The sequence below is a fragment of the Perca flavescens genome, chromosome 12, assembly GCF_004354835.1.
Source record: "Perca flavescens isolate YP-PL-M2 chromosome 12, PFLA_1.0, whole genome shotgun sequence".
NCBI lineage: Eukaryota > Metazoa > Chordata > Actinopteri > Perciformes > Percidae > Perca > Perca flavescens.
This window is the reverse complement of record NC_041342.1, coordinates 18,981,318-19,120,164: the sequence shown is the minus strand read 5'-3', so window position 1 is coordinate 19,120,164 and position 138,847 is coordinate 18,981,318. Positions and strand designations below refer to the sequence as shown.

Here is a 138,847-nt window from a genome sequence, read left to right as displayed (position 1 = left end):
CCATTTTCCAGCTCTTGGATGTCATTTATCTCTATTTCTTATCATCTAAATGACATTTGTGTATATCTTTTGCCTCTGTGACGGTGTTTTTTTTTTTTTTTTTTCCCTCACCACTTTCTTCTTCTTGTTCCCACGCCTTTCTGACAAGGTTTAATTTTTCATAGTATTCCAGCGTTTCCTTTCAGGATTTTTTTTTTTTTATCAGTGGGGGCAGGTCCGACCCCAAACAAATATATGTATTCACCTCTATTCACGCACACAATGAGGCATATTTTCAGTTGTGATTGAACTGTATTTTTTGAGTTACTATATAGGCCAACTTTGATCTTGACATATATGCTAAACATTCTGTAGCACATAACAATAAACCCACTATTAATTACATTATCTTAATGCAGTGTAACTACTTCAGCATGTAAATAATGCACGATTTACAGTTCTTAAGGATGAACACACAATCTCAACTGGCTTATCATCCAGACAGTGACGCGCGAGCCCGCTCGCAGTGTGAAGCGCGTGTCTGCGCTATTCCCCGACAGGCACTCTAACAATGCAGCCCTATTTCTGATACCGTGGGGGGTAGAAATGTTGCCGTGGGGGGCCGCCACGGTCAAATCAACATAGAGGAAACGCTGTATTCTGACAAATATAATCTTTGCTGCACTCTCTCACATCTTGTGTGTTTCTTTTAACCGCCAACTCTATCTGTGTGTGTGTTTCAGAAGGCAGTGGAGGAAGAGGAGAGCCAGGTGAGGAAACCCTCAGCAGATCTCTGCTCCCCCAGCAGCAAGTTGACCGATGCCGACCCTGCAAGAAAGGTCAGTTGCCGGCTCCCTCCCTATCCACCCATCCCTCCATCACCTCCTACCGCTCCAACATCTTCCCCCTCCCCCTCCTCTTCAGACAGGTCAGCTCTGAGGGTCACCACCCCCACCCTGACTGACAGACAGACACACACACACACACACCCCCTGCTCACCCATTCATAGCAGCACGCGTCTCCTCCCTGACCTGTCAGGAAATACACTCATTCAGCGGCTGAAAGGCTTTGCTTCTTCACCTCCCCCTTGTGCAGCACACACATCAACTTTACATGCGCACACACAGGGAAGAAGCTCTTTACCATGATCATCTTTTTTTCTCATGCGCTCTCTCTCTCTCTCTCTCTCTCTCTCTCTCTCTCTCTCTCTCTCTCTCTCTCTCTCTCTCTCTCTCTCTCTCTCTCTCTCTCTCTCTCAGCTGATGGATGATCCCCCATCCACATGTATGCATGCATATATTTACTTTATTATATTATAGCTCCAAGAGCAACATGTACAGTGCAGCACATTCCCTTCTCCTGCTGCTTCTCCCCATGTATTCATGTGGATGCATGTGTCTGTATGTGTGTGGGCATGTAACAGATTGCCATTGTGATAATATATCTGTTCTGCTGCAAAATTGTATGCAAAGATCAATAAATGTGGATTGAATATGCCGTTCTGTGCCTTTTATATCCATAACATAATGGCTAAAAAAAAACAGTGTTGTTGTGTGTTATTTATGTGTGTATTTGTTTTGTTTTTCTCAGGGGAAAGCATCTCAACCCACTCTGGTGTTTAACCGTCTTTTCTCTGACATCAAGGAGGAGCCAGGACACCCCACCCTGGTCCATCCCAGGTACTACACCTTATTAACTTTGATTAAACAACACCAATAGACCATTTTAGGTTTGTAACTAATGTATAGATATATCATTATTGATTCATCTACGTTATTTTTTCCATTCATTATTAAAAAAACTGAGAATGGCCATTACATGTTCTCACAGTCTAAGCAGCCCACAACCCAAATATATTCAATTTACAAAGATATAGAATGGAGAAAAGCAGCAAATTTGCACATTTAAGAAGCTGAACTCCGAGAATATTTGACGTTTTTGCTTGACTGAAACGATTAACTTTATTATCAAAAATCTCTGTTGATTGGTGTCCTAGAGAACAAATCACTAGTTGTTTAAAAAGGGGGTGTAGTCTTTGATTAAAAAAGCATCTATCAATACTAGAAGCTATTCCTGTTGGCCAGGTGTTATCTTTACAAGCCTGCTACCTCTCAGATACTGTAGGTGTTTTTTGCCCTTCTGCTATAGTGAATTATTACCAAGTAAAGTTAAGTTTCAGTTTGACTTTAGTTTCTTTCTCAGTAAATACAATTCCCATTCCTTAGTTCCCTAATTGGTGCTGCACTCGCTCTTTTGCTCCCTCTTCTGCTCTGTTCCCTTCTTGTCTTCTCTCGTTCATCACATGTTACAACTCTCCCTCCCACCTTTCCTTTTCTACCCAAAGCCCTCGTTTCCTCTCTACTGGTTCTCTGTTACTCCCTCCATCCCTCCCCAGAGCACACCAGCTTGTGTCGGGATATGGCGCTCTGATAGCTCACACAGTAATCCAACCCGGATTAAAAACCGGAATTAGATGGTTTATGGCACCATAGCTACATGTGACTGCCGTGACATACTGACTGTGTGGGCTCCCAGACGTCAGGCCAGACAAATTGTCAGGGTTAAAGTTCTGGTCACCTACCAGCATCACATAACTGCTACACTCTCAAACCAGTCAGGACTTGCGCAGACCAGTTTGGAGCATGTCTTTTGCATTGCAGCGTTACTAATAATTGCACTGCTACAGCCAAGCGTCGTTCTACACATCCACGGCACTTAACGTCGTATTTGGGTTACTACCAGCATCCATTAGCTGTACACTTGTCAAATACAAGCCAGGCGTTACATTATTCAATCACATCTTTCATGTGAAGGAGTTTCAGATTCCCATTCAGGCGAGCAGGCAGTGCTTTGTCCCCATCCAGAGGAGAGGAAACGAGGCTTGGTTGGTAGTGCTGTAGTTTTTCAGGCAGAGCCCCACTGAGCTGTCATGCTTAACCTAGATCACAGCTCCCGCTCTGACTGGAGGGGGCTACTGGTGGGGGAGGGGTTTAGAACTTCTCTTCCCTCCTCTCCTCCATCTGCTTCTCTATCTCTCTGTCTCTTTCTATTCCTCTCTCTTCCTTCCCACCATGCAGCCAGGAATAGACAGATAGTGTTGGCTCAGTGGAGCATCTCTCCAGGCACTATATCTTTCTCAGTTGTACCCACTACCTGGACATTTGTGATAAGCGAAAAGTCTGTTTAGGCTGAGATCCTGTAAACACATGATAAGAGGTATCCATATTCCACATTGTGTTTTCAGCCACTTAGAGCATAGTTACTGTAGGCTAAAACAGCCACTACGTGACTTTTGTTCTGTTACTGTGATTCAGCTGTGTTTTATTGCTGTAGAGGTAAGAGGCCCACATGAGTTATTGCAGGTGTATCTAGCTTCATGTATAACAGTATATTAGCGTTGCAGTCCAGAACTTGTACCATTTTAAGTTTATTGCAAAGACAGAAAGGTATGTGAAGGGTGACGCTGCTACCATTATGAACTAGAATAAACTACAACAATAAAAACAGAGACAAAACAGATGCTTGATTCAATGTGTACAAAATTGTTGGGTCTTTGTAAATTATAGAATGTGGTCTATAATTAGCAGCATACCTCACCTTTGTGTCATCAATGAAAACTTTGAATTGAAATTACTTTTCAATTTGTGTTAGGGTTAACATTAGTAAACATGTATGTACATATGAAGTCAGTTCAGTGATTTAAATGTATTCTTTATTTTTTTTTTTATCTCTGTCTCTCCCCCAGTTACTACCTGTACACATATGATAAGATGGTGGCTCCCAACGTGTCTCTGGGGAGGGAAGCGGAGATGAGCCCCGAGATGTTCGGAGCGCTGCTCAAACACCATTACAACCGCAGAGTGCTGGGCCACGACGAGCCACCCATGGGTCAGTAATGATGCATACAGAGTTGATGCCACGACTTGACAAATGGAAAGACATTTATTTATATACACTTGACCACTTTGCTAAACCAAAGCAAGCAAGACTTTATTTATATTGCACATTTCAGGAAGGAGGAATGTTTTCTGTCTGCTTTTGAACAGTGTTAATGTTGGAGCACATCTAATGCAAATCTGGCATCAAGTATTCCAGGAACTAGGACCATAAAAACTAAAAGCCACTTCACTAACTTTAGATTTAATGCTTTGAACAACCGAAAGGCCTGATTGGATAAGCAAGTCAGAGAGGTACTGCACTGTGGAGCAATAAGTAAAATGTGATCATATTTAATGTCAAGTTCCCAAGGTATACTATACTGAGAATTGTCATTCCTTTTAGATAGATACTAATAATGAGCAAGTAAGTCCCACCCACTTCTCAAGCTTTTCAACTTTTATGTTATGATCCATTCTGTCAAACGCTAAACTCAAATCTAATAATAATAAAATAGAATAATACCTTTTCTTACAAACTCTATAATAATTGTTTATTTAAGTAAAAAAAACTGAGCAGAGCTGAAAAAGGTGAAATGGCAGGAAATTGCTTCTAATTCTTCTCGCTAATATTAGTTACACGCCTTACATGGTCTACCTACATTACCCAACAGGTGAAGTGAAGTTTCATGTTCAGAAATCAACTTTGTGTGATTAGCAATAAAAATGGTAAGAATATTAACAGAAATGAATACCAATGTAGAATACATTAACTCTTTGCTCCTGGAAAAAGAAAATTATCAATAGTCTATTCTATAATGTATGTGCTCCCAAACTGTGCTTGAAACTTTGGTAATACTTTACTTAAATGTCACTTATTCAGCATTTATAAGTAGTTTATTTACTTTTAATGAATAGTTTTTAAACACCTTAATATAACCAATTTCAGATTAAGGGATTTCCATGAAGAAATTTGATCATTTAAGTAATTATTATTACTTAATAAATACTCCCATCACTGTACACTGCATGTACATTAGACGCACAAACATGGCTGACACATGCATAATTTAAATACATGACACACACATAAAGCAAGATATTTACATACATACAACATAATGAGAAGAGAAACGCAGATCATGCAGACGTGCTTACTGTGTAAACACACAACCTACGGTAAACTGCCATCCAACAAACACATGCAGCAATTCCCATAATTGTGCATTGACCTTCACATAAAGACTCTGGGGGCACCTCAGTTTTGATGAACAAGAGGGACGGTAATGGTCTGTGACCTCTTCTCTGCACTGTGTGTTTTTATGTGCATGGTAAAGTGTGTATATTAAGCCTGCATAAGAGAGAGAGAGAGAGAGAGAGAGAGAGAGAGAGAGAGAGAGAGAGAGAGAGAGAGAGAGAGAGAGAGAGAGAGAGAGAGAGAGAGAGAGAGAGAGAGAGAGAGAGAGAGAGAGATTTCCGTCTGCAATTATTATGAAACGTCTGACTGGCAGTCCTTCTCTCATATCTCTGAGGCGTTCTGCTCCCCTTTTACTTCTCCAACCAATCCGTCTCTCTTCCCTCCTCCTCTTCGCCTGGCAGCTTTTTCCACATCCTTTCGGAGTCCGTCCTCTGTCTGCTCCCGCACTTCCTCTCCCATCCATGCATTCCATCCTCGTCTCTTTCTTCTCTAGCTCCCTTCATCTCCGCCTCCCTCACTGCTGTAACTTTGCCTTTCCCCCCTCCTATCTTTTTATTTTCTCTTCAATGATTGATTTCCTCCCCCAGTCGGTCTGTGTGCCTCTCTCCTGCTTATTTCTTTTTTAATCCACCACCAAATGACCTACTCGTGTGTGTGTGTGTGTGTGTGTGTGTGTGTGTGTGTGTGTGTGTGTGTGTGTGTGTGTGTGTGTGTGTGTGTCTGAGTGTCTGAGCACATGCGCAAGCCAACTGGAGTCAGTGAATGATTTGTCCTCTCCAGTGCCAGACATGTTGTGTACAGAGCACGTACTGTCAAACACATACTGTACGATTACATTATTCTGGTAAACAACACAACGTCTCTTCACTCTTTCTTCTTTTCTTTCTGTCTGTGAGCTTATACAAACACACCATCATTAGTAGCCTACACATGTCCCACTGCAGCATCTGTGCACATGTGTCCTTTATGTGTGAGACTGTGACACAGACTGTTTCATCTTTTTCCCATGATGGACACCTTTTTTAAAGGCCTCAGTGAGCCAGAACCAGCCAGAGTTTTAACAGAGGAGGGGCCCACGCAGAGCAGCGTAGCTCCCACACAAGGCCCTTTATTCCTCTCTTCTTTCTCAGTGTCTGAGGCTGTGCGAAGAGTGTGAAAACAAAACACACACACACAATTTGTTTGATTCCTTGGCTGTTGCCTTGTGCTTGTGGATGCACTCACACTTAGAAAGAGGTGTGAGCTTTTATGAGGTTGTGCGAGGGTGTTACTAAGCGTAGGCGGTAGTGTGCACCAGCTCGGCTTGCACTTCCTTTCTTACAACCACCGCCTCCTCTTTCTTTTCTTTTTTTAAAACTTCTTCCTTCATCCTTCTCTTCCTCCCTCCTCAGATCTTCATGCGTCGCCTCCCGTTGCTGCTGGCGCCGAGGAGGCCAAATCCCGACGTGCCGCTGCTGCCTCGGCCACTGAGAGGGAATGCCAAGCCCAGGCAGTTTCCATGGAGACAAGCAGCCCGAGCTGCAAGAAAGCCACCCGCACTCTCACCCACACCCCTCCTCCTCCTCCTCCTCTTGCGTTGTCGTTGTCGTTGTCGCCGGCAACGGAAGTGGCGGCTAAGGACACGGGCTCTGCCACGAGCAGCGCTGCAGTAGTGGTGGGGGGGCTGGAGGACGACAAGGACAGGATTGTTGTGGAGATCATGCAGATGTACAGCAGGCAGCAGGAGAAGCTCAACTCCACCCTGCACAAGCAGCTGCAGCTGGAAATGGTGAGTTGGTGATCGGAAAGAACAAAGACCAAGACAAATGAGCCCCTGACTCAGACCATAACTGTCCTCGCCTAATTAAAAGTGTCCTTGATGTGGAGGTGATGCTTACCTTCCACCGACCCCTTCCATCTCTCCATCCTATAGCTGAAAAAATCCTAAAGCCTAATCTGTCCAAATGTTAGTTTAAGATGGTTCAACTATTTGTCAAACAAGTCAGCACCCCAGTTCATGTAAATCACAATGGTTCACTGATATGGTGGTTTAACTATATTGTATATTATTAAAACACTCAAGTTTTAATTTCAGTTTGGACATATTGAAATAGAGTTGACCTACATTATAGTGACGTTCACATCTACTCCTTAATTATGTCCCTCTATTAAAACCCACCGATTAGATTCTTGAAAGAATTGCATTTGAATAGTAAAATTATATATTCATCCTATGAAAATATTGGTTACAAAATAAAACATAATCAAATTGTGCTTGAAATAAAAAAAATCCCCCCAAAATCTATGTAAGTTAGATATATACACCAAATTGTTCCACTTTGGTCTTTTTTGCCCCTTGACTACATCTATAATCCCACTCAATGTCTTAAAGGTCACATGCACAGTTTTATAATCAGTAGAAGCCTGCATTCTGCTGGCAATGAAGTATCAAAAATCTGACCTCCTTGTGGAGGGGCTGGAATGTAAAGCATCTTTCTCTCCAGGGGTCAGTGAAAATTCACGTTATTGTTGTTATTTCCCTGACTTAGTCTCTGTATCTCCAGGAGCTGGAGGCGGTGCGCGGGGGCGAGGCGGCGAGGCTACGGGAGCTGAGCGCCGAACAGCGGGAGCTGCGCAGCGAGCTTGAGGCGGTGCACAGCGAGCAGGCGCGGCAGCTCAGCCAGGCCCGCCAGGAACAGCTGGAGCTGGAGACGCGTCTGGAGCAGCTCCGACAGCAGGCCTGCGCCTGCGAGCCAGGGGCACAACTCCAGCAAGAGGCCCACTACACTGCACAGGTATGGACTTGGAGGGGAACACATGCATGCACAGCACTGGTTTTGGCATCGGAAACAGTCTGACTGAATCACAGTGACATGTACAATATGCACATTGGCTTGCATCGCTTAACATATGCCATTTTTATCTCAGACGTTAACAGTGCCAGGCGCCAATCAAACTTGAGGAAGCATCAGTGCAGCACTCTACATGTTGATACTTTCTTGCATTTTCTAAGCATTTACTTAATTAATTTACTTTGCTTTCAATTTATTACCATGATTATGCAACAATTTCCGTAATGACACTGTTAAAAAGTTATTGACAACTTGCATTGTAATGCTGCACATTAAGACAACAGGGTGAAATATACAATAAGCTCCCTCATATTTTGAGCTTTCTCTTTTAAATCTGCCTTTCAGATACAAATATAATAATTTTAAGATCACATAATCATGACCCACATATTTAGGGTAGCGTAGAGTCTTTTCTACCAAACTTTGAGAGCGGAGATGTGGTCATAGTCTTTCTGTGATTGAGAGTTTTCCTTCTAAATAATTTTGTGTCCTATATGAGTCATTATGCTGTTGAAGAGTGTGAAAACACACACACACACACACACACACACACACACACACAGACAGAGCCTTTGTTTGGGTTTCCACTAGACTAAGATAAGTTCTGTTATGTTGGCCTGAGCTCTGGTCTGCAGTATCCCCCACCTGTCTGTCACTGAAGTTGCCCCGCTCCCCTTGGCATCAAACTCAGGATGTCTGCCAGTTAGTTAGGAAAGGAGGTGTGCATGTGTTTGTGTGGCTATGAGATTAATGCTGAAAATAGACATTGTGTGAAGACATTTCCCAGTTTTACACACATTTCCAAAGTCTGGGTAAAAAGTGTCTAAGTGTTCTAAATCTTTTCTTGTTTTATGTTCACATATGATTATTAGGACACTTATTTCTGTGCTCTCTTTGGCTGGAAGCAGCACATTGGTCATAACAGTAGACTGTAGCAAACACGGTTGAGGTTAAAAACATTTGACCATTGATGGCCAAAAGAGCAACAAACAATGAGTGTTAGGGTCTCTCCAATCAGGATTTGTCTGCATCTTGGCTGTCACAAAATACAGTGTGACTCCAGTAGATAGCCCATCTGCTATACTTTGCACAGTCTGTTATGATAGTACCTACTAGCTAATTACATTTCAGCTGCTATCAGTTTGTCTAAATGTTGTGTCTAGGGTCTGTTTTGTGTACATGTCTTACTGTATTTATTTGAGTTTCTGATAGGAAGAGAAGGGCTAAGATTAAAAAGAATCCCTGAAAATCTTAATTCTCTGACGCCACATCATTTCTAGTCTTCACAAAGTCTTTTAATACGTCTAGCATGGCTCATGACAGATTATTGTTAAATGTGTTAGACTAAATGTCTTCTAATGTGCTGTAGGCATATGTTGACCTCATGTCTGTCTTTCTCTCTCTGTCTGTCTTCTCCCAGTTGTCGGAGCTACGTCAGAGGCTGGAGCAGGCGGAGGCGGACCGGCAGGAGCTACAGGAGGAGCTGCGCAGGGAGCGTGAGGCGCGGGAAAAGCTGGAGCGCACAATCACCCAGCTCAAGCAGCAGATGGTCCAGTCTGCCACGGTGGGAGGCAGCCCCTCTCCTCCTCTTACCCCTTCAACTGGACCCCCTAATGCCCACTCCCCGCACTCCTCCTTCTCAGAGGCCCCAGCGGCTGGCCAAAAGTAACTGCCACCCCCCTCAGGCGCCTCCCTCTTTCCTCTCCCCATCACCCGCCAACTCTACAGACACAAACAAATTTCTTTTGCTCCACTCTCCTCTCTTTAAACAGTATTTAAAGATTTTTGGGCATGTATGTTTGATTTAATTTATAGTTTTTACTGAACAAACGGCTGCTTTACAGATGGGAGTTTGGTCAAGTGGAGACCCCCCACGTTATCACCCTCCTCTCCCATCTCTTCTTGCTCTCTGGATTCTGGAGCTAATGACTTTGAGATTTCAGTTCAGACACACCGACTCGTCACGAACGTCACTTAATGCTACTACCTGGCACAGCAGCCGGTGTCCTCGGACACATAATGGTGCCTGGTTGCATGCACCTTCACTCTGTACGTACAGCCCAAATGCTCCAGCCCAAAACGCCCAGTGACTGCAGGAAACTGCATGGACATTTCAATATTTTTGCTCTCCTTATAAAACACAGAAAGAAAAGTGTTAACATGTTAAAAACAACAAATCTATATGGAGGAGAAAGACCTTTGCTGTACAAAAAAAAAAAAAAAAAAAAGACATTTTTGCAGATGTTGAAAAACCTCATGAAAATATGCCAATAGTGACTATTAACTTGAAATTAGTGTTTTTAGTGTGACCCCTACAAGGTAGCTAGCTAGCAAATCGTCTGGCCTGGACCCCAGCTGCTCCTCATACCGACTAGTTTCACCCTTCACTCTGCTAGGCAGCACCTGGACTCTCCCGCTGTAAACTGTCGGTTGATCCACCAGCTGCCCCCCACACACACACACACACACACACACACACACACACACACACACACACACACACACACACACACACACACACACACACACACACCGTCCACTGCTGTACGCTAGCGCCATCATTACTCTCTGTTGGGAAACTCTTTAACACTGTGGTTATCACCCACTTTAGGCTAGACAGGAAACACTGTGCTCTTTTCTTGGCTTGGCATAAAGACGCTCACAAGCAGTGTTATGCACTTAACACGCTCTCCTCCCCCAGAATCCCCTGGGAAAGGAATGTGTCTGGACACGGGGGCTGGCTGAGCCAGTGTAGCTTTTCTAAGAAAGAAGAAAGGCAGAGTCTCTCACATGTGCAGTAGCTGTACTGTGTTACCATAATACATGCAACATCCTCGCATGGCCGCACACACTCGAGAGTGTCAGTGCAGTCCAGGCATTCAGGCAGAACAATGGCCCCAGCGTTCCCAGCAGATGATCAAAGCTTAAGTCTGTCCCTGTTTTCTGGGCTTCTCTTTTTGTATCATTTGACTTCATTGTTAGCAGACGGTTTTTATCCACCACCCTGTTTGTCAGAGCGTCATCTAAGAATGTGGGTCGCAGGTGAAAGCAGTTAGTCCAGGGTTGTTTGGGCCTCTGGTCCGGCCCCTGCTTGACGTTGTTCTGCCTGGCTGAACAAACAGCACCAGGCAGGAAGAGGAAGAGAGGGGAGGCGAGGATTGAGGGGAGCGCTCGGGGGGCCTGGTACACTCTCCCCCTGTGGCAGGCTGGGTGGCCTCGACGCCAGAGGTACAGAGGGAGCCCTTTTTTGTTCTGTACCGTCAGAATGGGGGCAGCTGTTGTTGTCTGTGGGCCTCTGCCCACCCTCGGGTAAGACTGTACAGGATCCCCCCCATCTCTCAATAAACTCCCTCCCTTGTTCGCAATAACCTCCCTCCCTCGTTATCTCCCACAAAACAACCGTCACTCACTCACTCACTCACACATACCCGTCCATCCAGTGCCAGATCAGCTCGGGATGTGCTGTGTTTTGTAGATGCCCAGGAGAGCAAGCAGACGTCCAGCCAGAGGAAGAAAGGACTTCCATTGTGTCAGTTGCCAGGCGAAAGTGCTTTTTATTGCCACTAAGGAGGTGTGTGTGTGTGTGTGTGTGTGTGTGTGTGTGTGTGTGTGTGTGTGTGTGTGTGTGTGTGTGTGTGTGTGTGTGTGTGTGTGTGTGTGTGTGTGTGTGTGTGTGTGTGTGTGTGTAGAGGATCGGCCTCAGCTAAACTCTGAGCTTATTTTATGCATCTGCTATAAATGCAATTTGATAGACATTCCACTGTGGTCCATCCTGTTCAATGCTGATTTTCTTACACAGCTTCCCTTATCAATAACAGACCTTAAAGACCGGCCAGAGTACAGCTGTGGTTTGTTGATTGCCATAAAAGCAGGTGCAAGAAATAAAAAATCAAACACACACCCCCCACCCCCCTGTACACTCTACCGTTTCATTAAAACCTTTATTGAAATTATGAAAGAAAATATTTAACGTATTAACTAAAGATTTATATTCACTTTGTAAATACAGTAGTTATTAATATATTAACTGTTCTTGTATGAAAAATATTCTAAAGGTTATATAAATTGGACCAGAACCAAGGCTTCAGATGTTTTTGCTTTCTTTTTTAAAAAAAGTTATTAGAACTTGACTTTTGTCGAGTGGGGAGTGAAACGCATGGTTTACTGAGACTTGATGCAGGACAAAGGCGAAATAGGAAAATAATACTTTGTTACACACTTCCCCTCTTTTCTGAAATAATGCTTTTTTGTGGATTTCATCTTGACGGACTGTTTAACGTGTAATGTAATGAGTTTTTTCTCTTTCTTAAGGGCCCCCCCCCCTGGGATAAATTGAAAACGAAACATTTGTTTAAGAAAATGCATTTTGGAAATTGCAAATTATTTATTTTCTGTGCATGTTTTGCTGCCCCTTATGTTTTGTGTCACCGGGCCAATCTATCAATCTGCTCATTATAAAAAAAAAAGAAAAAAGCTATTTCCCCTCACGTAACACACAAACTATTGAGATGCTCATATGCATGAACATTGAACATGTGCAAGTTCTAGATCATTATTGGTTTAGAGGTTGGCTAAAGTCAGATTATGAAGAACATAAAATGTAGCCTACGTGGTTTGGAAATGATGTGTGAGGTAAGAGAGGAAAAGAAAGTGTGTGTATGTGTGTGTGGGGTTATGTTTTCTGATTCTGATCATTTATGTTTGTCTGGATGTGTAAAAATATGACTTAATTATCCCCCTCCCCCCCTCTTCACTTTGTGTAATTTGCATTTTATACACAAGGGGGCATTGTTTAGCTTCTTTAATCGTACACCATATTGAAATAAAAAGGACTAAATGTAAATGTAAGGGGAGAAATATCCCTTGTAACACGGTTTGCTGGGCCTTTTGCATTTTGCAGTGTTATGAGAACTTGGATATGCTTTGTACAGAATTTTTACAGGTGTGAACAGACAAAAAAAACAAGGTGAAATGAGCAGAGCTTCACCATGTGGACAAATTTGAATACATGATTTACATACGCATTGCCTCCAGACTATGTGGAGAATGGTAGTAAGCAAATCCAAGGTGACCTTTGAACTGTTGCAGGTGGTATGCTTTGTCGTTTGGTGTGTCATTTTCAGCCAGTAAATTTTCTATGCCAGTGTGCGAGAAGTAGGAAGTATGGCTGCATTGGTGATTGATCACACAGATCACTGAACACCAAGTTTTAATTTATGCACATCTTGCTATAGATGAAAAAAAGATTCATGGCTTTGCTAAAAAGAACCCTTTTCCCCTCAATGCTGTTCTGAAACATGAAACACAGTGTCTGTGTTTGACCATTGCATACTACGTTGCCAATACTACAGTGTGATCAGACTTTTGTTCTTGCATGAATCGAGGCACTGTTCTTCTACCTCATGTTGTGATATGAAAAGATGTTTTTTAAGCAGAAGACACTGCATCTCTAACTGTGTATCATCATTGATATATACTAGTAAATTACATACCTGTAAATGCTTTTAGCTAATACCTCAGTTGTATCAAGTGTTTGTTTTCAGTTTTTTTGCCCTTCCCTGATTTCAGATCTTGTAAATATACCCTGTATAGACAATGAACTTGGATCAAATTCAAGTAAAGTTATGTAGTGTCAAACGAGAGTTGTCTTTTGCCTTCTTATCTGCTGGTGATGCTGATATTTGTCCTCATAACATCCTAATTGACTTCAGATTCAAACATTTGCATAAGACACTCATTGAAAGCCATCAGGGAGCTGCTGATGTAATTTTAAATTAGATTAGTGATAGTCAACCACAATATGAACACACTGAAGCCACTGTGATGCACACACTTAACTAATTACTTGTTTCACTACTTGTTCCAGCCTCTCAAATGTGAAGATTTCCTGTTTTTATTTGTCTTATAGGATAGTGAATATCTTACATTGTTGTTCATGCAAAACAAAGCATTTCATAAACGATTAATCAATTAATCAAGAAAGCATTTGGCATATTAATCAATTGTTAAAAGAATCATAAGGAATATGTGACAAGCAGTATTTCTTTGGTTTTTTTGGTGATTTTTTTTTTGACTAAATACATCCATGTTGACATTGCGGCAATATTGTAGGGTTGACTATTGGTGCTTATACAAAATATTTGCACAATGAGATTTTTGATAAATAACGTGGATATAATGATGAAGTGGGTAAAGGTAAATAATAGAATGACATCACTTTGCTGTAATGGTTCCTTTAAAACCAGGAAAAGACAACACTTATGTCATATGATATTCAAAATTTAAGACAATGTTTAGTCTCATATATCGACATATGAATATTGCCCATAGGATGAAGTACTGAAATCTTTTACGTAAGTAAAAGTAGCAATACCATGGAGTAGAAATACTCTGTTACAAGTAAAAGTCCTGTATTCAAAATGTTATATATCTATCTATCTATCTATCTATCTATCTATAATTGCAGGAACGTCTGCCTGTCTGTACGTCTGGGTGTTAAGCACATATCTCTCGAACCGGTAGTCCGATGGATTTCAAACTTCAAAGGTGTCTTTCTATGGGCACGAGTAAGTGCAGTGCCAAGTTTGACGTTGTTTGGATAAGAAATGCAAAAGATATCGTTAAATATATAGGTAAAAGAAGCACACATTGTCTTTTGCCGCTCTAGCCGCTGGCCACTCCCCCTCTGCTCACTGAGTGAACCTGTTGAGTGAGGAGTGAGCAGGAGCAGAGAGAGAGAGCAGCGCAGCTTTGGCAGCTAAAATGAGTGTAAAGTAGCATTACTTAGGTAAATAAAAAAAACAGGTAAATATAGAAGCACAATGTCACAATGTCACAATGCCGATTTACGTTTTCCTCCGTTGGTGATCACGGGCGCATGCCCTTTAAAAAAAAAAAAAGTAGTCAAACTCAGGACAGCGCTACTTCTCACAAATACAGATAGGACTGGAGATGAGAAGTTTAACTGACCACCAACTACCGCTGACCTGACGGAACACCACGACCGGCAGCTCACGGTACACTGTATCCAGCGCACAGTCACCTATTCTGGGGTATCAACCGCGATCAGCTTCGTGGGAAATTAAGAACTCTCTGCATTGGTGGTGGATGTATTCCTCTGATGTAGAAGTAGCCTACGCTAAGTCAATAGATAGTAGGCTATACAGTGGAGTTGCATATTAAGTGGTTCAGGGTCCTTGTGTAAGTCATTTTGGGGTACACTTTGGTTTTGATAAATTCTACAAGCAGCAACACCACAGGCCAAGTAATCAGCCCGTTCCAAACAGGCACATTTTCAACGGGCACTGCACTAGTTTAAGTAAAGGTACAATACAGTACAGTAAGTATTATTTCCTGGCTAAATTTGTAACGTGTAGAGCTGAAACTATTTCATCATTTAATTTTTTCCCAAACTGATTTTTCATTGTATTTTTTTATTTTAGAGTAATCATTTAATAAGTGTATTTAACATTTAGCTAGCTGCACCCAACTGTGCAACTTGTCAGCATCAACACAGACAGGCCACAGCACACCTGACACCAAATGGGCTCCTGCTGAAACCAACATCAGTTTCAAGTGAGAGGAACAATTCTTTCACCAAACTTATTACAATTCATCCTTGAATCAATATGTTTAATAGTTGTTCATACATTTCACTCAAAACCACAAATGTCAATGCAATAGGGTTTATTCACCTAGGACACTGAATGTCAGCACCAAGCTTCATGGCAATCCATCCAATAGTTGGTGAGATATTTTGGTCTGGGCCAAAGTGGTGGACTGACTGACCTGAACATGCCATGCGTAAAGCCGTGCTGCTACCTTGGCTACCCAACTTTAGAAATACAAATTACTTTCTTTCGAAAAGACATTGAAGTCTCAGCAGCCAATTCCACTTCGTCTAACACAAAGCCTGTTTTCACTTGCTTAGTTGCGTTGAGCAGTCATGTTCTGTCCTCTGCAGCCAGGCTAAATTTAAATCTCCACTCACAGAAGCTGTCGGGAGGAACTGCTGCCAGGCCCTGTGCTAGCTGCGAGCTTGGACAGACTGCACATAAAACGACTGTTATCAGAAGGCTGTTGAGGAAGCAGAGCCAGGCAATGTTCAGACCCAGGTATGCAGGTATTCCCACAGGTAGCAGGAGGAGCGCAGCCAGAAAACCAAGGAATAAAGCCCATGTGTTCAGAAATATATGCAGGGCTTGGTGAACAACACTTCTTCTGGAGTGAGCGCTCTCTGTAATTTGGTCTCTCAGAGGAGGATTTTTTAATGATCGTGTGCTGCACCCAGCATGCAACGCTGCACAGCCCAGAGTCAGGAGGAGAAACATGGCAACCTGCAGGATCTGAGTGGTGTGGAAGACCCAGCACTGGTGTATCTGGTAGTGAGACACGTCCTCCATGACAGGAATGAAGTCAGACAGCAGGAAGACGTAGAGAGCAGTGAGGTACCACAGGAAGCCAGTCACTAATAAGCAGACAATCCACCTGGCTCTGGCGGTGGTGGGTTGCAACCTTCGAGTGACCGTGAAGAAATGGTCCAAACCGGCCACGACTACAACAGGCCACTGCACAGCACTGTAGACTTGTCCAAGGATTTGAACCAGCAAACATACATGGTACCTGGTCAGCTTCAAGCCCAGGAGTAGGGCGTATTCATCAGCGTGGACTCAAAGGGTGGTGACAAAGAGGGTCAGGATTGAGTCGACGACAGCGAGGGAAACGCTGAAAACCCCCAGGAAGTTTTTGCAGATGTGGTTCCTCTGGAGAAACACCAGGGCCCAGTTGAGCAGACATTTTCCTCCCAGACCGAGCAGGATGGAGGGGATGGAGATATTCATGGTGTGCACTCTGAAAGACTTTTTAACCAGAAGTGCACCAGGAACTGTGGGTCACTACGGAGACTGTTGCAGGGGGGAAACAGCATTTTAGCATTTATTTGTTTGTGTCCGGCAGAAAATACAAGTTAATGTTAGACAGTCCAACATTAACTTATATATTAACTTATCACTCATACTGTAGTAAGAATATGTTTTCAGGGCTATTAAATAAAATAGATGACTTATATGACATACCTTATGATTTCTTTTCAGCTTTGACTGTATGGAAATTACAAAAAACAAACTCACAGTGGAATTTTCTTTAAAATAAAGAAAACGTTTTTTTTTCTACTGCTCATACCTTATTTAAACATGTCATGTGTCTGCATGGAGACAGTGTCCCATAGTAACCACCAGGCTCTTCTTTTCCTTTTTTAAAACCTTCTTCCTTGCAGCAGAAAACTCAAGTGTCTCATCGGCACAGGTGTTTGAAGTCAAGGCAGTTTAAATAATAACCAAAAGATTAACTAAGTATTTAATAGAGCCTTCAAGCTTCCCCAACCATGTTTACATTTTTCCCTTCTGCAACTGATTTAACTGTCAAACCCAGTAAAACATGCTTATTCACAGTTTGCAGTATCAATAATCCCAACCAGGAAATGGAGCCAATACACAGTATAGACAGTGAGATACTAACTATCACAGTGAAAGTGATATCCTAATAATGAACTCACTGTATGCACTCAGGGTTTAGTGTGGACTGGTGGGCGCGCTGATGTTTGAGATGATGGCAGGCCGGTCACCCTTTGACATCATCGGGAGCTCTGACAACCCAGACCAGAACACAAAAGACTCTTCCAAGGTAAAACACACACACACACACACACACACCTAAAGTTTATAACCAGAAGGGGAAAAAAAACAGCACAATGGAAACATGCAACACCTTTGTATTGACACCTTTCCAAAGGCCACTTCCCCCCGAGCCAGGCACAGGCCATCTGTTGCAGGGAAATGTGTGAATGCATCTTATTTCATTGTAAATACTGTTTCAAAATGTGTCAGCGTTTTCTTATAACTGCTTAAAGAGTGTTGGATTTATGGGAATTAAAAATGTTACTGAAGTAATTTTTCAAGACCGTTGTATCAAAAGCCATTGACACTTTATTGAAAGGCTTCTGTATATTCAACATGAGTTTACCCGACAGGATTGAGCTCATAACTGCAGCATTGTCAGTGCCATCGTCTGTCATTTTAGCCTCAAGGGAGCGTCCGTCTCACCCCCTCCCCCTTTTTCCTCTCACCTACTGCAGTAATATTGGAAAAACAGATCCGAATCCCCCGCTCTTTGTCAGTCAAAGCTGCCAGCGTTCTCAAGGGATTCCTCAACAAGGTAAGAAGGGGTCAGACAGGCCTGGATCGATCTAGAAACCGTGTTGGCTCCTGAGAATGACATTATTATGGCCTTAGTGGGAGTCAACTGCCATATCTCACTGCCTTGCATTCTTCTTTTTTCCACCCCATCCTTCTGTCTCTCAATGTGGCTCTCGCACCTTTTCACCTATCCATAGTTTTTTCTACTTTTCCCCTCTCCAAAATCCACTCCTCTTTTCCACCTTTCTTGCAAATTCAATTTTTTTTCCACCTCTCTGCCTTTCCTGCTTGTCATCTGACTTTTTGTCCGTCTCGTCCAACATCATCTCATACTGTCTCTCACCCTTTAATTCACCCTCACTCCCACAGGATCCCAAGGAGCGTCTAGGCTGCCACCCTCAGACAGGTTTTGCCGACATCATGGGCCATCCATTCTTTTGAATCGTGGAGTGGGACCTTGTGAGTCACTCACTCTTTTCACATATTCTCTCCATGTTTCTCTCTCTACTACTTATCTTACCAAGTAATAATTTTGCTGTTTCCAAGGTGAAGAATGACCTCTCAATCTGTGCTTATTTTCTCTAGTACATTTTATATTTATTTCATGGAAAAATTGCTCACACACTGAGAAAAAAACAAGAGTTCTTCAGATACCAAATCATTTTTTTAATACGTGCAGACGGTGACAAAGTGACGCTTGTCCTTTGACTGAAACATCACATTTTTTCACATTGTGTCACATTTTACATGTAGAATAAATTGATTCTTTCTGCACCAATCAACTTAAATAGTGAGTGAGCGTTTGGACTTAATACATCCATTCTTTTTTTTTTTTTTTTTTTTTCCCTCTCTGTTGAAAACAATAACTGAGAGCCTTGTTTGAGGATTCTTCTCAACCTGTAAACCCAGAAGTGAATGTCACAGATTAAAACAACACATTAGAGTTTGGATGTTAATGTTTGTCTTATGGCGTTTTTCCATTACATGGTACCTGCTCGACTCGCCTCGACTCTACTCGACTCTACTCGCCTCGACTCGCTGTGCGTCCGTTTTCCATTGCAGATTTTAGTATCGCCTCAGCGTGGCTGGTCGTCATAGCGACTGCCGTGGCTTTGTAGCTTGCTTTCCCATTGACATATCCCCGACGCATTTCCTGGTTCTCCGTCTCCGTAAACAACATGATATCAAAGAGATAGTTAACGTTTACTGCTCCAGATTTCCCACCGTGGTCACATATATAAGACTCTAGAGTCGCTACTAAGCTCTTGGAGATAATCGCCGTCACTCTCTCACTTCTCCCTCGCTCACTAGCTCCCCACACACACACATACGGCGACTCGACACACACACATCACACATGCACACACCAGCGCACCAGTATAACCATCAGGCCACTTGTATGCTACGGAGAAAGCTCTGCGTGGAGCCTCAGGCAGCAAAAAAACACCGCTGGCTAAACTATTTAAAAATGCCGTCTCTCGCTAGCAATTCGGTGATCAGTGGCGCTTCTTTCCAACCAATCAGCAGCCTGCAGGGTTTCACGTCACCTTCTCGGCTCTCCTCAGCTCGCTTGGAACCTCGACTGAGCAGGTACTAAAAAAAGTACCTGTTAGCAGGTACCAGGTACTTTTTTTTGTAACGGAAAACCAAAAAAGGCGAGTAGAGTCGAGGCGAGGCGAGTAGGTACCATGTAATGGAAAAGCGCCATTAGTTCTTTATCTGTAGCTTCCTCTTTATTGATGTTACAGCTGTATTGCACTACACCTCTGTCTCTCCTGCTTTTTTGTAATCAACGTACAGGTAACAGCAAGCCGGTAGAGGTGCCTGGGCTTAATAGGAAGTTGACATTGACTAAATATTGAGATAGCCTTTATCAGTGTGAGAACTAAGCAAAAAATACAAATGTATTAAGTACTTTTCACCATTTCCATTGCACTTTTTTGAATTAAGAATATGTTTCAGTTCTGCAAAGAAGCACCAGAAGATTCATTCATCAAAGTCTGCTTTACACTCTTTACATATTTCTCTCAGTTTGACAGGAGACATTTGCAGCACCACACTCTCACCTATTTAAAACAAACATGCAAAGACACATTACCTTTGGATTTATTACCTGTGTGAATGAATTCATCTGATGTTGAAAGCAGCACTGTATGTCTGTCTCTGTCACCCAAATATCCAGCTTCAGTGCACCTGTACTATCAAAGGCGTGGTTGAAAGAAAGGGAAGGCAGTTAGTCAACAGGTGTATCAGAACTGGACAAGGAAGTTTACAAATCATAAACCTTACATTGAATGTTTATTTATTTTTTTCCATTACTACAGGGAGTGGAGTTTAAGCAACTAGTCATGAACAAAGTACAAAGTTTTTCATTTTACTGAGACTTTTTATACAGTGCAGTTGGAAAGCTAAAGAGGTTTTTGAACATAAAACAACTAAGGTCACTTTTAGACCAGGAAATAGCACCAAAAAGCATGTAGACTGTAATGTGGGCCCAGTGCTTAATTTGTAAAGTGGGAGGTCCCGGAGCGCAGAGGGGTTGTTTGGGGTTGTGTGTACATCATGGTGCGAAATGTAAAAAAAAAAAAAATACACTGCAACAATCGTTTTCATAAGCAGCAATTATCCATCGGAGATCGGACCATTAAATTAACCAAAAAACCCACCGTGGTCTGCACATTCTTGATCTTTCTGACATTTTTCCCTTGACTGAAACGAGGCTATAACAGCAATCTCATTCTCAAGCAGCACAAGTGCTTGCGTCACTAGATATATACAATAGATGTCGCCTTGAGGTTCTAAACATACGTCAAAACCGCCGCCATCTTGGAACAGGGGTCCGAAGTTTTCCCGCATTCAGATCAACGCTAAAGATGCCGGACTTTTGTACTGCTTAATGATGTTCGATAGAGGAAATGAAAAGAACAAATAGCAATGGATAACATTTAACAGGTGACAATGTGTTTTATGATATATGCCGCCTTCGACCAGTAATCTGAGCTCCGGCGGCAGCGGGAGGCGGAGAGCTCCGTGGCCGGCCGCAGCGTCTCTTCCCCCGGGCAAAAACACGGCTTCGCCTCGCTGCTGCGCCGGTCCCCGCTGATCCAGATCGGACCAGCCAAAGACAGAGTGGTGATCGGGAGGATCTTATACATAGTCCGGGAGGATCTTACACGTAGTCCAGGACGACCTGTATGTCGATATTGGCGGGAAGTTCCACTAAGTTTGCCGGCGGCAGGCGGACGGAGAGAAGCTATAGCGGGGCAACAGAGACCGTCTGCGGCTGCAGGATCTGGAGCTCACTGCCCGTTAAAATGATATTCAACGCATAAATACATACAGAAATAAATAGTGGAGGAGTGAGCCTGGACATTTCAGACTGTTTAAACTTCACTTTGAAGCAGAAACTCTTAGTTCAGAAGGGTGAAGTTTCCATTTGGACTCAGATCTGTGAACCGATCATAATAAATATTCTTTGTATTAACACATGAATTAGTTTATTTGTTTTGTAGCCGATAGTTCATCTTTTAGTTTACTTAAGTGGAAGCAGTATCAAGTGGAAGAAGGAGACTATAAACCTAGGCTTACAGGCACTAGGCATTACATTTTGAACAAAGTAGATTATATTAATATCAAAAGCTTAATTTTTCTCTGGACTCGATCATAAATACATGTCTGACCTTTGGAACGAATCACAAAAACTAGAAAATCGAATTTATGACGATTTATGGTGATTTTATTTCCGTTAGCCCTTTACCTACATTGACGCTGATGCATTAAAGAGGAGTGACTCCCCTGTTCCAAGATGGCGGCTTTGTTGACGCATTCGTTCCAATGAACTGACGTAGTCAAGGCGACATCTAGTGTATACATCTATGGTGTCACTAGAAGTACAGCGCCATGATGTTGAAGTGTCTCCCCTCCCTCCGTCTTACCCTGAAAATTCACCCCAAAACGCATCGCAAATGCAAACACAAGATTTTTGTGAAACTTCAATGGGGAATAAAGACTAACAAGACCGATAACAACATTGAACACTACACAAACAGTAGTTTATTTTTTTCATTTAGGCGATTCATTTTTCCTGGTGACAAAGGAGGTGCCGATCCAATAAAAAGGTTCCGGATCCAACGTCGGAAGTGCCGGAACATGTTCCAGCGTGTTCCGGCTCAAATTAAGCCCTGTGTGGGCCAAAGTGCAAACAAGGTGTGGTTCATGGTATTCAAATCATTTACAAACGCGTCCTGAGGCTCATCCGAGTACAGTGATAGTAGTTCAAATATTAACAATTAACAATTGGCAACCTGATTGCCTAATCATCACCCCTGGTTGATGTGATTTAAGTGGTGAGTGGCTTTCCATCTCTGTCTGCACTATTTTCCCCCAAAAAAGGACAGTGAATAGGTTGGTCAACAAAACTTCAAACCATACTGGACATTTAGTTTGGTGTGGTCTAACTAATAGAACTCCTACCTGATGTCATCACTGGTCTCATTTCTACGTGATGCCATCGCCGACCTCATGGCTGTCTCATTCACTCCTTGCCTGTGTTCTTCTCCACTAAGACGTATTGCCAAACAAACATTATGTAATAGATTTTTCATTAGTTTTTCCATATTAATCATATTAAGAAATGAATCTGTTGGTATCAAGTGGCTCCCCCTACACTTCCACCTAATGTTAGACCTACCTGTTGCCTTCCCCTGTCTTTCCTGATCCACCATCCTCACACCTGAATGAAATGAACTCACTGTTAAATATAGCAGCCTAAATTCAATTCTTAAATCAGCCTAGTGATGGCATCATATAAGACAACTATTATGCAGTAAGGTTGTGCTGCTGTTGAAATTACATTCACATTTTGGATTTTAAAAAGTACAAATATGGAGAGCCACTTAGCACAGTGACCCTGTAATTACAGCTTCCATGTCACCCAACAGATGTAACTAGGCTATAGCCTGTATATGTCTGACAGCACGGCTAACACAGCTAATGGTAAAACAGAATCAATTAATGATTCCATGGTAAACCAGAGTTATTGCATAAGTTATGTTTTCCAGCTTCTTGTCATTTATTGTGCATGCTACCTTATATTTACCAGTTGTTATTTTACTTAATAAAGCTGAGATATGTCATGCATGGGATTGGTACCATAGGGTTTAACAAAAATCTAAATGTAGCTATCAGCAACATTGGTTTGCATTAAGTTAGCAAACACTAGCCAGTCTGTTAACATGAATATTTGCAAGCCTCCAAGTTTGGTAGCAAATCTATGCATGATTCCATGGTAAACCAGAGTTATTGCATTAGTTATGTTTTCCAGATTATTGTTATTGTACATGCTACCTTATATTTTCCAGTTTTCAGCTCAGCAACCTCGGTTTTGCATATTCTAAGCTAGCCGTAAACCCCCATTTGGCTGCTACATTCCCAGTGTTAGCAAACGTTAGCTAGTCTGTTAACATGAATATTTGCAAGCCTCCAAGCACAGACGTCACACTTTAAATCCTACCTGTTACCTGGCTTTCACCATCTAGTTATTGCCCCCGACAGTTGTTTTGCTTTATTCATCTTTTTCCATAGACTCACTACATTCTATAATGGAATCGTATGAGACAGGGCGCCTACTCTAGCCTGTTAGTCCTCTAAAATGTTATAACATTGAGGAAATGCAGAAATGATTTAGAAACGCACAACAGCAGCTACATATAGAAAATACCAACAACAACTAAAAGTTATTTTTTACCATCGCTTTGGCGCCCCCCATGGGGCTGCGCCGCTTAGCGCATAGGCCTATATATTTTATATGATTGTATATGTCTGTTTTTGTGTAGCACTTTGGTGCAAAACTTGTTTGCTATATAAATGAAATAAACAACAGCAACATATTTCTCCAATTATTTTGGTGCCACTGCCACTGTGTAAACATGGATGTATTGGTATTAAGAGAATGTGTGTAACTCATGGATGTATAATGAACATTGATATGATAATGAAGTGTGGATGTGACACCAAACATGGCGCTGTTCCTTTAAGTAAACACCGGTCCTGCGCAGAGATCAGACCGCAGTGATTGTGTGAACCCCGGTCCATTGGAAACATCACTTCCCCCTCGGTTATGTATTGTCAGCTTTTAGAGTTTGAAGGCGCTGTCTGTCTTTAAATAACGTTACACGTTTTTGTAGCATCTCGGTCCTTAATGAAGTTGTAGCGATACGAGCATGTTTGCTTCTTTCTGACACAGTAAGGCTTTGTTTCTTCTAGAGGTTAGCTAGTTTAGTTAGCTAGCTTATTGCTAGGTAACGTCTTTATATAGCTAGCCTACTGTCTATGGGTAACGTCTGCTGTCAACAAGTCAACGATTATCTGAGAGCCACTTCTAGCGGTTAGTTGGTTGATTTTGTTTAGACCGAGGAGAATGTTTGACATTCGTCGGGTTTCGTGGATGTTAACGTTACGTTCAATAGATACAATGTCCGAATCAAACTAACTTCACCCCAATGTTAGTTAGCTAGCTGCTTATACATGTGGTGTGTTAAAATACGCATATCTTAGTAAAGCTTGGTTCAAGGTCAAATTGGTAATCAATAAATTGAATTTTGTTTCACCTTAATTTGGTCGTGAATATAACGTCAATGCTCAAAAGAAAGTTCTACCTGTTAGACCTTGGCTTGATATAGCTAGCTAGTTAGTTAGTTTACGTCCGTGGTTTGATTCAACCCCCTATATTTCATTAGTTAGTTCACTAGCTAGATAGCTAGCTAGTTCAATTCATTTTGACAGTGTTGTAGCAGACAGTAACGTTAGAAGCAAATCAATATAATCAGTTTGCTGTAGGACTGATACTAGCTAACGACTTTAGTGATTAAACCATCGATTATTTCTCCAGGTTTGATATTAACCCTATTGAACCCCATAAGACACACGTATCCAGCTGTAGAGCCTGAACTGTTAGTCGACTAATCAACAGAAAAATGAATCGCCAACTATTTTGTTAAGCAATTAACGTTAGTCGTTAAAGTAATTTTTCAGCAGTTTAAAATCCAAAAAATATTCAAAGATATCAAATATAGAAAAGTTGCAAATTCTCATGTAGAAGCTACAGATAGTTTGCTATTTTAGTGACTGAAAACTATTATTTGAAAGTAATAGTCACATGATAGTTGGTCACTAGTTGGAAACAGACTACTCAAGTAATCGGCCGATTGATTCAGTTCTACTTAAGTTCGGGCTTATTTTTAGTTTAGTTGACGATTAATTGTCATAAAAATAATTGCAATTAATGATTTAATTGTCTTTTTCTGTTAATTTTATACTACAGAGTGGTGCGGTTGTGTTTGGCTTTGCAACTAGGCCTAAATCCATTCTTTTAATGTCAATGGATACTTATAGATATTATGCAAATGTTGGCAAAGGAGTGTCAGTTCATCTTCAAATAGTTGGCTCAAACAATGTTTAACTTTTTGCTCTGCTGCACAGATTTATTTTAAATAGCTTGTTCTACAACTGTTGTATGGGCCAACCTTGTCTATATCCTTCGTGTTCCACTTCCTGGATTGCTCAGGTGCAGGAAATTCTGCCGCATGCATTTATTTTCCGTTTCCTTCCGCTTTCTTTACGTTGGAATTTTAAATTCAAGGAGCTATGAAGACTATTGTTGACTGCTCCTCAGATCTCTGCAAGGTAAAAATGAGACCGCTAGCTAGACTATCTGTCCAGTCTGAGTTTTCTCTCGCACAACACAATTCTGATTGGTTTAAAGGGTTGATAGAATGCAAAACCGATTTTACCTTGTCATAGTTGAATAACGACAGTTCGGTGGGTAAATAGGATATACATAGAAGCTCAAAATCCCATTGACACCCCTTTACTATGAAAATCTCATATTTTGAAACTGCCGCTGAAAACGGGCGATTCTCAACAAAGCTAGAAGTTGATGTAAGCATCCCAGAGCCTGTACCTTTGTCACGCCCATGGGTGTATTAAGAGAACAGTCACGCCCCAACATTTACACAGGCTACACAACTGACCTGAGATCAGGTCTAGATCTAGGTCGCGCAGATCTCTGCTATTCCATTACAAAATTCACTTCTGAAACTTTTTTTATGCCAGAAATCAACTATGTAGAGGTCAAATATGGGCCATTTTACGAAAATGGATGGGTCATTGCAAATTTTGTCCGACTGTGTGTCGGAGTTCAGCGGCTGATGCTGCCTGTGTAGCTGCCTCGCCGCCTGGCCTGCCTTCCTTCACAGACCCCGGCCTGCTGTGAGCTCGATTGAGCTCCGTCAGGGCTGGCAGCCCACAGGCACTCCATACCCGCGCAAAGTCAGCGTTTTGTGTGTTAATGGACTACCAAACGCTGCTGCCTTAACAGAGCTCCGGGGCCTGCAGCTCCCCTCTTCCTGCTAGCCAAATGTCCCGTGTGTGTGAGTGAGAGCGCGGTCAGCGAGTTTGTTACGCCAGCAATCTGTTACCACAGGTTCCAGTTAATCTTATAGTGTGTAATTATAATGTGTTGAGTTATTTAAACAAACGATCAGTGAAATAAACGACTCTTGTCCGCGAGTCTCATTGATAGAGTTACAGGCTCTATCAATGAGAGCTAGCTAGCCTCCTCTTAGAATTCCTCTGAAATTCACAAAAAATTATAAAATTGAAATCAGACACCATTGTTAGCCTCATAAGACCTTGGGGTAGAGGGTATATAAGTGGCGTGACGAAATTCAAACTGTAAATATACTATAATTACGCCGAAAATGAAGCTAACTATCCGTGATTTGTAGCTACACATAGCTAGAATTGAAGGGACAGTCGCAGCTAATGAAACCCCTAGCTAGTGTTCACAAAAATTCATTAAATTGAAATCTGACACCATTGTTATCTTTGTAAGACCTTGCTGCCGTTTTCTTGTCAGACTGTGTGGAGCTCCTAAAGTCCGACACGTCTTACCAAATTTGCAATAAGCCATACATTTTCGTAAAACGGCCCATATTTGAGCTTTATAGAGATTCTGTCGCTTCTCTAATGTGTGTGTATGGGGGATTCACTCAACTAATCAACGCGCAGCTCATCTAAATATTCATGACCATACCATATTTGGAAGAAAAGCTCTTGTTACAAAAAGGGCCAAAACACAGGGATGTATAAGGGCCAATAAAATATCAACCAGGCCATTTTCAGCCCAACCAATGTTACATACCCCATTAGGAGACCATAAGGAACAGTGTGAAATACTCTATATTATCATTCTATCACCCCTTTAAAGAAATACCATTAAACCAGAACACGTTTTCCTACCATCACCTAATGCTATGTGGAGTAGCCAGACCCTCCTTCAGCGTGCTTTGGAGGAGGGTCTGGCAAAGCGAGACTAAGGCTGACCCAATGTAATGGAAACATGGTTCAAGACAGTTAATTAATAAAGAAGGGGGCATGATTTAATTTTCAAAAGTTAATATGCAACAGCAAACACAAAGCCAGTATTAATGCAGGATTTACTCCGAGAGAAACTGAAACCTCTCCAGATCCCCAGAGCTGTCAAACACATTGCTGTATAGGCGAGAGTCCCCGCTACATCATCTTGCTTTGTAAGCAACAAATACGGTCTCATATGTACAGCAGTACGATCTAGACAGCCAAGCTCTCTTTTTCAATGTTTTTTTTCTGACATTGAACCTTGTGCTCACTTGGACACCTTATTTACCCAGTGAATGCCCTTATTAGGGCCCGAGCGGCAAAGGCCCTATTGAAACTGAAGGAATTATTCTATTATTTTCCCGTCAAATTAATTGGCTTTTTGAGGGGCTTAATATATTCAAAAACTCCCCAAATTTGGCAGTCGCATCAAGTCTGGTGAAAATTTACCTATGTAAATGTTGGGGCGTAACCGTTCTCTTAATACATCCATGGGCGTGACAAAGGTACAGGTTCTGGGATGCTTACATCAACTTCTAGCTTTGTTGAGATTCGCCCATTTTCAGCGGCAGTTTCAAAATATGAGATTTTCATAGTAAAGGGGTGTCAATGGGATTTTGAGCTTCTATGTATATCCTATTTACCCACCGAACTGTCGTTATTCAACTATGACAAGGTAAAATCGGTTTTGCATTCTATCAACCCTTTAACCCAATCAGAATTGTGTTGTGCGAGAGAAAACAGTAATTCTGCACCAAGGCTGAATTTCGGATAAGAGACTTCAGATACAGTATTAGGGGACCACTAAGGTCTATATAAAAGCATCCAAAGAGCATGTCATGGGACCTTTTTAAGAATTTTCAATTATTCATAGAATCATCTCAGATTGTTTCTACGCTTTAAATTGTCAAAATATCTTTAACAGATGTTTCTGTGTTGCATCCATAGACTGTTAATATTAATGGACAAAGCATCCGGTTCAGCAAAGTGCTGCAAATGCGGAAATGCCTTATATCTGCGTTCTATCTGCATTCTATCTGAATCCCAGCAGGGGGCGACATGTGCGGCTGCAAAAGGAGGTCGGTTTCTGTAGAAGTCTATGAGAAAGTGACCCACTTCTCACTTGATTTATTACCTCAGTAAACATTTTCATAATGAGTTTATGGTCTCAATCGCTAGTTTTAAGTCTTCTTCTTGCAACACAGAATAATGTTCATTTTGTAAATTATGGTCTCGTTAATTTTGAAATCGGCAATAAAGCAGGGGGTGTTTTAGGGCGTGGCTATGATGTGATTGCCAGTGAAAGTGTGTAACGTAATGTGGCTCCTCCCTCACTCTTCCCCCTCGTCTAAAATTGTCACATCCGCAACCAGGATGGCTGCGCCCGTAACGGCAAACTCAACGACTCATAGCAGATCGCCACACACCAATGGGTGACGTCACACATGCTCTGTCCAATAATATTAACAGTTTATGGTTGCATCCTTGCAGAATGGAGAACTCAAAGACCAGTCTGTCATTGGAGCCCCTTGGAGTGCCAGATATGGCGCGACCCTCAGCGCCCCCCGGTGAGCTGTCCGAGTCAGCCAGGCCCTCCAAACCCCGAGAGCACCCGCCCAAGTCACCAAGGAGACGGCGTAAAGGGACGAGGTCGCAGCGACGGGGGGGTGATCATGAACAGCTGCACTGGGAGGTCGAGCGGCGGAGGTTGCCAGGCCAACACGAGCATTTGGAGCCCTCTGGCTCAACGAGCGACACAGCGGAAAGCTCTCCTAAGAGGTTTGCACTGCAGGTTGCCAGCTGGTCTGCCGTGCCACTGCCACAACTCTGTTGCCCGGGACATGCAGTGATAATGTCTTGACCTGTCCTCTTTTTACCTCCTCACAGGAGAGCCCACTTTCTACATGGACCATATCCAGCCACTCACTTCGGACCCAAAGCCTGTATTCTTCCCAACCCAACTTCAGTCATGTAAGCATGAGGGTCGAATTTTGTGTATACAAACTGGCGAATGCTATTTACACAGAAGAACAGAACAGCAAAGCTTGTGTAACTGTGTGAGATAAGATAAAATGGGAATGCTGTGATTGGATGTTACATGAAATGGGATTGCTAACCGAACAGACCACCAGATGCTTGTTATAACCTGGTCTCATGAGTGTTTCCTTGGACTTAATCTGGAAACAGACAGACGAAATTGTCTGCACAATGCCTGCGATCCGCCACGTAAAGGAGGGGAGAGACAAACGGTAAAGAGGAGAAAAAAAGATTTTTTTAAATATTATGATGTTTGGAATTTGGACCTTACTCATACAGACGTAACATCAAAGTTTCATACAAGTTAATGAATGACTGTAGCTGTAGATCTACCTTTTACTTCACTCAGAAGATGAGGTTGACATTATTTGAAACTTGTCCAGCAAGCTGAGTTAAAGTGGCAAGACAAAGTGATTATGTAACCGTCAACTCTTTGGTCTGTTTCGCTACCTGTCAGGTACTGATGGTGTGTTTGTTTACTCACTTGTGTGTGTGTTTCTGTGCCCCAGGCATATCCAGGACCCAGCCAGCCAGCGGCTCACCTGGAATAAACCACCTGTCAACGTGCTTGTCATCAGGAAAATCCGAGATGAGAGCCTCGTCGAGCCTTTCAAAGAGATCTGCAGGTTTCTAGTGGAGGTACAGGAGAATAGGATTTGATAAACTATATGTTTTAGGAGATGAATGTTTTGTAATGTTAATGTATGATTGAGGAGGCATACTTTGATATCTGAAAAATCACAGAATACAAATTCTTGAGACACTAAACTCATTCTTCGAAGAAAATTGTTTTGAAATGTTCTCATTCCCATAATAAGCAAACAGATGGTGGTGAGTTGTGGTTTCAGGGTATCTGTATGTCTTGAAAAGTCTGAAAAATCATTCAATCCAGTTTTCTGCAAAAAGGAATTATAAATTCTTACATTTATTTGAGAAAAGTCTTAAATATTTATAGAAAGATCTCAGTCGGTCTCCTGAGCCCCTCCCCCCACAAGGGAGAATGAATGCGTGTGCATGAGCAATGATTGACACGCAGTTAGAAAAATTTAAATTGCATTCTTTGTGTTATTAAAAGATTTAAAAATGTCTTAAATCTAACCGATTTAGCTTGGTGAACTACAGAAAACTCTGGATTTGTGTTCAGATAAACTTTAATTTGATAAACTTGAATATTATTACCGCCATATTGTTTTACTGCATTAGGCTGTGTTCACATAGACTGCAGCCGTCAATAAGCGGTCCAGCAAAAACGCAATTCTTTCCGTTCATTTTGAATTCAAGAAAAGTTGAGACGGATTCAACTTGTGAAGAAACGCAACTCGTCGTCACCCTGCGGTGGTCCAGTCAAGTAACCGGCGATCAGACTTGGCAATCTGTTATCAGGAGTTGTAAGAGTCCTGTAAACGGTAAACAGGAAACATCACTGTCTCTAACGCTGCCACAAGAAAATAAAAAAAAACTAGGAGGATAAAAAACGAATCGGACTGTCCAGGAGTTTGTGTAACAGCTAAGTGTTTGTTGCAACAAACATTGGCACAAAGCACAGTCCCTCCGGCACTTTTCTCTCTCTCTCTTTCTGAAATGAAAAAGCTGTTTTCAAGTGCGGTTGGAAATGTCGAGATCTGTAAATAATCTGATGGAAAACAATACACGTGAAATATAAAGTCTACTTGTGCTACATTGGGGGGTTAAAGAACACAACATGACATCACACAAATTGGCCGTTTAAGTGACCCACTGGATCGCCTTTTTATGGTCTGAATGGGCCCTACTACTCGGTACTCTAGTGACATATCAGCTGTTTCAAAACCATCACCACCTCCACCTGCATTACTTAGAGCTGCTCCACCTGCTGCTCAGTTTTTGTCTGAGATATGAGATTTATTTCTGGGACCGACAAATTGTTTGTTGATAATAATTAAAAATGTTTAGTTTTTCATTCTTAGTCTACAATATGTATTAAAATACCTGTCAATCAGTTTGAGAGAAATACCAGGTAGCAATTTTGTGTTTAGTTTTATCAGCGGGAATGTATATGTTTTGTCCTCTGCTGCTAGTAAACTAACCCCATATTGCTGAAGAACGAATGTACGCTGAAACATTTGTGACACTGAAGAGCATCGTCTAACTATTAGAATCCAGGAAATGAACCAGACATGGTGATGAAAGTTACAGTCTGGTCTCATGCAGTTACGACACCTTTTGGCCACGTGTTTCCAAAACAAGCCGTCCTTTGTGTAACAAGACTGTCAAAGAATCCCAGCGAACCCATGTATTTACATTCCATACAAACAGGGACCTATGAAACCCCACATGTTTGGCGTACGCTCAACTTAATTTCAGAAAGAGTACTTTTTGAGAGATGTCTGTGTTTGCTTTGGCTGCTGTCACTTAAGCATGTCTTTGTGTATCAGGAGAAGCAGATGATGGTGTACGTGGAACGCCGGGTTGCAGATGATGCTACGCTGTCAAAGGACGAGGCGTTTGGCTCCATCCGCAATCAGCTCTGCACTTTCCGAGAGGGTGAGACTCGGCAATAAAACCACAAACATTAATGCTGAACTAATGGCATACATTTGTCAAGTAATAATATTCTGTTCAGAAATAAAAGTATTAATACTGTGATGTAAAATATGCCCTTAAAAATAGAAATTTCAGCTGTAAAATACTAAAACTAAAGGTACTCATTGCAACGACTTTATGTGGTATATAGATTTTGTGGCGTTTCCAAGTATAGAATCTTATTTTCCTAAATAACCAGTAACAAAAGCTGTCCAGATGAATCTAGTGTTCACTATGTCTCCCTGAGAATGGTATCAGTATTTTCTTTCTTGTACTAGAGTACAGTATTTAACGTAAATGTTCATTTCTACCTCTGCAGCCAAAGTTTAGTTTAGATCCCATTAATACTATACTATAATACTATAAATAAAATATTTTTCTACAGTATTTTATTCTCTTATGTTGTTGTTATTGGTCTGTTAGGTTAGTCTGGTTTAAATGTATTATGCATTACTGGTCATATATGTTGGCTGACATAAAAAAAATGCCATTCTTACATCTTACATTCTTGAATAAAAATACATTAAATATTATATTTGTATAATGGTGTTAAAATGAAAACAATATATTGAGTTTATTTGTGTTTTTGTCTGCCTGCAGGTTATGATGATATCTCTGACTGCATAGACCTGATCATCTGTCTGGGTGGAGATGGGACTCTGCTCTACGCCTCCTCTCTCTTCCAGGTTATCACACTTTTATTGGTTGATCACTTCAGACAAGCTGATCTCACCCTATAACTTAAACAAAAAATATATTTAAATGTGAACTACACTTTTTTTTTTTTTTTTTAGCTCTTTTGGTAGTGCGTGCGCCCCATCTAAGCTGAATCCTTGGCAACGGCACGGATTCAAATCTGACCCGCATCCCTTTGCTGTGTGACTTTCTCTCTCTCTCTCGCCTTCATGGTTTATCTGTACTACCTTTTTAAAAATGCATAAAAAGCCCCCCAAAAAAAAAAAAAATATATATATATATAAAAAAGGTAAACTATACTACATACTGTATGTCTTAGTATTTATTCCCTTTAAATCAAATGAAAGAAAAAAAAATATTTCTTATATCTTGTCTTTTGGGACTTGCACTGTCAAATCTACAATCGCAATAAAAAAAGATTTTTCAAGTCAGGCATAGGCAAACTAATTAAAATATTTGGGTTTTTAAAGTTGCAAAAAATGAAGCCAGTGCAGAAGTGCTAAAAACTGCAGTTCATCGAGCTACAAACTGTACGCTTCTTTCGGCCCATCTCGACTCCATCCACGCTCCACCTTTTTGCCCATTTTTGGATTAGCCGACGTCAGGCCACTGCCAGGACAGCTAGAGCCACTGGGAGCCGCCCACTTATTTGGGCTCTTAGAAACCTATTGGTGACGTCAAAGAGATATGTCCATATTTTAAATAGTGTTGGTATATTGGGTCACACTTTACTTGAAGATATCTACATAAGAGTGACATGACACTGTCATGAACGTGTCAGAAACATTAACTAGTCATAAATATTTATGACATAACGCTTCTTTTAGTAAGTGTCATTCGGTTTTTGTCATGACAAGTTAGGGTTAGGGTTCATGTGTCATGACTGTGCCATGTGTTCATGACGGTGTCATGTCACTGTTATGTAGATACCTTCAAGTAAAGTGTTACCGTATATTGTTGCCACTTTATGTCACATAATCCGATTGCTGAACAGCATTTGAAGATAAAAAAAAAAAAACTGGCATAACACGCTAAAATTCAAAACCGCATTTTAGTCTGTGATTCTAAAGTTAGAGGCTCATATTTAAGTATCCTGAATATTAAGTTTACTGTACAATTGCTCATAATAAGCAGTTTCGTGAATACATGTCTTTAAGATATACCAATTTTTAACAGATTACAAAAAAAGTATACTAATAAAATCTTTTAATTCCAAATGTATACAGATTGTCTCAGTGTTGTGTTCTACATTCTGCTGTTCTGAGAGGGGTGAGAGTTAGACAGATTTTTACGTGCAGACTGTTTTTCTTTTCTGTAGGGCAGCGTCCCTCCGGTTATGGCGTTTCACCTCGGCTCTCTGGGTTTCTTGACGCCCTTCAAATTTGAGTCATACAAGACCGAAGTGGCCAAAGTGTTTGAAGGTAGAGAGGAGCTTTTCATGAAATATATATATATATATATATATATATATATATATATATATATATATATATATATATATATATATATATATATATATATATATATATATATATAAATTCTCTCCTGAAGGGTCAAACTTCTTGACACACTCAGTACAATAATTAGAATATTTGAATGCCTCAGGGGTGCTTATGTTTGCACGTATGATTTTTTTTCAGGCAATGCAGCCATCACTCTGCGCAGTCGTCTTAAGGTGAAGGTGGTGAAGGACATGCTTCAGAGAACAGGCCAGGAGTCGTACAGCAGAGAGCCACAGCAGCTGCAGCAGGAACACAACGGACTCCTTCCTCACGGACACACCAACAGCGAGGCCGGCAAGGTCACCCTGCAGCTACAGGTGAGAACAAAGAGGCACAAGTATATTTGTTGAGAGGAGAGAGACCAGGTGCCTGGGGAAAAAAATACACAAAGCAGGGTATTGATGCAGATTGCAGCCCCCTTTTCACTGCAGGACGTTTTCCAGGGGCCCAGGAACCATTTCAGGATCCTACCTGTAATTTAACCAGAGGACTAAATATAGTATCTGCCATAAGTTCAGGTGCTAAAAGAGTCCCTGCTCTGAGGCCCAGAAACTATTGCGGCGGAGTTTGGAGTCTTATTGGTCAAACACCAAGCCCTCGGTTGCTACAACTTGTGTGCGCCTTTATTCACACCATAAGGAAGTACTGGGTGAGACTAGAGTCAATATTAGAATGACCGTCTGGCATTTCTGCTGAAGTTTACTGACCTTACCTACCAATCGGAAGGTTGGTGGTTTGATCCCTGGCCATGCAGTCCCATGTCGAAGTGGGCAAGACACAGAACCCAACAGTAGGATGTGTATGAAGTTCTTGGTCAAAAAGGGTTTGTGTGATTGTATTGGGTCCTCCTTATGAATTCCCGATCACACCACAAAAATCATGCTGTAAGCCCATAGAGGTGTGTGTGTGTGTGTGTGTGTGTGTGTGTGTGTGTGTGTGTGTGTGTGTGTGTGTGTGTGTGTGTGTGTGTGTGTGTGTGTGTGTGTGTGTGTGTGTGTGTGTGTGTGTGTGTGTGTGTGTGTGTGTGTGTGTGTGTGTGTGTGTGTGTGTGTGTGTGTGTGTGTGTGTGTGTGTGTGTGTGTGTTCCTTGTTCATCCTGGGTGTGTTTGTCCGTTCGTACATGTGTACAAGCTCAGTGAGCGAGCCAGGTTGCCATGGCGACAGTCATAATAAATCTGCTGGGTGCAGATATGGGAGAAAAACAGTAGGATGTGTATGAAGTACTGTTGAGCCAGTTGCCATGGAGACCAGAGCATCAATAACGCATTCAACCCCGAATGGATATTTAATGAGCTCTGACGCTCTCGGTCTGACACTCTCTGTAAATAAACAACATGCCTCGCTGCTACACACACACACACACACAGCCACACACACACACACACACACACACACACACACACACACACACAGCCACACACAGCTGCAGTTTGTCATTTTAAGTGCAGCTCTCCTTCTTTCCCGTCTGGTTGATAAAGACATTGACGGATCGTTCTGGTCTCTGAACTTGAGTTTGACCACATTACATCACTTCTGCTGCATCCAGCAGGATGTTTGCTCTGCGCTAAGCTCTGATGTCAGTACATCAGCCAGACATCACTGCTCAGCGCTGCAGTACTCTGAAGTGTGGGACATGATTTGTATGCCGATTGTCTGCACACTGGCAGATTCTGTCTGCTTGCAATTTCCTCCTGTAATATCGGAATGTAATGCGCTGTAACTCTGTCTGTTGCTGGCTGCTTTATTGTTTTTATTGAGTGCCGAGATTACATTTATTTTCATATTTACTGTCTCTAAAAAGACAATATTACATTGAAGACCGCCCCATTGTATAGAGCTTTTTCACATTATATAGCAAAGGCGGTGCGGTTATTTTGCCTTATCATCTTTGCCAGAGAGGGTGTATTGAAAGTTGTTTGCTTGCTTGTTAGCTGGATGTCTCTGGATGTCAGAATTTTGTTGTGGATAGAGACACCATGTTGCCATTAATGAAACACTTTACATTTGACACATTTTATTTTTGTCAGCACTCCTTTTTCTATACTTTGCATCCAATCTTCGACATATCCGGTTAGAAACATTTCATATTTTTTTTTATATGCCATCCCATTTTCCTGTTATTGCTTGCCAAATTCACATATATACTGGTCACAAATGCATCAAAACATGTATGGCATTGGGCCTATAGATGGCACTACAATAACAGGATTAATTTAAATGGTCACGAGTCTGATTTTGCTTGTACAAAGTCTTAATATTCCCAAAGAGTATTTAGTTTTTCTGCAAAATCAACATGGTCATATGTTTATCTATGTGTCACCATTTTGATACTGATTCAGAGTCAAATTGAAAGATTGTGCAGCGTCTGAGTGCCTTCTAATATTAACTTTGGTCTGTGTGTGTTTTCAGGTGTTGAATGAGGTGGTGGTGGACCGAGGCCCATCCTCCTACCTGTCCAATGTGGACTTGTACCTCGATGGACGGCTCATCACCTCAGTGCAGGGAGACGGTAAGAGCAGTCATACTCTTCGTCCTGTCATGTAATGTCACTCTATTGTCTTAACTCGTAGATATGGTGAATTCATACTGTAAATGTGCTATATCCTCTCCCCCCCCCCCCCTCCCCTTTCTCTCTGTCCTCCAGGTGTGATTGTGTCCACACCTACAGGCAGCACAGCATATGCAGCCGCAGCAGGAGCCTCCATGATCCACCCCAATGTACCCGCCATCATGGTCACACCCATCTGCCCACACTCGCTCTCCTTCAGGCCCATCGTGGTCCCTGCTGGGGTGGAGCTCATGGTAAGAACAAAGGGGAAGGAGGCTGGACTGAGCTTGGTGCAAATTAGAGCCCGACTGATATATCGGCCGGTCGGTATTATCGGCTGATGTTAGGCATTTTCCAAAATATCGTTGTCGACATTTATAATGGCCGATAAATGATAAATGAATATTTAAAAAATAAAATATAAACGGACAAAACACCCTTCAACCATGTTATGAGTGTTGGCGTTGCATAGTTTGTCCACCAGAGGGCACTCTACAATGTCCCTGTTGGCAACACTTTTTTATTTTTTCGTTATTGTGTTTTTGTTCAAAGGAAATAAAATGTATAAAAATACAAACTCAAAATATGAAACTTAAATCATATCTTAAGTTTGTATTTTTATACATTTTATATATCAGAACATTTTGATGTTCCTCTGTTGTGTTGGAAATCTGTTCGGAATATCAGATTTTTAATTCACCAAATATTTGTGTCGATATGTACTGTTTACAGATAGGTGACCAATAAAGGGAAAAACCAACAAAGTTTCTTAGTAAGGTGTTTGGGCCATCACAAGAGAAATTCTCTAAACTACTCAAAGGATAATTTTTCCAAATCATAGTCCCTCATTTGTTGTTTTAACGATGGTGCTGTCTGACAGTTTACCAGTAAACTAATTGAAATCCTTAAAAAGCCCTCCTGATTATCATTATTTGCCTCCTTGTCTTTTATGTCATGCTTGTGGTATGACGTTTCCATCAATCCCTGTCAATGTTTAACTGCCGCACAGTACCTTTGCTCTCACAGTGATGGTGTCATTCTGTACCTGTGCTAAGGACTTTTTTTCAGTTTACCAACAAATTTCCGTACTAAGGCATTTTATACCTTATATATTACCTAGACACTTTTTAGCCATGGCTCCATGGATGGCACTGGTTGGTGTGTCAATTGGTCAGTGTGTATAACTCATAACTGTAGATTGGAAACTGACTGTCTGTCCTCTTTTCCCCTAAATCAGATCACCTTGTCCCCTGATGCCAGGAACACGGCCTGGGTGTCCTTTGATGGCAGGAAAAGACAGGAGATCCAGCATGGAGACTGGTAAAGTTCTTTTAACTGTCATTATCAGTTGCTGTTTCAACATACAGATTATTTTTCCATTTTAGGATTAATTTGCATTTGCCTTTTCTCTACCAACAGCATCAAGATTACTACATCTTGTTACCCAGTGCCCTCTATCTGTTGCCATGACCTGGTGTATGACTGGTTTGAAAGCCTGGCTCAGTGTTTGCACTGGAACGTACGCAAGAGGCAAGAGCGACTGGCGGACATCTCGGACTCGTCAGACACCGAAAACTGAATCAGCAGTTGCTTTTTCTGACCTAGATTCAAGTCGACGCTTTCCACAGCAGCTGTGTGTGTGACAGTGAGGGGGATCAGAGTTGGCCAAATTACTGTTATGATAGTCCTTTGAATAGCATGTTTAATGAGCATATTGTGTATACAGTATTGTATGCATTTAAAAAAGCATCTCATTACATTCCAGTACAAACACAATCTGTTATTTAGGATTATAGGTAAGAAAGACTAATCGATAAGAAAAAGGACTGTAAATGTAAATTTGTACATACAGGATTGAAGCATATATGTATATAGTGTTATATGTATGTGATATTTATATAAATTGGAGCTTAAAAAGACATACAACTGAGTTTCTATTACTGTCAGCCAAAGACTACTGTGTGTAATTGTTCTGTACAAAACGCATATTGTGCAATCCAAAGCCTACTTTCTGTACATTCTAGCAGTAACTGTTATGTCCAAGTTAAATTCTACAAGTCAGATTGCATGTTGTCAAACAAAACAAAATAGAATGAGTTGGAGAAACATACACCAGTCATGTTGCTGTCATATACTGTCAATGTGAAAAAAGTAGAAAAATAAAGATACAGACGCACACTATCTTCTTTTCATCGGTCTGATCTTTGTGTGAAGCCAAACTTTCTGAGTCATCAGCTACAGCAAAACAAAGTCTTATTGGACAATATGAAAATGAACTGAGGTACTGACTTTTCAAAATATAATCTGCAGGAATGGATGAGTGGGCTAATTCCTTAAAAAGGTTGTTTCAGTAACCTGGAATTACTTTAAAACATAAATTGTGATGTTACTTTTATTTTATTACTCTTTTTAGTTGTTTTTTTTAATATAAACATTTTAAGATTGTTTCCGGACCTGTGGACATCCTGGTGTCTAACTACAGACGAGTCTATAACCTTGTTGACCTTGTGACGGGCCATTTTTTTAATGATTTGTTTATGACATAAATAGGATAACTTTTTGAATGACTCATAAATGACTTTTTATGACATGCTATACTATAAAATTATGAACATCTGTTAGTTTCAAGCTCTTTAACATGAGGTTACTATGACTTTTTATAATGGAACTTTTATAACATGCTATACAATGACTTTTTATGACATACTATGACATTTTTTAAAAACTTTTTATGACACTAATTTTAACAGAAAAATACTTTCCACATCTATAGCATGAGACAGGTGCATCGGAGCGGGACGATTAGGTCAAAAGTAGCAAAGAAACTCCCGCACACAGTCTAACTTGCAAAAATAAATTGAATGGCTGGCAACGTTTGGGTACTAGACCATCATCAGGCAAATGGTGTTACAGACTGAGAAGCCATCTATTTTATAGGAGGTGACTGTTTTGACTGCACCAATCACCAACTTCCACATGAAAGAAGGCAAAATTACATAACATTCATTTCCATTTCCATTACTATAGATAGATCTTAAAGCTTCTTAAGCTTAAATACAACACTCTCTATAGTAACTAATATATCATCCCAGAAAAATCTTTAATAGATGGATGTAGAGTGCTGTATAATAATGAATGCATTGCAAACTGTCACCTCCAAGAAAAGATGGATTTTTATTTTTACTTTTTCCGACATACTATACATAGACTTTTTTTGACATACTATACTATGACTTTTTAAAAAAAACTTTTTTCAATATACTTTACTATGACTTTTTTTACTTTTATCGACATACTATACTTTGACTTTTTTCAACATACTATACTATGACTTTTTTTTACTTTTTTCAACATACTATACTATGACTTTTTAAAACTTTTTTCGACGTACTATACTATGACTTTTTTTGTGACTTTTTCAACATACTATACTTTGACTTTTGTTTTTAACTTTTTTCGATATACTATGACTTTTTTTTTATATACTTACCCGCACTCATTTTAAAACTAGAGGGGATCGGTCATTCCAAGCAGTGGCTCCTATGCCTCTCTCGCTACGTTGTGTGGATTCTGTCGAATCTTTTAAAAAGCAGCTGAAGACTCTGCTGTTCAAACAGGCTTTTACTTAGTCGAGTGGGTTTCATGGTTGTTTGTTATGTTTTCTATTTGTATTTCAATTTGCTTGTATTGTGACTTCTTGTGTTGTATTGCATTTTATTGTGAAGCACTTTGTGATTTTTATCTGTGAAAGGTGCTATACAAATAATCTTTACTTACTTAATTACTATACTATGACTTTTTAAAAAAACCTTTTAATGACTTTTTTACTTTTTTCGACTTACAATACTATGACTTTTTTATTTACTTTTTTCTACATAATATACTATGACTTTTTTTGACATACTATCCTTTGACTTTTTTTGACATACTATACTATGACTTTTTTTTTTTTTTTTTTTTTTTTTTCTATGTACTATACTAAGACTTTTTTAGGGCTTTTTTTGACATGCTATACTATGACTTTTTAAAAAAAACTTTTTTCAATATACTTTACTATGACTTTTTTTACTTTTATCGACATACTATACTTTGACTTTTTTCGACATACTATACTATGACTTTTTTTTACTTTTTTCAACATACTATACTATGACTTTTTTAAACTTTTTTCGACGTACTATACTATGACTTTTTTTGTGACTTTTTCAACATACTATACTTTGACTTTTGTTTTTAACTTTTTTCGATATACTATGACTTTTTTTTATATACTTCCCAGCACTCATTTTAAAACTAGAGGGGATCGGTCATTCCAAGCAGTGGCTCCTATGCCTCTCTCGCTACGTTGTGTGGATTCTGTCGAATCTTTTAAAAAGCAGCTGAAGACTCTGCTGTTCAAACAGGCTTTTACTTAGTCGAGTGGGTTTCATGGTTGTTTGTTATGTTTTCTATTTGTATTTCAATTTGCTTGTATTGTGACTTCTTGTGTTGTATTGCATTTTATTGTGAAGCACTTTGTGATTTTTATCTGTGAAAGGTGCTATAGAAATAAACTTTACTTACTTACTTACTATACTATGACTTTTAAAAAAAACCTTTTTATGACTTTTTTACTTTTTTCGACTTACAATACTATGACTTCTTTATTTACTTTTTTCGACATATTATACTATGACATTTAAAAAAATGTTTTCTACGTACTATACTAAGATTTGTTTTACTTTTTTCGACATGCTATACAATGACTTTCTTTTACTTTTTCGATATACTGTGACTTTTTTTTTTACTTTTTTCGACATATTATACTAGGACTTTTTTGAAAATATTATTCTACAACTTTTTAATGATTTCTTTCGACACACTATACAATGACTTTTTAAAAAACTTTTTTTGACTTACAATACTACGACTGGTTTTTTTTTGTTTGTTTTTTTTAGATTATTTTTTTGGGCATTTTAGGCCTTTAATGATAGGAAAGCTGAAGAAGTGAAAGTGAAGAAAGAGGGGGAATGACATGCAGCAAAGGTCCGCAGGTTGGAATCGAACGCGGGTCCGCTGCGTTGAGGTTAAACCTCTACACATGGCCACCCGCTCTACCAACCGAGCTATCTGGGCGCCACTATGACTGTTTTTAAACTTTTTTCAATATACTATACTATGACTTTTTTTTGTAAATTTTTTTCGACATACAATACTGACATATTTTTTAATGTTTTTCCATATACTATACTATGACTTTTTTTTTTACTTTTTTTTCGACTTACAATACTGCGACTTTTTTATTTACTTTTTTCGACATACTATACTATGACTTTTTTCCGACATACTATACTATGACTTTTTTATGACTTTTTTCCGACATACTATACTATGACTTTTTAATGATTTATTTGACATACCATATTATGACTTTTTTAATAACTTTTTTCGACTTACAATGCTACAACTTTTTTATTTACTTTTTTTGACATACTATACTATGACTTTTTTTCGACATACTATACTATGACTTTTTAATGACTTATTTGACATACAATACTACGACTTTTTTATTTACTTTTTTCAACATACTATACTACTGCTTTTTAATGACTTATTTGACACACCATACTATGACTTTTTTTGACTTTTTTCGACATGCTGTACTATGACGTTTTCATGACTTTTTTTCAACACACTTTACTATGACTTTATTATGAATTTTTTCGTCTATTTTTAAGATTTTTTTGAGCATTTTAGGCCTTTATTTGTGACTGAGCCTCTGTATATGGGCATGTGCTCTACTAGTTGAGCTACCCAGGCGCCCATTATGACTTTTTTTCCGACATACTGTACTATGACTTTTTAATGACTTTTTTGACATACAATACATTTTTATGATATCTTTTTCCGACATACTATACTGTCTTTTTTATGACTTTTTTCGACATACTATACTATGACATTTTTAATATTTTTGACATACTATACTATGACTTTTCATGACTTTTTAGACATTCTATACTATGACTTTATATGACACACTATGAAGTCTTTTATAACATTTTTATGAGATACTATACTATACTTTACGTTATTATGACATACTATACTGTGACTTTTTTATGAGATTTTTATGACACACTAAACTTTCTTTTACCCTTTTATGACATATCACTTTCTTTTAATTACATATATGCTATGATACTAGGACTTTTTTATGACATACCTTACCATAAGTGAAAATTTGCTAGTTTCAGGTTCTTTATTAGGATTTGCCACTTTTCTGTTTAAGTATTTGCTGTCATTTAATAAACTATGTGATTAATTGAAAAATTTATCCATAATTATTAATAAAAACAGTTAGTTTCAGCTGTATATACAGTACTTTTTAAGTTATTTATTAATACTTCTTATAGAAATCTTTAAAGAAACTATAATTTTAATTATATATTAACTGTTTTAAACATACATTTCTATAGTTGAGGTTGGTACTGTTCACAATGTTTAGGGTCTTTGTGAACCTCTGTATCTCAGATTATCTCAGCATTTTTAAACCGATATTCATTTCAATAAAAACAGGATGTTTTGTTGCATACTGCATTTTGTCCCACCAAGGATCACAACACTGCCAAAAGAAAAGATACATTACAGGAAAATATGACAAAACCTGTGTGCTTTCTATATTTTTATTGCAATGATAAGATACAGATATATTTCCAGACATCCAGTTTTATTAAATTATACTCCAATATTGCGTGAAACTGTCTTCAGACTGATATTGATCCAAATGTGGACAACTAGGTGATCAAAAGACACCTGTTTTACAATGTCACTTTTTAATTCCCCAATAAATGTTGAGATGAGAAGCAGCAGCATAGAGAGTAATAATACTACACTATACAACAAACCGATACTGTGCAACAGTCAAGAACAATTGGGAGAATCTTTTTATTCTCTTTTGTGAAATGGTTATGCAAATATTGAGTACAGCGACTGGCAACTCAGGACATAGAGATGCACTTTGCCCGTTTGGGGAAGAAAAAAACCCAAATATATAAGAAAAGAAACAACATGGAGGTGAAAGTCGAAGAGTTACAAACCTCAGTGGGATAACAGGAGACAGAACAGAAGACTAAATACAGTCTAAGTGAGTAAATTTTTAGGCAAAACAAATAACTGTACAGAAAGCTGTGTGAAATATGTATATTAAGATACTGTTTCACTGTGAGGAGTTTTTGCCACGTCAGATTAAGTGGGAACCAGCAGTGTTACACAATGCACTGGCTTTATAAACTTGGGTTAATGACTGACCATGTGTTAGTGAGAGAAATCTTGTTGGAAAAAAAACCAACCAGATGTTACAGTGACAAATGTAAAAAAGGAAATACAGAAAAATGTTTATTTAATAAATTACCACTGTTTTCTAATCCCAGATTTTAACTTTAAATAATAAATTTGCTCTTTATGATCGTATAAAAACAAAAAATCTGCAGAATACAAATTATACCCCCTAAAACAATAAAAAAGGAAAAAGTTGTTTTATAGTTTTTAGACTGCAATTATTTTATATAGTTGATATATCAATAGAATCCATATATAAATGATACATTTCTATTTTTTATACTATATAATCCTTGCTATGACTAAAAAAAGCATCTAAGACATTTCTAGCCAGAAGATAATGTGAAGGAACAGTTTGGACCACGGCCGCCAGCTACTGGGCTTTGATTGGAAATGAAATGTGGTCTGGTTAGTGGACCAGTACCACTATTTTCACACAACAGCTTATGTAGACTAGACAGAACTGGTTTGGATGGGAGTCTAGTGCTTACACCTTTAAACGGTTTCACTGAGACCAAAATCTTTGTTTAGCTACAAACTTATAACTTTGTGCTGTGCTTAATTTATTTTTTCAAAGATGAGAACGTTTTGAGGAGCTTGACACTGCGGTTACAAAATGAACGAAATTAAAAAACGTACCCATTGCTCTTTCACTCAACTCTCCATATTACATCAGCATGCATATCATTATTAGTTGTGTTTGGCACTAGAGTTTACTTTATATCTGGTTCTGTTTGCAAATAGACAGTTAACCAGTGAATGTAGCATCTTCTAGCTTTGATGAAGTATGCTAGCTGTATCCCAGTTGCTCACATTTACTCTTAAAGATGAGTCCCACATTATTAAACATGAACTACTTCAGACTGTGTAGAGGATTGCACTATGATCACCAGCCATTTAAAAAAAAAAATGAAGACATTTTTTTCTTACTGAAAATGGCAAGTACCTCAAGGAGCCGTGCTACTCTGCTTTCATAATACTCCATCCAGCCACATCATGGTTGACTTTTAGGGTCCTTTGAGTAAACTACAGGATTTGGTCCATCTGGCTTGGTTCGGGTTTCAAAGCAGGTTACTTTGCTTTAAGGCCCTGACACACCAACCCGATGGCCGACCGTCTGCAGAAAAGGCAGTTGGACTGATCAGTCGGCTCCCCGAAGTCCAAAAAGTGCCTTGGAACACCGAACAGACTCGAGTCACTGACCTGGCCAGACTGTCCGACGGCCGATTATCGGGTTGGTGTGTCAGGGCCTTTAAGGGCTGCCTGAGAAAGCTATCAGACGGTCTCACCAAAACACCAACAAAAGGTGAAAGAACGGGGGCTTTCTTGGTACAATCACGTTAGATTGTACCAACAAGAAACCAGCACGTCTTCGCTTACTGGTCAGTTTAGCATTATAGCTCTTCTTCGCTTTGACCTCACATCCAAATGTAACCAAAGAGAGGGGACAAAAATAAAACATTTTGAGTTGAAATGACAAAAAGAAACTTGAGATGAAAACCAGAAACCAAAAATGAAAAAGACAAAAAAAACAAAAACTCTCTATCAGCGCGGTTTGTTGGTTTGATTTTTTTGTTGACAACTTCCTCAGGCAAACATGTCAGTGGCAGTTTTCACTTTTACATAAATAACATTTAGGTGGGAGGAATAAGATCCACAATAAGGCTTCTTTTAGATTTCCCCCCCATTGTCGTAGCCGTTTACTTTTCATCGTTGTGTCTATCCCAGTACTGTTCTATTGGAACGGTTTAGTGGAAGATCTCAACAAGAAGAGATGAAGCCTCTCCTCTGCCTCAGCAGGCTCAGAGAGGCCGGAATAGCAGGTCCTGGGATCACAGGAGAAGGGAGGAAAGGCCAGAGAGAGAGAAAGTAGAGAGTGATGGGATTGTAAGAAGTTTATGTTTCAGCAGTCTGGGGTTTAGTCTCACTTTCACCCCCTTCTTTCCTCTCTTGCGTCTCCTCGTCTTCCTCCTCTTGGTCTTCCTCCTCTGTGTGCTGCTCCAGCTCCTCCCTGGTGATCATCTCAAAGTCGTTCCCGTTGCTGTGCTGCGAGCCTTCTTCCTCCCGGCGGTCGCTGTCTGTGTCTGAGTGGCGGTCTGCCCCCGTTCCCTCCCCCTCTGCTTCTTTACTCTCCTCGGCCTCTTTGCCTTCCTCCTCCTCCTCTTCCTCTTCCTCATCGCCGTCCTTCTTCTCGCTGTCTGATTTGTCATCACTGTCTGACTTCTGAGCCTTGTTGCCATCGTTGTCCTTCTCGTCCGTCTTGTCTGAGCCCTTCTTATTGCTGGCTCGCGGTCCTTTGTACTCATGGGTGTAGAGCGGCCGGAACGAGTCGATGAAACCGACATCTGCAGTCAAGTTGGGGAGGAACCAGAAATGGTGGCGCCCGCCAGTCACCAGCCAGATGATCAGGAAGAGGATGCAGCGGGCTGAAGACAGAGGTGACAACCAGTGGGATCAATTTGAATCGACAGGAATTCATACATCTAACTCTAGTGGTATTCATATCTAGATAAAACCCTCTGCTGCTCACCTGTGACTGAATATTTGTCTACAACACTTTTATTCCACTTACTGAATATGGGGCAATTTACAACTAATTACATCGTTGTAACTGTATCCCTCATGTGTTATTATTTTATTCTATTTTAGTTAATTTTACAAATGCATTTCTTTGATTATAAAAATTGCCTCTCTGTTTGAAAGGAGCCATACAAATAAAGCCGTGCTGTCTTTGTCTTAACTAAAGAACTGAACAATTTATTGAAAAAATTAAATTAAGTATATACAGCTAGGAAAAATATCATTCTTGCTGACAGCATTCCTATGGGGATGCAGGTTTTATTTATTTTATAGAAATATACTACTAGGCTGAAATGAATACTGCTGTGAACTATTTTGTTTGAAACATATTAAACCCTTAATCTTTTCTTTTGAACTACTGGGTCATTTTCCTTCTTAGGAACAGATTTTTTTCTTCTTCTAATAAAACAAGAAAAAGATAAATGTTTGAACTAGCCACACCCATTAGACATACGCAACTGGCGATGACATGGAAATTAAAGGTGCCACAAGAGAAAAAAGCTGGGAACTACTGCTAAAAACTCAAATTCCTATGCAAATTAAAAATGGCTAGGGAGACATTTATATTTAAAATGTTATGATAGATAGATATGAAGTAAATGTACTTACCAACAGCAAGAAGCAATATACTGGCTACAAAGCAGCCTGCCGCAACACTTAGATAGTAAACTCCTACACGCATTTCTGCTGGCCACAGGGGGAACAGTGTGGCTGCTATCACGGCAATGACTGAAAGACAGAACACACACACACACACACACACACACACACACACACACACACACACACACACACACACACACACACACACACACACACACACACACACACACACACACACACACACACACACACACACACACACACACACACACACACGTGGATGGTGAGTACAAACAATCTCTGCCATCAGCAAAAGATAACCCTACATTCAGTTCTTTTTCAAAAGAACTCCATTTATGATTTTCAACCTCTGACTCACCGAGTATCAGTCCCATGGCAAATGTCTTAAAATGAACAGGATCGTAAATCCACACATACACCTAGAAAAAGAAAGAAAAGAGACACATTTTGGGTTTTGATGTCTTTCAGGATCACAAACACTTCTCCCACATATATACATATTTATGCTCTTAGCACACTCACCTCATTTCCATCTAGAAACAGCTGATCCTCATGAGGCTCCAGTTTAAACTTCTTCTTCACCTCTTTCTTCTTCTTGGGGGTTCCAGGACTGTCATCCTATGAGAATGTATAATTAAATAAACACATATTATATATGAAATCTGTATGTTTACTTAGAAATCACACATACTGCAGTCACAGTGTGTGTGTGTGGGGGGGGGGATTGGTAATACCTCTTTTACACCAATGACCAGGGTCGTTCTTTTGTCAATTCAAACCAAGCCAGTCAACACGGGTTGATTCCTGGTCATGGAAGGTTTATTCAAAAACCTTTTTTTTTTTTTTTTTTGAACGAGGGGAGAACATTTCTCTTTGTTTAGTCTATATCCATGACGTTCCACTTCCAGGCTTGCTCTTGTTCTGACGAAAATTCCGCCAGATGTCACTCTTTTCGTCCGGATGTCCGTTACCTTTTGCTTTCTTTGTGTTGTAATTTTAAACTCCGGTCGATTTATGAGGTCTATTGTTAACTGCTCCTCAGATCTCTGCAGAGTAAATCCAGACAGCTAGCTAGTCTATCTGTCCAATCTGAGTTTTCTGTTGCACGACTAAAACAACTTTTGAACGAAGAGAAGAAGACGGAGTTCCTTCCAGAGGCTATTTTTCAGTGGCACTGTGGCTCTGTCCGGCGGTTAGCGCCGCCCATGACGATTAACATTAAAGTAAAGTTAGGCTTTGCTGTTGGCTTCCCTGGCTCATTATAAAAAAAAGACCAGTGACAATTCACGACTGGGCACCTCCTTTTCCAAACAATGACATAATTTGTCCTTCCCCGGTTGTTTGCAACCCTGGTCTCGTGCAATTCACATTGAAATGGACCTGCGTTTGACCCACATATCAACCTGGGTTGCGAAGCCGAGTTGATCAAAGCGGGTTAACACTTTCAAACACAATATCAACCCTGGTTGAGCCCTTGGTGTGAAAGGGGAATTAGAGAGACAGATCATAGCCTGAAACTTAACCTTATGCTAACTGTGGGATTTACGTTAAAAACATGCTTATAAAAAGGAAATGTGCTTATTCAGTTTCTTGCCGAGAACTAGATGATACCACTCTCATGTCTGTACGATAAAAATGAAGCTACAGACAGCAGCCGGCTAATTTATCTTAGTGGGAAACAGCTAGCTGACTGTGCCAGAAAGGTAACAAAATCCACCTACCGGCACCTCTATAGCTTACTACCTAACATGTTGTATGTTGTCTATTTACGCTATACAAAACTAAAGTGTAAAAATTATAATTTACAGTTTTTTCATCATTCTAGGCAAGAAAGTGAATGAGAGTAGTACCTAAACTTGTACTTTAAGTGTTAATGTTATTGAAAGATCTACACTGAATGCAGCATTTCAGTTGGTTATAGTTGGCTGGTCACATTATTAACTCAAACTGGTATTTGGCCCAAAAAAACCTAACCTGTTAATTTTCCACCATGAGCACACTGAGATTTTTCTTTCCTGATTTCTAAAGCTCTGTGTACAGCAGTCAATATCCACCCGTTTACTGTCAAGTTCAGCAGTGTCAAGGCAACTCTGACCACTCATTAAAAAAAACATACAATACTGAAATCAGTGTGAGGGGGAGTCTGTAAACTGCGCAACACCTCATTTCAGATGGATCCCTCTGTCATAGCAGTGTAAATATACTGATGTTACTGACAGTAAAGCATAAGCATTTTCATCCACAAAATTTGTAAACAGTATTCATGGCATTTCGTATTTTACCAAATACCTAATTTTTAATGGGAGATGCTTAGGCCAAACATAAAAGCCGCAACAGTGACAACACTATCTTGTGAAGACAGATATAATCTGAGGGGTTTTGTCAACATAGAGGTCAACAGTGTTAGATCACGTACGTTCTTCTCTTTCTTGGTTTCAACAGCCTCAGACTCTTTCTTCTTCTCTTTCTCCTTCTTCCCTTTTCTCTCCTCCTCTTTGCTGCTGTCACCCTTGGTCTTCTCTTTATCCTTATCTTTCTCCTTCTCTTTCTCCTTCTCTTTCTCCTTCTCTTTCTTGGTTTCTTTCTCAGGCTTTTTCTTCATCACTTTGAGAGCCCGGTGGAAGAATTGCTTCTTTAGGAGTCTACAGAGGACGGAGGAGAATGACTGGTTATAAGGGCTGGTTATTTACCACTGATTTGTAGGACGGTTTTCAATATTTCTGTACATTATATAGACCAAACAATTAATTGACAAATCAAGAAAATAACCAGTGAATTAATTGATAGTGAAAACAACGGTTAGTTTGCAGCCCTATATACCAGTGACCATATTGCAAGCATATGTATCAAATGCTTAGATACCGTATTTTGGAATAAAATCACTGCACATGACAAATAATTATTCATCTACAACATCAGACAGGTAGCAAGGTGTGTTAGAAAGCTAACCTGTTGCAGTAATCCAACACAGACTCCCTGGTGGTGAACAGCGCCTCCTCTCCCTTCTTGGCCTTGGCCCACTTGGAGTCCATCAGACAGTCCACTGCCTTGGAGGCTAAATATAGGGACACAAAGATATTAAAAAACACAGAGTGGTACAGGGTCTGAAAATGTCATTCAGTGATTATTCTGGTAAACTGTGTTTTTATCAGCTGTGTAGAAGCTGAATAATTGCCATAAGTGCGAAAAAATTCATAGCCTATGTTGAATGAAAATTCACTACATTAATGCACGTGGAATATATATATATTTATTATTCCATTTATCTAAAAACTGAATACAAAACAGAACAGAGGGCAGTAGTTTAGATGGAGTAAAATGTCCTGCTTTTTGGCCAATTGGGGGCAGCAGAAACAAGTTGTGAACACAACACTGACGCTATCATCACTTTATAAATTGATACTGCTAAAAAAAAAAAAAAAAGTTGATACTGCTAGCTTGTAAGCGAAGACTTGCTTATTTACACATCTAGTAGTTACAGACCAACATTATCATTCATGTGGAGTCATGTTTGCGTCCACCTGAGGAATGTAAGTCCAATATTCAATCTCTTTTATCTCTGCTTTGGTCTCTACAAACTCCTGAGGGAAACATTTGGCTGTTTAGCTGCTAACTCCACGGTGTTCACCAGCTGGTCGCTGTGTCTGTCTGCTGTTTGGTATAGAGCAGTGTTATGACCACAGGGTCATAAGAAGCAGGTAGTAGTATACTGTGGGTTTTTAGAAAATAGCTGCCTGCTGTGGCTGAAAACAATGCTATGAGAGCAGTGAGAGTGAACCAAAACAGTAAAGCTGCGTTCACATCAGCCTCCAGGGATCAGGCGATTTGCCGCAGGGTGGTGTGGGAGTGTCACTAAAAAGCCCCATGTATGTGATGTCCTGTTTTCTTTAAACCCCCCGATGTGTGTACTGTACGGGCCTCTCACACCGCCTCAAAACCGACAGACAAGTCTGATTGCCGGGCACATGGTTAGCCACTGCAGCGTGACGTGAGGTTGTGTTTCTCCAAAAGTTGAATCGTCTCAACATTTGTTTCTGCGTTCTTTTTCATCTCCCCGTGTGGCACCCCTCGCCACAGCCTAAACGCACTACCCCCATTCAAAATGAATGGGCAGACCTGTGCTTTCAGGCAATGTGAATGCACGCTAAGGCTGTGGCTAGACAGCTAAACAATGAAGTAAAGCTAGGCAATATATCGATATTATATCGATATCGTGATATGAGACTAAATATCGTCTTAGATTTTGGACATTGTAATATCGTAATATGGCATAAGTGTTGTCTTTTCCTGGTTTTAAAGGCTGCATTACAGTAAAGTTACGTCATTTTCTGAACTTACCAGACTGTTGTTATTATTTGCCTTTACCCACTTAGTCATTATATCCACATTACTGATGATTATTTATCAAAAATCTCATTGTGTAACTATTTTGTGAAAGCACCAATAGTCAACACTACATATCGTTGCGGTATCAATAGGAGGTGTTTGGTCAAAAATATCGCGATATTTGATTTTCTCCATATCACCCAGCCCTACAATGAAGTGAGACTCACTATAAAAGCTTTATGAAGCTGAGGGGAGCTGCAGCTTCAGTAAGTCTCTACGACCACCTCTTTCACAATTTAATTTGATTAATTCTTGTTAAAAATATTGATCATAGCCACTGTAAGTATGTCTACTTATCCCTTTATCTGACAAATTAACCTTGAAAAATGGCTACATGCTGTAAACAGCTGTCCAAAGCAACGATAAGAAACTGTAAGGTCATGTGATGGTGATGAGAGGAATAAGCGGCCTCAGCAGTCATAACCTCTTCTATACACAACTACTGACTAAGCAAACAGCATTTCACAACACTAACAAACATACTGCACTATGCAAAACAAGACTAGTATAAATACTGTGTTGCTGGGTCAGGTCTGTAAATGGGACTGCAGCGGAAACATTTGTTTAAGAATTTGACAACTCTTCGATAATGTGACACAGAGTTTGCCCTAAACATACTTGTGTGAAAAACACCACAGGTTTTTAATCACTGTGACAAAATCAAATGCAACTGAATCTCTGCCTGTGTTCGAAAACAAACAGAAGGCAGTGTTTGATCCCCTGATTCACACTCCACCCAGTATGTGTAGGTTGGTGTTGTGCCTGTTGCCTCACATCCCACAGCTGAGCACTAACCAATAAAATAGTCGACTCGGTGGCCCATCATGTTGGTGGACTTGGTTGGGCAGTTGAATCGGAGGTACTTGGCCACCGCCTTCTCCTCCTTGGTAGGCTCGCTCACCTCCTGCAGGACCAGACAAACACACAGATGAATATACACGCATGAAAACAATATCACACTCAGTCAATGATACTTTACTATATAACTCTGCCGTCAGGGTCCTCACCCACACCAAGACGTGGCAGCACATCACCCCAACCCTCATCCACCTTCACTGGCTCCCAATTAAGTCCTGCATCAAATATAAAATCCTCCTTCTCACCTACAAATCCCACCATGCCCTGGCCCCACTGTACCTCTCCAACCTCCTCTATCATACACCCCACCCCAAAACATGCGGTCCTCAGACGCTGGCCTGCAGGTGATTATTTAACACGATTACTCGTTATTAACCTTAAACTGTGAAATTTCTAGGGCTGGGAGGTTTCGTCAACGTAATCGATTACGTAAATGCATCAACACAAATAATTTGCGTTGACGCGTCACGCGTAGAAATCTATAAATAACCGGCTGCCTCCAGCAACAGCTCAAGTATGGATTCCTCGCAACAGGTTGAGAAAAAGGCTTGCACACGGTCTTCTAATGTGTGGGAGTATTTTACTCTTAATGCCAACAACAACGTGGTAGTCTGTAGACTTTGTAAGGGCGCTGACACACCAGGCCGATAATTGGCCGTTGGACAGTCTGGCGAGGTCAGTGACTCGAGTGTTCGGTGTGTTCCACGCCGTCGTCCGTCTGAGGGACTGTCGGCCTTCATTTTGGCCGACCTGACATGTTCAGTCGGAGACAGGGCAGTCGAGACTCACCCGGAAATGACGAGCGGAATGAGCGTGACTAGTCTCTCAAAATCTGACGAAAATCTTTTAAACTGACTCATTCAACTGATTCAGCAACTGCACGGCCTATTTCTCGCTTAAAATGTTTTCAGAAACATGTTTCAGTGAACTATTTTAGTACAATATGAGACTGTATTCTGAACGGCCGCCATGACAGTCTGGCTTTGAATTTCCAGAGAAAACAAACCCACGTGACTCGTTTGTCCTATCAGCTGCCGGTTTTCATTTCTTGGGCAACAATACAGAGTAGCGCCGCCTGCTGCTATGGAGACGTATTACGTTTCGCGCAGAGCGTACGCTCAGGTCGGTGTTGCCGCAGTGTGTTCTGAGGCAGTTTTTTGGACCTCGGGGACCCGACTGATCAGTCCGACTGGCTTTTCTGCCAATGGTCGGCCGTCTGGTTGGTGTGTAACTGCTTTAAAATGCCTCCCTGAGTCAGGATAACAGCAGCAAAACACCACACACACACACACACACACACACACACACACACACACACACACACACACACACACACACACACACACACACACACACACACACACACACACACACACACACACACACACACGTCTTTTAAATCCCATACAGCAGTTTCCGACCGACCCTGTCAATTAATGTGCGACCCAAATTTATTTTATGAGCTTGGACAAGAAATGATACTAATTAAATAAATACACAAATAAAAAGTTTAAGGCGAACTATAATTACATTTTTGTACAGCACTCTTGCGATGCAAGATGCCCGTTTGCTCCAGCAATGCTGGAAGAGGACCCGATGTCGCCGCAGCGGCACTTAACGTTGCCGTGTCCAGTTTTACGGCAGCAGCAGCGTGAGGACGGCGCCTTCAAGCAGCCCTCACCGGCCACTGCGGCCAGCTACTGCGCTGCCGGGGAGCTTCAACACGTCAGACAGGGCAGATGAAACCACTCATGAACTATATGTTGTGTTTAATGTCGTTCAAGAGGATGGCAACGTAGCAAGCAAACACGATCAAATGAAAGGTAAACCCCCTTTAGAGTGCTCTAACGTTACAGCATGTCCCTGGGGCTCAATGGAGGTGGCTAACAGCAGTGAAGCTAATGACAACTTTACAACACAATTCCTTTGGATACAAGCGTTGCATTATGGAAGATAGACGGGATTCTGAACAGCGGTGCACGCACGCGCACACACGCGCACAAACACACACGCGCGCGCACACACACGCACACACACGCGCGCGCGCGCACACACGCGCGCGCACACACACACACGCACGCGCGCGCGCACACACACACACACACACACACACACACACACACACACACGCGCGCACACACACACACACACACACACACACACACACACACACACACACACACACACACACACACACACACACACACACACACACACACACACACACACACACACACACACACACACACACACACACACACACACACACACACACAGCAGAGCCGAGGTGTCTGGGTTACTTCACGCAGCACATGTAACTGGCTGGAAACGATAGCTACAGCTTACACATTATTTACTTCCGCTTGCGCAGATGAACTAACAGTACACTCGTTAACTGTAAGAAGCCTACAATAAACCCTCCATGATTAAAGAGTCAATATTTATCAATACCCACCTACCTGTTCTACAGGCAAATTGAAACATGTAGAAACCGATTTTTCAGTCTGCTCTTCACTGTCCACTCTTGTTCACCGCGCTGTGCAAACAAAGCTCTACTCTGCAAATAGCGACTTTACAAACAAGCTAAAATGAAAGATGTCAGTTTGTAGTCTGTTTCTTAGTTTGCAACGAATCTTGATTTTTTTGGACAAACTCTTGTAAACGTAGCTGCTGTCTAAACGAACCATCCTCTCCGCTGGAGCGGTAAACCTGTGGCTGTATTATAAGACCAAAACAAATACACGTGGCTACTTAATATGCACGTGAATTACAGTACATGTTTTCAATTTATTAAGCGACAACTGTACATGTAGTAACAGGTAGGCTATGTTATGAAAATATTGAGTATCCATCGCTACTGTAAAGGCAAAAAAAAAAATCCTACTTATCCCTTGCTGCCACTGGGAAAAAAATAAAATAAATTTCCTATCGACCCATGAACTCAACAGACAACAAACCGGAACCAAACAATTTTTTTTTTTTTTATGCCTTATGAAAAATTTTGCGTGAGGGATTATTTCACTTCACAGAAGAAAAACATTTTGGAATGAGATGGCTAACTGTAGTAGCGTTTATTCCAATATCTATAATTGCTTAAATTAGAGATCACATTTATTTTTTTTTTTAACCGACTAACAATAATTTTGACCGGTTAACGTTGAAACGGTCAACCACCGGTCAAACGCGCCACTATCCTCGGCCCGGGACCTTCATCAAGTATTTGTGTTTTTTTAATCATTACTTTATTAGCCTAATTGGTTGGGGAGAAAGCTATGCCTCTCCAGCTTCTCCCGTAGCTCTGGGTAGATGTCCTGCACTGACTTGAGTGTGAGGTGAACTGTGCTAAATTGTGTCTTCCCCCATCTGTCTTCGATAATTGTTTCAGATATCTCCTTTATAACGTCAGTTATAACGACCCACATATAAAAAAAATTGTCAGGTTAAAAATTGGGCTCGGGCACAACGTGCACTGTAGACGTGTGCAATTATCAACATAGTGACACGCAATCTGTTCCCAGTAGTAGTCCGTTGATTCGTTTTAATGCCCCGCTATGACTTAACAATAAGCATCATCAAACGCTGTCAGTCTGCAGTGTTATTTTTTTGGTTTACCATCATCATGAGTGACCCAATCAATTACAGACTGTTATATTAGACACTCTGCAACTTGCTGTATGTTGGATTTATTTGATACATCGGATTTCATATGTTGCTTTCATATGATACTTTTTTTTTACTGTAAGATTAAAGGGAAAAGAGCTTGGATGTTAAACAGAGCTTATTTATTATTTTACCTACTACTGTTAAAAAAAGCAAATACAGGCTACTCTTTTTGCACTTGCTCTGTTTACTTTAAGTTTTTATTTTTATATTCCTCTTGAAAGTGACTTTATTTTGTTGTTGGATTGATAGCCTACATCTACAAATTCCTTTTACTTGAACAGTGCAGTGTTAAACAATTTTAATAAATAGAGACTTGAACCTTATTGAAATTTGTTGTGTGTAAATTGTTAATAATTGAGCAATGGGAAAATAATCGCTAATTGAAAAATGTATCGTTAGATTCATCGAAAAATGAATAGTTAGATAGTCGACTAATTGAAAAAATTATCGCTAGATTAATCGTTTAAAAAAGAATCGTCTGGGACAGCCCTAGAAATTTCCCTAAATACTTTTCCTGTTTAAACTTTTTTTTCTCATTCTGAACACAAGACAAAATAAGAGTTTGCTTGCAAAAGGTAATGTGCAAAATAATAATTTTTCTCGATTACTGTTTTTGTGATTGTTGTGAGCGGAACTCATAAGCACGATTAAAAATGTGGTTAATTGCACAGCCTTCTGTTGTAGTGCACATATATTATGCTGTAAAGTATACCTACTATTTTGTCCATACAACAGCCCGAACTATGACCATATTAAAAAATTATTATAAAGTGACATCAATAAAACCTCTGTCACTCAAGAAAAGTGAACATTATAAGATTAACAAAAATAGTAATTGCATCCGGGCTTCTGCACTGCATTGCACTAAAATGTGCTCAGCCTTTTTAATGTAAAACAGGTGTGGTGAGTGACTTAAATCTATTACATCTGGATAATTTTAGTTATCTAAACTAAAAACTAGAAAACAGAGATTAAAAATGACCTGATTTTAGTGTATGTTTTGTCTAATCCAGTGAATTAAATATCTACTTGACCAAGTTCATACTACATTTAAAGGGTCAACATTGAACATTTAACTGTCCTTCATCCCCAAATGAACATACTAGCTCTGCGGTATCTGAGTGATCGGAGTGGCTGAAAAAAAAAAAAAAAAAAAGCTTGCACAGTGTAGACAGTATCTAGCAAAATGTATCCTCCCTTCTCACAACATCTGCACTGTCTGCCCGCCTGCAGCACTGAACCACATGCCAACACAGAGGGAATAAGAGCATTGGCACAATGAGAGTCAGCGCTGCTCTATCCAGTCCAGCTGGTTCCGGCGAGCAAAATGAGGAAGATGAGGCTATCAAACCAGCCTTTGTTTAAAGAAGCAGGTATTACTCACACAGCTCAGTTACATGAGACCCCTACACAGAAAGCCCCCTGTCACCGTCTATATGATCTACCTGGCTTGATCACATGAGGATTAGCTGCTCTGCTCTAACAGCCATAGTATGTGATTGCTATTGCTCCACACCAGGAACAAAGCACTAGTCTTTAAAACGCATATGCAAATAATAGTTTTGGCTAGATACGACACCCATTTCCCAATTTGAATACGGTAATACACAATGAAAAATGGGAGCTGAATAATCAAGAGGAATCATGTCAAAAAGGAGATAACTGTTGCATAATGTAGCGTGGTGCTCTTTGGAACCCTCTTTAAAGACATAAAGGTCATAACATTATGAGTTGTTATGCATCTGAACTCGAACATGCAGAGAACTTCCTACATGAGGGTTATGAAGTTGCAAATGGTTTTCAGAGAGGTGTTGATTTAACATTACAGTCAGTTTGTGGTGCTGTTGGACTGTATTGCAGTGTTTCCCACACATACTCCTTTGTGGCGGTGCGCCCCACAATCAACACCGGCCGCCACTTATTGCATTTCGTTATTAAATTTTACACGCAGCATATTCGTTCAACTGCATTTCCTTTCCCTGCTCTCTCCGTCACTCATGTCTCTCTCTCACATAGACTACACACACACACAGCTTCTCTCTCCATGAAAACGAGAGAAGACGCCTGGCGAAATTCACAAGTTCATGAAAGGTTGGTATCTATCTCGTGAACACCTTTACACAATCACACATTAAAAAGTGCTATAAAAATATTTTATATTCTGAATACAATGTTGTCAGTAGAGCTAGATATTATATCGATATCGTTATTGGAGACTAGATATCGTCTTAGATTTTGGATATCGTAATATGGCATAAGTGTTGTCTTTTCCTGGTTTTAAAGGCTGCATTACAGTAAAGTGATGTACTTTTCTGAACTTACCAGACTGTTGTAACTGTTCTATTATTTGCCTTTACCGACTTAGTCATTATATCCACATTACTGATGATTATTTATCAAAAATCTCATTGTGTAAATATTTTGTGAAAGCACCAATAGTCAACACTACAATATCGTTGCGGTATCGATATCAAGGTATTTGGTCAACAATATCATATTTGATTTTCTCCGTATCGCCCAGCCCTAGTTGTCAGTGTGTTCATTTTGGAGTCCCGACCCGACTCTTAGCAAACAAGCGATTGTGACTGCTTTAGAAAGTTAACTAGTCGCAAGTTTGAGGTAAAATGCAGTTGGGTTGTTGAGGTCAAAACACTATATGTAGCAGCTGTGAATCAAATAAACTACCGTAATAATTAAATAATGTTATGTCATTTTTTTATTCTTACGCTGAATGTTTGCTGCTTCAATCCAGATGATTATTGAAAAGTATTTTCCGCGACTGAAAAAGGCCCGTGTTGAGGATGAGGACGAGCCTGAACCAGAGCTATCAGTCTGAAACAGAGCTGAACAGTCCGACCAGTGTAATTAGTTGTTATTAATTTGTTCAATATTTTCAGGCTTCAACTAGTGCTGCTCAAGCAGAAAGTCAGGGTCGCTGGGAGAGAAAGAGATAGATTCGTTAGGAATTGAAGAAAGAGTAGGAGAGGAGGACAGCATCCAACAGCGTGTCCTCCTCAGTTTTTGATACTTGATTGTTACGAAAATAAGTACTTTGCTTAAACTAAAACTAGTGCAGTCTAGAACAACAATCTGCAGTAAATCCTATGAAGGATGAATGTTCATTTTGGAGGCTGTAGTTTGTGGTGCTGTTGAATTGTTACACTAATGCATTAATATTTAGTCTACAATGATATACAATGTCTAAAACTCTTAAAGTGATGGTTCGGAGTAATTTACTCTAGGGTCCTTTGCACCATGACCTCGAGCCAAACCCCCCCCCAGAAGCTTTTTCAAATTACTACACCGAAAAGAGATACAACAAAAATATTTATTAATTTAATGATTAAATAATGTAATGTCTCCAAACTTACCTCAATTATTACTTGTCTCCTGCTAGTTATATTACAGCACTTACTTTAAAAAAAAAGTTAAATTAAAAAATATTTTTGTTGCATCTCTTTTTGGTGTTGTAATTTGTAGACGTCCCTAAGCACTCGTCTCACAGCAGCAGCAACAACAGCAGAGAGCAGAAGCCAGCAGGCAAGTGTTATTTACATAAACTTCTGGTGTACTTACAAACTTTCCAATCCATCGTTTTATGAGTGCATAACCTATATGTACTAGTGTAGACCTTTGGTATCATTTCGGGCATTTTTAGTGGGGTCATTTACGAGATACAAACGTGGGTCCATTTAGCCTCGTGAGACCGTCCTGATCTCGCGAGCTCCAGTTTTCCACTCGCAGATCAGTCTGGCATCTTGAGGCAGAGAAAATTTGGAGCCGTTAGCCAAACGACCGGGCCAATCAGCGTTGGTTTTGAGGTGGGTTAGGTGGTGATAGACCGATGGTTTATCCAATCAGCTAACCAGTATTATCAGCCAGCGGTAGCCCTAATTCTGTTAGCCGCTCGCTAATGCTTTTATTCTCTTGGATCCTTCTTTTGGAATATGGTCCGGGAACCTGAAATGGTGCCTTTTATTCCTAAATTCTCGTTACACAAATGGCAAATATCCTTTACTGACATGTTGCATGCATGCTGAGCTTACGAGCTATGCTTTGCCTGCAGAAGCAGGGGCGGGCTTGTGGTTGTATTTTCATACGCTTCGTAAATCTGATTGGTTGATTTGGCCCGTCTATCACCAACATAGGTGATAGACAGATGGTTCATCCAATCAAATAACCAGTATTCCGCCCCTTCCCAAAAGTTCTCCAACGGAAAGTTCCCAGATGGATATGCCGAGCAAATGCGAAGCAATCCATCTGGCGGAGTCAGGTTAGGGTCCATTAGCCCCTGCGCTAAGCTATTCAGCTGCTAACGCTACTCTACGCTAACTTGCCCAATGTTAGACCCAGGTGAAAAAGGCTTCTGGGGGGGTGTTTGGCTCGAGGTCATGGTGCAAAGGACCCTAGGATAAATTACTCCAAACCATCACTTTAAGAAACAAACTTAATAAAAGGTAGATTTATTTATGGCAATTTTAGCATAGATATAAAACACTTGAATGAGTTTTAGCTCCTGAATGCTGTCAGGTAAAACACAATCAAATCACATTTTAGTTATCAAGAGAAACAGAGGTTAAAAAAAAGAGAGACATTTTGAGTGTAATACAGAGTGATGATGTTGGTAATAAACAGGCCTCTCTTAACTGTGGTCCACACAATAGTAGGCTATGTGTTGTTAATTATGCAGCTAAGTCTGACACTATTGCTGTGTACCAAATCCATACTAACTGTATACAGTATGTACTAGAATAAATCTGATAGTATGTATAGTATGTTTTGAAACTAGTATGCAATCAACATACAGACAATTATACACTATTTGCCCCACTGGACAGCAATCAAACTGCAACTTAAAATGGAACTACCAATTAGACATAAAAACAGTAAAATGTTTTAACAACTGTGAACTTCGACATAGTGAATGCTTTATTTTGCTCCGTTTCCAGTTTTATCACACAACTAGGGCTGCTCCCTCTTAGTCGACTAATCAAGTCAACTTAGATTTCTTTAGTCGATTAGTCAGGTTTTATGATTTTTTCATGCTGAATGACTTATTTCCAAGAAAACGTACGAGCACATCTCTGGTAAACACAAGAATTCAAGTGGTGTGCTTTTGCATGACACTTTGCGGCGAAACTCAAGATTTACAGATCTGTTGATTAAATCAACTAATCGATTAGTCGATACATTTGAATGAGTAATCATTTCTTCAATGGAGCACAGCCCTACACACAAAAAAACTCAAACCACATATTTAAAATACAAAGTTTTGCTAATCTGTTTTTTAATGCATATGTATCAATAGACATCTGAAATGGGCCTGATGTTCATGTCGTCTTCATCAGTTCTTACCACGTGACAGGTGAAGTAATCAAATTATTGTGTCTGGTTTTGGGGGAAAGGCTTGGGATCCAAAAATCAAACTACTACACGTTTTGTTTTGTTTTAAACGTGCATTGGAGTGATGTTTACGTTGACTGACCCTGCGGCCACTCTATAAACTTTTTTGACTGAAATCAAGCGCTACTGGAGGCAAAGTAACGTCACAACGCTGCTACCTGCACAATAAGTTAGATAGTGATGCACTGTGTTGACTCATTAATTAAAGTTCCCGCAGATTGCCGAACGTTATGTAAACGTCTGGTTAGAGCTGACGCAGCTTAGCCAGAAAACGTTTTCAATCTGAAAAAAGATGGTGGACTGTTGAGACAACTAAGTAGAACCTATAACAACAACTTTCTTGTGTGAGTGCTACTGGTAATACAGATAATAATTAGCTCGAAACAGTGTAATCAAAATACAAACACTAACATTTGTTTTCGCTAGCCAGCTAATGCTAGCTACCGTTAGCCATCATCTGGCTTCATCTGCCGCCGGTTACTGGCTCCCCATGAGGATGCTGCCGTTGACAAACATCCCTCAATAGGTCGTAAACTATCACATGGTTGTTATTTGTTGTCCTTCAACTTGCACGGGCAGAAATTTGTATACATTAAGTGATGTTACCTGGATCCGTTTCTTGTGCCTCCTGCGCTCCGCCATGATCCCCCAACTCAGCTTCTCTGACGGGCGCGAGGCTGCGCACGCGCATGGAGCGTGTAGTGTCGCGAGACTAACCGATTAGTAGTTGGAAAAAAAAAACACGGTAATTTTTATTTAGGTTAAAGTAAAGCAATTATGCATATTTGTGCATATCTTTTACCTTATACCTTATACCTTCTTTTATCTTATACCTCAGTAATGTATTTATTAGCAGTGGTGGAAAGTAACTTAGAACATTTACCCAAGTACTGTAATGATACTAATTTTAATACTACTACTACTACTACTAATAATAATAATACTATCTGCTTCATGATGAATCATGCACAAGATGAAGGAGCTGATGGGATTACATTTCACTAGAATTGTACCCAGTGCAATTTCATGTGACAAATAAAAAATCATTGATTGATTGAGTAAAATTTTTAAGTAGCCTACTTAGGCCTACTTTACATGAGTATTTCCCTTTTCTGCTTGGCCTACTTTTAAAGCTAACCATAGGCTAACGTACTTCTACTCCACTACATATCTGAGGGAAATATTGTACTTTTTACTCCACTACATTTATTTGATACCTTTAATTACTTTGCAGATCAAAATATGTGATTCCTTTATTCACTTATTATTCCTTACCTTAACAGATAGATAGTACTGCAGGTTATATGTAGGAAAACACTTTAATTGCAATCTAACACACGAAAAAGGTATCAAACATCCAAACATCTTACTTAGATATGTCATTGTTCGATTATAAAACCGTTCCCATATTATTTCTATGGTCCTCATGACAGCCTACTGGAGAAATGACACTTAGCATATTAAAAAGTAAGTAAAGTTTAACGCTACACCCAGACATGTAGATGTATGTAATTATATAAAAAAAGAGAAGGAAAAAATATTGGACCTTCTTATGGTCTCATAACTCATACATCAGTTTCACTCCACTGATTAAAAAATATGTACATATTATGTAAAATACAAATATTCAGCAGACTCCTGGGCCTAGTGAAACTATGCATTAAACATGCACCCAGGAAGCAAATTGTTTGAAAAAAAGCCTCTTCAATCCAATTAATCTTAATGTAAACAAATCCACCACTGTAGCGGTTCAGGTAGAGCCATGCTTTGCTGTGAGTGCAGACTGGGCCTGGTAAGATTTGCATCTTTCCACTTTATCAGTTCTGATCAGGCTGTCTCACTGCTGGCAGATGGAGGGGAATTGTTTTCTGTCTCGTGCAGGTGCTCTGTAGATTTGAGGACATCAGGGTCTCTTGGACTCGCCATCATCTCCTCGCTGTTGCAGTTAACAGGGGAGCCGATCTCTGATGAGCGGTCAGCGGGCTTCTCTGGAGTAGCCTGCAGGGTGGAGGTGGAGAGCGGCAGATTCCTCATGTACAACATGTTGCCCAGACGCCTGGACACCTGTGGAGGAAAAAAGAGAGTTGACACATATTAGACATATTAGTGTCTGCAAATGTGTCAATCTTTAAAGGAATGATATACCTGTAGAGGACAGGAAGTGCTGCAGAGGGTGGTCACAATTATCACACCTGTGCAACAATCCAATTAGTATAATGGTTATGTAATTATAGTAAAAATATGTAATGGTTATGTCGGGAAAGGGAAGTTTGGGGTCCCCTGCTGGAGCTGCTCCCCCCGCGACCCGACACCGGATAAGCGGACGAAGATGGATGGATGGATGGATGGATGGATGGATGGTTATGTAATGATGGCTAAATTCCATTAAGCTGTCATGACTTATTGGGACAAAACATAATCATCGATAATGTTATTAGTAACACCTGTGCTTTTCCTACTATGACAAGTCAAAATTTCTGCTGTGAAAAAGGCCTATTCTACACCTGATACGATAATGTATCAGGTAATACCTAATTGAATTAATATCATATATTTGTACTTTATTTACCTAATATTGTCATATAATGACAATTAATAATAATAATATTGCTGAGATTTATATTAAAGTAGCACTCATCCCCTCTCTATAGGGTTTAAGTCTTGACATAACTTTCTTTTATGACTTGAATGTTCAGGGCTCAGTCACAGTCTGTGATTCTTACCTGTGAGCGGATCTTAAGAGCTGGTCCCAGTTTGAGCCCCAGTGTGTCCAGTAGATGCTCCTCTGACAGGAGAGGCAGCGTCTCCCCGTCAATCATGTGATCCTTGAACGTCTGCATAGTGAAATCACACAGCATTAGCACAACAAAGACCAAACAGAAAGAACTGAGACAGTTACAGAAAACTGTAGAAACCAACCTGAGCATATTCTGAACATGTGGGTATACTGTTGATAAAGTTGTAAACATCATTCACTGCCCACTTCCTTATGTCTTCGGGCACCTCATCACCATTAAGAAAGAGATTGGGTGGACCTGGAAAAATAAATGTCATCTTTATTGGTGCTGTAATAAAATGTATTTGCTAAAAGAATAGATATTGTGATCTATCTTTAGAAACTCACCAGGTGGAAGGAAACCATTTCCAGGGACTGGGAACATGTAAGGCATGCCTGTGAGCGCTCCACCAGCGGAGGGATACATGAATTTCTCCTGAAAAGCTGAACATTGACTGGATATGTCTTTATCATTTGCACTGCTGTTGGCTACATCTGACCCATCTTGACTGTTCACACAGGCTTTACGCAGGCCTGGGTCCCCATCTTTGTAATTCTTCCGGCTTCCTGTGGCAAGGTCAGAGTCTATTTTTGCTTGATGGTGCGTCTTGCTAGTGGGACACTCCTCTCCCATGTCCCCCTTAGCCTCCACCTCTTTCTCTTCCCCTGATGTGGCTCCTGGGCTCTGCTCTACACTTTTATCTTCACAATGGCCCTTCAGGTTGGACACATGACTCTCTGCGCATTTGTGAGCGGTTGGTCTCCTACCAGCCCTGCGTCCCCTCTCTCTGTGCAGCGTGCTGATTGGTGGGTAAGGGCTGGCTGACATGAGGATGCTGTTGGAGTGCAGTTCATCCAAGGTGGGACGGTGGACGAAGACATCTTGGCCGTCTGGCATACGTTGACGACCTCTAAATGCCATGGGGTTGGAAGGGTACGACATGTGATTATCAATTCCCATAAGTCCCTTCTGTTGGGCATTCTCCATCTCCTTCTGGTGCAGGATGGCATTCATCTCCATTCTGAACATGAGCACACACAAATATTAGACATTTGTGCAACAGTGATGATGGAACCACATTATCACACTTTGTTATCAAATTAAACAATTAATCAAATGTCTCAGTTTTATTCAGCAAAATGTAATGTCTGTGTGTAGGTGGAATAGTTCGCTGAGATGCTGATGATATTCTGCACGCACTACCTGGCTATATTTTGCTTGTGAATGAACTCCTGTCGCCGGGCAACTGTTTCCATGGGCTCCGAAGGCAAGAAGCCGTAGCCAGCTGAGAAAAAGAAAAAGAAAGACTTGCTGTTAACGCTCATATAGACAGGCCGTTAGGTATGAATGTGCCTCGGTCCATGCTCACCTGCTCCAGGAAAAGCTCTCCCAGGCAGGACATTGGCATGGGGAGGTAGAGGTGGACCCAGATGAGGTCCCATGTGCATCTGTCTGGCCTCGGAAGCTACCATCTCGGAGGGGGGAACCAGCTCTCTGATGAAAGACAAGCATTGAAAATCAGTCATCCAGACATGATATCAAGGGACAAATAATCAGCTGTAACAACTGCTGTTTTGTCAATGACTAGGTATATTTTGATCTCAATAAAAACATTTCTCATTGTACAGAAACTTGCAACAGATGTTTCTCTCAAGTAGCCATGTCTTTTTCGTTCATGCACCTGTAACTGACAATTGTCAAGAGGTGCCCTTCACCAGAGAGCTATTGATTCAGTTTTAAGAGTGACTTCAGGTACAGACCTCTCCATGAAGCGAGGTTCGAATTGCGTTGGGACCCCCTGTAACCTCTGCTGCCCCTGGGAGAGGATCTGTGGAGCCATGGCCATCTGGTTCCTCATTATCATCTCTTGCCTCTGCCTCAGCTCTGCAAGAGTAGAAAAAACACCACAGGAAGCCATTTTAGCCTGAGATGTGCACCGACTGTGAAAGCTGGAGACAGCGGGTACAACTGAGCAGCTAACAATCCATTTAAATCAATACACATGGCAGACAAGGTCACACAGTTAGTTTAACCTGTTTGGAGCTCCAGATTAAATTCAGACAATATAGACGGTGTCTATATATTATACACACATTCTCAAGACTGTCTAAGTTCTGCACCTATTTTTAACAGTAATAGTTTTTTGGACTCCTACTATATTTTATCTTTGTGTTGCTTCATCGACTCTGTGTTTTCATTTCTCACCTCCAGCTGACATGCCATTGACCAGACGGTACCAGTGCTTCTCATCCATAGCCCCCTGCTCTCCCAGAGCTGTCATCTTCCTCAGCTGCTCCCGTGGGGTCATGACACACACGACCTTTGACCTCCTGAACGCTGTAAAAGTTTTAAAAGAGGGTGGAACATATAACTACTTTGACAAACTGGCTACTGTAATATTGCATGATATATTGTAGTTTTGAAGTATAAATTCATAAAATAGCCACTGCTAATGCTTGCTCTTGGGGGAATTACTGGAATTATTGGGGCTTTGGAAATTATAGAGTGTGGTCTAGACCTACTCTATCTGTAAAGTGTCTTGAGATAACTCTTGTTATGATTTGATACTATAAATAAAAGTGAATTGAATTGAAAATATTTAGCTTGGATAGACGTCTACATTTTGTAATTTTTTATTACTGCCACAAGGGGACAGCAAATATCTACACATTAAAGAGCCTGCTGATGCTCACTGAACTTTGTGCTACCATGTCATTTTTTCAAAAGAAGAATATTTAATCCCACTAAAATACCAACAAAGTAACATTTGTCACTAAACTTTTATCATATATATTTATATATATATATATATATATATATATATATATATATATATATATATATATACACACATATATATATACATATATATATATATATATATATATATATATATATATATATATATATATATATATATATATATATATATATATATATATATATATATATATATATATATAAGTGTGTGTGTGTGTGTGTGTGTGTGTGTGTAGGAAAACACAGGAAAAACATATTTTATTCAAACAATCCTACTTAATTACATAACAGTACAGAGGATTGTTTTTGTTTGGTTGCAGATGTCATGTGTCATGTTAGTGAACTTATTTACCTATTTGTGGTGTTTGTATTTAAGCAGAGCTGTGACGATTAAATATTTTTGTTGAGATTAGAACCAAGTGACAAAATATAATATAAATAATACAATATAACAAACCATCCATGCACACACACACAAATTAATTCACTAACCTTTGATCCTTCCTCTCACCTCTTACCTCCACCCTAGCATTAAGCATTAATCTTAAACCAACCTTAACCCTAACCCTGACAGTAAGGTAAACCTAATCCTAAACTTAAATTTAACACCCAAATCCAAATCCTAACCTAAATACTAACCCCTTAAAACGTGAAGACCAGCACACACACACTTCAAATGGCCACAATGTTCTTGGCTGAGCCAGCAGTATGTGTAAACAAGCACAATCAATTTAGACACCTCCAATTAGCTTCACAATGCAGAAATCCCATTACAAAATATGAATGAATATGAATCCAGTTTGCTAATCCAGCACCAGACTGCGCAGTATGCTTCTGGGTAGATGAATTTGAATCTGAACACAAGTTCACCTTTCATATGATATTAGTTTAAACTCATCATAATTGTATCTATCATCTAATCTGAGGGCTGTAATCCGCCTATTAGTCCTATAACAGTCTGCTAGCTACATCTGCTGACATGCCTGAGACCGCCCATCCAACCCCCATCCCCACCCTCCCAGGCCCCTGCTACCACCAGGATCCTATTAGCTAAGTCCTGGCTATACAGCACTTTAAAGGGATGTGTTGAAGGTAATCCGCACGTTTAGAGTTTTACCCTCAGCAAACCTTGCCTGTAAGCATCCCGGACAATACACCCTAAGTGCTAAGCTTATTAGCCGCCATTAGCTTTCAGGATGTCCTTAAAACACCTTGGGGATAAATCTGGGGATGCAATCGGTTTATGTGGAGCTATGTGGCGCGAACACACGCACCCTGCCTCCACCTACTTCTCTGCCAATGTCACAACAGCTAGCATCAGCAAATAAGAAGAAATGTATTTCAACATTTATGTCTCTGTAATTCCCAAGTGGGCACTAAACTCAGAGCCTCCGGGCATTGTGTAATGTATTATTGCCATTCTCTCCACTGGGAAATAATGATTTACCCTTTCATGTGTGATACTGTTTGTATTTTAAGATGATAAAACTTTTTTTTTTTTTTTACATTCTTAAGGATTACATATAGAGAGTAAAGTAATCAAAATGGAGACCAAAATATATAAGTTTGATCCCTGAGTTTCTTCAGCGATGGAAAAAAGTAACCCAAACTGTGACAGCCTGTGTTAACACCAGATTGTGCCTCCCATGTATCATTGTAGCATTACATGTCATTCACAGAGCTAAGCTGCCAGGTTTTCAAAAACGTAATATGATTTTTAACACTTTTTGAAGGTATTTACAGAGTCATAAAAGACTCTTTCAACAATCCGGATGAAAAAGTATTCTGTCTGCCGCACGATGAAAAAAGATTTTTAACCTGTTTCCCAAGCTGCGACTTATTTTCTAATCCAAACAAAGATGTTTTTGCTCAATTTGCCTAATGTGAAACAGGTACACATTTTATTATCAGTAACATCAGCAAAGGTCTTGCACTTTGAGGAACAATGTTTCCAGCTTGTCTTTATGGTACTTTGGTTATTTTAATATGTCTAATGTATGTATTTGGTGGTTTTATGTTGCACTGTCATCTGGATCAAAACAATATTCAGTCTGTTGCACGATAATGATTTTTAAACTGTTTCTTAAGATGTGACTATTTTCCTTCAGGTAGCATGCAAGCAAGCAAAAATATTGACGTGTTATTTTGTATGAAAATGTAAAATATTGGAAAGAAACATCAATATACTAATGTGTTGAGTTTATTTACCATTTTTGTCAATACACAAACTTTAGGAACCTGCCTCGGTGAGCTGTGACAGGAAACTTAACATTCATATTGTATACAAATAATATAACCATACATAACATAAAAATTAAATTAAGATAAAAGAAAAGCTAAAGATAAAAAAATACCTTAAATTGAGAGAAGTTTGCTGATAATGCTACTGATAATATTTTTTAATTGTGTTTCACATTGTGCAAATTGAGCAAGAAGATCCATCTCCCATCTTTGTTTGGATTAGGAAATAATGTCGCAAATATAGAAAACAGGTTCAAAATATTTTTTCATTGTGCAGTGGACAGAATATTTTTTCATGCAGATGGTTAAAAGAGTCTTTTATGATTCTGTAAATACCCTCATAACAAGAGTAAGTGTTAAACCGCCTTTTTTCTTTTTTTTTTAAAGATTGTTGGGTATTTTGTTTTGCGGGAAAATCGCATGCTTAGCTCTGTGACTCCAATGCAGAGGTAACACATGAGAGGCACAATGTGTTATGTGGAAACTTGGAGGTATTCTCTGTTAAGGCCTGTTTGATCACAGCTAACACTTTTATTAGGTTTTGCTTTAAGTTTTTTAAGTGAAGTTGTAGACTAAAACTTAACGTATAACTCTGTAACACATCTCCTAACTTCTTACAGAAGCTTACATGGAAGTTTCAAGGGGCATTTTGTGAGTGAAAATGTCATTACAGGGGAGTTCTTGTCTCATATTTCCTCAACAAACAGAGGCCACACCGCAGCTGCCAAATCTGCGGATTGGACTCTTTGGATTTGCCGTTGCCTGGTTAATCTCATTACAAGAATGAATTAAGGGAAAAATTGCTGACGGCTTAGATGAAACCCTGAGGAGGTCAAATCAGACAAGACAGAAGTATTGTCTAGTCCTTCCTAATCCCCCCTCACACAACATACACATGCTAAATCCATGTTATATGCTGTCAATTAGAAGAAGCAGATTAGATTTTATGAGAGTTGTAAGTGGGCGAGCTCCAGGTAGTATTGATTAAGAATTACTTGTGATGTCACAACTCACATGACAAAATGCTAGAAAAAGATGATTGAAAAGATAAAATTAAATACAAATTAATATGTAGAAATATACAGAATGAAGTAGACACAAATCATCACAGTTAATAAGAACCACAGACTAATTCATCATGTATTTTAGCGTTATTTTTATTTACAGAATCAGGGCTAATTTTAAGGGTAATTATGCAGAGTTCAAGGTTGTTCCTCTAATCGCATTGGCCCTTAGATTAATCACTTACCGATCCTTTTATACAGTTTACTGCTAATATTATGGATGGCAAGATTTACCATTTGAAGGTTTTGTGATGCAAATATTAAGCTACGTGCATGGATTTTTAGGTTGTTACTGTTATTTTTTATCACATACTGAGGCACTTAAGTAGACTTACAACTAAAATACAACCTAAACAAATCAGTCACAAAGAAAAAAAATGCAGGAGGAGAATGAGTAATATCGAACATACCTAAAGTTTTGACAGACTTACCTTCAAGCTTGACCCAGTGAGCAGAGATTGATACAGGTTTTGTCCCAATTCAGGTAAAAACACAAGTCAAAAATGTGAAGGAACAACCTTTGGATAGTTCACAGACTGTCTTTCTCTACTGTCCTTCTTGACTACTGAGCACAGTCTGCTGCCAGCTAACTGCCTTAACTAAAAAAGACCTTTTAAATACCGATTCATTTCATCTCCATTAGATGGCCTTATCTCCTGCAGTAAGTCCTCCCTGTCCTGACATCATGATGATCTCCTATCCAACTGCTTGCCGCACCTTGCAACTGATGTGTAATTACTGAAGCAGCACTGGTCCTAAGCATGGGGTGCTAAACCTCTTTCAACATTTACCTCACTAATCCCTTGTTAGCACTTTAGACCATAGTTAAGACACCTAAATGCTTAGCTTCCTTTTCCAGTGACAAAATGTCCAACCCCTCCTTAACTGCTCTGTGGCCACATGCAGAGCAGCTACATCATGCTGGTTATAGACTTTAACAATCCAACAGATCAGTGTTGTTTTTGGTATTCCTCACGTGTAGTTTTGGTGTGAGAAGTATGTTGCTCGGCTCCCCATGGTGCCAAACATGCTTGGTGGTAATTTGCTAGAAATCAGACTGAATGTTGGCTAGATGATCCTCTCAGACCTCTTAATCTGACAGTTTGTGCTCACCAACAGCTTAAAGCAAGGCCCTGCACTTCTTTGAATAGTGTTTTCTTTAATGCCGGGTGGGCAGAAAGGTGTGGACAGTTGGTGGGCTGAGTGGTGATTTTGCTAAACAGCTTCTCTACATTCTGCAGGACAGCAAAAAGATCCTGGAGAGTTGAGTGAAACTGGTGGTCAGTGAACCCCTGTCTTGTTTAATATATACATATCCAAATAAACTCAGTTTATTATGTACACCAAGCTGTATGATCATTTTGGAGGCTGCAGTTTGTGGTGCTGTTGAATTGCATTATACTGACAGGTGTACTATTATTAATGCACCACAAGCTACATCCTCTAAAATAGCAGATGAATCAAACACTCGGGATTCCATAAAAACGTATTATAAATTAAAAACTTCATGAAGGTAAAAAACTGTTAGAGTCAGTGACTAGGACCTGCATTGTTTATAACAGCTATAATTAGTTGACATAACAAGAAGGGCCATATTACAGTATAAAAACACTGAGGTCATCAGTCACCCAAGTCCAATTATATTTTAGTTTTCGACAGGAACGTTTACATGCTAGATGAAAGCCTTCAGGCTACAAGCAGAGAGGATATTCTGGCGGAGAAACCCTGAATCTTTTATGTATTTATTTATGAGAAGAATTTAACTGACAACAGGCCTCTTAGAACCACAAAACCCCTGAAAAAATATAGGGCCTATAATAATAATACTTTTATTTAGAGTATATAGTATATTTATATAACAGTCAAAAATGCTTTACAATAAAAGTATATTAGATGCAGAACTTAAGATATAACAACAAGGAATCATATTAATAATTCACACAAATAAGATGAGTTTGCCTAGAGTTGCACAGCTGAGGGGCCTGTACTGCTGATACCAGATGACTGCATGCTTTGCTCTAGGGGTGGCATCTATATCGTGAATAAAAGGGGACCCGGAATAGAACCTTGGGGGACATCATGGTTTGGTGGAGTGTGTGAGAACCAAAAATCCTAACATGTTTATAGTTTCATTCCTCTAATATTTATTGTAATAGTTAGTGAACCTCTGAAACATGTGTCTATTTAATCTACATACTGAGTTGCAGACGCATCACTGTTTTGTTAACAAGCCCCTTAACTTTACTTTAAGTTTTATTACATTCACTATAAGCATAGTTCCTCAGATAGTAGTAGGTTGATCATTTTTACTGAAAAGAGATTAATAAAGGATTTAGGAATTAAAAGAGCAGAGCATTAGGACATCTAAACTGCTAATTTAAGAATCTCCTGTGTGTAAGCTTTTCATAAGGGATTTATGTCCTTCTTGTTTGCACCCAGAATTATAGAGTCACAGTTAGGGATCAGAGCAGGTTTAACTTCCGGAAACATGCCCAGCTATAAATTCACAGAGTCCATGCAGACTTACGTCCATCTTTTAATTGCAGTGACAATCTGGTGTCCGGATCTCTTACTGTATTTTCCCTCATTGAATGACAACTGTACCACATAGCTGTAATCCCTTAAAGAGACTTTTACGCTCAGTGGAAAATCTTGTTTAGGTCTTGATTACCGTGAGATCCCGGGCAGTAGGATTCTTCAGGATAAAGAATCACTGAAATAACTGACCAAGCACAATATATATATATATATCTCTGAATTGTAATGCTTTACACTACTTTTGCGTTACTTTTGAGTTACTTTCACCAAAATTACAGCAGAAGTATGACTTGACAGGTAGCTTGGGAATTTCACCATGGGATCAATAAAGTCTCATCTTTATCAACTTTAATACATCATAGTTTATTCATAATATTTTTGTATAATTATAATTGTTGGGACACAGATGCCCGACAACACCTCGCTTCAACGCAGCGAAATTACTCATGAAAATAATGTCCATCACGCAAATGTATCCGTCCATGCAGTCATCTCAACCACCAAATTCCAGCAACAGGAAATATGCATATAGAGCTAACGCTCCACATAGGATGCAATTTCCACTGTACACCTGACTCTGTCACATTTGGAGGAGAAAAACACCTATGCCGGGCTTCTCTTCATCGATTTTAGCTTGGCCTTTATCACCATCCTCCCACAGTAATTTGTTAATAAGCTAGGGAGGCTGAATGTAGACTCTGACATCTGCTTCTGGATTCTCAACTTCTTGTTGCAGAGACAGCAGAGAGTTACACCTCCGTCACATTAGCTACAAGAGACAGCGATAAAGCGACAGGCTGCCATTCATTTTCAATTTGAGTGGCCGTTTGCCAGCGACAAGCGACAAGCTAGCTGCTGCCACGAGCAAGGCGGGGACAAAATAGACAAGAAGTCTATTTTATGCAAATGCTGAGCGATGCGACAAAGTGACTGCCAATCAGAGTGAAGGCAGCGTGAGGGCAGCGTGACGTATGTACGCTGGTTGCTCGAGTCGAAGAAAATCAATCAAGATGGCGGAAACGCTTCAGGACATCGTATTTCTGTATATATCTGATATGTTTGGCATTTTATCTCATATATTTTGTTACCCCTATCGAGAAAAAAATACTTTTAAATACAAAAACATTGTTCTTGTGACTTGAAAATACCTCTGAAATGACTTGTAAGACCTCTTGCAGATACTGCGCAATATTATGCTACTATCGATACAGAAGCTTCACCGTGTAAAACGTTCACAGAAACAATTCGATCAAACTTTAGTTCCGCAAAGCTGTGAGAAAATGAAGGAAAAACTTATTTTAGTGGTGTCCACGTTCAATGACAACTTCACATTAACCAGGATGACATTACCAGAGGATGTCTTTGTCATGACAACTTGACATAATGTCATCCTGATTAATGTCAAGTTGTCTTAATAAGGACACTCCAAAGAAATTTAATGTCAAGTTGTCATGACAAATACATCTTCTGGTAATGTCATCCTGGTTAATGTCAAGTTGTCATTACAAAGACATCCCAAACAAATTTAATGTGAACTTGTCATGACCAAGACAACTTCTGGTAATGTCACTTTGATTAATGTCAAGTTGTCATAATCAAGACAACCCAAACAATGTCAACTTGTCATGACAAAAACCGAATGAAACTTAAAGACAGAAGTCATAAACATTTATGACATGTTTATAACGTTTATGACACATTCATGACAGTGTCAGGTCATAGTTAGGACAGTGTCATGTCACGATTATGTCGATACCTTCAAGTAAAGTGTTACCAAAGTCTCATACGGCTGAAGTGAGACAGCGTAACAGTCAGTGCTTCAGTTTACATTAACTGCATAGGGCTCGGGTTGGGCCACAGTTCACTGTCACTAATCTCACTCCTCTGCTCTGGTTCCACCGGCTCTTCATCCTTGCTGCCAGGTTGCTCGCTATTTGGTGCCATCTGCTGCTGTGAATGTATATTGAAATTTAAAAGTGTGGACCCAAAGACAAGACGACCCCACCTTTTCAGACATATTTCCAGGCTTATATTTGGCCAATACGGTAATAATCCTGTAAAACAACATTGATGACTTTGATTTGATGATGACATTGATTAACTAGACGAAATGTCAATGAGTTTACAGATGCACATCAGTTGCAGCAGCAGAACGATGCACACTCGTGCTTCTACTGACAGAAGAAGAGGCACAGAGATTCAGAAGTAACATTAATGTAAGTTTGATATAGTGTGTTATATGTTCTAATTAACCTTTGTTATCGAAATGGAATGGACTTTAACTGAACTGATCTGAATGGTTTAATTGCTAGCTAGTATTATCTAGAAAATTAATAGTCTAGGATTTGCTAGCTAAAGTTAGCCATTTTTTAACCCAAATATACAGGTTACCAAGCATGATGAAAGGTATGGCTTTATCTGTATAACGTTCTAAATTTTTCACACAAAACCAAAAATGTCAACTACACAGTTGCACTAGAGGAAAGGTCATGGGGTCACCAAAGTCATTAAGGTTCATCTTCTGGGCAACGTGAATGTCTGTACAAAATTGAGATTGAGATATTTTAATCTGCACTAAAGAAGTGGACCGCCCAACATTATTATCCAAAATCTACTTTAACAATCTACTGTAGTTATGGATAGCAGAAACGTTATTTAACATTTACACAACCTTTCAATCGATCTTTTCTGCCAGGGGCCTCTTTAAGTAGAAAATGTGAACAGGTGCCAATTCTTACACTACTTTCACAAAACAGCGTCAGGTGTAAAGATTAATGTGAAAACGGTCTCATAGAGCTGAAGTGAGGCAGCGTAACCCAAACTCAGTGCTTCAGTTTAGATTAACTGCGTCGGGCTCGGGTCGGGTTTGGACCAAAAAACAGAACGCTTGTCGTGTTCTAGTCAGGCTTAGTTACTACTCTTCCAGTTTAAGAAATATATGGCCTGAGCCGCAGTTCACTATCATCATGCCATCTGCTGCTGTTATGAATGTATATTGACATATTGACATTTACAAGTCTAGACCTCACTTTTTGAGACATATTTGCTGGCTTATATTCTGGCCAATACAATATAAATCCTGGAAAACACATTGATGATTAACTAGGCAAAATGTCAATGAGTTTATAGATGTACATTAGTTGCAGCAGTACCATACCTTCTTTCATTTCTTTTTAAAATTTTTTGGACCACCACCACCCCCCCTCTTCGGAGGACAACTTTAGTTTTAATAAAGCAATATATTTTTATATATACACACAATATGTTAAATTCAGATTTACATTTACATTCAGTACATTTACTGTTGTCCTATCGTAACCATTAACCCTGTTTTAGTGATACCATGGATCCATACTGTATAAGGGCAGGGGGGATTAAAGCACCACGTATGGAGTGTAACACGTAACACATAAAACGTGACAAGGTGACAGACAGACAACAGAGGGAAGTGAGACGGGACGATATCAGAACTGACAGGACTGGACTGGACAGGACAGTTTTCAAACACAAGGACGTATTATTGGGGTTTGTGTATAATGCTCTGTAATTCACATTTGGTGGTCACGGTTGAAAGGAATTGGCAAACATGTTATGCATGTGTGGATTGTGTGTGTGCCTATGTGTGAGTAAAGTGGTAAAATAAAAAGGGTGAAAAGAAAAAGAAAATAATAAATAATATAAATAATGTAAAAGAAAAACGGAGGGCAGGGCATTACAGAATCGAGGAGGGAGGTACAGTATATGTCTGGTAATGTACACGGCTTGTAATTAGGTTGTTTTTTTTTATTTAGAAACGTTAGAAATGAGGACCAGGTGTCTCCAAAGACTGACATTTGCTTCCTTCTGTGTGCATTGTGTATTTCCATTGAAATGTATTCTGAAAGAGCCACATGGCATGCAGATAGTCGTCTGTGCTACCTAAAGTGCATTGTGAACAGATACCTGTATTTGCTAGGCCCATTTTTAACATTTTACTTTGGGTGATGTGAGTTCTGTGAATTACTTTATATTGTATAAGCTGCAGGTTTCTGTTAACGGTCATGGAAAAGGTATTCTTACAGATTTGTTCCCAGTAATCAGGGTTGGGAGAGAAGGCCAGATCAGTTTCCCACTTGGTTGTTGGGAGTGTTCTTGTTGTATTGGAAATCATTGTATATAGCTGGGAGGTTAGTTTTTTGAAGTTATTAAGTTTCACAAGTTCTTCTGTAAGCTGAGAGGGGCCACTAGGGACAGGAAACAGTATTCTGTCCCTCTATGTTCTATTGTATTGTATTAATTCACTGGTGCATTTCTTTATTTTCCCACTAGGGGTCAGTATCTCCTTTAGTGTTTTTTTTAGTTCTTCTTCTTCTATTATATATTGTGTGCGTGAGACGGCGCTCGGTGGTGATGTGTGGAGGCAGCAGGCAAAAAGTTTGTTACACGCGGTGAGAAAATGTCCAAAGGAGTTGACATGCTACATTCCTCTCAGACCCCTTATATCTTTGGGAAGCTTTGATATGCCATAATCTGTAAGTAATTAGTGGTCAATTTTGTTTTCTAAAGTTCTGATTACTTAAGAGGTTATTTTAACTCTTACAAGCAAAAGGTTGTTTGTGTTCTAAGTCGAGCTCATGTCGCTAGCTTCTGTTTAGTATGTGGTTGCACAATATCGTATAAGTCAATGTTAGCACTGTTTTTCTCACAATCTAGGTCGTCAGGTTGTACATACAGGTTGTAAAAGTAAAACGAGAAGTTTTTGTTTTCCAGTGTAGCTTTGACTAACGCTTGCTGAGTTCACGTTCTACTACATCTAACTAAAGAGGAAAGAGCTGTTATACTTTTACAGATTAGTGAAGAGAGAAAGAAATTTGCAACTTTCTTCTACAGTAGCAGTAAATAATGTTGGGATTACAGATATGTTGAACAGTATTTTGAACTGCCTGTAACTCTGTGTACTGAGTGTACACTGTAATCAGTTGCAGTATATTCTGCGACCACATACTGGCAAAACTGATACAACCTGAATTATTTAAAAATGTAGTTTGTGATTCTTATATCTTGAATTTCTGACCACTTCCAGCATTTAAATTCACAGCTATGAGTCTTGGTTTGTTAAATAATGTATTTTTAATACAATTTGTTTGTATGTTTCACATTTTTACAAAATCAGAAAAATGAGGTCTTCAGTAAAGGCACTAAGAAGAAAAAACTGTGTCTTGTCATTCCGGGAACCACCTCCTTTTTACTGTATGTTTAGCTCGCTGCATAGGCTGAGTTGCCACACACTCAACCGAGGGCAGATGAAACAGAGAGGGGCCACTCGGGACAGAGAGGTCTCGAGGTCGCCAGGGACTCGGGGACACTAGAAACCTCGGGAACACTGGAGGCTGCTAAACAGCTGGAACTCTGGAGGGGCATACTAGAAAGCTCGGGGACTCTAGGAAACTCGTGGACACTGGGCAGTGCTGGGACACTGCTAGCTAGCCTGGGATCTGGGAGGCTGCTAGCCAGCCTGGATTCAGGGGGGCTGCTAGCTAGCCGGGACTCAGGGAGGCTGCTAGCTAGCCTGGATTCAGGTGGGCTGCTAGCTAGCCTGGATTCAGGGGGGCTGCTAGCTAGCCGGGACTCAGGGAGGCTGCTAGCTAGCCTGGATTCAGGGGGGCTGCTAGCTATCCGGGACTCAGGGAGGCTGCTAGCTAGCCTGGATTCAGGGGGGCTGCTAGCTAGTCGGGGCTCAGGGGAGTTGCTAGCTAGCCCAGGGTCAGGAGAGCTGCACGTCAGCCCGGGAACAGAAGGGTTGCACGTCAGCTCGACAAGACAAGACAGAAAACCATTGACATATATATAATGGACCAATAGACCCCGTTGCTCTAGACGGAGACCAGTGAAGGCTATTAGAAGCACTTTTCCGGTGATCTCTTGCTTTACTGCGCAGGCTCCAACTGACTCACTGAGTGACGTGAGCAATGTGTCTGAAAGTTGGAAGTCTTCTGGTAGCTGTGCCAAGAGAAATCTCAATCATTTCCAATCTTACAGAGACGGAGAGTGTAGGTATATTTAAGGAGATAACATAAGCTTAAGAGATAACTAATTATTGCTAACTAACATGCTAGTTAACATTAGTAATTAAACCTAAACAGCTAATGTAAGTCGAAACTGCCTGCGAGCTTCTCTTGTACTATTAGGTAATTCCTCAACTGTGCGACAGTAAGTCACTTGGTTATGACACAATCGTTAGCCTATTTTTACAAAATACGGAGTTAATGCTACGGAGCCATAACGTGAGGTACAAGGTAATGGAGCCTTTTATACATTGTCGTGTTTCTTTAGAAATAAACAATGGACAAATAGAGTCTTGAAACACTTCAGATGTAAAGTTATTCACTGTCATAATGGCACCAAAATGTATGCTGGTCAGTGAAATGCTAACGAGAGGTGATCTCTTTGTAGCGTCAAAATGGCGCCATAGGAGGTTCGAGTTCTGAAGCGAAGCTTACCCCCTTGCAGAAAACCAGACTATCAAAACAAAACAGGGAACAGGAAAAAGAGACTGAAAACATGAAATCAACTAAACACAGAAACTTGACACAACACTAAACACAAGGGAGAACAGAGAACACAGGAATTAACCAAAACATACACAATTCAGAATAACCAACAAAAACAGGAAACATACAGAAAACTCCAAAGAAGCAACAGAAATAGCACAAAACACAAGGCAAAATACTGAAACCATAACAGCTTTTGACACCTTGACTTTCTTTCTATGAAGCAAGATTTGGCGTTAACGAGATAACGTCAGGTTTAACTCAGGGTTTTGTGTATCACGATGGTGGATCAATTGTTACCGGGTTAAATCGCTGTGGTAACTTATGCTGAACACCTAACCTGCTCAGGGTCAGGTTATGTTGGAGATTAGAGATCAGCCAGTGTAAAATCACCGTCTACTGACCAATCAACACTCGACTGATAACGGCATCACCGTTCTTATAGAAGATCAGGCAGAGCTCGGCGCAAGGAGAGAGAGAGAGAGAGAGAGAGAGAGAGAGGTGCATTCATAAAAGTTAAAACATTTAGAGACCGTCAACCCCGTTAACATTCCCTGATGGGTATTTTTATGAAATAAATTATATATATATATATATATATATATATATATATATATAGCGTTGAGCCGCGTGTTGCCAATGCGCTATTTGCGCTCATGATCGCTTACCACTGCCAGGGTTGCAACTGGAATAATAGGCTAAAGCAACGACAATTTATGGAAAGCACAAGTGTAATTATGGTCCGATCGTGTGCCTGACTGATGAGGAAGTGATATTGATAATCGTTGCGATTTACGCAAAACAGTGTTGTCTTTTTTTGCCAGCTTTCCATCCTGTTTTAGGAAGCAGCGACTGTATTGCGTTTTGCCGGTAAAACCGTGTTTGTGTTCTTAGAATACAGTGGCCTATCGAGCCAACACCGGGCCCTTAAGCAGGATTATCAAGGCGGGCCCCAGTACTACAGCATGTGATGACGGCACAATGTCCACAAGTAGGCTACCATGAATAGGACAGGATAGGATCATAGAGTCACAGCATATAAGAGATGAAATGACTGACAAAATCAGGAGTAGCCTACGCGTACCACAACAACAACAAAAAAACACTGGTGAATGCGCACCATAACACATGAAAAAACACACAAGCCTGATTTCACGGGAGCATTTGTAAAAAATTGCAATAAAGGTTGCTATGTCTTTTGTATGTTTGTTGCAATGAAGTTACAGAAGACAGTGAAAGTTGCAAAAAAAGTTGCAATTTTTTTGTATAGTTCTTTAAAAATAAAAAGGAAACTTGTTTTGGGAGAATATTAATTATTACTATTAATTAATTGCTCTGGGCTGGGATTTCCTAGGAACCTTACCAAAAAGGCTCAGGATGCTGCAAATGTTATTGTATGAAAATGGCTGGTGGATTTAAGACAAAAAATAGTTTATTGAATGAATCAAATAACATATATGTCACTGTCAGTGGCTTGTTGATCTTTACATTGTTGGTTAATTTCCTATTCTGGCCACACACACATACATTCATACGGTAAGTACTTATTGGTAAGTGTGTGTGTGTGTGTGTGTGTGTGTGTGTGTGTGTGTGTGTGTGTGTGTGTGTGTGTGTGTGTGTGTGTGCGTGTGTGCGCGTGTGTGCGTGCGTGCGTCAGTCACAGGGAAAATGGAGCAGCAGCAACCCTAAATTCAACCACCAACAGGAAAATAACAGTGAAATAGGGCAGCCCTGGCGAACTGATCTCAGAACAGGAAATCTTTTTGTGTTGTTTGGATATAATATCACAGAACTGTCAATATTTTTATAAAGCATTTCAACTGTAGATATAAAATTTTGTCTGAAATCAAAAATCTGAAGTGCTTTGAATAAAAAATAGTGTTCTACCGTATCAAATGCTTTATAAAAATCAAGAAATACTATCAGTGCATCAGTATTGATGTTATCAGAATAGCAGCAGGTCGAGAACAAGTCATATTAGAGCTAATGTGACGGTTAGACATAAAACCTGTTTGTGTTTCACTTATTTTCTCATGAAGACCTCTTATTAACTGTTTAGCAAAATTTTTTTGATACAATTTTGTAGTCAATATTTAAGAGCGCAATAGGGCTCCAATTTTCTATCATTAAGTGATCTTTATCAGGTTTAGGGAGAAGACATATTAAACCTTGCTTCATGGTGGACATTTCCTTTTTTAAAGTGCATTCTTTGAATAAATCAAAGGATTTTCAATAGTTTCCCAAAATAATTTTAGTTAAATTATTTCTGTTGCAATTTCGCTTCTCTAATTTTGCTCAAGACCTTACAAATGCCTCTTTAGCCATTTCATATATACATATTATCTATTTCCTCTTTTAATTTTTTCATTGTTGTTTCTTCTTCCTCTGAAAGATTATCCTTAGTCATTAAAACATTTCATTTATCCATAATAATTATTTCTTTGGCTATGTTATTTTTTTTTTAATTACTTTACTTTGTTTAATTGCTATTTCTCTGATTTTAAACTTGAAAAATTCCCATTTTTGTATGTGATTCATTTCGTTATTACCAAATATGCTTTTTGCTTTTTTTTGGACTAAATCACAAAACTCATCTTTTAATAAATTATTATTTAATTTCCAATAACCACGTATATTATGATTTTGTTGTTTTGTTCCTGCTAAATGGATTTAAATTAATTTATGATCAGAAAGTGGGGCATAACTATGAGATGATTCTGACACAAATTGCAGACAAGCTGGATATATACATAAGCCATAGATCAATTTTTTTTCTTTTTTTTTAAGTTCTATTTATTGGTATTTAACAGACGTTACACAACAAAAACATGTCCCACCCCAACCCACACCCTAACATCCTCTTGTGGTTACAAAAAGGGATAAGATAGTTTAAAAACGATTAAACAAATAGACAAACAGTATACAGTACACCATATCCAAAAGAAAGAAAAGGGAAGAAAGAAAAATCAAACTGAATAAAATAAAATGAAAGAATAAGAAAGAAGAAGAAGAGCCACACCTAAAGTCATCATCCTGTCACAGATACTGTACAGAAGACCGTACTGAACCAGCAGTGTAATTTCTAAGGTTGGTCATCCCAGTCTTTTATATCCTTCAAGTTATCAAAGTAACGTAAAAAAGGACCCCATACCTCATAGAACTTGGACTTGCTTCCATGCAGACTGTACTTAATTTTGATCAATTTTAAGTGATACAGCCATCTAGCATGACAAGGAGGTCTAGACCCCTTCCAGTTTAGAAGAATGAGGCGGTGGGCCAGAAGAGTTGTGAAAGCAACCACACTGTGAATGTCGGATGGCCAGTTTGCATTAACACCAAACCATGGGATGCACATCCATAGTGATATCATACGCTTCACTTAGGGAACCAAATATTGCTTACCAGAAAGCAAGGAGGGTGGGGCAAGCCCAGAACATATGAAACAACGTCACTGGAGCCGTCCCGCACCTCTCACAAGTGGGATCGACGTTAGGATATATTCTCGCTAATTTGGTTTTACAAAGGTGGAAGCGATGAACTATTTTAAACTGAATTAGACCGTGTCTACAGCATGGGGATGATTTATGTACTTGTTTTAATATTGCCTCCCACATATCTTCAGAGAGAGGGCTGCCAAAGTCTTGTTCCCAAAGGGTTCTCAAATTATCCAAAGGTTTCCTGTCCGGGTGGTTTATTAAAGAGTATATCTGAGAAATTGAGCCTTTCTTATTAGGATTCAAGGACAGAATTTGATCTAAGATGGTGGAGGGTGGTTTGTTAGGGAAGGGGGGATAGCCCTTCCTTACAAAGTCTCCGATCTGTAGGTAGCGAAAGAAGTTGGTGGAGGTCAGAGCAAATTTCTTAATGAGACAAATTCCATTTGAATGCCAAGCCCGGAAAAGCCAGGTTAAGTTTAGCTGGAGTGAAGAGGTGGTTGGTTAAGATGGGTGCCATCAGGGATGGGCTCTGCAAGCCGAATGTATTCCGGAACTGGGACCATATTTTAACAGTTTGAAGAATCACTGGGTTGTCAGACTGCACGCTGGATACGAGAGAGGAGAGGTGGCCAGAGAATGTACAGGGGCCATCTGAGACTCCATCCCCACCCAGACCTGAGCTGTGGGGTCAGAGTGACTCTGAACCCACTCAATAACCCTCTGAATGTTACTGGCCCAATAGTAATGGAGTAGGTTGGGTAGAGCCAAACCGCCGCAACGTTTGGGCCTTTGCATAACTGTTCTACGAGTGCGCGGTGGCTTACCGCCCCAAATGAAGTTAGAAAAATGCTTATCCAGTTGAGAGAACACCCTCAGGGGGATAAAAATGGGGATGTTCTGAAAAAAGTACCAGGAATCGAGGCACAATATTCATTTTTATCAGGTTAATACGACCGAACACAGACAGAGGCAGGCTGCGCCAACGTTCAAGATCCAATCTACATTTCTCAATTAGGGGGGCAAAATTGAGCTTAAATAGTTGTTGGATAGAGCGTGAGACAGTAATGCCTAAATATCTAAAATGTGAACAAACTGTCCTGAAAGGGAATACGGAAGATGGAATGCTAAGAGCTGGGGAATTGATTGGGAAAAGTTCACTTTTTTCCAGGTTGAGTTTGTAGCCCGACAGTTTTCCAAATTGTCCCAGGATAGCTAGAATTGGGGGTATAGAGATATTGGGATTAGATAGAAATAGAAGAAGGTCATCCGCGTGTAGCGATACTTGGGTAATGGGTAATACCCCCTCTGCGTATTCCTTCAAAAGCTGAGCACTGACGAAGAGAGAGAGCCAGGACCTCAATAACAACATTGAAGAGTAGCGGGGACAGTGGGCACCCCTGTCTAGTTCCTCTGAAAAGAGAAAAATAGGCAGAAGAGTCGTCATTGGTAGAGGCTAGCGGCGACGAATACAATAACTTAACCCATGAAATAAAGTTAGCACCAAATCCAAAATTATGTGAAATACCAAACAAACATATTTTTTAAAGAATTCAACCGGCAGCCCATCATGCCCTGGAGATTTCCCAGATTGCATACTTTTAATAGCCTCTTGAATCTCCAGCAGCATAAGCAGATGATCAAGCTCAGCTCTCACTTCACTGTTCAAAGAGGGAAGAATCAGGGATTGAAAAAACTGTTTGACTTCTTCAGGGCTGGGATTGCACTCAGAAGTGTATAGGTTTTTATAAAAGTCAGCAAATGTACCATTAATTTGTTCGTGGTTGGAGGTTATAGTGCCTAAGGATGTTCTTATCTGAGTTATTCGCCGGGTTGCAAACGATTGTCGGGCCTGATGGGCCAAAAACCTGCCTGCTTTGTTGACACCAAATCAAATTCTGTTTTGAGACTGAGTCGCTGCTGGTAAATTTCTGGAGTGGGAGAGGCCGCATACTCAACATCCAGCTTGGCAATGGCCTCAGAAAGCTCCTTAATTTTAGCCGGATGTCTCTTTTTGTTCTGCGCTGAATAACTAATGATTTGCCCTCTTAAATAGGCCTTTAAAGTTTCCCAAAAGATACTGTGTGAGACAGTGGGTGAAGCACTGGTTTCGACAAAAAACATGATCTGAGTCTCAATAAATTTTACAAAATCAGCCTCTGATAGGAGGAGGGGGTTAAGGCGCCAAGATCTGGGTGGGGTAGGACTGTCAGGAAAAGCCAAATAGAAAGTGAAAGGGGCATGGTCCGAAATTATTATACCATGGTACACTGGTCGGCTGATGAGAGGAATAAATTTGGTATCAAGAAGAAAGAAGTCAATACGGGAATAGGTATGGTGTATGGGAGAGAAGAATGAGAAGGCTTTCATAGTTGGATAATTTAAGCGCCAGGGGTCGAAAAGGCTGTATTGCTCAATGAAACTATTAATAGAGGTTGCCATTTTGGATAGGGGAACAAGTCTGGGTGAGGAGCGGTCCAACTCAGGCTTAACAACACAATTGAAGTCTCCACCGATTATCAGGGCATGGTCGTCAACGTTCGGGAGCAAGGCAAAAAAAGTTATTAATAAAGTTATTATCATCCCAGTTGGGAGCATAAACGCATGCAAGAACAACTTGTCTACTCAGGAGCTGGCCCGAAGCAATTATAAATCTGCCATTTGTGTCAGCAATTACTCTGTTGGCTTCGAAAGGGATATTTTTATGAATAAGAATTGCAGCGCCTCTGGCTTTCGTGTTGAATTTAGAATGAAAAATATTTCCAACCCAGACTCTTCGCATCCTGGCTATATCTGTTGTACGTAAGTGCGTCTCCTGAACGAAGGCTATATCAGTTTGGAGAAAAGCAAGATGGGCTAGGACCCTAGACCTTTTGATGGGATTATTCAGGCCCTTCACATTCCATGTGGTAAACTGAATTTTCCTCTCCTAGGTACTACTCATAAAAGGAGACAATAAAAAGAGGTACAAACAAATAACATTATGCAAAAAAAATACCCAAGAGGAATGTTAATCCACCCCTCCACCCCATAGGCACCTACCCAAACTAGGTGCACTAACCAGCTAAACCTTAGAGCATGCCTGGAGTGCATTGAACTTGCCACTCTAACATCTTGGAGCTCCTCCAAAACATAGTAACCCACAAAAAAAAAGAAAGAAAAGAGTACAATAACCTGAATGACAACAATAACAACGGCAGAGGACTGCGACCACATTGTAAGCCTAACAACAAAACGGTTGTATTAAGTGGCGAGAGAAAAAATAAATATATATAAAAATAAAAATAAATAAATAAGAGAAGAATAAACGCCCCCCCGAAACCAATACATTTAATATAGAGCTATCTAACCTTGTGGCCAACCGTCAGACTCTGGAAACAAAGAGAGAATAAAAAAATAAAAAATAAAATAAAGAGCTAACCCTTAATAATGAAAGCTATGTAATATAATAGAGGAAGCGAGAAGAAATAATACCAAATAGGAGGTCCTGAAAAACACAGATGCTAAGGATAACATAAGAACAGGCACTGCATCAGTAGGCTAGTCCACAGAAACCTGTGTTACTCACTTATTTAGGCAGGAGCAGTGAATTCAGCACAAGAGAAACACCATAATACACAGATCCCATCCGACGAATATGTGGCCTCCTGCCAAGAAGGAGAAGTGGCCAATTTTAGTCTCATTAGTCATTATCACCAGCCGCCCCCTTCTCCTCAGTGGTGTCCTTTAGGGCAGGCAGGATGAAAGAGCATGCATCCTGTGGCGACTTGAACTCCTGTCTGGCGCCGTTGAACGTGAAGCGGAGAGTGGCCGGGTGTAACAGTGAAAACTTCAGTCCCGCCTGATGGAGTAATTTTTTTGCCGCCGTGAAAGTAGCCCGTCTGCGAGCCAGGTCCGCGCTGTAATCCGGATAAATACTGATCTTGTTTCCTTTATACGTCAGGTGGCCGGTCCGTTTTCAAGAGAGGCGAAGTAGTAACCGAGCAAACATTGGTCCGACGGCAACGTTGTGTCCCTGGCCAAAAATAGTCGCGGTAGGACGGCATAAATCGGTAAAAAGATGTTACAGAACATTTCCTAAAAATGCATTCAGATACATTTGTACATGTCAACAGTTCTGTGGGGTTGCATGTATAATTGTTATTTTGACTTTTAGCTACGTGTACTTCAACATATACCATGTTGTGAATCAGTTGTAAGTGGACGTCCACTAAGTGACGTCCTTTACACGTGCATTTATAGTCCATCATGCCCCTCTATGAAATCAATTGTGATAAAGCTGCGCTAAACCCTTGCATGGTTAATACTGCAATAATTAATTTAATTCGCCAAGTTTTTAAAAGGTTGTGAAGACGTCCACTGACGTCCTTTACACGTCTATAATCAAGGCTGTGGATAGTCGTCCACTGACGTCTTTTACACGTCTAGTCAAGCAAAACAGAAAAAGAAACACGATTTATATACAAAGTACATTTACTTTATGTTGTTTAAATAAATTATAATTACACAGTGCCCAGTGTGGTTAAGTGATTGCAAAGCCACTGCATTTTAGTCATTATTTCAACCTGTTGTACCTGATGTATTTTTTTTTAAATGAATGTATGCATACATGTAAAACATAAATATATCCGGTCACCATTTATGTCGGAGTTGTATGTAATCATTGACATATATAAAATGTAATTGCCATTGACAGGGAAACTGCTGCCAAGATGTAGTAACAAAAGATCTCTCGATATTACAAAATCCCGCGATAGGATAGATTATCTCGCGAGATGTTAACGCGTTCTCCCCATAGACTCCGGAACCAGTAACTTGAACGTTGAACAACCACGAGGAGAGGAGGAATTGAGTTGTATCGATAATATTATTAAAACTCTACTGTTGGGTAAGTACATTTTGTATTATTAGATTAACGTGCTTGAGTTTTACTTGTTTGACATGAATGAACCGAAAGAAATGATGCTCACATTGTCAACTGAAATGTACTGAGTTTGGCTAAAATTAGCTAGCTAGCAAACGTTAGTAGGCTGAAAGTTACTTTGAACTTATACAACGGTATACCATAGTATAAAGTATGTTTAATGTTACAGTCAAAGTTGTGAAGTGTATGTTTTAACATTGCATGCAATTGCTACGCTGCATTGTACGGTTAATCGTGATTTTTTTTTTACCTTATTTGGTTATTTATAGAATGGGTTAGGGTTATATATATATATATATATATATATATATATATATATATATATATATATATATATATATATATATATATTATTATTATTTTTTTTTTTTTTTTTGATGTAGCTTTTTCTAACTTTTCATTCATGAAACGGGTGCAAAATCTTGTTTCATTTATTTTTTTAATTTAGTTATAGGACCATAAAAACATTTTGAAAATAATTCAATGTAATTTTTTTCCTACCGTTTGTTTAGTTTATTATTATTATTATTATTATTATTATTATTGTAATATTCTCTTCCCTCAGATGCTGTGAAGAGGTGGAGCCCAAATTCAACTGAATCAGAAATTGATGCGGCTATGGTGGAACACTTGAAACATGCTCCAGGAAGAGCTAGGGGTGTGGTTATAACAAATAACTTTTCTGGTGCAAAAGATGTTGCAAAAAGATGCTACACAAAGGGAGATATTTGTGACAGTGTTATTGAACTGAACTAAATTAACGGAATTGAGCTAAAACTGAATTTGTTTTGTAATGAACACGTTTTTTCTGTTTCCCGGGTGAATCTGTATTGTATAAACCGTAAAATAAATAAATGTGATTTGGAATTTTGTGGCTTTTTAGTTTATCCCATTATCTTTATGATCATTTGTAATGAACTACTAAAATGAAAATAAGATAACTTTATTTTACATGTAGTTAGTGTAATAACTATAAATTCTGCATAATTACATGCAACAAACCTTAACCCTATATTCAGATGCAGTTAATTATATTAATAAGTAGCCTACTTAAATGTATAAGTAAAGTGTTGTTTGATCTATAACGTGTTATAGACGTTCAGGTATGACTGGACCGATTTTGGACCTTTTTAGAACCTTTGTCAAGTTTATATGTATAAACGATTTAATACAATGGGTGTATGATTATTTTATATGCAGGCTTATGTATAGCTTACATTTATGCAGAAACACACCTTATAAACATCCAGAAGAAGACTAATTCTGACGTCCAGGGACGTGCAGAAAAGACGTGGAATTCACGGCCATGTGACGTCAAAGACGTCGGTTCAACTTTCATTTTGGAACTATTTTTCAACCATGACGGGACGTCTCGGACGGACGTCTTTTCAACGGTCATTAAACGTCCAAATGTTTGCTGGGATGTAGGCTGAGTCCTGCAGCGGCGCTGCGTGTCAATCTCTCTCCCCCTTCCCTGTCTGTCCACTGTCACTACATAATAAGGGAAAAGTCCCCCAAAAATAAATCTATAAAAATAAAAAACGTCTAGACCCCATTTTTTGAGACATATTTGCAGGTTTATATGCGGACCATTACGGTATCAATCCTGGAAACAATATTGATGATTAACTAGGCAAAATGTCAATGAGTTTATAGATGCACATTAGTTGCAGCAGCAGCACCATAAAGACTCATTTGCTTCTACCAACTGTCACCTACACGTGGCGCGTAAACCTGAGGATGGAGCTTTTAACTGAGGCGCTCTAAACTTAACAGAAGAGGCACAGAGAATCAGAGGTAAAATTAATGTTGGTTTGATATGATGCGTTACATGTTCTTTTTTAACCTTTTATAATATAATATAATATACGGCCTGAGCTGCAGTTCACTATCACCATCGTCACTCCTGTGCTGTGGTTACACCAGCACGTCATTCTTTTTACCTGGTGGCTCGCTATTTGGTGCCATCTTCTGCTGTTATGAATGTATATTGACATTTAAAAGTCTAGACCCCTGGAGAGACTTCGTTTGCAGATATGCAAAAATATTTATTGTACAACTGCACGATAAAATGTACAAAGTCTTTTGGAGATTAGACTCCATCGAATTAATTATATTTTTAAAGGGGTAGAGAACAGGAAAAAAAACCCGATGGAGTCCAGACACTGGTGGCGGAGAAAGAGACCAGACCGAAGAGGCAACGGAGCGGTCAGCCGGGAGAAACATGAAGTCTAAAAAAAAAAAAAAGTCTAAACCCCACTTTTTCAGACATATTTGCATGTCAATCAGATCTTTCTGCCAGAGCAGGCCTCTTTAAACACAACATGTGAACAGGTGCTAATTCTTACACAACTTCATCAAAAGAGCCTCAGGTGTAAATATGAATGTGATATAAGTAAATTAGAATATGAGGCCCTGCAGAAACACGGTCACTGAGCTATAAAAACTGCACCAAAACTCAGAACTTTACTGCTACACGCTAAGACAGGTAAGCAAGTGGCAGGTGTGGTGCTCTCCTTTTCTCCACCAGCATCTCTTTTTGTGAATATAGTATCTAAATTAATTTATTATTTTTAATTCTGAAATCTAAAAAAACTAAACAGTCTTTTTCTTGTTCTACACAGGTTGTAAAAAAAGATGAACACCATCCAGGTGATTTCCCTGACCCTGCTGTCCGTTCTGGCGGCCAACGCTCAGTTCATCATGTCAGGAAGATGCCCCAAGCCTGCTGTTCAAGAGGACTTTGATGCTGCCAGGGTGAATACCAAAGCTTTTAATTTTGATATATTCTGTAGCGAAACAAGGTAGAATTTCAGTTTCATTTTTTAAATTTAAATTCCATAAGTTAACAAATGAGGAGTTCCCGGGCAACTGCTTGTCCCACTAGACATACACTGCCACTTAATGCCTCAAGATTCTGCAGCTCTTCATTAAGAATTGAATGTGGTGTTTTTATGTTCCTTGTGCTTCCTCTGCAGTATCTTGGTAAGTGGTATGATATCCAGGGACTGCCAAATACCTTCAAGAAGGGCGAGTGCGCCATGGCCACCTACAGCTTGAGCCCTGGAGTTGAATTTAGTGTTCTCCACAGAGAGCTGCTGTGAGTACTCCAGCTGCATTAAAATTAATTTTTTAAGAGTTGAACACAATAAATTTACTTTATGGAGCTTAAACAAAGAGATACAGGAGGTCTATTAAACTGTACAAGCTAAAAGAATGAGGTTTTGTGCAGCCAGTACCAGTTAAATTTGTCAGGAAGTCTTATCCTGGTAGTAAAACTATCAGCGCAAACAATATATATTTTAAATATATTCCAGCCAGTAAATGACTGTAAATTACATTAATTCAAGGAAATGTTAATTTACTTGAACTTCATACTTGAACTCCCCTACATTTATTTGACAGCTGAAGTTACTTTACAGATTAAGACTGTACAGATAAAACATATGATCAAGTTATAAAATATGATGCTGTGCTGTAGATTGAACTATTCATAAAGTATTTAAAGTATGCTCAATATTTATCAGCGGTGACAATACAATCCTCTGTCTTAAAGCATCAGTAATAATATTCACATAATATAACTCTGTGAAAGGGACCGTTCTGTCCAACAAGTACTTTTACTTTAATACTTTAAGTACATTTTGCTGTTAATATCTTAGTACTATATCTTTTTACTGTCTTTCTCTTTTAGTGCTGATGGGACCATTATATCCGCCATTGGCTCTGCCATAGCAGAAGATCCCTCTGAGCCTGCCAAGCTGCAGTTTTTTTTTGAGAGTAAGAACCCCTAATTATTACAACCTGGAAAGATTACTATTCCAACACTTTAACTTGCAGTTGAACGGCATCTTTAACAATACTTTACATGTGAAAACAGAAATTTTGAAAACTTTACTCTCCTGTCCCTCCAGACGATGCCCCTGTTCCTTACTGGGTGCTGTCCACCGACTACGACAACTACGCTCTGGTCTACAGCTGCATCGAACTCGGGGCGATGCATGCGGCATATGCCGGTATCGTGAGCAGGCAGCCCACCCTGCCTGAGGAGACAATCAAGGAGCTACATGGCACCCTGTCCTCTTTTGGAGTCGGAGCGGATAAGCTGCTCACCGCCAACCAGGATGCAGCTTCCTGCAGCGCCATGAACCAGTAAACAGATTGAGATAGTCTCTACAGATTGTGGTGCATTGTGGTGCTTTTGATTGTACTTTCACTGTTTGTTTCAAACTAAGTCAATGCAATAAACTTATTTTATCGGCATCTGAGGGCCTCTGTGCTGGTCTGAATACAGTATTGATAATTCATTAACTGATCATTACCTTGCTGCTATTTTTGTCTTACTAAAATGATTCTTTGGTATACCCAACCAATAAGATTAAGTTTTCTTTCCCTCTGCTTAAAAAAAGTGGATGTAGATCTAGAAAGGTGGAAGTATCTACCTATATCCCTAATTAGATGAATAAACTGTATGAAAAAGAATATTCTACCCAAATCTTTTCAAATCTATTCTAAGCTCTTCCAACACCAATCCCAAAAGCCTTCTTTAAAAATTTGGATAGCAAGATTTTTAGATTCCTGTGGAACGGCAAAGTTCCTAGAGTCAAGCTTAAACCGCTATCCGAATCAGAATCTCAAAAATGTTTATTAACAAGTATGTTTGTATACTGACAAAGAATATGCCTTGGTGTTTGGTGCATACAATAAACATATTACAGTAACTAAACTGAATGGTTTAATTGCTAGCTAGTATTATCCAGAAAATTACCAGTCCAGCATTTAATAGCTAAGGCAAGGCAAGGCAGCTTAGTTCTTTTCTTCGGCAAAACTTGCAAAACCTGGAACGGTCTTCAGACCATCTCTAATAGTCATGAAACGTGCTAGTTTCGTAGACTATGTATTTTATTCTTAATTTAATAGTTTCTCAGACTATTTCTGTTCAATTGTAATTGTTTTGGTCTTCAGACCCTTTTGTTAGTTATCAAACTAACTTTGTTTACTCTCCACAGCCTGTCTGTTCTGTAATCTATTGTCACACCCATGTCAAAGAAATAATCAGAAATATGTCAGTTTCTGCAAAATCTCACTGGAATAATCATAAATTCAATTCTATTAATTGATCTAACTAGAACCCCAAAGAACTGAGAGATAAAATATGTGAATAAAAGTTAGAATGTCATACAGTGTCAACTTCAGTATGAAAAATGATAAGAATTTAAAGAAAGAGCAGTTAAAACAGTTAAACATATAAAAGCAGATAAAATAGGTTATTTAAAGAAAGGCAACATCAAAAAGATAGGTCTTCGGCCTTGATTTAAAAGAACGGAGAGTTGCAGCGGACCTGCAGTTTTCTGGGAGCTTGTTCCAGATATGTGGAGCATAAAAACTGAAAGCTGCTTCCCCCTGTTTAGTTCTGACTCTGGGGACAACAAGTAGACCTGTCCCAGACGACCTGAGAGATCTGGGTGGGTCATAGTGTAGTAGCAGATCAGAAATGTATTTTGGCCCTAAACCGTTTAGTGATTTATAAACCAGCAAAAGTATTTTGAAATCAATTCTTTGAGGCACTGGAAGCCAGTGTAGAGACTTCATGAACTGGAGTGATGTGATCTACTTTCTTGGTTTTAGTGAGGACTCGAGCAGCAGCGTTCTGAATCAGCTGCAGCTGTCTGATTGATTTTTTAGGGAGACCTGTAAAGACACCGTTACAGTAGTCAAGTCTACTGAAGATAAAAGCATGGACAAGTTTTTCCAAATCCAAATCCAAGTCCTTTAACCCTCAATATATTTTTAAGGTGATAATAGGCTGATTTTGTAATTGTCTTAATATGGCTTTTAAAATTCAGGTCTGAGTCCATGACTACACCAAGATTTCTGGCTTTGTCTGTTGTTTTTAACATTGTCGTTTGAAGCTGAGCGTTGACTTTTAATCGTTCCTCTTTAGCTCCAAAAACAACCCCCTCAGTTTTTTCTTCATTTAATTTAAGAAAGTTCTGGCGCATCCAGTTGTTAATTTGTTCAATGCACATATTCAGTTGTTGTATTGGGCTATAGTTCCCTGGCGATAAGGTTATGTAAATTTGTGTGTCATCCGCATAACTATGGTAATTTATTTTGTTGTTTTCCATAATCTGAGCCACTTTAGCTAACATTAGCTAAAGTCAGACATTTTTAACCCTGTCAAAAATACAGGGTACCGAGCATGACCAAAGGTATGGCTTTATCTGTATGACATTAGACCATCTCTGCTTTTTTTGTATGATAATCCATCTACAGTTGTTGAGATTTTTCACTCAAAACCAAACATGTCAGCCTCACAATGGCACTAGAGGAAAGTTCATAGGGTCACCAAAGTCATTAAGGTTCATCTTCTGGGCAACATGAATGTCAGTACAAAATTGAGATTGAGATACTAAAGAAGTAGAGCGACCAAAATTATTATCCAAAAACTACTTGAACAATCTACTGTAGTCATCGATAGCAGAAAAGCTATCTAACTTTTACACAACCTGTCATGTAGATCTTTTCTGCCAGAGCAGAGGCCTCTTGAAACACCAACTTTTTCAGACATATTTGCAGGCTTATATTTGGGCCCTTTCAATATTAATCCTGGAAACAACATTGATTATTAACTAGGCAAAATGCCAATGAGTTTACACTTGTACATTAGTTGCAGCAGCAGCACCATGCAGACTCATTTGCTTATACCAACTGTCACTTACATTTGGCACCGTAAACCTGAGGATGGAACTTTCAACTGCCAGAGGCCTCTTCAAATAGAACATGTGAACAGGTGCCAATTCTTACAGAACTTCCTCAAAACAGCCTCAGGTGTAAATTGTCAATGTGAAATAAATTAATATGAATATGAGGCCTTGAGTCCAGCTCAAACCCCTGTCAGAATCATAATAAGGCGTATTACCAAGTACATTTTCAATTACATGGAAATTGCCTTGGTGTTTGGTGAATGGTTTAATTACTAGCTATTATTATCTACAAAATTAACAGTCTAGGATTTGCTAGCTACAATTAGCTAAAGTCAAAATAGAGGAGAATTCTCACTCGCAAACACAAATGTCAACCACACAGTGGCACTTCAGGAAAGGTCATGGGGTCACCAAAGTCATTAGTGTTTATCTTCTGGGCAACATGAATGTCTGTACACTATTGACATTGAGACATTTTAATCTGCACTAAAGAAGTGGACCAACCAACATTATTATCCAAAAATGACTTTAACATCTACTGTAGTTATCAATAGCGGAACAGTTATCTAACTTTTACACAACCTGTAAATCAGATCTTTTCTGCCAGAGGCCTCTTCAAATAGAAAATGTGAACATGTGCCAATTCTTACACAACTTTCCCAAAATAGCCTCAGGTGTAAACTGTCAATGTGAAATAAGTTAATATGAGGCCTTGAGTCCAGCTCAAACCCCTGTCAGAATCAGAATCACAGGCGTATCACCAAGTACATTTTCAATTACAAGGAATTGCCATGGTGTTTGGTGCATACAATAAAGATATTACTGTAAGAGGAAATGTTGCCCCACTGAACAAGGAGGGCTAAATCTACCTAACTTCCGGCTATATTTGGCTGCTCCGTTCAGAGCTATTAGGAAATGGATTAAAAACCTAGAATACATTCCAGCATTAAACATATTAAACAGTCTCATACAGCTGAAGTGAGACATCGATCGTAATCCAAACTCAGTGCTTCAGTTTACATTATGTGCGTCAGGCTCGGGTCGGGTTTGGACCAATAAATAGAATGCTTGTCATGTTCTAGTCAGGCTTGGTTACCTCTCCAGTTTAAGAAATATACGGCCTGAGCTGCAGTTCACTATCACCATCGTCACTCCTGTGCTGTGGTTACACCAGCACGTCATTCTTTTTACCAGGTGGCTCGCTATTTGGTGCCATCTTCTGTTGTTATGAATGTATATTGACAATATTGACATTTAAAAGTCTAGACCCCTGGACTAGCTCACCCAGTAATTCAATCAGGAGAGACTTCATTTGCAGATATGCAAAAATATTTATTGTACAACTGCCCGATAAAATGTACAAAGTCTTTTGGAGATTAGACTCCATCAAATTAATTATATTTTAAAAGAGGTAGAGAACAGGAACAAAACCCCCCGATGGAGTCCAGACACTGGTAGTGGCGGAGAAAGCGGAGCGGTCAGCCGGGAGAAACATGAAGACCGGAGGTGGCAGGGGAGGAGGAGGGTTGAGCGCTTCGCCTGAAACGACAGCTGACAGCACAGGGAGAGAACAGATTTAAAGCAGAGTTGTAATGTTGTGATTGGCCCTTGAATTTTGTGGCCAAGTCTGATTGGTTTAACTGAAAGTATCGCTTCTAAACAGCTGATTTGATTGAAAGAATTTGCGCTGAGCATTCGCCCCATTTAGGCTGAGTCCTGCAGCGGCGCTGGGTTCAAATCCGACCTGCTGCCCTTTGCTGTGTGTCATCCCCCATGTCTCTCTCTCCCCCTTTCCTGTCTATCCACTGTCACTACACAATAAGGGAAAAGCCCCCTCAAAAAAAATAAATAAAAAAGTCTAAACCCCACTTTTTGAGACATATTTGCAGGCTTATATGCGGGCCAATACGGTATCAATCCTCGAAACAATATTGATGATTAACTAGGCAAAATGTCAATGAGTTTATAGATGCATATTAGTTGCAGCAGCAGCACCATGCAGACTCATTTGCTTCTACCAACTGTCATCTACACGTGGCGCGTAAACCTGAGGTTGGAGCTTTCAACTGAGGTGTTCTAAACTTAACAGAAGAGGCACAGAGAATCAGAGGTAACATTAATGTTGGTTTGATATGATGCGTTATAAGTTCTTTTTAACCTTTGTTGTCGAAATGGAATTGACTTTAACTGAACTGATCTGAATGGTTTAATTGCTAGCTAGTATTATCTAGAAAATTACCAGTCCAGCATTTGCTAGCTAATATTAGCTAAAGTCAGCCATTTTTAACCCTGTCAAAAATACAGGTTACCGACCAAAGGTACTGCTATAACATTAGACCATCTCTGCTTTTTTTGTATGATAATCCATCTACAGTTGTTGAGATTTTTCACTTAAAGCCACAAATGTCAGCCTCACAGTGGCACTAGAGGAAAGGTCATTAGGTCACCAAAGTCAGTAGGGTTCATCTTCTGGGCACCATGAATGTCTGTACAAAACTGAGATTGAGATATTTTTATCTGCACTAAAGAAGTGGACCAGCCAACATTATTATCCAAAAATGACTTTAACATCTACTGTAGTTATCAATAGCGGAACAGTTATCTAACTTTTACACAACCTGTCAATCCGATCTTTTCTGCCAGAGGCCTCTTCAAATAGAAAATGTGAACAGGTGCCAATTCTTACACAACTTTCCCAAAATAGCCTCAGGTGTAAACTGTCAATGTGAAATAAGTTAATATGAGGCCTTTAAACACACAGGTTACACAACCTGTGTGTTTAAAGAGCAGGCCTCTTTAAACACAAAATGTTAACAGGTGCCAATTCTTACACAACTTCATCAAAAGAGCCTCAGGTGTAAATATGAATGTGATATAAGTAAATTAGAATATGAAGCGCTGCAGAAACACGGTCACTGAGCTATAAAAACTGCACCAAAACTCAGAACTTTACTGCTACCCGCTAAGACAGGTAAGCAAGTGGCATGTGTGGTGCTCTCCTTTTCTCCACCAGCATCTCTTTTTGTGAATATAGTATCTAAATTAAGTTATTATCTTTATTATCTTTAATTCTGAAATTTCTTTTCTTTTTCTTGTTCTACACAGGTTGTAAAAAAAGATGAACACCATCCAGGTGATTTCCCTGACCCTGCTGTCCGTTCTGGCGGCCAACGCTCAGTTCATCATGTCAGGAAGATGCCCCAAGCCTGCTGTTCAAGAGGACTTTGATGCTGCCAGGGTGAATACCAAAGCTTTTAATTTTGATATATTCTGTAGCGAAACAAGGTAGAATTTCAGTTTCATTTTTTAAATTTAAATTCCATAAGTTAACAAATGAGGCTTTCCCAGGCAACTGCTTTTCCCACTAGACAAACACTGCCACTTAATGCCTCAAGATTCTGCAACTCTTCATTAAGAATTGAATGTGGTGTTTTTATGTTCCTTGTGCTTCCTCTGCAGTATCTTGGTAAGTGGTATGATATCCAGGGACTGCCAAATACCTTCAAGAAGGGCGAGTGCGCCATGGCCACCTACAGCTTGAGCCCTGGAGTTGAATTTAGTGTTCTCCACAGTGAGCTGCTGTGAGTACTCCAGCTGCATTAAAATGAATTTTTTAAGAGTTGAACACTTTAAATTTACTTTATGGAGCTTAAACAAAGAGATACAAAAGGTCTATTAAACTGTACAAGCTAAAAGAATACAGTTTTGTGCAGCCAGTACCAGTTAAATTTGTCAGGAAGTCTTATCCTGGTAGTAAAACTATTAGCTCAAACAATATATTTTAAATATATTCCATCCAGTAAATGACTGTTAATTTACTTGAGTATTTCAACTTCATACTTGAACTCCACTACATTTATTTGACAGCTGAAGTTACTTTACAGATTAAGACTGTACAGACAAAACATATGATCAAGTTATAAAATATGATGCTGTGCTGTAGATTGAACTACCCAACAGTATATAAAGTATTTAAAGTGTGCTCCATCTTTATCAGCTGTACAATACAATCCTATGTCTTAAATCATCAGTAATAATATTCACATAATTTAACTCTGTGAAAGGGACCGTTCTGTCCAACAAGTAATTTTACTTTAATACTTTAAGTACATTTTGCTGTTAATATCTTAGTACTGTATCTTTTTACTGTCTGTTTCTTTTAGTGCTGATGGGACCATTATATCCGCCATTGGCTCTGCCATAGCAGAAGATCCCTCTGAGCCTGCCAAGCTGCAGTTCTTTTTTGAGAGTAAGAACCCCTAATTATTACAACCTGGAAAGATTACTATTCCAACACTTTAACTTGCAGTTGAGCCGCATCTTTAACAATACTTTACATGTGAAAACAGAAATTTTGAAAACTTTACTCTCCTGTCCCCCCAGACGATGCCCCTGTTCCTTACTGGGTGCTGTCCACCGACTACGACAACTACGCTCTGGTCTACAGCTGCATCGAACTCGGGGCGATGCATGCGGCATATGCCGGTATCGTGAGCAGGCAGCCCACCCTGCCTGAGGAGACAATCAAGGAGCTACATGGCACCCTGTCCTCTTTTGGAGTCGGAGCGGATAAGCTGCTCACCGCCAACCAGGATGCAGCTTCCTGCAGCGCCATGAACCAGTAAACAGATTGAGACAGTCTCTACAGATTGTGGTGCATTGTGGTGCTTTTGATTGTACTTTCACTGTTTGTTTCAAACTAAGTCAATGCAATAAACTTATTTTATCGGCATCTGTGGGCCTCTGTGCTGGTCTGAATACAGTATTGATAATTAATTAACTGATCGTTACAACGATCTTACTTTTTCAGTCCTGATACCAATACCGATGCCAGGGCTTTGTGTATCTGTAGATAGCCTACCCGATAATGATCCGATACCATTGCTGAATTAATAATAAACTGTATACCTTCCACCTTATACCTTCCTTCCACCATGTGGAAGAGACTAAAGGCACCCGACCTTCTTAACTAAACATTACTTTCCTAACTAAGACAAAATAACATAGATGTAATGTATTGAATTCTTATTTATTTGTTATTTAAAAAACAATTGTGCATTCAAATCAAAAATATAATGTAATCAAACTTCTTAAACTAAATTTAAATAACTAATAATGGGCCTTCAATAATGGGCCACATATAGGTTTATAATGGCTTATTCTACTGTCAGGAGTACATAGAATATCACAAAAACATGTTAATGTCATCATGTTTACTAAAAGCTTTCATTAAGGGTTTGCTTGGCTCCATGACATTATACAATAACTTTATATGAAGGAGAATCCATGAAACAGTTACAGAAGCTAAACTATTTTTATTGTGCAAACTGCAAAGTAGTAAAATAAACTCAAATCGAATGAATAGCCTACAACTTTAACATTGTTTCCCTTTCAAAACAAAACAATGATCAATGATTACCAAATTTTTCTCTCATATTGCTCCTCATAACCACTGAAAACTGTCAAAAAATCGAACCCAAAGTCCAGTTATTATGGTCGTTATCTGACATCTGATGCGTTTCTGCTTCACATTTTCAGCAGGGCAGCGGAGCGGCTGTGGGTTGACTCCCCACGGTTCTCATAGGCTTTATAAGTCATAACGTGAAAAAGCTTAACGTGGTTTTATGTACCTAAACAATGATCAACCATCACCACATTTCTGGTTAGATTTTTTGACAATGAAGAAGAAAACGCTAATATGAGATAACTTATAATCGTTGGATTTCGGTTTAGTTCTTTTGACAGGCTTAAGTGTTCATTACAAGATATGGCCATGATAAATTTGGTGATCATTGATCGTTGTTGAGGTACATTAAACCACGTTAAGTTTTTTCACGTTAAGGAGAATGTAAGCCTGAGGAGACAATCAAGGAGCTACATGGCACCCTGTCCTCTTTTGGAGTCGGAGTGGATAAGCTGCTCACCACCAACCAGGATGCAGCTTCCTGCAGCGCCATGAACCAGTAAACAGATTGAGATAGTCTCTACAGATTGTGGTGCATTGTGGTGCTTTTAATTGTACTTTCACTGCTTGTTTCAAACTAAGTCAATGCAATACACTTATTTTATCAGCATCTGTGGGCCTCTGTGCTGGTCTGAATAGTGATATTGATCATGAATTAACTAATCGTTACCTTGCTGCTATTTTTGTCTTACTTAAATGACTCTTTGGTATACCCAACCAATAAGATTAAGTTTTCTTCCCCTCTGCTTAAAAAAAGTGGATGTAGATCTAAAAAGGTGGAAGTATCTACTTATATCCCTAATTAGACAAATAAACTGTATGAAAAAGAATATCCTACCCACATCTTTTCAAATCTATTCTAAGCTCTTCCAACACCAATCCCAAAAGCCTTCTTTAAAAATTTGGATAGCAAGATCTTTAGATTCCTGTGGAACGGCAAAGTTCCTAGAGTCAAGCTTAAACCGCTATCCGAATCCGAATCTCAAAAATGTTTATTAACAAGTATGTTTGTAAACTGACAAAGAATATGCCTTGGTGTTTGGTCCATACAATAAACATATTACAGTAACTGAACTGAATGGTTTAATTGCTAGCTAGTATTATCTAGAAAATTACCAGTCCAGCATTTAATAGCTAACATTAGCTAAACTCAGCCATTTTAACCCTGTCAAAACAGGGTACTGAGCATGACCAAAGGTATGGCTTTATCTGTATGACATTAGACCATCTCTGCTTTTTTTTGCATGATAATCCATCTACAGTTGTTGAGATTTTTCACTCAAAACCAAACATGTCAGTCTCACAATGGCACTAGAGGAAAGTTCATAGGGTCACCAAAGTCATTAAGGTTCATCTTCTGGGCAACATAAATGTCCGTACAAAACTGAGATTGAAATATTTTAATCCGCACTAACAAAGTGGACCGACCAACATTATTATCCAAAAACTACTTGAACAATCTGCTGTAGTCTTCGATAGCAGAACAGCTATCTAAGTTTTACACAACCTGTCATGTAGATATTTTCTGCCAGAGTCCTCTTCAAATAGAAAATGTGAACAGGTGCCAATTCTTACACAATTTCCTCAAAACAGCCTCAGGTGTAAATTGTCAATGTGAAAAAGTTAATATGAATATGAGGCCTCGAGTCCAACTCAAACCCCTGTCAGAATCCGAATCATAAGGCGTATTACCAAGTAAATTTTCAATTACATGGAAATTGCCTTGTTTTTGGTGCATACAATAAATATTTTACTGTAAGAGGAAATGTTTTACCACTGAACAAGGGTTGAATCTACCTGACTTCCAGGTGTATTTGGCTGCTCAATTCAGAGCTATTTAGAAATGGATTAAAAGCCTAGAACACAGACAGAATCCTTGTCGTGTTCTAGTCAGGCTTAGTTACTACTCTCCAGTTTAAGAAATATACGGCCTAAGCCGCAGTTCACTATCACCATTGTCACTCCTCTGCTGAGGTTACACCAGCACGTCATCCTTGCTACCCGGTGGCTCGCTATTTGGTGCCATCTGCTGCTGTTATGAATGTATATTGACAGAGATTTAAAAGTTTATACCCCACTTTGAGACATATTTGCAGGCTTATATTCAGGCCCATACGGTACCAGTCCTAGAAACAACATTTATGATTAACTAGGTGTGGCAGTGCAAGTGGCCTATGACACTCGAGAAGCTAAAAATGTCCGACAACGCCACTTGGGATAGGCCCAAGACCTTTAAAGCATACAGTATGTTTCAGTTTAGTTTCCACCAACCTTGGGTTTTAGGTACTATGAAAGTAGCTCGGCTTTAATCGGTGTTCGTTGCCATGGTATCTTACGCTGCACGGCTAACCTGCTCCGGGGAAGGTTATGTTCTGGATTTGAGATCTCAGTCTGAAGTTTGACAAATCAGCGGTGAGCAAAGAAACATATAGGTGACGTAATTAATTCCCAGCTTCTGTTCTCTGTTGCAATCATTGCAATGGCTTCACCTTTTCTTCCAAATCCTGTGGACATCTCAGCACAAATTGTTAGACGAGCACTTTGTAGAGAAAGAGTTTTTAGGGACAGACAAAATCCCCTTGACTTTCCTGATACTTACTTGTATGAAAGATACAGATTTTCCGCGGAAGGAATAACTTATCTTTGCGAACTTCTTGAGCCGCACATAACAAATGTGACTCGTCGAAGCCATGCACTTACTGTACCGCAAATGGCATGTATTGCGTTGCGTTTTGTTGCAAGTGGTACATACTTGTATGCGGTCTAGCTAACTTGGCCTTACAAAAGTCACGGGCATTGTTTTCTACTGAATTCTCGTCTAAATTAATCATATAAAGACGAGAAAGTGAGGGCTACAATATACATGTGAGTGTGAGTTCGAGACCAAATGCGTGTTTCATAGGCTACTATTTTATACAGTCTAAGTTCTTATAATCAATGGCAAGCTATACAGCCATAGCAACCAATGTAAACAAACCTAGCAACTGATAAAGTTGATGTAGGCAGCTGCATGGAGATGGCTAGCAAGCGAGAACATGTCAAATACCCCAAAACCAGCCTTAATAATAATTCAACAAAATAGCCACAAAGTAAAGAATACATACACTACCGGTCAAAAGTTTGGGGTCACTTAGAAATTTCCATTCCAGACAGAATACCAGCAGAGATCAGTTGCATTGTTTTTTTTAATCAGGGCAGCAGTTTTCAGATTACATTATGTGCTTACATAATTGCAAAATGGTTCTCGACTGTTGTAGACAGAAGTGGCTGAAGAAATGCTTGAAATTCCATGCTTTTTGGTCTAAACGTCATACCCAAATTAAAAGTGGTACAGCTCCCATATACTTTGACACTTAGGGGTGTGCCTGATATCATTGGAAAGGAAACACTCAAGTTGTGTCAGGGTGATTCTAGGCCTTACTGACACAGAGTTACAGAGGCTAGAATGGAGATTTTTTATTTCTGTCCAAGTTATAAATCTGTAAAATTATTAAAATACACTGCTGTAAACACATCTGACAGGTGACAGACAACACAGAATTAGCCACGTCTCAGCTTACTACAGAATAAAATTCAGAAGCTAAAAGACTCAAAAATGGATTTTATATGAATTCTTTTCTACAAATATGTCTGTGCGTTTTTTTGCTGTGCGGTACAGTAAAACCTAACATCAGATCCATTTTAAGTGTTGCTGGTTTAATGACACGTTTCGGATCCATTACCACACTTCAGAGTGGACATTCAACAACTTCTAACTATACTTTGGGACTACTAGCTAGTGAAGAGCTCAGAAAAACACTCCTGCTCAACCCGCCATGTTGCCGGAACCCCGCCAGAGCCATATCAAAGGGCGGATTTTCTGGGATTTTCCATTTTCCCGTTTTGGTTTTAGAATGACAAACAGAAAGAGAATATCGTGTGTGTGTTTTTCCGTTCTGGTTTTTAAAACAGAAAAACCAAAGAAAAAACACATGGTTTTTGTGTTTTGGTTTTTCTGTTTTTCTGTTCTGGTTTTTAATACATAAAAACGCAGAATACATAAAATGTTTTGGTTTTTCTGTTTTGGTTTGAAAACCGAATAATGAATGAACGAACCATACACGGATTGTTTTGGTTTCTTTTTTTTGTTCTGGTTTTTAATACATAAAAACAAAGAAAACATAAAAATTTTTGGTTTCTGTTTTGGTTTGAAAACTGAATAATGAATGAACGAACCATACACGCATTCCGTACGTTTTGATAGTTTGTTTTTTCGTTTGAACCACAAAACAAAATAACGAGAAACCAGCTGTTTTTCGTTTGTCGTTTCAAACCAAAAACAAAGAAACGGTAAAAAAAAGAGCGCGTGTGTGCAGAGTTGTTACTGTTAGCACTATATTATATAATTAAATTATTAAAATAAAATTAAATTATTTAATGTGCTTTCCACCGTAATGGACCAAAATTGTTCCCCCTTTCTACCAGCAGTGTATGAAGGTAAATGGTGCAAAAGGTGAGAGCTTGTAGAATACAATGTGAGAACTTGGAGAACAAAAAATCTGAACTATGTTAAAAAATATTCACACACGTGATCTGAATTTGAAGTTGCAGAAAAAATATTCACAAATGTGTAGATTGATATTTGCATGAACACAATGACAGCTGCAAACTTGTAATGCAACATTTACTCGTGTACTTTATTTCTTTTTACTTCGGTTCATTTTCCATCACAACCACAACTCAGTGATTACAACCTCTCGAATGTCACTGCAACTTCACATATGTGCTCATCTGCGCCTCAACTTTTGCAAAACTTTTTGCGATACATTTAGTGCAAAACTAATTTGTAACTGGACTGTGGCTGTGGAGCTCTGAGCCAACGGAACGATGATAGCAGGGTTTCTATCGCCAGATGAGGGACAACTCTGTCCGGCTTAAGAGCTAGCATGGAAGCTTAGTGGAATAGCAAGCTAGCGTTAGCCAACTAACCAACCAGCCTGCTTCTAAATAAATACCTTTTTATTATCTTAACACTTTTTAACAGTCAAACTGAAACACTGGCGGTGAGCTCCAGGTCCTGCAGCCGCAGACGGACCGTCATCAGCGGGGATCGGCCAGCGGAGCAACGTTACTATTGCCAGAAAGCTTCGCTGCCGACCTCGACCTGAGCTCCAGCGGGACACGGAGAGCCCCGCACCCGGTAGCTTTATTTTTAAACGTAATTTACAAAGTGATCATATCGCACTGAAAGCTAAATATTTTGTCACTAGCAACCTACACCTGTCCTCTGTCAAATACAGTTGCATTTTCAGCTTTGAACAAAACCGTTCAGGAATTATTACAACAGTGGGGCGTGCGTAATGTTTCATTCGTCCCTGGTCAGGACGATTGAAACAGCATGGGGTGACGAATGAAACATACAATTTAAGCCATATAAACTTGCCACAACTTCAATATTTTACTACATATCATGAATGGTACCCCCAAAAGGTGTTATTTTAGATAGATTGTTGCTGGGCTTGATACGTCTTCGTGAATATCTCTTAACAACTCATTGCCGTCCCCTATGAAGCGCGTTTTTTGAAATATCATGCACTGTGGATGATTCTGCCATTTTTATAGCTAGAACAGTACGTTTTCCCATTTATATCATGTTTCTATTGTGGAAAATGTCGTCTCACTAGGTTTTTACGTGGGTTAGTCACTGCACATCCAAATAAGTTCCCACAGCCTGTCAGTCTAGGATAACGGTACTAGGATAACAGGAAAACTCACCGACGTATAGCCCAGCAACAATCTTTCTAAAATAACCCCTTTTGGGAGGACCATTCATGTAGTAAAATATTGAAGTTGTGGGAAGTTTATATGGCTTAAATTGTATGTTTCATTCGCCCCCCCTCCTGTTTCTACTCGTCCCGACCAGGGACGAATGAAACATTACGCACGCCCCACTTCTGCTGTAATAATTCCTGAACGGTTTTGTTCAAAGCTGAAAATGCAACTGTATTTGACAGAGGACAGGTGTAGGTTGCTAGTGACAAAATATTTTGCTTTCAGTGCGATATGATCGCTTTGTAAATTACGTTTAAATAAAAAGTATTTAAACTGTCCCGGCTTTCCCCTATATAATAGTGCTAACAGTAAAAACTCCCCTGCAAACACGTCTAGTTTGGGCCCAAATGGGCCTCACTTGGGCTGGTTGGGCTTCGGCTGGGCATGGGCACAGAGTGGGCTTTGTTGTTGGGCCCCACATGGGCAGTAGATGGGCTAAACTAAGTGGGCTCCATCTGGGCTCTACTCCTAAGATATTCAAAATTGATTGTCAGACATGGATGCTATTTTAAACAATAGCCAGTTTTTATACGAATTTTATTAGGCTATTAAGCTATTTAGAAGGGTAGCCATGGCAATTCAATAGTGGTCTTAAGCGCTATTACGACTTTCAACAGACATGTTTGCTAACGGTTTCCCCACACATGTTCAAACCATAGACATATAATGGACCAATAGACCCCGTTGCTCTGGACGGAGACCAGTGAAGGCTATTAGAAGCACTTTTCCGGTGATGGCCAGCTTTACTGCGCAGCCTCCAACTGAAAGAATGTGACGTGAGCAACGTGTCTGAAAGTTGTAAGTCTTCTGGTAGCTGTGCCAAGAGAAATCTCAATAATTCCCAATCTTACAGATACGGAGACTGTAGGTGTATGTAAGGAGATAACATGGGCACAGGCTAATTATTGATCACTAACATGCTAGTTAACATTAGTAATTAAACCTAAACATCTCATGTAAGTCGAAACTGCCTGCGAGCTTCTCCTGTACTATACGGTAATTCCTCTACTATGCGACAGTAAGTCACTTGGTTATGACACAATCGTTAGCCTATTTTTACAAAAACGTCTGCTACGGAGCCATAACGTGAGGTACAAGGTAATGGAGCCTTTTATACATTGTCGTGTTTCTTTGGAACTAAACAACGGACAAATAGAGTCTTTAAACGCTTCAGATGTAAAGTTATTCGCAGTCAAGTGACGTAAAAAAAAAATGTCGGTCAGCGGAATGCTAACATGAGGTGATGGCCAGTTAGCAACAAAATGGCGCCATGATGGCTCGAGTTCTGAAGCGAAGCTTACCCCCTTGGTTCAAACCCTAAAGTAAGCAGCGCGCACTCTCCACTGTGAAGCGCACATCTGGAAAGCTCCACCCCCGTCACCGAACAAACGAAGTCTGCCCAGCAACAACTTTGCCGCCTTTGAAAAGAAAAAAAACGTTGCCGCCTTTGAGTAGTAGTACTGTCTGCTGTCCGTTAAGGATCCGCAAGTTAAAGACTGTCGTGTGGACAAAAGGCAGGTAAGAATCTGCCTCTAAACAGGGGATGATTTTATTTTATTTTACTGCATGATGTTAACCAAAAGCTTTTTTGGAGAGTATTAGTTAAGAGGACAGGAACTAGCTAGCTATAGTTCTTGCAAATATAAATTAAGTTAACTGGTGATTTTCGTTGTTTGTATTCTTCATCTGCTAGCTAAGTTGCATGTGGCTGATGATCCCCTGTAATCATAGCTAAAAATTAAAATGCTTTTTTATTTTTTTTTTATAGAAATAATGGAGTGTTCAGAAAGAACTAAAAGGAGGGAAATATCAGCAAAAGTGGAGGAACATTTGCGTCTCCTTGAAAAAGAGTCTGTTTGATGATTTGTTGGCACAGGATTCTGAAAAGGAATACCCACTCCATGTCACAAATGCGAGATCTTGAGTTTAGTGTTTGTCCCCAGTACATGCTTTTTTTTTCCTCCGTAAATTCATAATTAAAACAAACAATAATAAAAAAAGCACACTAGTGTAGGAGTGGCAATGCCAAGTATCCAGCCTTGTGTGGCAACAATACCATTTTTGTTTTTAACTCCTCTGCAGTTAACAGCTGCAAGTGTTCAGATGAATTGAAAACAAAAAGAATTTCAAGACATGATGAGTCCATTGGATAGGTGAAAAAGGATTTAGCAGTTTCAAAGAAATTACACAGGACTTTAACAGGTCCAGAATGTGACAAAATGTTCCGCACAATAAGAACCCTTCCCCCTACAGAAAAACAGTCATCGCAACGAGAGGAGGTGATCAGTGTCTGTCCATCACTATAACGTCTGTATTGTTCCCATGTTGCAATTGAATTAATCATTGGTCCAGAAAAGTGGAGCTGTTTAAGTTGGCTGAAAACTGTAGTGGTCTTTTGGCTTGCCACTTTCTGCTTCTCATGGATCCGCCTGACAAGTTGTTGGACAGGGTTTTGAGGCCGACGGGCAAGTCTTTTCAGTTTACCTAAAAACGTTTTAAAGGGAAAAGCTGAAACACTATCCAATGGGCCGAATTTCCGTACATCTTGACTAGGGTTGTGCATCGTTTGGATTTTAACGATTCTGATTCCAATTCTTCCTTTCGAGGGTGGAGTTGAAACGGGTCACATGCTTATTTCACAAATAAGAGGAAAGTTTATTTTGATTCAAAGGTGGTTTGCAGTTATACAGTGCTTTTTCAATGTAAAATAAAGCCCCACTACAGCGTGCTCCATGACTGCAACACAACAAGCGCCTGGTCGCTACGGAAACCAAAACTTGTGCAAGTTAAATTTGGAACCTATGATCAGATTTGAAACCAAATCCTCCAAACAATTCCAATAAAGAAACGACTCAGATGGAATCGTAATTTTTAAAACGATTCAGATTAGGAATTGGTTCTCGATGCCCAACCCTAATCTTGAGCTTGGTGGATCAATGAATGCATGTTATAGCTGACAAATTCAGTGCCATAAATTGCAGCAAAATCTGTTACAAAGAGTTTCAAAATCTCCTCAGCGTAGTCACAATTGTCAGGAGCACATAAGGCAGGACTCAGATTAATTCTCATAGATACAGATAGAAGTAAAAAGTTTCTGTACATTCTACTGGGTATATTATAGAGGAGAACAACAGGGCCAGTGTAAAGTAAAAATTGCCAAAGCTCTGTAGCTTTCCATGTGCTGAATTCAAATAAGGATCGTGGTTTCCTTGCAAAATTACTAGGTGATGATAGATAGATAGATCTATGTTAATTTAAAGTGTGAGAGTATCAGTCACATTTGTTTAATGTCCTAAAGATGTTAGTTCAGCTATGAGAGCATTTTCGATTCCAAAGTGGTAGTAAGACCCCCCAGACATATTCGTCACATTGCAAGATCTGTCAGTGGACGTAAGAGTTCTGGCATCCATTGGGATATCAAGGCCCTTCCTCCTTAGGATTTTAAGAAGTGCAGACAGCGCTGTTTGTGGTATGTTGAATTCTGCAGCCCAATCTGCAAGCCCACATTCATCTCCATGCAAATCACAGTCACTATCACAACCAGGCATATCACCCAGTTTTCAGAATCCAAATCATCATATGAGGAAATATTAAAATCATTAAAAAAATCTCGTAGAAAGTGTCCGTGGAATCTTCACTTTCAGTATGCTCTAACAAATCATCCAGTGGGTATTCCTTTTCAGAATCATGTGCCAACAAATCATCAATCATAGACTCCTTTTCAAGGAGATGCAAATGTTCCGCCACTTTCGCTGATATTTTCCTCCTTTTAGTTCTTTCAATGCTCGAGATCCTGCAGCCACGGACGGACTCTGCTGCACCGCTATAGCTTCTCTCTGTCCACCAGCCACCAGCAAAGGCAATGGAACTTCCCGCCAAAATCGACGTACAGGTCGTCCTGGACTACGTGGAAGATCCTCCCAATCAGCACTCTGTGTTTGGCCAGTCCCATCTGGATCAGCGGGAAACGGCGCAGCAGCGAGGTGAAGCGGTGTTCCTGCCCAGGGGAAGAGACGCAGGCGCCGGCCACGCAACTCTCCACCTCCCGCTGCTGCCCTTCAAGAGTATGTATGTAGTTCTAATATTAATCTTAATTTATATAGCGCTTTTCTTAACATAGTTGCCTTTACAGTCCTGGTTGAGATTTGTGTTTGCACATATGAAGTAAGTAACCGTTATATATGTTTCTTGCAGGAGGCTTAAAGAAAAACTTCATGACCAGCCAAATCACCCGTAAAGATGCCGAGAAGGCGTTCTCATTGGTGCTAGGGCCCGGGGGGGTAAAAGACAGGCCCGACAGGCAACCCCTCAACAAGGACTTCAGGCTTCAGGCTCATTTGAGGTGGAAAGTAGGGCTGCACGATATGAGGAAAATATGTAATTGTGATTATTTTGACTGATATTGTGATTGCAATATGAGTCACGATATTGGAGGGAAGTAACGTTTTTCATTATTCTCATTTTCATTGAAAATTATTAACATTGAAAGAAATTCAAGTGATTGTGTGATTTTTGCGAGGATCTGTACCAAACAAAGATTTTTTTCTTTAGTCTGTAGGAGAGGATTTGTAGGCCGAGGACATCTCTGCAGCACCACAATACTTAAAGTGCTCATATTCTGCTCATTTTCAGGTTCAGAATTGTATTTAGAGGTTGTACCAGAATATGTATATGTGGTTTAATTTTCAGAAAACACCACATTTTTGTTGTACTGTACATTGCTGCAACTCCTCTTTTCACCCTATGTGTTGAGCTCTCTTTTTAGCTACAGAGTGAGACATCTCACTTCTGTTCCATCTTTGTTGGGAGTCGCAGTCAGTTGCAGAGTATGAGGGCGTGCCATGCTAGCAACTAAGCGAGCATTATAACGTGTTACAAAATGACACACATTCGTTGCGGAAGTAAAGGCTGAAAAGCATGTTATCTTAATTTTCCTTAAATAAAAATTTTATTAATTGTATTACTGGTCTATTTGTTATTGTAGCTTATTTAACCCAAGATGTTCGGGTCTGTGGGACCCGTTTTCAGTGTTTGCTAAAAGAGAAATTATGCCATTTATTAGTTTTTCTAACTCAAACTCATTGGCCTTGGCTTATTTTCTGTGAAGAACATAAAACATTACTTATTTTCAGTGACTGCACAAAATATAAGGGTTAAAGAACTGTATGGTGTGACTGTAAAATAAGCCCCAAAAATGTATTTGTTAGCCCATAATAATGGTTATTTCCCTTATGGATAGACTAGCAGGGACCCATGATCAGCCCATATGGGGCCCAGCTAGTGTGGGCCCCAGATGGGAGAAACCTGGGTTGCCCATGTGGGTTTTAGCTAGGTCCCATGTGAAGCCCACCTTCAGCCCATCTGGGCTTGCCCACATGGGGCCCCAGATGGGAGAAACCTAGGTTGCACATGTGGGTTTTAGCTAGGGCCCATGTGAAGCCCACCTTCAGCTCGGGGGTCCACCATGGAACCCCCGGCCAAAACTAACTGGGCCCCATCTGGGCAGCCTAGATGGGGCCCACCCACCAGCCCATATCCAACCCATATGGGCCCCACATGGGTGTGTTGATAGGGTCTGCACACACAATAAGTTCTTAGGTTAACTGTTACTGTATGCGCTCATTAAACGTGACTGGTGATGTGTACGTGGATAGGCACGATATTAAATCACTGTAATAAACTACTGTTGCTAACATATTTCTTTCGGTCCAGGTTATATAAGCCTATTTATTGATTGATTTTTTTTTCTTCTTACGTTACTCTGGTATAACTGTGTGCTGCATATTATGACCTTTCTAAAGGCTTGGATTTTATTTTTATAGGCTTTATTTACTATTACTTCCGGGTCACGTGGCCAGCCTGTCTTTCTTTTAATGTAGATATTCAAACGGAGAAATAAAAAAAAGGAATTTCAAAAAACCAAAATCGGACCGTTATTTGAATTTGGTTTAGTCGTTTTTCGTTTTTGGATTCAGAAACCAACAACGGAGAACGGCTCTTTTTTTTACCGTTGCTTTGTTTTTGGTTTGAAACGACAAACGAAAAACAGCTGGTTTCTCGTTATTTTGTTTTGTGGTTCAAACGAAAAAACAAACTTCAAAACGTACACGGACCCCACAGCCCATATAGAATCACAGACAGCAATTATTTTATCAGTTCTAACACTGAAACTATGCGTCAAATTTCATCGTCACATCCAATCAGTTCAACGTGCCGTTTCAGGTTTGCTGTGGATGTGATAGAAGTGCGGATTTTCTTTTTGAAAGCCGGCGGCTTTGCACAGAAATGTAAGATTTTTCTCATCCTCACCGACCTTGTCATAAAACTCGTTTAAATGATCTTACGAAGCCTCCTTGCTTTGTCGCCTCCTTGCTTTGTCGCCTCCATGCTGCTGTCGCCTCCATGCTGCTTTTTGTTTTGATGACACATGCGGCGGTGCGACACTGGTGGCTGTTGTTGCCAGATTGGGTATTTTTTCCGCTACATATTAAGGCCTGTTTACGGTGTGTTTTAGCCGGGTTTTCACCTGGAAGGCTCTATAGAAATCTGGCACCCTATTGAACGAAGTTAAACTGAGAGAGCGGGTCGTTCACAGACACCAGAATGAACCAGTTCACAGCAACGTTCATCAGGCAGTAATACAATAGCCTACGTTCAGTTCACATTCGCCCAAAATATGAACGAGTTCATGAACTATCGTTCAATGAACGCGTTCAGGCACAACACTGGCTATCGATGACTACAGTAACTTGTTCAAGTAGTTTTGGGATAATAATGTTGGTCGGTCCACTTCTTTAGTGCAGATTAAAATATCTCAATCTCAATTTTGTACGGACATTCATGTTGCCCAGAAGATGAACCTTAATGACTTTGGTGACCCTATGAACTTTCCTCTAGTGCCATTGTGAGGCTGACATGTTTGGTTTTGAGTGAAAAATCTCAACAACTGTAGATGGATTATCATACAAAAAAAGCAGAGATGGTCTAATGTGATACAGATAAAGCCATACCTTTGGTCATGCTGGGTAACCTTTATTTTTGAAAGGGTTCAAAATGGCTGACTTTAGCTAATGTTAGCTATTAAATGCTGGACTGGTAATTTTCTAGATAATACTAGCTAGCAATTAAACCATTCAGTTCAGTTACTGTAATATGTTTATTGTATGCTCCAAACACCAAGGCATATTCTTTGTCAGTATACAAACATACTTGTTAATAAGCATTTTTGAGATTCGGATTCGGATAGCGGTTTAAGTTTGACTCTAGGAACTTTACCGTTCCACAGGAATGTTAAAATCTTGCAATCCAAATTTTTAAAGAAGGCATTTGGGATTGGTGTTGGAAGAGCTTAGAATAGATTTGAAAAGATTTGGGTAGGATATTCTTTTTCATACAGTTTATTCGTCTAATTAGGGATATAGGTAGATACTTCCACCTTTCTAGATCTACATCCACTTTTTTTAAGCAGAGGGGAAGAAAACTTAATCTTATTGGTTGGGTATACCAAAGAGTCATTTTAGTAAGACAAAAATAGCAGCAAGGTAACGATCAGTTAATTAATTATCAATACAGTATTCAGACCAGCACAGAGGCCCTCAGATGCCGATAAAATAAGTTTATTGCATTGACTTAGTTTGAAACAAACAGTGAAAGTACAATCAAAAGCACCACAATGCACCACAATCTGTAGAGACTATCTCAATCTGTTTACTGGTTCATGGCGCTGCAGGAAGCTGCATCCTGGTTGGTGGTGAGCAGCTTATCCGCTCCGACTCCAAAAGAGGACAGGGTGCCATGTTTGTCTCCTCAGGCAGGGTGGGCTGCCTGCTCACGATACTGGCATATGCCGCATGCATCGCCCCGAGTTCGATGCAGCTGTAGACCAGAGCGTAGTTGTCGTAGTCGGTGGACAGCACCCAGTAAGGAACAGGGGCATCGTCTGGGGGGACAGGAGAGTAAAGTTTTCAAAATTTCTGTTTTCACATGTAAAGTATTGTTAAAGATGCGGCTCAACTGCAAGTTAAAGTGTTGGAATAGTAATCTTTCCAGGTTGTAATAATTATGGGTTCTTACTCTCAAAAAAGAACTGCAGCTTGGCAGGCTCAGAGGGATCTTCTGCTATGGCAGAGCCAATGACGGATATAATGGTCCCATCAGCACTAAAAGAAACAGACAGTAAAAAGATATAGTACTAAGATATTAACAGCAAAATGTACTTAAAGTAATAAAGTAAAAGTACTTGTTGGACAGAACGGTCCCTTTCACAGAGTTATATTATGCGATTATTACTGATGCTTTAAGACAGAGGATTGTATTGTCACAGCTGATAAATATGGAGCATACTTTAAATACTTTATATACTGTTGAATAGTTCAATCTACAGCACAGCATCATATTTTATAACTTGATCATATGTTTTATCTGTACAGTCTTAATCTGTAAAGTAACTTCAGCTGTCAAATAAATGTAGTGGAGTTCAAGTATGAAGTTGAAATACTCAAGTAAATTAACATTACCTTGAATTAATGTAATTTACAGTAATTTACTGGATGGAATATATTTTAAATATATTATTTGCGCTAATAGTTTTACTACCAGGATAAGACTTCCTGACAAATTTAACTGGTACTGGCTGCACAAAACTTTATTCTTTTAGCTTGTACAGTTTAATAGAACTCCTGTATTTCTTTGTTTAAGCTCCATAAAGTAAATTTATTGTGTCCAACTCTTAAAATTCATTTTAATGCAGCTGGAGTACTCACAGCAGCTCACTGTGGAGAACACTAAATCCAACTCCAGGGCTCAAGCTGTAGGTGGCCATGGCGCACTCGCCCTTCTGGAAGGTATTTGGCAATCTCTGGATATCATACCACTTACCAAGATACTGCAGAGGAAGCACAAGGAACATAAAAACACCACATTCAATTCTTAATGAAGAGCTGCAGAATCTTGAGGGATTAAGTGGCAGTGTATGTCTAGTGGGAAAAACAGTTGCCCGGGAAAGCCTCATTTGTTAACTTATGGAATTTAAATTTAAAAAATGAAAATGAAATTCTACCTTGTTTCGCTACATAATATATCAAAATTAAAAGCTTTGGTATTCACCCTGGCAGCATCAAAGTCCTCTTGAACAGCAGGCTTGGGGCATCTTCCTGACATGATGAACTGAGCGTTGGCCGCCAGAACGGACAGCAGGGTCAGGGAAATCACCTGGATGGTGTTCATCTTTTTTTAACAACCTGAAAAAACCTAGTATTTTAGAATTAAAGATAATGAATTAATTTAGATACTATATTCACAAAAAGAGATGCTGGTGGAGAAAAGGAGAGCACCACACCTGCCACTTGCTTACCTGTCTTACCGGGTAGCAGTAAAGTTCTGAGTTTTGGCTAAATTGGCTATCGATGACTACAGTAACTTGTTCAAGTAGTTTTGGGATAATAATGTTGGTCGGTCCACTTCTTTAGTGCAGATTAAAGTATCTCAATCTCAGTTTGGTACAGACATTCATGGTGCCCAGAAGATGTACCCTATTGACGTTGGTGACCCAATGACCTTTCCTCTAGTGCCACTGTGAGGCTGACATTTGTGGTTTTGAGTGAAAAATCTCAACAACTGAAGATGGAATATCATACAAAAAAAGCAGAGATGGTCTAATGTTATAGCAGTACCTTTGGTTGGTAACCTCTATTTTTGACAGGGTTAAAAATGGCTGACTTTAGCTAATGTTAGCTAGCAAATGCTGGACTGGTAATTTTCTAGATAATACTAGTAATTAAACCATTCAGATCATTTCGGTTAAAGTCAATTCCATTTCGACAACAAAGTTTAAAAAAGAACATGTAACACACCATATCAAACTAACATTAATCTTACCTCTGAATCTCTGTGCCTCTTCTGTCAAGTTTAGAGCACCTCAGTTGAAAGCTACATCCTCAGGTTTACGCGCCAAGTGGAGTTGACAGTTGGAAGAAGCAAATGAGTCTTCATGGTGCTGCTGCTGCAACTAATGAACATCTATAAACTAGGGCTGTCAAACGAGAATTTTTTTTAATTGCGATTAATCTCAAAATTTCTGTAGTTAATCGTGATTAATCGCATGTTTTATCACATGAATAAAATTGTATTATTTTGCATTTCAGAACTGTTTTTAAGAACATATTAACAATGGAAAGCAATTCTTACCGGTGTATCTTGATTGGGAATCCAATTAATGCAAAGAAAATTACTTTATGAACTTGACTTTAAGATTTGTAATTGTTTATTTATTTACTGTAAACAAAAGAAAAATGTGTGAATCTGTCATTATTGCACAATCCCTCCAAGTACCTAACCTAACTGAGATGTAACACTAACACGTTGCTTATACAGTACAAACAAAATGGTCCAAAACCAGATGCCACAGCAGGACATTTATAACCTTTACATTTTTCTAATAAGGAATGTCACAATTCTCCTGGACAAAAAAGGGGGTGGACAATGTCCCAAATGAAGAAAACAGTCAAAAAAATGATACAAACAACACAGTCCTAAAACCGTATTCTAATATACATAGTCAATATAGTGTGCAGTAACTTCTAAATAATTGTGATTAGTCATTGACGTCCAGTGATCACCAGTTAATGAGACAGCGTTTGGACTTTGCAGCAGTTCCAGTTGGGCTGCGTTCTCCGTGGAGTACACTGTCCCCCTCAACAACTTTTTAAAAGTAAACTTTCCATTCAGAATCTTATTGGCATCCATTTCGGCGTCTCATGCTCGCCATCCACTCAAAACGTAACGTTAGCCTACTACTCTTTGGCCGGCTCGCAAGCCCAAACAAGAGTGTGCGGCGTGCCTGTTGTTTTGTTTCCGGTCTAGCTAGGTCCGGTGTGGTGTTGTAGTTTTTCTAACATTATTAGTTGTTGCAACAGCATGTGAAAAAAACTACAAAGTTTGCTAGGCCAAAAAGAACATTAATCTTGCAAAAATTTACGCCGTTAAAATGGGTTTGTGTTAACGCCGTTAATAACGTGTTTAACTGACAGCACTACTATAAACTCATTGACATTTTGTCTAGTTAATCATCAGTGTTGGTTCAAGGATTGATACCAAATTGGCCTGAATATAAGCCTGCAAATATGTCTCAAAAAGTGGGGTCTAGACTTTTAAATGTCAATATTGTCAAAATACATTCATAACAGCAGCAGATGGCACCAAAAAGCGAGCCACCTGGTAGCAAGGATGACGTGCTGGTGTAACCACAGCAGAGGAGTGACGATGGTGATAGTGAACTGTGCCTTAAGCCGATCATTTCTTAAACTGGAGAGTAATAACCAATCCTGACTAGACCACGACATGCATTCTATTTATTGGTCCAAACCTGACCCGAGCAGGACCCACATAATGTAAACTGAGGCACTGACTTTGGGTTACGATGTCTCACTTCACCTGTATGAGACTGTTCAATATGTTTCATGCCGGAATGTATTCTAGGTTTTATTTCCAAATAGCTCTGATTTGAGCAGCCACATATAGCCGAAGTCAGGTAGATTCAGCCCCCCTTGTTCAGTGGGGCAACATTTCCTCTTACAGTAATATGTTGTATGCACCAAACACCAAGGCAAGTTCCTTGTAATTGAAAATGTACTTGGTGATACGCCTTATTACTATTCTGATTCTGAGACGGGTGCTTGACTCAAAGCCCCATATTCATATTAACTTATTTCACATTGACAATTTACACCTGAGGCTGTTTTGACGAAGTTGTGTAAGAATTGCCACCTGTTCACATTTTCTATTTGAAGAGGCCTCTGGCAGAAAAGATCTGATTGACAGGTTGTGTAAAAGTTAGGTAACTGTTCTGCTATCGATAACTACTGTAGATTTTAAAGTCATTTTTGGATAATAATGTTGGTCGGTCCACACAATTTTGTTAAGACATTCATATGACTTTGGTGACCCCATGACTTTTCCTCGAGTGCCACTGTGGTTGACATTTGTGTTTGTGAGTGAGAATTCTCCTCTATTTTTTACTTTACCTAATGGTAGCTAGCAAATCCTAGACTCTACATTTTTAAGATAACACTAGCTAGCATTTAAACCATTTAGTTCAGTTCAAGTTCATTCAATTTTGAAAAGAAAGGTTGAATAGAACATATAAGGCACTATATCAAACTAACATTTCAGTAATGTTACCTCTGAATCTCTGTGCTTCTTCTTATGTCAAGTCTGGAGCTTCTCAGTTTAAAGCTCCATCCTCAGGTGTAAGTGACAGTTGGTATAAGCAAATGGTTCTGCATGGTGCTGCTGCTGCAACTAATGTACAAGTGTAAACTCATTGGCATTTTGCCTAGTTAATAGTCAATGTTGTTTCCAGGATTAATATTGTATGGGCCCAAATATAAGCCTGCAAATATGTCTGAAAAATTAGTGTTTCAAGAGGCCTCTACTCAGGCAGAAAAATCTAAATGACAGGTTGTGTAAAAGTTAGATAGCTATTCTGCTATCACTAACTACAGTGGATTGTTCAAGTAGTTTTTGGATAAAAATGTTCGGTCCACTTCTTTAGTGCAGATTAAAATATCTCAATCTCAATTTTGTACGGACATTCATGTTGCCCAGAAGATGAACCCTACTGATTTTGGTGACCCCATGACTTTTTCTCTAGTGCCACTGTGAGGCTGACATTTGTGGTTTTGAGTGAAAAATCTGTAGATGGATTATCATACAAAAAAGGAGAGATGGTCTAATGTTAAACAGATAAAGCCATACCTTTGGTCATTGAAAAGAAGGTTTAACAGGGATGTGTAGGGGGCTGGCTTGAGACCAGTGGAGGTGTCGGTAAGAACAGATCAGTCCAGTCACTTTTATTTCCACAATTTCTTTCTTTATTCCAAGTAATATCAAGGTAACCAGTGTGTGTGTGTGCGTGTATGTGTTCGGTTTATAGCTCAATAACGCACACAAGGCAGGAGACACAGCATTTCCAGCAGCCAAGATTCCTCCATGTGGCTTGAACAAAGGGAAGGGCTGTGTGCACAGGTGCTGTCTAATTAAGTCTGTGGCTGATTGAGACTAATTAGTTGAAGGTGTGGTGAAGTACATGGGGAACTGAGTGGCAAAGAAAAGGGGGCGTGGCAACTGCAGGACAGAGCTGAAATCTTCCAAACAGCTGCCCCCAAATTTGCATTGCAAGTTTGTTAGAGTGGAAGGTCATGGGGGTTCAGGTAGGGCAGAGAGTGGGATGAGGCAGGCAACGGGTCTTACAGTTTGTTTCTGTACAGTTTGTCCCCCACTTCTGCATCTGCAACCCTACAACGGCCATCCTTGCCTGGATGGAGGGAAATCACTCTACCTACTGGCCAGAGGGATTGGGGGAGCTGAGGATCGAGAATGAGGACAACAGTGTTTGGTTGGAGGATTATCAGTGTGCCACTTATGTTTAAACTGGAGAGAGGTAAGATAATTTCTGAGGAAGTGGGCCCAGAAATTGTGGGATGACTGACATTTGGAAGGGGTTTGTGGGTCTGAAGGCATGCGAGATCATTCCCAAAAGAATCCAGCTGGGCCTGTCTTAGGACCATCACGAGGTAGGTTTCTGCCGATCGTGTTGCAGGGGGCTCTGCCACCCCATGATGGGAGGCAGCAGTGGAGTCGAGGAAATCAAGGAAGCCAAGGAATACAGCACCACAGAAACTGGGGTTACGTAGCTCTACAGGATCTTCGGACTGATCTATTGTGGGGCTAGTTGGCCACAGGTCAGGGGGTTGCAGGAGGAAGGCAGGTCCTTGGTTCCACCTGCAGGGCTTACTTAGGTCAGACAGCAGCTTCCCTCTAGTCAGATCGTCAGTTTGGTTGTTCTGGGAATCCACATAGCGCCATTCCTGGCTTTTGGTGAGTTCCTGGATTTCAGCCACCCTGGTTCCAACAAAGACCTTATAGCGGCATGAGTCTGAGAGAAGCCAATAGAGGACGGTGGTAGAGTCACTCCATAAAGTAGCCTGCCTGATGTTGAGGGTGAGCTCTGTTTGGAAGAGGTTGGACAGTTGAGCTCCAATGAAATGATGAAATCCAGCAGTGTTATTTGCGCTTGTACTGAGTGATAACTGTTCCATAAACACCTTGTAAAATCTAACTCAAATCTTAAATAAAAATGTGTTCTTAATATTTAAATTGGCGCTCTCGCCGTTACATTGTCGTTACTGCATGGAATACAGGATAGCATCAAATACCCTAGCATTAGATAACAGGAGAACACAGTGTAAATAACTAAATATCTGTCTTTAAAACTGTGCATACATCATCAAATGTCAAAGTCTGATAATACAGCCGTTAAGCTCTCGTGCAATCGTTACCCTTTATGTCCTTGTTATCAGTCAGAACTTTAATACTGTTCGTGACAAAACCTGCAAGAAGAAAAGTGTGTTTGCCTATTACACTTTATTTCGTCTTGAAATTGTATCTCAGAGTGAGGGATACCACTAGTTGATGCTGTGATTTTGGCAAGGTGTTAACAATCACAAATTGTTGTAAACATATAAATACTGCGGTGAACCCGTGCGTAATGCTGCAAGATGGCACTGCTGGCCCTGCAGGAGGACTACGCTAATGGAAGAATCAGGAGAAAAAGAGACTTCAGGGACCATGACGATGACTGGCTAATATGCCGATTTAGATTTTCTAAAGCTGAGCTTGTGGATCTATGTACTGAATTGGGTCCAGTAGAGAGGGCAACGCGCTGGAACCATGCCATATCCCGGTCCAAATACAGGTTCCCGCCACTCTGGGGGCCACCGGCTGTTTCCAGAGGGAAATGGCAGACAGCTGTGTGTTTTTTTTAAAATAAATATTATATATAATGTTCAACTTTATCACTAAGGCTTGTTTGGATATAATATATAGTTCTGTTAATTCTTATTATATACGTCTGTTATATTGAAGCTGTCCCAAAGTGCCGTAATGCCTGCCGTTTTGGACGTATTATTAATATAGGTAGCCTATAGATCAGGGTTCCATACACTGTGCAAGAACAGGCCGAAATTATAATTCAATTTGCAGCAATTCCTAAACGTCTGAGAAGTTTTTTGCTTTTTCTCCGCCAGTCGTCATGATTCGGCATGATTCGGTGTAACGAAAGAACAACTGCCAGGGTCATTAACATACTGATCAGCATTCATGAGGTGCTTTGCATTGACTATTAAATTTATGTTAAAAATGGGTGTGTACAGGGCGGGATAAGAGGCTAAGCCATGTACGCACATTTGTAGGCAATCTGTGATTTATAAAGGGAACATTGCTTACAGGTGTGCGTACACACGGTTTTATAAATCTGACATTTTTTCAGCGTACGCCATTTTGGGCTTTTGGCCGTATGTACACTTATAATAAGTATCCTACACACAGTTTTATAAATGAGACCCCAGGTCATGCCAGAGGAAGCGCAGAAGGGGTTTATCTCGGGGTAGCAGGCGCACCTGGTGAAACATGGACTTAACGTCTCCGCTGATGGCAATCTTATGCTGCCTTAAATGGAGGAGAACTCCAAGGAGCGAAGGCCCAAGGGTTGGACCAGGGAGCAGCTGTGAATTCAGGCATTGATTCTGATAGGAGAAGGAACAATCAAATACAATGCGGTCCTTTCCATTATGACGCACAATGTGGTGAGGTATGTACCAAGACTCAGGAGCATCTGCTATTTCAGATGAGGATAACTTCTTGACATACCCAGCGTCCAGTGGCAGCTGCTGGTCATTCAAAGAGGGGAAGGTCATTTTTGGCCTACATCATAAAAATTGTCCATTTATTTATATTAATATTATAATAATAATTTATAATATCCGTGAGAAGGTTTTATCAGGAGGCATAGCCAGCAGTACATTTTCTTTGTCACAGCACTTCCAGTCAGCCAGCTAACTTTGTCATACCAGGAGAGCTGAACAGATCTGTTACTTTGGCCTGTCTTTTGCACTAAATCAATCTTAAGTGTTGATATAACTCTGCTGTTTAATTCTAAGTTTCTCCTTGTAAGGAAGACTTTCAAATGGCTTTGCCAAAATCAGGTCGACAATATTAGCATTGTCTGCCATCGTGTGCAGTTTGCTAGCTGGCTAGTTCACCCCTACAACACTAGCCTAGCCTACTGTATGAATGAATGAATGAATGAATGAACGAACGATCTAACAAAACGATATTAAACTCAAAGGAGGAAATGTGGGAATTAGGTTAAACTGAAACAAGGAATGTGGTGTATAATTGTATGAAATGTATGATGAAAATTGGCTAGCAATTTCGCCAAGCAAATACCAAGAAATAGGTTGCAGCAGTTCGTCATTTTAACAACACTTGCAAAATCCGTGCTGAGCTCTGCTTGAACAGCTTTGGCGACATTTTTATAGTACAAAATCGCTGTCAATCAAAAAGGAGATACAGTCCTTTGACATACCCTCCAATCATCACGCAGAAGCCCAGCGTCCAGGCCAGCCTACTGCTCCATTGACCCCAGAGACGTTGAGCGTCTGTGGGCAGGACATAATCGCAGCATTTATCCAATGACCGTCTAGTTTTGAAGCACTGAAAACTGCTCAAAGCAGCCCCATTGAAGTCAAAGGACGCTAGGCTTCAACAGGGAACATAAACTGCTTCCTTAGTGGCCTTCAGGAGGGGTCAGGGATCTGCTCGGAGGAGAGGTGTGGCATACCATAGGACACCATCAACAGGAATATGGATGTTTTGAGTCTCCAGCTCTCAAATTGCATCTTGATCCAGTTTAAAGCGGACAACCATTTTTGTGTTCCTCTGGGGTAACGTGTCCAGCTGACACAATTTTTGCACATTGTAGTGGATGTCATCAGGTGAGCATTTAAAGGAGATATAGTGACACTTGGTGGAGGGAGAGCTAACAATATCTCTAGCAGGGCCCTGTAAGGTCCAGCCAAGACAGGTTTTGATTGCTGCAAGGACTCCAGGGGGCCTAACTTTACAGGCTTTGTTGGAGTGATTAGGTGGGTATGATCAGCTTCTATGAATAGATACATTATCATGCTGCTTCAGAGGGATCTGCCGGCGATGAGTATAGTGCCGCTGGAGGGATTTCACAGGGTGAGAATGTTTGGACAAGGAAAGCTGGTCAGCCGTGAAGGCATGCCTGATGGCATAAAATTTCTCTGGATGGGCCTTTCAAATGAGGGTGAAGGACACGGCGGCACCGTTAAGAGTCTGGATGTCCTGTCTCACAGTCCTCAGCTTCAGGCTCTCAGTCTCTCCTACCAACTGGAGTTTCTGGGTGGCAGGATGCAGGAGGATCGTACGTTCTGACCCATCATCCAATATGGCATACGTGTCTAAGGACTTGTTTCCATTGTGCACGGTCACCTCAACTACCTTCAGCAGCACTTTATTGCAATCGCTAGGATGGTGTAGGTAGAAATTCTGCACTTGCCTCTGGTTGATGTTGCATAGGACCTGCAGATGTTTCTCATTGCACTGGTTGCAGCATCCCTTTAGATCACACTGGTTTGCAAAGTGGTCTTGTGCACATCGCCAGCAGCGTTTCTGCTCTTTGATCCAACTAGTTCTCTGATCTTCAGTGAGCTGGAGGAAGTCATCACATTTACTGACATGATGGTCAAGGGAGTTACAGTAAGCACACACTGGACAGCGTGTGGATGAGGTGGTGGGGGAAGCTGCCTGGCTTTAGGAGGGGCAATCTGGACTTTAGAAAGGTCACTTGGGAGGAAATCTCGCTACCATGAAGTATGGTTATAGCTCTGAATGGGTGAGAGGGTTGTGGCCTCGGTCGGACAGGCTGAAGGGTTCTCTCCCTTCTGGGCTGGCAGCAGGCTTCCTGTTGCAGCCAGGAGGAGAAATCTAGGAGGTTATAGGAAAGGGGACCTGGTCTGCTCAAACTCATGCTTCTCTTAAACTGGCAAAATTGCTCACTGGGTAGTTTCTCTAGTAACCGCTCAACATGTGAGCCACAAGTAAGCTTGGAGAAACCTTCATGGCCCATGGACTGGAGGAGACCCACTAAGGCCTGTACTCTAAGGGAAAACTGATCTAGGCCTCTACCATCACCCATCCGGATAGCAGGCATCACCATTATAGCCCAGAGCCCTCTCAGAGGAAGCTGTCTGGGTTGGCCATAACGTTCATTTAGGGCCCGAATAGCTTGAGTGTAGGGATCTTGGGCATAAACATAAGCTAAGGCAAGCAGTTTTGCCTGATCTACCTTTAAGTGATCCAGTAAGATGTGGTATTTGTACTTCTCATACTCTTCTGAGTCAAACAGGTTGGATAGGGCCATCTTTAACATCATATACTGGCTTTCATCCTCTCTTGTAAGATCAGGGAATGAGGGGCCTTCTATCTTTCTATATGACTGTAGTCTGCCTGAAGGGGGCGCTAATTGGCTTGGAGGGGTGAAGCTGGACCATAGCTCCAGGCAAAGTTTGAGGGGGCAACGTGTAGGCTGGGAGCAAGGGGTAACGTGAGACTGGGTCTTGACCGGTGGCAGGAAACTGACTATGGTCAGGAGGATTTGTGTACTCAGGGGCTGTGGCTCTTCCAGAAGAGACAGGTGAAGGAGGGTCTGTTTCTGGCTCCGGCTTTTCTGGTGGTTCCAGCTCTTCCTCTTCATCATACTCGCTGGGTTGTCGAGGTGGCTCTTCCTCCTCCTCATACACCACAGATGTCTGCAGAGTGAAGAGGTTGAGGCTCTGTTGCTTCAGCGGGATGCCGTGGCCACTGACCATATTCAATGATGTAGTCATTGTAGTGAACAGGAAGCGGGGCTTGGCGGTGTGGACGCTGAATTAACGAAGGCAGGGAGTGACTGGACATCTCCACTGGTCATCAATAGTTCCGGCTCGAAGGACCATGAAAAGGAGGTTTGAGAGGGATGTGTAGGTGGCTGGCTTGAGACCAGCGGAGGTGTCGGTAAGAACAGTTTAGTCCAGTCACTTTTAATTCCACAATTTCTTTCTTTATTCCAGGTAATATCAAGGTAACAGGTATGGGTGTGTGTGTGTGTTGTTTATAGCTCAATAACACACACAAGGCAGGAGATATAGCATTTCCAGCAGCAAAGATTCCTCCATGTGAATTGAACAAAGGGAAGGGCTGTGTGCACAGGTGCTGTCTAATTAAGTCTGTGGCTGATTTATGCTAATTAGTTGAAGGTGTGGTGAACTACATGGGGAACTGAACGGCAAAGAAAAGGGGGCGTGGCAACTGCAGGACAGAGCTGAAATCTTCCAAACAGTCATGCTCAGTAGTATTTTTGACAGGGTTATAAATGGCTGATTTGAGCCAATGTTAAATATTAAATGCTGGACTGGTAATTTTCTAGATAATACTAGCTAGCAAATAAACCATACAGTTCAGTCACTGTAATATGTTTATTATATGCACCAAAACACCAAGGCATATTCTTTGTCAGTATATAAACATACTTGTTAATAAGCCTTTTTGAGATTCTGATTCGGATAGCGGTTTAAGCTTGACTCTAGGAACCTTACCGTTCAACAGGAATCTAAAAATCTTTCTATCCAAATTTTTAAACAAGGCTTTTGGGATCTGTGTTGGAAGAGCTTAGAATAGATTTGAAAAGATTTGGGTAGGATATTCATTTTCATACAGTTTTTCCTTAATTAGGGTATAGAGACTTCCACCTTTCCAGATCTACTTCCACTTTTTTAAGCAGAGGGGAAGAAAACTTTATCTGATTGGTTGGGTATACCAAAGAGTCATTTTAGTAAGGCAACAATAGCAGCAAGGTAAAGATCAGTTATTTCATTATCAATACTGTATTCAGACCAGCACAGACGCCCACAGATGCTGATAAAATAAGTGTATTGCATTGACATAGCATGAAACTGTGGCGACGCGAATGGGATAGATGACACTCAGGTATTTTAAGATTTCCGACAATGCCACTTGGGATAGGCCCAAGACCTTTAGAGCACACAGGTTCATTCCACTCGATTACCATAAAGGTTAGTATTCACAAATTCACAAATAAGAAAAAGAAAACCTAATCAGGGGCTGAGCCCTATTGGTGGGAAGAGCAGGTGAAGGGGAAGGAGAATTAATAAAACTAAATTAAAGAAAAAGGGTTCACCCAGACACACAGTGATATCACCAAATCCAAGGAAACACGGCACACGAGAAGGAAGACCACCACCACCCACGTCACTGGCACCACCACCAGCCTGCAGCCACTGGAAAGGACAAACAAAGGAGGTTACAACAGAATTAATTAACCCCAAAATGTACAATAAAACACACAACCTAAAACAGGAAATAGTTCACAAAATCAGCTTAAAACAAGTTACTTAATCCAAACGATAATAAAGAAAACAAAACAATTTACTTAATTCAAGTGAAACAAAACAAAGTAATACAAACTAAGAATTAACTCCTCAGTCATTCGGCTAAAATTAAAGAACTAAACAGGTTAAAAGTCTGGTGTCGGCAATCCTCCATGCAAGCCAACTGTAGACACTCTGTGTAGTTCGCGGCAGAAACAAAGCTGTATATTTAGCAGCAGAGAGTAGGCTTGAGAGAACCAAGGAATAAAACGGAGCACAGCGCATGGAGCACTCAGTCGCTGCTCTGCACAGACAAACACCTGACCCGGAAATTATGCATCAGTGGGGGCGCGAGAAGGAGGGCCACACTTATATACTGCCGCCCTAGTGGTCAGCAGGCGCAATTAACTGCAGCAAGACAACCTTATTTCTATGCTGCTACCCCCACTTCTTGCATCGAGGCCCCGACAATGGACAAATCAAGGCAAGTTCTACAAGTTACCTCCAAGGTCTAAAAAGAGCAGAAACTGCATCAGACACAAAAGTGGGGGATTAGCGGGCGCCACCTCTCCCACCGGCCATGGGAGATGGTGAACATTAGCGTGGTGGCCAGCAGTTAACCCTGTAGTCCGACGTAGGATAATCTGGGTCAGATGGCACTGGCACTTGATATGGATTTAGGGTCACCAGGGTCGATCTGTTAGAGGGCAAAGCAGAAGGGTGCACAGAGGGCGGTGGTCTAAGAACCCACAACTCATACACGAATGAATTCTCATCCACAGAGGGTGGTTCTTCCACAACCGAGTTATGGGAAGAGGCACTACCAGGGAAGTCCACTCCAACCACCGCCTTCAGCATATTACGGTGAACCTGCTTGACCTTGGTCGGGTCATCTACTGGCACAATGGTGTACACTGAGCCACCTTCCCTGGGTGCTCTTGACACTCGATACCTCACAGAGCTCCACCGATCCCAGGTCTTATGGGGCCCCCTTGCAGTGAAGTCACGCAAGAACACCAACTGACCTTCACTCAGTGGCAGGTCCTTAACGTGCCTATCATGGGTTCACTTTCTGCGGTCAGCCGCATGTTGCAAACGCTCCCTTGCACCTTCTACTCAGCAAGAAGTCCACTGGCAGCCTAGTTTCCTGGCCAAACATTAGGAAAAAGGGGGACTCTCCAGTAGCCTGATGGGGCGTTGTGTTATAACAGTATAGTACCTTTGGCAAACATGCATTCCAGTCCTGCTTTTGAGACACAGGCAGTGTTCGCAGCAGATTGTGGAGGGTTCTGTTGAACCGCTCACACTGACCATTCCCAGCTGGATGGTATGGGGTAGTGCGGGTTTTTACAACACCGTACAAGCTGCAAAGCTGTTGGATAAGAGAGCTTTCAAAATTACACAGTGCCACAGTGGGGGCACGTTGATCTTGGGTGGGGACAGCTATTGTGTACTTACTGAAAACGTCTGTCATCACCAAGATGTTTTCCACACCGTTCTGGGCAGGCTCTAGAGTGGTGTAATCAATAGCAAGGACTTTGTTGGGGCGAGACACCAACAGATGCCCCATGTAGCTACAAACTGTTGGGTGAACATCTTTAGCAGTTTGACACCTCTCACATGTCTGACACCATTAGGTCACATCAGAAGACATGCCAGGCCAGTAACACCGAGACCGAAGGAGCGCCAATGTCCACTCCACTCCCTGATGCCCATGCTCCTGGTGGACTTGGGTCAAAACCTTGCTTCTCAGCGTACCAGGAAGCAACAGCTGAAGAACAGCCTCAGCACCATTGGAGAGGAACACCTGGCGATAAAGGATTCCATCCTTCTCGATCAGGCGGTCCCACTGTCAAAGAAGAGACAGTGTGGGTTGGGACAGCTGTGCCCGCTCTTCATGGCTGGGATGCCGCTTTTGTTCCCCAAACTCTAACAGTTCCTGGATAACAGGGTCAGCCTGTTGAAAGGCATACATCTCTGAGGAGGTGTGTTGTGGCAAAGCTGCAATGGCAGCTTGGGTTACCTCCACCTTCCTCAACCCCAAAGCTTGCTGCAAAGGCTGAGGTATTGCAGTACTAGGAAGCATCACTTCCACATCCTGAGGACCAGGTGGGTGCAGACGAGAGAGGGCATCAGCATTTTTGTTGCTCCTCCCTGACCAATACTTAAGTTCAAAATCAAATGAGGCAAGCTGGGCTGCGCATCGCTGCTCAGTAGAAGCCAATTTAGCAGAGGACAGGTGGCTAAGGGGATTGTAGTCGGTATAGACCACACACTTATTACCCAACAAGTACTCTCTGAATTCCTCAAAAACTCAAGCTTCATGGAACTGTAATTCACCATATTCCTTTCTGTGGGCCTCAAGCCTTGACTAGCATAGGCTATTGGTCTCACCTTTCCTGCTTGCTCTTGAGACAACCCGCTCCCAAACCACCATGGCTCGCATCAACCTCCAGAATGAAAGGGAGGGAAAAATCTGAATAAGCTAACACCGGTGTAGTGGTGAGCTTAGTTTTCAGTGCTTGAAAGTACTCATCAGTCCAACACCTGATAACCCCATGCTCAGACTTCTTACCAGTCTTAGCATGACCAAACTCAGCCACAACCTTGTGCAGGGGTGCTGCCAGCTCAGCAAAGCCCTCCACAAAACGCCGGTAATAACTGCCGAAACCAAGAAAAGACCCAAACTCTGAGCCGGTAGTGGGAATCGACCAATTAGCTACCACTTCAATTTTTCTTGGATCGGTGGAGACACCCTCACCAGAAATCACATGGCCCAAGTAATGTACCTCCTTCTGAAAGAAGGAACAATTACTTAGCTTGGCCGTGAGGCCCTCAGTTTGAAGTTGGCTTAGCACTACTTTCAACCTCTCCAGATGTTGTTCCACTGTTGATGAGAACACAACAATATCGTCAAGATACAACAAGAGAGACTGACACTGTTGATCCCCAAAAATACGCTGCGTATTAGTAGTACTGGGGGCGTTACAGAGCCCAAAGGGCATCCTGTTCCATTCAAATAAACCAAATGGTGTACAGAAGGCTGTCTTTGCCCGATCTGCTTCAGCAACTGATACCTGGTTGTAACCACTGGCCAGGTCCAGGGTAGAGAACCAGCAGGCACCAGACAACGCATCCAGGGACTCCTCTATGCGTGGCAGAGGAAAAGCATCTTTTCCTGGTTTTGCAATTTAGTTGTCTGTAGTCAACGCACATGCGCAGACTACCATCCTTTTTCCTCACTAACACAATGGGGGATGCATAGGGGCTGCTGCTCTCCCGGATTACGTGTGATGAGAGCAATTGGTTAATGTGCTCCTTTACAACCTCATAATCTGAGGGTGGAATACGCCTATAGCGTTGCCTGACCGGAATGTCATCAACCAGGGGGATGTCATTGGAGAAAAGGTTAGTACAACCCAAATCCCCATCGTGAGCCGAAAAGACAGAGGTGTACTGCCCAAGCAGAGACCTCACCTGATTCTGCTGATCAGCAGACAGGGACGACATGTCCATCTCTCCCATCTGCTGTGGTACAGTAGGAGAAACTGTATGAGAGGACATGGTTGCCCTACTAGATGGTACCTCAGTGACTCCTGCAGGAAGGCTAATGACATTGACAGTGCCCAGTGTGCCAATAACTGTGAGGGGGTGCAGCACTGCCTCACCAGAGCATACATTAACCACTGGTATTTAGGCTGTGCCCCTGATCACTTGAACCAGGGCAGGAGAAGCAAGCAAGCCACTCGGCAAACCAGAATCCAAGCTCAAACAACACTGTGGAGCCAGAAAATTGTTCAGAGCATGTGGCTGCCATGATCTTCATGACACCACCAGGAATCCGCCAAAACCTTTTACCCCTGACCTTTACCCTTCCTGGATTGTCCTGAGGGACCTTTGCACAATGGCACAGCTGCAGTGCTTGCACAATAGGCCCCGGGGCCTCAGAAACACAGGGTTGAGAAAACAAAGCCAAGCCATGCTGCCCAAAGAGCTCTTGGTAGCATTTACGGATAACATTCATCCCCAGGACACCAGACACTTGAGCCGGCACACCACCAGGGGGGTCTCTTACAACCAACACTCCACAGTGGGGCATCACTTTGCCACAAAGCTGTACCTGTAGCTCCAAGTAGCCGATATAGGGGATTGCCAGGCCGTTAGCGGCTCTAAGCTGTAGCCAATGACATGATCGGAGGCGCTCCTGACCCCAAGGCTCAAAATGCTGGTGGAAAAAGCTCTCAGAAATAGTAGACACCATGGAACCAGTATCCACCAAACAAGGAACCTTCACTCCACCCATGTCCACAGCTAAATCAGCTCTGCATCCGCCAAACTGCTTGCTGCCCCCTCACAGCGAGGGAGAACTAATCACTCAACGAAATCCAGACTGTTCACTGTCCTGGCTCCCAAATGGTGGAACGAGCTCCCCATCGACATCAAGATGGCTGAAAGCCTACACATCTTCCGCCGAAGGCTAAAAACACATCTCTTTCGACTACACCTCGGATAAACCAAAAAAAATAATAATTCTTGAACCTGCACTTTCATATGTCTCTTTGTAGCTTTGCTTATTTAAAGCTAATGTACTTGCACTTACTACTTGTTGTCTCGAGTTTGAACCTTCACAGTTGAAAGCGCTTAATTGTAAGTCGCTTTGGATAAAAGCGTCAGCTAAATGAGATGTAATGTAATAATGTAATGTAATGTAAATGGGGACACGACGCAATCAGCTCAGAAACCTCTGACCTACTTGGAAAAACTTGTGAGCGGCCCCACCCAAACCGTGGCTCTGCAGCTCTCCCTCCTGCTGCCTTCTGGAGAATGTGAAACAGCGTGCACCTACTGGTGTGCCAAATGCAGAAGCTCTTTTGAGAGACCAATTTGTTGAGCATGTGTTGGACAGTTCCCTGCGTCGTGAGTTGAAGCAGTTAGTGCGTAGACAGCCCAATTACACCCTGCAAGCTGTTAGAGCAGAGGCGATTCAGTGGGAGCTTGAAGGTCTACCCGGCGGTGTGAGGGGCCGCAGTCATTCAGTCCCCTCAGTGTTTGATGTCCAGTATGGCGTGCAAGGTAAACTGCAGGGTGTTGTCTCTTCCCCCCCTGTGTCAGAGATGGGTGAGATGAGGGAGATGCTACAGCATCAGCAAGAACAGCTTAATAAGCTCACTGAAAGCATTGCTCTGCTGCAGGTCTCTCACCAGCACAGTCATCCACCTCGTACCAGCCCTATGCTATGCAGGCGCTGCAATCAGCCCGGCCATATAGCGAGGGAGTGTAGAGTGCACGCTCCTCGCTCACAATCCCATTCACAGCACCTGATTAGGTTTCCTTTTCTTATTTGTGATGCATGCAAAGTTTTATGGTAATATATATCTACCGTATTTTTCGGACTATAAGTCGCTCCGGAGTATAAGTTGCATCAGTCAAAAAATGAAGAGAAAAAAAAACATATATTAAGTCGCACCGGACTATAAGTCGCATTTATTTAGATTATAAATACAAGAGTTATTCAACTACACTATAGCACACAGAACAATACGCTGAATACGGTAGGTGTCCGGTATGTTAACGTAACACATTAACAGTTATTGAACTATACAATAGCACACAGAACAACTAGCTACCAGGGCGTGGAGCATGGATGTATTAAAAGGCGTGGAGACGTAACTGCACCGTGAACGAGCCCCTCCCGACTCGTTCCTCCAGCTCTGGCCGTGTTGCTTTCAGCCCACGATTAGCCGATTAGCTTTCTTTGTTTTCTTCATTGCAGTAAGAGTCACCTTTTCGCCAGTCTCCCTCATAAGTTTCTCCCTCATTTCAAACTCTCTTTCTGCTGCTCGATTACCGTTTTCGGCTGCATATTTTACTACCTGCAGTTTGTTATCTCTTTTCTTTCTCAGTTGTCTTTAGGAGGAGCGTTCTAGTTGTCACAAGCCTAGAGCGCCCTCTCGCGGCTGTAGACGGTAATGTTTTCAGAATTAATTAACACGTAAAAACATGTTAAATTATATATATTTTGATATATAAGTCGCACCTGACTATAAGTCGCAGGACCAGCCAAAGTAAGTAAAAAAGTGCGACTTATAGTCCGGAAAATACGGTATATACATTTTATTAAAATAAAGTATTTTTGAAAACTGGGAACCACGTGTTTTGCCTATCGAGTGGAACGAACCTGTGTGCTCTAAAAGTCTTGGGCCTATCCCAAGTGGCGTTGTCGGAAATCTTAAAATCCCTGAGTGTCATCTATCCCATTCGCATTGCCACACTTGGCGTTGTCGGAAATCTTAAAATCCCTGAGTGTCATCTATCCCATTCGCGTCGCCACAAAACAAACAGTGAAAGTACAATCAAAAGCGCCACAATGCACCACAATCTGTAGAGACTATCTCAGTCTGTTGTGATCTGAAATTGGGGAGAAAATAACAACATTGGCAACCAAGCTTTCCCTGACGTTAGCATGTAGCTACATGTAGCAGTGTACGTGAAGTAAACACTTGCAATAACGTACCTGGAGCAGATAACCAAATAGAATTACGGCACGAGTTGACGTAAGTTTGAGCCAAGAGTAGAAAAAAATCAGTTGGAAGTGGAGTTTTTAGAATGGTCTGAAATCTGAGGGGTTTGCTCACAGGGATTACTCTTACTTAGCAGCATGTTATTGCAGGCAAACACAGGTGTAATTAATAACGTTAATTATGGCCCTGTCCTATATCGTCAGGGGTACTGGCCCAACTAAATAGGACAGGGCCATAATTAACGTTATTAATTACACCTGTGTTTGCCTGCAATAACATGCTTGGGGTCTATGGAGAATGACTATGACTCAAGCGGCCACTCGAGGAACTGCAATTCAGTCACCACGAGCTGCCACTTCAATAACAAACGTAATTTTCAGCATCTTATTACTAACTTAAATAAAAAATACTTTAGCGGACACAGGCTGTCATTACCTTAATTCAGTATCAGGACAGTCACTTCACTTTATGTTAGCTTAAAAGAAGGATTAACATTACCGCTTTTGATTTTAAATTAAACACGTTTGTAACATAAAACTATTGTAAAACACCTTCTTCATCTGTAAAATGTCATTCCATGTCGCTTAGTTTGGCATTTTTTTCTGCATGAACACCCAAAAGCAGCACAAAGTCCCACAAAAGTCTGTCTTTATGGTCAAACAGGTCAGATGTCCGTCCCGTCTGGCGGAGGCACAGACGCATCTCATAAGCCGAAAGTGGTATCTACTGTACATTTATTTATATATATATATATATATACATACATACACTCACGTAAAGGATTATTAGGAACACCATACTAATACCATGTTTGACCCTATCCTATCACTATGGGCCAACATTTCTAAAGAATGCTTCCAGCACCTTGTTCAATCAATGACACAAAGAATTAAGGTAGTTCTGAAGGTGAAAGGGATCCCCCACACCATTACACCACTACCACCACCAGCCTACACAGTGGTAACAAGGTATGGCGGATCCATGTTCTCATTCTGTTTACGCCAAATTCTGACTCTACCATCTGAATGTTTCAACAGAAATTGAGACTCATCAGACCAGGCAACATTTTTCCAGTGTACAACTGTCCAATTTTGACAAGGCTACAATTTGCTTGTGCAAATTGTAGCCTTGTTTTCCTATTTTTAGTGGAGATGAGTGGTACCCCGTGGGGTCTTCTGCTGGTGTAGCCCATCCGCCACAAGGTTCTGCGTGTTGTGGCTTCACAAATGCTTTGCTGCATACCTCGGTTGTAACGAGTGGTTATTTGAGTCAAAGTTGATCTTCTATCAGCTTGAATCACTCAGCCCATTCTCCTCTGACCTCCAGCATCAACAAGGCATTTTTGTCCCCCAGGACTGTAGCATACTGGATGTTTTTCCTTTTTCAGACCATTCTTTGTAAACCCTAGAAATGGTTGTGGGTGAAAATCCCAGTAACTGAGCAGATTGTCAAATACTCAGACCAGCCCGTCTGGCACCAACAACCATGCCATGCTCAAAGTTGCTTAGATCACCTTTCTTTCCCATTCTGACATTCAATTTGGAGTTCAGGAGATTGTCTAGACCAGGACCATACCCCTAAATGCATTGAAGCAGCTGCCATGTGATTGGTTGATTAGATAATTTCATTAATGTGAAATTTAACAGGTGTTCCTAATAATCCTTTAGGTGAGTGTGTGTGTGTGTGTGTATATATATATATATATATATATATATATATATATATATATATATATATATATATATATATATATATACAGTGTTGTGCCTGAACGCGTCATTGAACGATAGTTCATGAGCTCGTTCATATTTTGGGCGAACGTAAACTGAACGTACTGTATTACTGCCTGATGAATGTTACTGTGAACTCGTTCATTTTGGTGTCTGTGAACGGCACGCTCTCTCAATTTAACTTTGTTAAATAGGGTGCCAGATTTCTATAGAGCCTTCCAGGTGAAAACCCAGGCTAAAACACACCGTAAACAGGCCTTAATATGTAGCGGAAAAAACACCCAATCTGGCAACACCAGTGTCGCACCGCCGCATGTGTCATCAAAACAAAAAGCAGCAAGGAGGCGTCGTATGATCATTTAAACAAGTTTTATGACAAGGTCGGTGAGGATGGGAAAAATCTTACATTTCTGTGCAAACTTTGCCCGCCGGCTTTCAAAAAGAAAATCTGCACTTCAGTCTCATCCGCAGCAAACCTGAAACGGCGCATTGAACCGAAGCAACAAATGGAAAAAAAGAACTATGAACTAGTTCATTTTTGGAACTGTGAACTTAGTTCAAAATTATGAAGTATGAACTATGAACTGAACTAGTTCATTTTAAAATTTGTGAACTGAACTTTGAACTAGTTCATGTAGAAAGTGAACTTTCCCAACACTGTTGATAGCAGAACAGCTATCTAACTTTTACACAACCTGTCATGTAGATCTTTTCTGCCAGAGAAGAGGCCTCTTCAAACACCAACTTTTTCAGACATATTTGCAGGCATATATTCGGGCCCATTCAATTTTAGTCCTGGAAACAACATTGATTATTAACTAGGCAAAATGCCAATGAGTTTACACTTTTCCATTAGTTGTTGCAGCATCAGCCCCATGCAGAATAATTTGCTTATACCAACTGTCACTTGCATTTAGCACAGTAAACCTGAGGATGGAGATTTCAACTGAGAAGCTCTAGACTTGCAACCCGGTCTCACGGCAGTTCGTGTAAATGTCCACGTTATTCTTAATCTATTGATACGTGTTCACAGAGACGTTTTTCAAGGTGTAAATGTCACGTTATTTTCTCGGGGAAAGGACGCCGGGAGGCGGCCGAAAAGGTCGCTCCATAAGCCGGCAGGCGCCCGCGAGGCGGCCCGCTGGATGAGGCGGCCGAAAAGGACGCTCCATAAGCTGGGAGGCGCCCGCAAGACGGCCCGCGAGGCAGCCCGCTGGGGACGCCCCACAATAATGGGATGGCGGAGGTTGGGTTTAGGAAAAAAGTTACGGGGAAAGGGCGCCTTAAACGCCGGGGAAAGGGTGCCTTAAACGCCAGGGAAAGGGCGCCTTAAATGCCGCGAGAAGCACCACAGTAACACGCGGGACAAAACGCCATACGCAGGGACGCCATCCCCGGGAAACAAAGCGCCACACGCGGGACACGATCCCCGCTCGCCCGGGTGAAAGTCCTGTGTTGTTTCACCCATCCACCACCCCGACCAACTTCCCTACGTGGATTTTCGGCTTTTTATATTACTCCCTACCATTTGTGGCCACAAAATATGCTTCCCATTGAAAGACATTACTTTACATTTTCGTGTTGTCCACCACGTAAAAACCGACAAAAACGTCTCCGTGAACACGTATCAATAGATTCAAATAACGTCACATTTACACGAACTTCCATGAGACCAGGCTGAGACTTGACATAAGAAGAAGCACAGAGATTCAGAGGTAACATTATTACGTACGGTACATTAATTAGGTGATTGGGGTTTTGGAGGGAAAAGAGGAAGCAGGTTTTTGAACTGGGAACAAAAGAAGCAGAGAGAAAAGAGAAGTGGAGCTGAGTGAGACAGAGTGAGACAGAGTGAGACAGAGTGGTGGAAAGTACTGAGAAGTGATCTGAACTAAAACTGTGTGACTAAGTGCTGTGACCTGGACTGGCTGACTACCCCCCTGTGTACCGAACTGTTCTGGATGAGGACCCGTTTGTGGATTAAAGACGATGTGAATGGATTGTGGACATTTAAGCAGTAGTCCGTGAAGTGTTGTGGAAATTCCCCTCATTGTCTGTAATACACTTTTCAACTGTTTTCCAACTGTACTCCTGGTGCCGGCTTGTCTTATTGAACTAGTGACGTAGACATCCAAACCCCTGGGCTTGCCACACTTTGTCGAAATTGAAGGAACTTGAACTGAACAAAATGGTTTAATTGCTAGCTAGTATTATCTAAAACATTAACCGTCTAGGATTTGCTAATAGAGGAGAATTCTCACTAGCAAACACAAATGTCAACCACACAGTGGCACTTGAGGAAAAGTCATGGGGTCACCGAAGTCACATGAATTTCTTTACAAAATTGAGATTGAGACATTTTAATCTGCACTAAAGAAGTGGACTGACCAACATTATTATCCAAAAATGACTTTAAAATCTACTGTAGTTATCGATAGCAGAATATCTAACCTTTACACAACCTGTCAATCAGATCTTTTTTGCCAGAGGCCTCTTCAAATAGAAAATGTAAACAGGTGGCAATTCTTACACAACTTCGTCAAAACAGCCTCAGGTGTAAATTGTCAATGTGAAATAAGTTAATAATAAAATAACAGAATCGAATAAGGCGTATCACCAAGTAAATTTTCAATTACAAGGAACTTGCCTCAGTGTTTGGTGCATACAATTAACATCTTACTGTAAGAGGAAATGTTACCCCACTGAACAAGGAGGGCTAAATCTACCTGACTTCCGGCTATATTTGGCTGCTCAATTCAGAGCTATTTGGAAATGGATTAAAAACCTAGAATGCATTCTGGCATGAAACATATTGAACAGTCTCATACAGCTGAAGTGAGACAGCGTAACCCAAACTGCTTTTCATGTTCTAGTCAGGCTTGGTTACTACTCTGCAGTTTCAGAAATATACAGCCTGAGCCATAGTTCACTATCACCATCGTCACACTGGCTCGTCATCCTTGCTACCAGGGGGCCATCTGCTGCTGTTATGAATGTACAGTATATTGAATGTATTGAATGTATATTGTCAATGTGTAGTTCAGAATAAGCCCTTTAAGTCTAAAGACAAAACAAACTACAACATGAATTAGTTTTACAGGTTTATTGCATTGACTTTGCATGAAGACAGCATATAGTGTGTCATGTCATCAATCTAAATCACCCTGCCTTACAGGCTTTTTACTGGTTCATGGCACTGCAGTAAGTCTCATCCTGGATGGTGTGGACCATCTTGTCCACATCGACTCCGACGGAAGACAGGATGCCATGCAGCTCCTCTATGGTCTCCTCAGACAGGGTGGGCTCTCTGCTCAGGATCCAGGTAAACTCTGTGCGGAACAGGCCGAAGTCGGTGCAGCCGTAGACCAGAGAGTGACCCTCGTAGTCGGTGGACAGCACCCAGTATGGACCAGGGGGAGATCCTGCAGGAGAGACGGGTATTAGTCAAAGCGGCCAGAATATTGAGTACATAAAACCTATTAAGAATGACTGAGTGAACTTCATTTGTAATAATTCAGACCTCTTTACCTTCAAAGAAAGAGACCTCCAGCTTGGCAGGCTCAGCGGGGTTCTTGGCCTTGGCAGAGCCGACGATAGAATTAATGGTACCATCATCACTAATGACAAGCAAAACATGAATTAAAATTAATTTATACATTTCCTTTCACTTTGTAATTTCTAAAGCTCCAATGTATTGTATGTCCTCCCCTTTTCACTAAATGCTTTCCTTTCATGAATTTGAGATGGTATAACAGATAAGTTTGTGATTCTGTTTGGCCAAGGACATTCAATTCACCTGATGTTTAACAGGTAAAATTAGTGTATATGTGGTTTTATAAAGGCAATAGCAACTGTTTTTTTTGTAGAATTACACACTAATTGAGGAAAAAAAAGACTTCTCATTTGCTCTGAAAATTATTTCATGGACTGCGACAAGGACAATAAGTGAGTAATTTTAGTTTAACAAATATGAGTTTCAGCAGTTTTAAAGAACATGATTCAAAACTTAAAATCTAAAATTTTGACATTTAGGCAGCATATACTTACAGCAGCTCACTGTTGAGGACCCCAACGACTCCAGGACTCTTCAGACTATAGGTGGCAGTGCTGCACTCCCCTTTCTGGAAGAATGTTGGCAGCTTCTTGATCTCATACCACTTACCAAGGTACTGCAGAGGAAACACAGGATTTCACAGTAAGAAAACTGAGTACTTAATTTAATGTACTTTAATTGTTGCAAAACAGGCAAGCTTTTCATGCTACATAGCATTAATTAGTAGCACAGAAAGGACACGTTTAGTATTCACCCTGGAAGCATCAAAGTCGGCTTGAACAGCAGGTTTAGGACATTTTCCGGGCTTTAACACTTGAGCGCTGGCTGC

General features: G+C 40.5%; 9 protein-coding genes and 1 long non-coding RNA gene across 14 annotated transcripts in view; 5 read left to right on the top strand and 5 right to left on the bottom strand.

Annotated features, from left to right (window-relative positions):
• Nucleotides 1–13,524, top strand: part of skila (SKI-like proto-oncogene a) — a 24,402-nt gene extending 10,878 nt beyond the window's left edge. The window contains exons 2-7 of one of the 2 annotated variants that reach the window (XM_028593049.1): nucleotides 726–818; nucleotides 1,571–1,659; nucleotides 3,726–3,868; nucleotides 6,445–6,821; nucleotides 7,597–7,827; nucleotides 9,305–13,524. In XM_028593049.1, coding sequence (XP_028448850.1) covers nucleotides 726–818; nucleotides 1,571–1,659; nucleotides 3,726–3,868; nucleotides 6,445–6,821; nucleotides 7,597–7,827; nucleotides 9,305–9,553 — 1,182 coding nt within the window. In that variant the 3' untranslated portion in view covers nucleotides 9,554–13,524. Of the gene's footprint in view, nucleotides 1–722; nucleotides 819–1,570; nucleotides 1,660–3,725; nucleotides 3,869–6,444; nucleotides 6,822–7,596; nucleotides 7,828–9,304 lie in introns of both variants that reach the window. The other variant, XM_028593048.1, reaches the window with a different exon arrangement.
• A 1,711-nt stretch (nucleotides 13,525–15,235) lies between these two features.
• On the bottom strand, nucleotides 15,236–23,806 carry gpr160 (G protein-coupled receptor 160). The gene is given in 5 exon segments (XM_028592930.1): nucleotides 15,236–17,557; nucleotides 20,191–20,270; nucleotides 22,551–22,637; nucleotides 22,768–22,809; nucleotides 23,590–23,806. A coding segment is annotated over 1 exon segment (897 nt). The 5' UTR covers nucleotides 16,725–17,557; nucleotides 20,191–20,270; nucleotides 22,551–22,637; nucleotides 22,768–22,809; nucleotides 23,590–23,806; the 3' UTR covers nucleotides 15,236–15,827.
• A 311-nt stretch (nucleotides 23,807–24,117) lies between these two features.
• On the top strand, nucleotides 24,118–39,020 carry nadkb (NAD kinase b). Its single transcript, XM_028592929.1, has 12 exons — nucleotides 24,118–24,192; nucleotides 28,986–29,273; nucleotides 29,382–29,465; nucleotides 30,041–30,170; nucleotides 31,946–32,054; nucleotides 32,694–32,779; nucleotides 34,108–34,210; nucleotides 34,430–34,608; nucleotides 36,701–36,800; nucleotides 36,936–37,093; nucleotides 38,077–38,159; nucleotides 38,259–39,020. Exons 2-12 carry the CDS (start codon nucleotides 28,987–28,989, stop codon nucleotides 38,416–38,418), a joined length of 1,479 nt encoding a protein of 492 aa, XP_028448730.1. The 5' UTR covers nucleotides 24,118–24,192; nucleotide 28,986; the 3' UTR covers nucleotides 38,419–39,020.
• Nucleotides 39,021–45,342: 6,322 nt separating this feature from the next.
• sec62 (SEC62 homolog, preprotein translocation factor) lies at nucleotides 45,343–62,377 on the bottom strand. Its single transcript, XM_028593939.1, has 8 exons — nucleotides 62,283–62,377; nucleotides 52,548–52,656; nucleotides 50,316–50,421; nucleotides 49,783–50,008; nucleotides 47,889–47,984; nucleotides 47,725–47,785; nucleotides 47,352–47,471; nucleotides 45,343–46,588 (listed from the first exon to the last, which is right to left on the bottom strand). The coding sequence occupies exons 1-8, from the start codon at nucleotides 62,316–62,318 to the stop codon at nucleotides 46,059–46,061; spliced, it is 1,284 nt and encodes a 427-aa protein (XP_028449740.1). The 5' UTR covers nucleotides 62,319–62,377; the 3' UTR covers nucleotides 45,343–46,058.
• A 1,126-nt stretch (nucleotides 62,378–63,503) lies between these two features.
• On the bottom strand, nucleotides 63,504–86,881 carry samd7 (sterile alpha motif domain containing 7). Its single transcript, XM_028594303.1, has 9 exons — nucleotides 86,589–86,881; nucleotides 66,659–66,790; nucleotides 66,214–66,337; nucleotides 65,823–65,947; nucleotides 65,657–65,738; nucleotides 64,801–65,474; nucleotides 64,596–64,711; nucleotides 64,400–64,510; nucleotides 63,504–63,740 (listed from the first exon to the last, which is right to left on the bottom strand). Exons 2-9 carry the CDS (start codon nucleotides 66,759–66,761, stop codon nucleotides 63,504–63,506), a joined length of 1,572 nt encoding a protein of 523 aa, XP_028450104.1. The 5' UTR covers nucleotides 66,762–66,790; nucleotides 86,589–86,881.
• Nucleotides 86,882–87,015: 134 nt separating this feature from the next.
• LOC114565676 (apolipoprotein D-like) lies at nucleotides 87,016–92,207 on the top strand. Of its 3 annotated transcripts, none has more exons than XM_028593869.1 (5): nucleotides 87,016–87,072; nucleotides 90,569–90,701; nucleotides 90,923–91,044; nucleotides 91,639–91,724; nucleotides 91,859–92,207. In XM_028593869.1, exons 2-5 carry the CDS (start codon nucleotides 90,582–90,584, stop codon nucleotides 92,098–92,100), a joined length of 570 nt encoding a protein of 189 aa, XP_028449670.1. In that variant the 5' UTR covers nucleotides 87,016–87,072; nucleotides 90,569–90,581; the 3' UTR covers nucleotides 92,101–92,207. The 3 variants fall into 3 exon arrangements, with proteins under 3 accessions (XP_028449670.1, XP_028449668.1, XP_028449669.1); XM_028593867.1 differs by lacking the exon at nucleotides 87,016–87,072 and adding an exon at nucleotides 89,575–89,741; XM_028593868.1 differs by lacking the exon at nucleotides 87,016–87,072 and adding an exon at nucleotides 90,350–90,432.
• A 4,371-nt stretch (nucleotides 92,208–96,578) lies between these two features.
• Nucleotides 96,579–99,383, top strand: LOC114565596 (apolipoprotein D-like). 2 transcript variants are annotated; one of them, XM_028593756.1, is made up of 5 exons: nucleotides 96,579–96,761; nucleotides 97,757–97,889; nucleotides 98,111–98,232; nucleotides 98,815–98,900; nucleotides 99,035–99,383. In XM_028593756.1, exons 2-5 carry the CDS (start codon nucleotides 97,770–97,772, stop codon nucleotides 99,274–99,276), a joined length of 570 nt encoding a protein of 189 aa, XP_028449557.1. In that variant the 5' UTR covers nucleotides 96,579–96,761; nucleotides 97,757–97,769; the 3' UTR covers nucleotides 99,277–99,383. The 2 variants fall into 2 exon arrangements, with proteins under 2 accessions (XP_028449557.1, XP_028449555.1); XM_028593754.1 differs by lacking the exon at nucleotides 96,579–96,761 and adding an exon at nucleotides 97,561–97,622.
• Nucleotides 99,384–113,526: 14,143 nt separating this feature from the next.
• LOC114565960 (apolipoprotein D-like) lies at nucleotides 113,527–115,480 on the bottom strand. The gene is made up of 5 exons (XM_028594302.1): nucleotides 115,465–115,480; nucleotides 115,032–115,165; nucleotides 114,689–114,810; nucleotides 114,000–114,085; nucleotides 113,527–113,865 (listed from the first exon to the last, which is right to left on the bottom strand). The coding sequence occupies exons 2-5, from the start codon at nucleotides 115,149–115,151 to the stop codon at nucleotides 113,642–113,644; spliced, it is 552 nt and encodes a 183-aa protein (XP_028450103.1). The 5' UTR covers nucleotides 115,152–115,165; nucleotides 115,465–115,480; the 3' UTR covers nucleotides 113,527–113,641.
• A 20,622-nt stretch (nucleotides 115,481–136,102) lies between these two features.
• LOC114565851 (uncharacterized) lies at nucleotides 136,103–138,093 on the top strand. Its single transcript, XR_003693989.1, has 3 exons — nucleotides 136,103–136,180; nucleotides 137,641–137,902; nucleotides 138,002–138,093. It is a non-coding gene; the product is annotated as an uncharacterized LOC114565851 (long non-coding RNA).
• The window catches only part of LOC114565850 (apolipoprotein D-like), a 1,350-nt gene continuing 56 nt past the window's right edge, over nucleotides 137,554–138,847 (bottom strand). Inside the window, exons 1-4 of the mRNA XM_028594136.1 lie at nucleotides 138,773–138,847; nucleotides 138,513–138,634; nucleotides 137,994–138,082; nucleotides 137,554–137,887 (exon numbers count right to left, since the gene is read on the bottom strand). The exon at nucleotides 138,773–138,847 is cut by the window's right edge and continues 56 nt beyond it. Coding sequence (XP_028449937.1) covers nucleotides 137,646–137,887; nucleotides 137,994–138,082; nucleotides 138,513–138,634; nucleotides 138,773–138,847 — 528 coding nt within the window. The 3' untranslated portion in view covers nucleotides 137,554–137,645. The remainder of the gene's footprint in view (nucleotides 137,888–137,993; nucleotides 138,083–138,512; nucleotides 138,635–138,772) is intronic.

What these genes read in the sequence shown, in the direction of transcription:
- nadkb (XM_028592929.1), top strand. Translation starts at nt 28,987, where the DNA reads ATGGAGAACTCAAAGACCAGTCTGTCATTGGAGCCCCTTGGAGTGCCA. An exon ending in ACGCCTCCTCTCTCTTCCAG is followed by an intron (nt 32,780 to 34,107) that starts GTTATCACACTT and finishes TCTTTTCTGTAG; the next exon opens with GGCAGCGTCCCTCCGGTTAT. An exon ending in AGTGGCCAAAGTGTTTGAAG is followed by an intron (nt 34,211 to 34,429) that starts GTAGAGAGGAGC and finishes ATTTTTTTTCAG; the next exon opens with GCAATGCAGCCATCACTCTG.
- sec62 (XM_028593939.1), bottom strand. Translation starts at nt 62,318, where the DNA reads ATGGCGGAGCGCAGGAGGCACAAGAAACGGATCCAG. An exon ending in AAACCAAGAAAGAGAAGAAC is followed by an intron (nt 47,985 to 49,782) that starts GTACGTGATCTA and finishes ACATTCTCATAG; the next exon opens with GATGACAGTCCTGGAACCCC. An exon ending in TGCCATGGGACTGATACTCG is followed by an intron (nt 47,472 to 47,724) that starts GTGAGTCAGAGG and finishes TCTGTCTTTCAG; the next exon opens with TCATTGCCGTGATAGCAGCC.
- samd7 (XM_028594303.1), bottom strand. Translation starts at nt 66,761, where the DNA reads ATGACCCCACGGGAGCAGCTGAGGAAGATGACAGCTCTGGGAGAGCAG. An exon ending in AAATGGTTTCCTTCCACCTG is followed by an intron (nt 64,712 to 64,800) that starts GTGAGTTTCTAA and finishes TTATTTTTCCAG; the next exon opens with GTCCACCCAATCTCTTTCTT. An exon ending in CTCTTAAGATCCGCTCACAG is followed by an intron (nt 63,741 to 64,399) that starts GTAAGAATCACA and finishes TTTCCTCCACAG; the next exon opens with GTGTCCAGGCGTCTGGGCAA.
- LOC114565676 (XM_028593869.1), top strand. Translation starts at nt 90,582, where the DNA reads ATGAACACCATCCAGGTGATTTCCCTGACCCTGCTGTCCGTTCTGGCG. An exon ending in AGGACTTTGATGCTGCCAGG is followed by an intron (nt 90,702 to 90,922) that starts GTGAATACCAAA and finishes CTTCCTCTGCAG; the next exon opens with TATCTTGGTAAGTGGTATGA. An exon ending in GTTCTCCACAGAGAGCTGCT is followed by an intron (nt 91,045 to 91,638) that starts GTGAGTACTCCA and finishes TTTCTCTTTTAG; the next exon opens with TGCTGATGGGACCATTATAT.
- LOC114565596 (XM_028593756.1), top strand. Translation starts at nt 97,770, where the DNA reads ATGAACACCATCCAGGTGATTTCCCTGACCCTGCTGTCCGTTCTGGCG. An exon ending in GTTCTCCACAGTGAGCTGCT is followed by an intron (nt 98,233 to 98,814) that starts GTGAGTACTCCA and finishes TGTTTCTTTTAG; the next exon opens with TGCTGATGGGACCATTATAT. An exon ending in GCTGCAGTTCTTTTTTGAGA is followed by an intron (nt 98,901 to 99,034) that starts GTAAGAACCCCT and finishes CTGTCCCCCCAG; the next exon opens with ACGATGCCCCTGTTCCTTAC.
- LOC114565960 (XM_028594302.1), bottom strand. Translation starts at nt 115,151, where the DNA reads ATGAACACCATCCAGGTGATTTCCCTGACCCTGCTGTCCGTTCTGGCG. An exon ending in AGGACTTTGATGCTGCCAGG is followed by an intron (nt 114,811 to 115,031) that starts GTGAATACCAAA and finishes CTTCCTCTGCAG; the next exon opens with TATCTTGGTAAGTGGTATGA. An exon ending in GTTCTCCACAGTGAGCTGCT is followed by an intron (nt 114,086 to 114,688) that starts GTGAGTACTCCA and finishes TGTTTCTTTTAG; the next exon opens with TGCTGATGGGACCATTATAT.